We start from the raw sequence: 121,896 nt of genomic DNA, 5'->3' as shown, positions 1-121,896 counted from the left end.
TTTCTGTCCTTTGGAGAGTCCAAATTGGAGATTTCTATTAACAACTGCTGTGTCTTTGTGAGATGCAGTGTAGGTGAACGGATGATCTCCGTGAAGCAGGTGTGATGGTGGGGCTTTTCTGGTGACACAGTTGGCGATTTATTTAGAATTCAAGGCACACTTAACCAACATGGCTACCACAGCATTCTGCAGGGATACGCCATCCCATCTGGTTTGCGTTTAGTGGGACTATAATTTGTTTTATAACAGGACAATGACCAAACACTCCTCCAGGCTGTGTAAGGGCTATTTGTATAACGACACAGATGAAGAGACAGGAGGCAGATGGTTCGAGTCTCTGATATTTATTAAAATACAAGGGGCAGGTTGAGGACAGGCAGAATTTCATTAACCAGGTCAGAGTCCGAAAGGTTCAGGGTGACAGACAGGCTCGAGGTCAGGGTAGGCAGGAGGTCTCAGTGTCAGGGCAGGCAGAAAAGGTCGGAACCGGGAGGGCTAGAAAACAGAGACTAGGAAAACCAGGAGCACGGAAAAAACACGCTGGTAGGCTTGACGAGACAAGACGAACTGGCAATAGACAAACAGAGGACATAGGTATAAACGCACTGGTGATAATGCAGAAGATGGGCGACACCTGGAGGGGGGTGGAGGCAAGCACAAAGACAGGTAAAACAGATAAAGGTGTGACAATTTGACCAAGAAGGAGTGATGGATTGCTGCATCAGATGACCTGGCCTCCACAATCACCTGACCTCAACCCATTTGAGATGGTTTTGGATGAGTTAGACCGCAGGGTTAAGGAAAAGCAGCCAACAAGTGCTCAGCATATGTGGGAACTCCTTTAAGACTTGGAAAAGCATTCCAGGTGAAGCTGGTTGAGAAAATGCCAAGAGTGTGCAAAGCTGTTATCAAGGCATAGGGTGGCTACTTTGACGAATCTAAAATCAAAAAAATATTTTGATTTGTTTAACACTTTTTTGGTTACTTCCATATGTGTTATTTCATAGTTTTGATGTCTTCACTATTATTCTACAATGTAGAAAATAGTAAAAATAAAGAAAAACCCTTGAATGAGTAGGTGTTTCCAAGATTTTGAGTGGTACTGTACATGTATACACACATCCATACTCTCCCTCACTTGGGGCTCTATTCAATCACATCCGCTTTAGCCGACATCCGCATAGCGTTTGTTTTGGTGGTGTCATTGTTTTGGTGGTGTCATTGTCATCATTATTTCTAAAACGTCCTCTCACTGTCAATTGTGTTTATTTTCAGCAAACTTAACATGTGTAAATATTTGTATGAACATAACAAGATTTAACAACCGAGACATAAACTGAACAAGTTCACCAGACATGTGACTAACATAAATGGAATATGTCCCTGAACAAAGGGGGGGTCAAAATCAAAAGTAACAGTCAGTATCTGGTGTGGCCACTAGCTGCATTAAGTATTGCAGTGCATCTCCTCATCATGGACTGCACCAGATTTGCCAGTTCTTGCTGTGAGATGTTACCCCACTCTTCCACCAAGGCACCTGCAAGTTCCGGACATTTCTGGGGGGAATGGCCCTAGCCCTCACCCTCTGATCCATCAGGTCCCAGATGTTCTCAATGGTTTTGAGATCTGGGTTCTTCACTGACCATGGCAGAACATTGACATTCCTGTCTTGCAGGAAATCACAGAGTACGAGCAGAATGGCTGGTGGCATTGTCATGCTGGAGGGTCATGACAGGATGAGCCTGCAGGAATGGTACCACATGAGGGAGGAGAATGTCTTCCTTGTAACGTACAGCGTTGAGATTGCCTGCAATGACAACAAGCTCAGTCCGATGATGCTGTGACACACCGCCCCAGACCATGACGGATCCTCCACCTCCAAATCAATCCCGCTCCAGAGTACAGGCCTCGGTGTAACGCTCATTCCTTCGATGATAAACGCGAATCCGACCATCACCCCTGGTGAGACTAAACCGCAATTCGTCAGTGAAGAGCACTTTTTGCCAGTACTGTCTGGTCCAGCGACGGTGGGTTTGTGCCCATAGGCGACGTCGTTGCCGGTGATGTCTGGTGAGGACCTGCCTTACAACAGGCAGCCTCTCTCAGCCTATTGCGGACAGTCTGAGCACCGATGGAGGGATTGTGCGTTCCTGGTGTAACTAGGGCAGTTGTTATTGCCATCCTGTACCTGTCCCGCAAGTGTGATGTTCGGATGTTCCGAGCCTGTGCAGGTGTTGTTACATGTGGTCTGCCACTGTGAGGACGATCAGCTGTCCGTCCTGTCTCCCTGTAGCGCTGTCTTAGGCGTCTCACAGTACGGACATTGCAATTTATTGCCCTGGCCATATCTGCAGTCCTCATGCCTCCGTTCAGCATGCCAAAGGCATGTTCACACCGGGTTAGGGTTAGGGTTGAGCAGAGACTCTCGGCATCTTTCTTTTGGTGTTTTTCAGAGTCAGTAGAAAGGCCTCTTTAGTGTCCTAAGTTTTCATAACTGTGACCGTAATTGCCTAACGTCTGTAAGCTGTTAGTGTCTTAGTGACCGTTCCACAGGTGCATGTTCATGAATTGTTTATGGTTCATTGAACAAGCATGGGAAACAGTGTTTAAACCCTTTACAATGCAGATCTGTGAAGTTATTCAGATTTTTACAAATTATCTTTGAAAGACAGGGTCCTAAAAAAGGGACATTTCTTTTTTTGCTGAGTTTATATAGCCTACACTTTCTCGTTCGGAACTTGTATCACGAGTAGGATGGGTGTGGCTTTGTGACAATGATCAAGAGCAGCTGCTTACCGATTTTACAACGCAGTTAAACCTCAGACACCACCAAAACATCAGCTATGCGGGAGTCGGCTATCTGCGGCAGGTAGTCTAGTGGTTAGTGTTGGGCCAGTAACCAAAAGGTTGCCAGATCGAATCCATGAGCTGATAAGGTAAAAATCTGTTATTCAGCCACTGAACAATGAAGTTAGCCCACTGATCCTAGGCTGTCATTGTAAATAAGAATGTGTTCTTAACTGACTTGCCTTATTAAATAAAGGTTAAAAAAAGTCTTTAGTATCTGATTGAATCTAAAAAAATTGTGCCTCTCTCTTTCAGATCTGCCCCCCTCAGCAGTTCAGCAGGTAATTCAGAATTAGATTACATTATCATACACATTCGCTCACACCAACAGATGTACACACACAAACATGTTGTTGAGCTGTATACTTACTGCCACTTTGTGCATCTCTCTTTCAGATCTACCATGCACTCCACCACTGCCCGACAGCCTCTCCCAGACGTGCATACACTGGGCCTATCAAGACTGACAAAGCAGAGATGGGGGAGTGACAAGGAAAAATAAAACACAACATGCACACACACACACACTCTCTTGCTGTCACATACACACACATTATCCCCAATGTAAATAATTTGTAATTACTTGTTTATTTTATGTATGCTCCATTTTATTTTAGGATCGGAGATATCTACTCCTACATATCCATTATCAACATCTACATAATGAATCTAAATAGCTATCAAATCAAAGTGTGATTGATAATATTGTAAAAGAGTATTGCTTAATGTGTACAGTTTGAGGAAATTCTGTGTGCTTTTTCTGAGTTGAAAAACATTACTCGCTCTCACACTCTCTCCCTCCCTCACATACAGTGTATACAAGGTTCCCAGGAGTGGCAGGCAGATAGTTTATTGTCCTGCAAAAGTGTTTTTAATGTACTAAGGCCCCTGGCTACCCATCACATTGCTCTGGCCAAACTGATGTTTGTTCTCCACAATTAATGTATGTAGCGATTTAAAATCAGGGAGAGTCATCAGGCAACCAAGGCCAAGGAATGGAGAGAGAGATGACCTGGAGGGAGTTCCAGACCTCAGCTTTTTATGAAGCAGAAAAGCAGAGATGGGTGGCTGACAAGGAAAAAATAAAACACAACCTGCACACACTCTCTCTCCTCTCTCTCTCACACGCACAGTCTGTAAATATATAAATACATTGTAAGATATCTATGCCTCTAACTCTCAAGTGCAGTAAAAAAGGTTTATCATAAAAATTAGCATTAATAATGGACACAATTATATAATTAATACATATTAGAATAATAATACATAAGAGTGACCAATAGTTACTGTATTGTGATTGTTTAAGTGTTTTAATTAGTCAACAGGTAGTGCCCCAAGGGGGGATCAAACCATGTCCCAAAAGCAGCAGAAAAGGTCAAATAAGGTCACAAAACTGTTTGTTATGGCTATACAAGTCTGACAATAACGTGGTGCCTGGTCGTCACTAGTTACCACAAACACAAAGTCATATAATCCCACCTATTTACACAATCTATCTTCTCAAAATGTGATTTAAAACCTAACTCTAACCTTAACCACACTACTAACCTTATGCCTAACCCTAACCTTAAATTAAGACCAAAAAGCACTTTTTTCCCCATACATTTTTAGGATACTGTTTTGACTTTGCGGCAACTAGTGGAAACCGTTGCACCTGTTGTTCACATGCATATCCGTTCACTCATTGGCTAGAATGGTCCCACCTGATCTTGCCTTCTCCAACTGCCTTCCATTTTTGAAGACATGGGACACGTTCGAGCGTATCGTTGGTCACCGCCTTTCAAAACGTGTTGCGTTATGTGCATAAAAATTGTCTGACTTGCTCCTACATGTCGACTGGATGAACTTTACAGAAATCATGTGATCAAAGGTAATGAAGTTGACTGCAAGTTTCTGCAGCTGCTCTTCACCAACTTCCTCCTGCAAACTTGCCTGCATTATGGGAGGCACTATTGTAAATCAATCAATTGGGTGTTTGTTTGATCCACGTGAATGGGACCAAAGACATGACTGAAACAGGAACCAACTTCCTGTATAGAGTGGATAACCTATATACAAATGAATGTGATATTTGAGGCTCTGTACAATGAACACATGATTTCAGTTTGTGAATGTGTGATATGGGTATTGGAGCCATGTTATTTCGACATTATAAAGAAAAACTTTGATAAACAATGACAACACTGGGATGTTGGTCTGAGCATTGCTGTTGGAAAATCAGTGTCTAACTTTTGGCCATCGAAGATGCACCTCCCCCACTTCAATCCTCGACTTTTCTCTACAGTCGGTAGCTTTCGCTTACAACTCAAATGCACCCATTGGTAGTGTTTGAGAGCATCAAAACGACTGCAGGTGACTGACTGATCTACAAACCTCCTTGCATCATAAATAACAACTAATTATTGGTAGATCAGTCAGTCACAATTTAACCATTATACATTGCGGTTTTGGTCCTCTCGAACACAGACCATTTATTTTAATTGAGGTTAGAGCAGCCACTACAGTATCTGGTCAATATAGTGGATAGTCTGTATAAAATAACACAAGAAATCTTTTTTTTTTAACATTTTTGTAGAGAAGATCTTAGTCACGCAATTTTACGTCTAACTAAGATGGTTTTGAGGTAGAGTATCTCATGATAAGCTGTAGACCATGCTATCTACCTAGAGAGTTTTTATCTATATTCTTCGCGGCTGTCTATTTACCGCCACAAACCGATTCTGGCACTAAGTCTACACTCAATGAGCTGTATACGGCCATAAGTAAAGAGGAAAACGCTCATCCAGAGGCGGCTCTCCTAGTGGCTGGGGACTTTAATGCAGGGAAACTTAAATCCATTTTTACCTCATTTCTACCAGCATGTTAAATGTGCAACCAGAGGGGGAAAAAACTCTAGACCACCTTTACTCCACACACAGAGATGCGTACAAAGCTCTCCCTTGCCCTCCATTTGGAAAATCTGACCATAACTCTATCCTCCTGATTCCTGCTTACAAGCAAAAAATGAACACAGGAGCACCAGTGACTCGTCAATAAAAAAGTGGTCAGATGAAGCAGATGTTAAGCTACAGGACTGTTTTGCTAGCACAGACTGGAATATGTTCCGGGATTCTTCCGATGACATTGAGGAGTGCACCACATCAGTCACTGGCTTCATCAATAAGTGCGTTGATGACGTCGTACCCACAGTGACTGTACGTACATACCCTAACCAGAAACCATAGATTACAGGCAACATCCGCACTGAGCTAAAGGGTAGAACTGCCGCTTTCAAGGAGTGGGATTCCAACTCGGAAGCTTATAAGAAATCCCGCTATGCCCTCCGACAAACCACCAAACAGGCAAAGCATCAATACAGGACTAAGATCAAATCGTACTACACGGCTCCGACGCTCGTCAGATGTGGCAGGGCTTGCAAACTATTACAGACTACAAAGGGAAGCACAAATGAGAGCTGCCCAGTGACACGAGCCTACAAGACGAGCTAAATTACTTCTATGCTTGCTTCGAGGCAAGTAACACTGAAACATGCATGAGAGCATCAGCTGTTCCGGACTACTGTGTGATCACGCTCTCCGCAACCGATGTGAGTAAGACCTTTAAAGAGGTCAACATTCACAAGGCCACATGGCCAGGCGAATTACCAGGATGTGTTCTCAGAGCATGCGCTGACCAACTGGAAAGTGTCTTCACTGACATTTTCAACCTCTCCCTGTCTGCGTCTGTAATACCAACATGTTTCAAGCTGACCACCATAGTCCCCGTGGCCAAGAACACAGAGGTAACCTGTCTAAATGACTACCGACCCGTAGCACTCTGTAGCCATGAAGTGATTGAAAGGCTGGTCATGACCCAACAGATCCACAGATGACGCAATCTCAATCACACTCCACATTGCCCTTTCCCATCTGGACAAAAGGAACAACAATGTGAGAATGCTGTTCATTAACTACAGCTCAGCGTTCAACACCACAGTGCCCACAAAGCTCATCATTAAACTAAGGACCCTGCGACTAAACACCTCCCTCTGCAACTGGATCCTGGACTTCCTGACGGGCCACCCCCAGGTGGTAAGGGTAGGCAACAATACCTGCCACGCTGATCCTCAACACTGGGGCCCCTCAGGGGTGTGTGCTTAGTCCCTTCCTGTACTCCCTGTTCACCCACGACTGCGTGGCCAAACATGACTCCAAAACCATCATTAAGTTTGCTGACGACAAAACAGTGGTAGGCCTGATCACTGACAACGATGAGACAGCCTATAGGGAGGAGGTCAGAGACCTGGCAGTGTGGTGCCAGGACAACAACCTCTCCCTCAATGTGAGCAAGACAAAGGAGCTGATCGTGGACTACAGGAAAAGGCTGGCCGAACAGGCCTCCATTAACATTGAAGGGGCTGTAGTGGAGCGGGTCGAGAGTTTCAAGTTCATTTGGTGTCCACATCACAACGAACTATCATGATCCAAACACACCAAGGCAGTCATGAAGAGGGCATGACAACACCTTTTCCCCTCAGGAAACTGAAAAGAAAAGCCCTTCGTATATCAGCTGAAATCTCAAAGTGCTGTACAGAAACCCAGCCTAAAACCCCAAACAGCAAGCAATGCATGTGAAAGAAGCACGGTGGCTAGGAAAAACTCCCTAGGAAAAACTCCCTAGAAAGGCCAAAAACCTAGGAAGAAACCTAGAGAGGAACCAGGCTATGAGGGGTGGCCAGTCCTCTTCTGGCTGTGCCGGGTGGATATTATAACAGAACATGGTCAAGATGTTAAAATGTTCATAAATGACCAGCATGGTCAAATAATAATAATCATAGTAGTTGTCTAGGGTGCAACAAGCACGTCCGGTGAACAGGTCAGGGTTCCGTAGCCGCAGGCAGAACAGTGGGAACTGGAGCAGCAGCATGGACAGGTGGACTGGGGACAGCAAGGAGTCATCATGCCAGGTAGTCCCGAGGCATGGTCCTAGGGCTCAGGTCCTCCGAGAGAAAGAAAGAAAGAGAGAAAGAGAGAATTAGAGAGAGCATATTTAAATTCACACAGGACACCGGATAAGACAAGAGAAATACTCCAGATGTAACAGACTGACCCTAGCCCCCCCGACACATAAACTACTGCAGCATAAATACTGGAGGCTGAGACAGGAGGGATCAGAAGACACTGTGGCCCCATCCGATGATACCCCCGGACAGGGCCAAACAGGCAGGATATAACCCCACCCACTTTGCCAAAGCACAGCCCCCACACCACTAGAGGGATGTCTACAACCACCAACTTATCGTCCGAAGACAAGGCCGAGTATAGCCCACAAAGATCTCCGCCATGGCACAACCCAAGGGGGGGGGCGCCAACCCAGACAGGAAGACCACGTCAGTGACTCAACCCACTCAAGTGACGCACCCCTCCCATGGACGGCATGGAAGAACACCAGTAAGTCAGTGACTCAGCCCCTGTAATAGGGTTAGAGGCAGAGAATCCCAGTGGAAAGAGGGGAACCGGCAAGGCAGAGACAGCAAGGGCGGTTCGTTGCTCCAGCCTTTCCGTTCACCTTCACACTCCTGGGCCAGACTATACTTAATCATAGGACCTACTGAAGAGATAAGTCTTCAGTAAAGACTTAAAGGTTGAGACTGAGTATGCGTCTCTCACATGGGTAGGCAGACCATTCCATAAAAATGGAGCTCTATAGGAGAAAGCCCTACCTCCAGCCGTTTGCTTAGAAATTCTAGGGACAATTAGGAGGCCTGCGTCTTGTGACCGTAGCGTACATGTAGGTATGTACGGCAGGACCAAATCGGAAAGATAGGTAGGAGCAAGCCCATGTAATGCTTTGTAGGTTAGCAGTAAAACCTTGAAATCAGCCCTTGCCTTAACAGGAAGCCAGTGTAGGGAGGCTAGCACTGGAGTAATATGATCAATTTTTTTGGTTCTAGTCAGGATTCTAGCAGCCGTATTTAGCACTAACTGAAGTTTGTTTAGTGCTTTATCCGGGTAGCCGGAAAGTAGAGCATTGCAGTAGTCCAGCCTAGAAGTAACAAAAGCATGGATAAATTTTTCTGCGTCATTTTTGGACAGAAAGTTTCTGATTTTTGCAATGTTACGTAGATGGAAAAAAGCTGTCCTTGAAACAGTCTTGATATGTTCTTCAAAAGAGAGATCAGGGTCCAGAGTAACGCCGAGGTCCTTCACAGTTTTATTTGAGACGACTGTACAACCATCCAGATTAATTGTCAGATTCAACAGAAGATCGCATGGCAAGCGGTACCGGGGCGCCAAGTCTAGGACCAAAAGGCTCCTTAACAACTTCTACCCCCAAGCCTTTGGACTGCTGAACAATTAATCAAATGGCCACCGGACTATTTACATTGACCACCCCTCAATTTGGTTTTTACACTGCTGCTGCACTGTTTATTATTTATGCATAGTCACTTCAGCCCTACCTACATGTACAAATTACATCGACTAACCTGTACCGCCGCACATTGACCCCCTGTATATAGCCTCGTTATTTTATTGTGTTACTTTTTAACATTTTTTACTTTAGTTTATTTGGTAAATATATTCTTAACTCTTTCTTGAACTGCACTGTTGGTTAAGGGCTTGTAAGTAAGCATTTCACTGTAAGGTCTTGCCTCTTTTGGCCTTCCTGTGACATTGGGTTCTGTAGGTGTCTTGGAGGGCAGGCAGTGTGCCCCCAGTGATGTGTTGGGCAGACCACACCACAATCTGGAGAGCCCTGCAGTGCAGTTTCCGTACCAGGTGGTGATACAGCTCGACAGGATGCACTCAATGGTGCATCTGTAAAAGTTTGTGAGAGTCTTAGGCGCCAAGACAAATTTCTTCAGCCTCCTGAGGTAGAAGAGGCTGTGTGTGTGTGGACCATTTCAGATTGTCAGTGATGTGTATGCCGAGGAACTTTAAGCTTTTCACCTTCTCCACTGTGGTCCCGTCGATTTGGATGTTGAGCATGTATAACCTGGCAGAGACTAGGAAACAGGAAGCACTTGTAATTGAATTGTCTTTGTCAAACTAAGCCAATAAACACTTAGCAAAGTAAAGAACTCCACAATGACAGTTTAGATACTATAACCTGTACGAGACAGAAATATATAGAATCGTTTTAAAGAGCTGGTCTAGTGAAGAAATTATTTCCCCCCAATCAGTAATGGCGTGTCCCTTCTTAATGAGCAGACCATGGTCACCTGCACGCTTGGCGGCCACACCCCTCCACATGCTACAAGACAGATCTCATACACAAACATTTGTAAGACAGATGGCCCAGTGGGAGTGAGATTTTTAGGGGGGAAATCTGGGAGACTCCTAGATGTGAGAAGTGTGCGGGAGGACATGAGACAAAGGACTGTATTGTATCGGTGGAAAAAGTTGTGTGTGTAAACTGTAGGGCTACCCATGGTGCTGGAGATCAGAGGTGTCCGGTGAGAGAAAGGCAGGTTCAGCTTACCAGGATCAGGGTAGTGCAGAAGGTGTCGTATGCTGAGGCAGTGAAGAGAGTAGTAGAGGAAGATGGGTCCAGGTTCATTGATCCTAAGAGAATCCCTGTGAGTAGGCTGAGGACAAAAGTGATAGGAATAACATGTGCTTCAGTAATTTTTTATTTTTTTTGTATTCATATCCATGGTTGTCAGTTGTACCGCAGGAATTGTATTGCAGGAATGGAATGTAAATCACAGAGGATAGATGTTGTGGTGGCAGCTGCAGAGAAGTACTTGGGTGTTTTAGATTTTACAGCAGATGAGTAACAAGATGTTTTCAACTACAGTATCCTGTCCTCCCAGCCTGCTGGCCTGGAGTAGGATCAGATTGGGTCAAGGTAGTGGAATAGTGGTGAGGTTTTAATGGGTGCAGGGTTAGTTGGTAGGGCAATTTCTTTTCATAAATTGTAATGAATTCATACAGGAAAATAGTAGGCTGATACACAGCCAATACAGTAGGTGGCGGCATGCACCTGTAACATTTGTTTGCGTACTGCCATAATGCTGAAGAAGAACAGTTGTAATCACTGCTTTAGACTGGCAAATAGTACTGCTTTAGACTAGCAAAGTAACTATACTGAACCGAAATATAAATGCGACATGCAATTTCAGATTTTAAGTTAGTTCATATAAGGAAATTAGTCGATTTGAAATAAACTAATTAGGCCCTAATCTATAGATGTCACATGATTTGGAATACAGATACCTGAAAAAGAAAGGTAGGGGCATTGATCAGAAAACCAGTCAGTACCTGGTGTGACCTCCATTTGCCTCATGCAGCATGACACCACCTTTGCATAGAGTTGATCAGACTGTTGATTGTGGCCTTTGGAATGTTGTCCCACTCCTCTTCAATGGCTGTGCGAAATTGGTGGACATGCTCAATGGGTCACATGTCTGGTGAGTATGCAAGCCTTGGCAGAACTGGGTCATTTTCAGCGTCCAGGAATTGTGTTCAGATCCTTGAGGCATTGGGCTGTGCATTATCATGCTGAAACATGAGGTGATGGCAGCGGTTGAATGGCACGATAATAGGCATCAGGATCTCATCACGATATCTGTGCATTCAAATTGCCATCGATAAAATACAATTGTGTTCGTTGTCCGTACCAATACCATAACTCCACTGCCACCATGTGGCACTCTGTTCATAACGTCGACATCAGCTAACAACTCGCCCACACAACACAATACACGGTGTATGCCATCTGCCCGGTACAGTTGAAACCGGGATTCATCCGTTTCTCCAGCGTGCCAGTGTACATTGAAGGTGAACATTTGCACACTGAAGTCAGTTACGATGCCGAACTGCAGTCAGGTCAAGACCATGGTGAGGACAACAAGCACGCAGATAGGCTTCCCTGAGATGGTTTCTGACAGTTTGTGCAGAAATTCTTGCATTGTGCAAACCCACAGTTTCATCAGCTGTCTGGGTGGCTGGTCTCAGTCGATGCTGCAGGTGAAGAAGCCGGATGTGGAGGTCCTTGGCTGGCATGGTTACACATGGTCTGTGGTTGTGAGGCCGGTTGGACAATACTGCCAAATTCTCTAAAACGAAGTTGGAGGCGGCTTATGGTACAGAAATGTACATTCAATTCTCTGACAACAGCTCTGGTGGACGTTCCTGCATTCAGCATGCAAATTGCACACTTTCAAACTTGAGACATCTGTGGTGTTGTGACACAACTGCACATTTTTAGGGTGGCCTTTTATTGTCCCTAGCACAAGGTGCACCTGTGTAATGATCATGCTGTTTAATCAGCTTCTTCATATGCCACCAGTCAGGTGAATGGATTGTCTTGTTAAAGGTGAAAATCTCACTAACGGGGATGTAAACAAATTTGTGCACAACGTTTTAGAGAAATACGTTTTTTGTGCATATGGAACATTTCTGGGATCTTTTTATTTCAGCTCATTAACATGGGTCCAACACTTTACATGTTGCATTTATATTTAGGAAGAGGTCATCATTTTCATGGATTCTGTGAAGGAAGAAACCACATCGAACAAGTGTGGTCCCCAAATTTGTTTTGCACCAAGTCAAATGAAAGTATTGTGAAAGAGGTTGTATTATTGTATCTAAATCAAAGTAGATCATTTAAAATTTGTTCTATACATCCGTTTGAGTCTCTATATGCATCAATGTGAGGTACTAAATCTTGTATGAAAGTGCATCCTTGTAGTTGTGTGGGCTAATATAGTCAATGTTTGCCTTGGTAAGTTTAGCCAATAGCAAGTCGAAATTGAAGCGTTTTCTTCCCAGGTGTAATGCAATGCATTATCGCTGGGATTTGAGGTAAGAACATGTCCTATGTTAAGTGTTTTTAAAAAGTACGAAGTGTTTGTTAGGTGTGAAGCCTGTGTTAAAAGATGCTTAGTGATTAAATTGCAAAAAGGTAATGTGATATAAAGATAGACATTGTTTTCAAAAGGTAGTGGTAATATTCTGTACAGAAATTTGCAGGCGTCTTAAAGAGGCCTCTTAAAGCTGCAATATGTACCTTTTTGGGCGACCTGACCAAATTCAGACATTTTTGTAAAAGATATTGCTTTCTCATTGAAAGCGAATATAAGAAGCACCAGATCTGTTCTATACTTCCCGTGCTAACGTTTCGTTTTTGCGTCTTTTACGTTCGGTTTTGTACACCAGCATCAAACAGCTGAAAATATATTTCACAGCGGTTTAGATGGTACAATGATTCTCTACTACTCTATACTTGCTTGTTTTGCCAAGAGATTTGATTATTTCCAGGGACACACAACAGCCTGAAATATATGTACATATGTTAGTAATAAAGAATAATGTTTCCCTTGACCGCGTGATGCTGAATGTAAAAAATGGCTCAATTTACGCCACTCTCCCAAAAATTGTTTTTCTATATTTAGCCTACTGCCCTAAAATGATAGCATATTTTTATTAACCTAAAAATGGAGACACAAGGACTGTGCCCAAAGTAGCCCTTTGATTTTTAACCATGACCTGCAGTGAGAAATAGACAAATTACCTGTCAAATTATAATGCATGATTATGTATAATAAATGCATATCTAATTGTGAACATGACCCGCCTTATCCCAATCACAGCCAATGGCAAAATTGTGGATACTTCCAAAATAGAGCGTGTGTGTGGACTCCCCCCTTTTTGCGGGCGGTGCTGAAATGCGGAACAATTCAAATGAGCCTAAAGCTAATTATGCAAAAACACAGTCTATTAGGTCTCCATAGTCAGCTGTCCCAATACTCCAAATCCCTCCCCTTACCCCCTCCTAACCTACACGCTGCCACCCTCTATGTTTTGGTCCTGAATTCTCTCTGCTTGTGTGTGTGATTTACTACGCGCAGCACTGAACACAGTAGCCTAGATATTTTTCCATCGCAAAATCTAGTCATTTATTCGGCAATTGTCAACCTGCTTGAAAGCCTACTCCCTTTCATAATTATTGGGATTAAAATTATTGCTGCAATCAGACTAGTTCTGACTGCCTACGTACAGTAATTCTCGGGCATTCCCCGTCATGACCTAGCCCGCCCCTCTGGTTGAATGGATGGGAAACCTCATTAGTTCGACCATAGATTTTCTGCTGTGAACGTCGTCTGTAATCTGTTATCATTTTTGGGTTTACTTCGATGACGGATCTGTGTATTCTGTCGTTACATTCGATGAACTATTGTCCATCTGGTAAATAAACGAGCAACGGCAATCCAGTGGTACGCGTTAGGGTAAGTGACTTGTTATTTTGGTATACGATGAAACCATTGATTGAACAGAAACAATGTATCACAAATGTATCCGGTCCGGGCAATATGTATTGAGATGCATTCTGATCTCAACAATTCTTCTGATAGGCTACAGTTGATATGAAATAGCTCGCTGGATCAGGGTGCTGAGGAGGGGCTTTCAATCCAATAAATTATTTCAATGCAAGTATGTTAATTGTGTGCTTACCATTTTACATAGATATTCAGTAGCTAGTACTAGGATTGGGACACAAACCCCAATGACCATCACATCGTAATTTTCGAGTAGCTACATTTGTATGCCAATATGTCAGTCAATTAACAATACACTAGTGTGTGAGGGGGATGATATGTTATAAGGTGTTGATATACACTGACTATACCAACCATTAGGAACACCTTCCTCGGAACAGCCTAAATTGGTCGGGGCATGGACTCTACAATGTGTCAAGCGTTCCCCAGGGATGCTGGCCCATGTTGACTCCAATGCTTCCCACAGTTGTAAAGTTGGCTGGATGTCCTATGGGTGTTGGACCATTCTTCATACACACGGGAAACTCTTTGTGTGAAAAACTCAGCAGCGTTGCAGATCTTGACACAAACCGGTGCGCCTGGAACCTACTACCATACCCTGTTCAAAGACACTTCAATATTTTGTCTTGCCCATTCACCCTCTGAATGGCACACATAAGCAATTCATGTCTCAAATGGCTTAACAATCCTTTTTAACCTTCTCCCCTTCATCTACACTGATTTGAAGTGGATTTAAAAAGTGACATCAATAAGGGATCATAGCGTTCACCTGGATTCACTTGGTCAGTCTATGTCATGTATAGTCAGTGTATAGACTGGTCTCTGCCGGTGCCTATGTCCTATTTACTAAACTATGGGCTGTGTCATATGCTCAGGATTAGTGTTATCCCACTCAAGATGGCTGGCAATCGCTTCATATTCGTCGCCAAACCCACTAGCTCCAGGTCATCTATAAGTCTTTGCTAGGTAAAGCTCCCACCTTATCTCAGCTCACTGGTCACCATAGCAGAACCCACCCGTAGCATGTGCTCCAGCAGGTATATTTCACTGGTCATCCCCAAAGCCAACTCCTCCTTTGTCCGCCTTTCCTACCAGTTCTCTGCTGCCAATGACTGGAACGAATTGCAAAAATCACTGAAGCTGAAGTCTTACCTCCCTCACTAACTTTAAGCATCAGCTGTCAGAACAGCTTACAGATCATTGCACCTGTACATAGCCCATCTGTAAATAGCCCACCCAACTACCTCATTCCCATATTGTTATTTATTTTTTGCTCCTTTGCACCCCAGTATCTCTACTTGCACATTCATCTTCTGCACATCCATCACTCCAGTGTTTAATTGCTATATTGTATTTATTTCGCAACTATTGCCTATTTATTGCCTTACCTCCCTAATCTTACTACATTTGCACACACTGTATATATACTTATCTATTGTGTTATTGACTGTACGTTTGTTTATCCCATGTGTAACTCTGTGTTTGTCACACTGCTTTGCTTTATCTTGGCCCGGTCGCAGTTGTAAATTAGAACTTGTTCTCAACTGGCCTACCTGGTTAAATAAAGGTGAAATAATAAAAAAGATGACTTAGACAAATATTGACTCTTAATGAAGCGGTATCCTAGCATGTCTAATTCCTGTTTTTGAACATACGGTATTAATGATGTTTTCCCCAGTTGAGTATGGCTTTAAAGAATAATGACATTAAACTCCAGGGTTCAGTGTTGAGATGAAAGGAGTGGTCTACACTTGATGAAGTAATGGGGTCGCCTGGGCCTCATGGCAATTGAATGTATCCAACACAGAGTTGTCAAAGTCCTAAAGCACGCACACATACATTACACAGTATGCATTCACTTTGTTTACACCCTGGCGAGTGTGTTGTCTTGTACCTTTTTGATCTGCCTGAAGGCAAGATATTGTGTAAACAAAGGCAAAAATCTAATCTGAAATCCAGAAATTCACCCAGAATTTAGAATCACAAATTTGCCAAGGAATTTCATTCTATTGAATTCGCCAGAAAATTGTCAACTGATCATCGACTTATTAGATGAATTGAGAACACATCCTAAATTGAATATGAACTATGAACCATTCAGTTCTGTGAGGATGAGCATGAACAGCAAGCCTGTCTCTTTCTCTATTATTGAGGAATTATGTTGTTTGGCAGAGCATTCTGAAGCTATTAACATCTCTGTATAGGCTATATCCCTTCCAAAAATCAGTTCATCTGTCTCCCAAAATCTCACACGCAGATTTACGCTCCGTGGATATTTAGTTCTACCGTTGTAATGCCCCAAAGCATACAATATGACGAGAAGAGCACTGCAATCTTTTTAGTCACCCTTTATTTTCCTCCAGAAGATTTCATTTAAATGTGCTTCTTTTGTAATAAAACAATGGGATATTTCAATATGATTTTGCTGCTTTCTTGGGAGCCATCCTCACTCTCTACATGTCTTTTCAGCTGGCCAGTCAGACATGGTGGTGAAACACTCGTGACTAACTGAATCTTCCCTGGCTGATTTGGGGGCCATTGTCGAAGGAAAGGCCTCACAGACAGAACTTAATGCCCCTTGGAATCCTATGAAAGAATGTCATCCAGTGAAAGCTTTGGAGCTTTATGTTGGTTCCGATGAGATCACTGCAAAGTGGCTCTTGAAGCAGAAATTCCTGTCAATTGGTGGATTGGCCCCTTTGTTCCCTCTATATACTGAATCACTCTGTCTGACAGGGCAGTACACTACACTAGGCCTGGCGGTAGTCAATGACTTGCTTGTTTCCGAAGCCAGGCGTCCAAGCCTTGAGAATGATCTGCCTCTGAAACAAGTTGTGACTTCCTTTCATAAAATGTCTTTGTGCTCATAATGAAAAAGTAAAATGGAAAGGGCATTTCGACAGGCCTTATAGAACTACTTGAGGAGTGACTCCATTACCATGAATCTCACTTGAGGCCATCTAGTATGTACAGTTTTGACCCTATATTATTGTCTTGAATTGGAGTGTTAACCTAATTTGGCGGTAGGAAGCAAACTGGGCAAATAGAATGAAAACAGAACAGTCTAGTTTTCTAGTGAAGATCATTTCCGGTGAGTTGCTTCATTTGAGGGAACTTTTAACTACTTAATTAGCGATAATATTATGAGTAGGGGTCTGGTTTTTTGGGCCTGAGGAATAGGATAGAAATGATGAACAAATGGTGGGATGATGAAAAGAATAACCCATACAGAAGTATAGACACGTGCTGTTTTGTTGGTCCAAGTAGAACAGCACAACGTTCCCTGATATCTGATGCCAACAATCCCCCTTAGTTTTGGCCTTCGGATGTATGATTCACAGTCACACTGCTCAGTGCAGTTGTATTGGTACTTTGGCTAGCTGGCGCGAGCACTGTGACTGTGACAGCCTCTGAACTCATTGAATTTTTCATGTGGCAGACGCACACTCAGACAGACACCAAACTTCTGTTTCTCTATCTGGCCCAGTTTTGGTGCTAATTAGTGCCCAGCGATGTTCAGGGGCAGCCATTTTAAGAGGGGAATGGAAATACCACCTGTTCTCTGTTGAAGCAGACTTTGTTTGGGGTAGTATTTCCATAAATGGTGGAAGAGGACAACTTATTTTTCCTTTTATGTAGGCCTATCCTTTATTTGAACAGGGCAGACACATTGAGATTGACATCTGTTTTTCAGGTGATCCCTGGCCAAGTGAGTCCTGGTCATCTTCACAGAGCTGGGTGGGGCTGTCTAAGCCTTATTGTAATGTACTGTCAAAGCTTCATGTAAAAGTGTGTTTGTGAACGTGTGTGTGTAAAGGGAACCAAAATTATGACCTAGAGTGTATTACCAAGTTACAGGTTAGTCAACTGAGCAGTGAACACCCCGCAGGATGTCACCTAAGTTACATAAGTAGATTTACGTAAGGGTGCACAATATGCAAAAGTCAAACCATTTGTTAAATCAATGTTGTTAAAGTGGTTGGCTTAGCAACCACTGTATATGATAATAAGAATGGAAAGGGGTTGCACAGATAGCTGCATGGAGAGAGGGCTGGGTGAGTGACTGCTATCTGAGACCCTGTGGCTGGAGACATTTGAATTGAATATCTGATTGTGGTTCATTGAGCGGAATAGAACAGAGGAGGGACTGTGTCCTCTCAGCCCTCCCAGGGTTTCAGGCTACTGAGGCTAGTCACTTCCTGTTCTGGCCTAGCCTGCTCTGTGAACAGGGTGACAGGGGCCATACTTCTCATCTCAATCCCTCCACTGTTGCAAGGGAGTGCGGACGGGAGGGTTATCAGTCAAAATGTCTTGTGTGGATTTTCTTCTCACTCCCCCCACTTGTCTTGACAGGAAATGGCTCCTTTGCATTCAGAGGTGTCTCTCTGTCTCCGTGTCTTAATGCAGTCACAGCTGGGCCACTAAGTCAAGTTGTATGACTGCTTGCGGCTTCCTCTTGTCCAGGGCTCCCTTAAAAATGGGACTCACCTGGTTGATAAATACAATTTTGAGATGCTGGACCAGCCTTGGTCTTTGTTCCTCTGCCCTGCCTCAAAATCACTATATTGGAATGGATTTTATGTAAATGTTGTATTGACAAAATTTGCCTCAAGTTGGACTTGCTGTCCTTTACCCTGCGGTTGCAAAATGACTGAAAAGACAACACCGAACTTTTTTTTTTTTTGTCTGTACATTTCTATATGAGCACAAGAGGATGTAGGTAGATAACAACACAATCTCAGATCCTCTCATTTACAGGGGAATGGAAACACACAATTCTCCTTTCTGGATTCACTGTGTACCTTTAGTGTCTTGTAACAAAAGACAGACCACACCTGCATCACTGTGATTCCTGTGAGGGCTTTTTGTTGACAACAACCACTACTAAGCCAGAGCAGGTCAAGGAGAAACAGATAGGGGAATTATCTGTGAGTGGGAATGGAATCAGTCATGCTTGAAAGCAGCCTTTATCTATAACTGAAAACCTGTTCTACTCCTCAGTCCTCACATGGACAGACGAGCAGTTTTCCTGAGTGGTGGCCTTAGTTGCCCCTGAGTGCCCTGATGCTTATGTGTGAGTGCGAGAGCTGCTCCCTGGGGTCCTCTTCCTCCTCATCAGCCGTCTGAGCTGAGCAGCAGCCACGCCCTGGGGACTGGAAGCTATACAGCTGGTGTATTTATTAGTGCACACTGTAGCAAAACATTATGCAATGAAAAACAAAGCCAAGCGTTTCTTATTGGATAAGTCCATGTAGTCCCTCCCTGTTGCAGTCTGTTTTCTTCTATTTAGTGCCTAATGAACATGGCCCTGCTGTCCCCTACCCGAAGGAAGTTGCCCCTGGTCCTCACCCCTGAATGGCAGTGTTAATTTGAATATTCAAATCAGGCTCTGTGGTGAACAAAGGCTGATATAAAAGCAATGGAGGATATCGCTCCATTGATGGGGCGCTCACCCTAAAATCAGTCATGGAAAGGATGTTATGTTTTGATGATCATGCGCAATTCCACGGTAATGGAATTTTCACTTAAACAGATTTTTTTTAAAGTTTAACAAACCATACAACTGTATGCACAAGGACTACTTTTAACAATTTACACAATTGTTTTAATATATACATTTATTGGAATGACTGTGCAGATGCAAAGTTCGGTAACAGTTTGTGTCCACGTTTTCCAAAAACTCTTAAATATATGCTCCGAATTAATAAGATTCAACGATGTCTGCAGAAAGAATGGAGACATCGTTGAAAAAATCTAATCCAATTTCATTTGTCACATGCTTCATAAACAACAGGCGTAGACTAACGGTGAAATGCTTACTTACGGGCCCTTCCCAACAATGCAGAGAGAGAAAACAATACAAATAATAACACAAGGAATAAATATGCAATGAGTAACGAAAAGTTGGCTATATGTACACAGCGTACCAGTAACAAGTCTGTGCAGGGGTACGAGATAATTGAGGTAGATATTGGTAGGGGTAAAATGACTAGGCAACAGGAAAGATAATAAAACAGTAGCACCAGTATATGTGATGAGTTGGTGCATAAAGGGTCAATGCAGATAGTCCGGATAGCTATTTAGTAGTCTTATGGCTTGGGGGTAGAAGCTGTTCAGGGTCCTGTTGGTCCCAGACTTGGTGCATCGGTATCGCTTGCCTTGCGGTAGCAGATAGAACAGTTTGACTTGGGTGGCTGGATACTTTGAACATTTTTAGGGCCTTCCTCAGTGCCTGGTGTAGAGGTCCTGGATGGCAGGGAGCTCGGCCCTAGTGATATACTGGGCCGTTCACACTACCCTCTGTAGCGCCTTGCGGTACGATGCCAAGCAGTTGCCATACCAAGCGGTGATGCAGCCAGTCAAGGTGCTCTCATTGGTGCAGCTGTATAACTTTTTGAGGATCTGAGGGCCCATGCCAAATCTTTTCAGCCTGCTGAGGGGGAAGAGGCGTTGTCCTGCTTACTTTACGACTGTGTTAGTGTACAGTGGGGGAAAAAAAGTATTTGATCCCCTGCTGATTTTGTACAGGTAACGAGCTGAGATTAGGAGCACACTCTTAAAGGGGGTGGCCGTATGTTTTGGGTCATTGTCATGCTGGAATACCCATCCACGACCCATTTTCAATGCCCTGGCTGAGGGAAGGAGGTTCTCACCCAAGATTTGACAGTACATGGCCCCGTCAAATGATGCGGTGAAGTTGTCCTGTCCCCTTAGCAGAAAAACACCCCCAAAGCATAATGTTTCCACCTCCATGTTTGATGGTGGAGATGGTGTTCTTGGGGTCATAGGCAGCATTCCTCCTCCTCCAAACACGGCGAGTTGATTTGATGCCAAAGAGCTCCATTTTGGTCTCATCTGACCACAACACTTTCACCAGTTGTCCTCTGAATCATTCAGATGTTCATTGGCAAACTTCAGACGGGCATGTATGTATTCTTGAGCAGGGGGACCTTATTCTTGAGCAGTGGGATTTCAGTCCTTCACGGCGTAGTGTGTTACCAATTGTTTTCTTGGTGACTATGGTCCCAGCTGCCTTGAGATCATTGACAAGATCCTCCATCGTAGTTGTGGGCTGATTCCTCATCGTTCTCATGATCATTGCAACCCCACGAGGTGAGATCTTGCATGGAGCCCCAGGCCGAGGGATATTGACAGTTCTTTTGTGTTTCTTCCATTTGCGAATAATCGCACTAAATGTTGTCACCTTCTCACCAAGCTGCTTGGTGATGGTCTTGTAGCCATTCCAGCCTTGTGTAGGTCTACAATCTTGTCCCTGACATCCTTGGAGAGCTCTTTGGTCTTGGCGATGGTGGAGAGTTTGGAATCTGATTGATTGCTTCTGTGGACAGGTGTCTTTTTTACAGGTAACAAGCTGCGGTTTGGAGCACTCCCTTTAAGAGTGTGCTCCTAATCTCAGCTCGTTACCTGTATAAAAGACACCTGGGAGCCAGAAATCTTTCTGATTGAGAGGGGGTCAAATACTTTTTTCCCTCATTAAAATGCAAATCAATTTATAACATTTCTGACATACGTTTTTCTGGATATTTTTGTTGTTATTCTGTCTCTCACTGTTCAAATAAACCTACCATTAAAATTATAGACTGATCCTATCTTTATCAGTGGGCAAACGTACAAAATCAGCAGGGGATCAAATACTTTTCTCCCCCACTGTATGTGGACCATGTTAATTCCTTAGTGATGTGGACACCAAGGAACTTAAAGCTCTCGACCCGCTCCACTACAGCCCCGTCGGTGTGTGCTCGGCCCTCTGTTTCCTGTAGTCCACGATCAGCTCCTTTTTGTTTTGCTGATGTTGAGGGGGAGGTCGTTGTCCTAGCACCACACTGTCAGGTTACAGACCTCCCTATAGGCTGTCTCATCGTTGATCAGGACTACCGTCATGATGTTGTCAACAAACTTACTGATGGTTGGAGTCATGCGCTGTCGTGGGTTAACAGGAAGTACAGAAGGGGACTAAGCACACACCCCCGAGGGGCCTCTGTTGAGGGTCAGCGTGGCGGATTTCTTGTTGCCTACCCTCACCACCTGACGGCGGCCCGTCAGGAAGTCCAGGATCCAGTTGCGGAGGGAGGTGTTTAGTCCCAGGGTCCTAAGCTTAGTGATGAGCTTGGAGGGCATTATGGTGTTGAACTGTAGTCGTTGAACAGCAATCTCACATAGGTGTGCCTTTTTGTCCAGCAATAGAGATTGCGTGATCAGTGGATTTGTTGGGGCGGCATGCAAATTGGAGTGGGACCAGGGTGTATGGGATGATGGTGTTGTTGTGAGCCATGACCAACCTTTTACAGCATTTCATGGATACAGATGAGAACGGGAAGGGGTCCCATGGGACCCCTTCCCGTTCTCATCCCGTTAACGGGATTGATTTTGACGACAGCCAGTGGAAAATCAGAGAAAATCTCATAATTCCATTTTCTCAAACAATCAACTATTTTACACCATTTTAAAGATAAACTTCTCGTTAACCTAACCACATTGTCCGATTTCAAAAAGGCTTTACGGCGAAAGCATAAAATTAGATTATGTTAGGACATAAACTTCACAAGAAACACCACACAGCCATTTTCCAAGCAACTAGATGCATCACAAAAACCCAAAACACAGCTAAATGAAGCACTAACCTTTGACGATCTTCATCAGATGACACTCCTAGCACAGTATGTTACGCAATACATGTATGTTTTGCTCGATAATGTTCATATTTATATCCAAAAACAGCATTTTACATTGGCGCTTAATGTTGAGAAATGTTTTCCCTCCAAACCTGAATCAGCACAATGAGCACACACAGTACGTAAATTCTCATCGTAAACATTAATCAATATAGAAGTGTTATGCACAGAATTATAGACACACTTCTCCTAAATGTAATCGCTTTGTCAGATTTCAAAAAAGGTTCACGGCGAAAGCACAATTTGCAATAATCTGAGTACAGCCCAGATGACACTAACAACTAGCAAACAGAAACCCGCCATCTTGGAGTCAATAAATCTAAGAAATTACATTATAAATATTCACTTACCTTTGATTATCTTCATCAGAAGGCACTCCCAGATTCCCAGCTCCACAATAAATGTCCGATAAAGTTCATATTTATTTCCAAATAATACATTTTGTTCGCGCGTTAGGTTCACTATCCAAATCCACTACACACGTGCTTACTTAGTCTAGACGAAAAGTCAAAAAAGTTATACTACAGTTTGTAGAAACATGTCAAACGATGTATAGAATCAATCTTTAGGTTGTTTTTATCATATACCTTGAATAAAATTCCAACCGGACCTATCCTTTCTCTTTGGGAGTGAATATGACCTCAGCTCGCTCCCAAGTCATTGCGCGTGACTTGAGCCCATGCCTTATAATGGGACACCAGTTTACCACAGCTGGTATTCCCTTCAAATTCACCAGAGAATCTTCAAACACCGTTCTAAAGAATGCTGACATCTAGTGGAAGCTTTAGGAAGTGCAAAATGAACCCTAAGTCACTGTATACGATCAAGGCAATCACTTGAAAGGACTACAAGCACCAGACTTCCCACTTCCTGCTTGACTTTTTCTCAGGTTTTTGCCTGACATATGAGTTCTGTTATACTCAGACACCATTCAAACAGTTTTAGAAACTTCAGAGTGTTTTCTATCCAAATCTACTAATAATATGCATATTCTAGTTTCCGGGACAGAGTAGTAACCTGTTTAAATTGGGTACGTTTTTCATCCGGCCGTGAAAATACTGCCCCCTAGCCCTAAGAGTTAACTAACTTGCCTAGTTAAATAAAGGTAAAATAATTTAAAAAAAATGTAAAATCAAGAGGTATTCTAACTCAGGACAACAAAACCTCTGGACTTCCTTAAAGGGTAGGTAGCGTAAATATAACCACTTGTAACATATGGATTTGCATTAGAATGTGCATCAAAAGTTCCAATGCAAAGTTACACTTCACTTTTCTATTCGAATTATTACATAAAACTGATCAGAATGCCGAAGTCATGCCGGGAAAAAAAACATATGCGGGGTGTGACGTAATATGAAGGACGCGGCAAGCAGCCTATTTTCTATAATGTAAACTCCAACAGAAATACCTTCAAATGTATAACTTCAAATTGAACCAAATTGTTTGCTCTCATGACTACTGGTTTCAATTGAATTTTCTGCCAACTTACAAGCAAATAATTTATGAATTTATGGTTACAAATCAGTTTGCAAGGTTGCTAGCCAACTAGCCTGCTAATTTTAGCCCTACCAGCCTAACGTTACATTAGCACTGCATGAGTTAGACAGTTGCTATCAACACCTAGCTTACAGCTACATTAAAGTAAACCAAAGTTTTGTAAATATATCACACAATCTAACCAGTTATCAAATAATGTTACTGGTATATGCTGTTATCTTGGCCAGCCAGCTAAAGTCAGTTATTTTATCCTAGCCAGATAACTAGCCTAGCTCGCCAACCACCACGGTTGACATAGTTAAGTAATAAACCAGAGAACAACTAGTTTTGACAGCGTTTTATGTTTTTGAATAATAAAAGTTCTAAATATGCTTAGTTTATGACCAATGTTCTCTCTAATTTATTTTCGGCACGGAGAAAATTTCAGGGCTGCTGAGCGCAAACTTGAACATTGTGAAAATTCTGTGCAACTTCCAGCGTACGTTTACTGTAAACACTGAGGCTGAACCCGTTTTAAGTTACAGTTTCAGACGAGAGGTCAAGAAGGCTACTGTGGCTATTTGTTCATAATGTCAGCCTACCAGAGTGGTCTACCATAAAAAATTTTGAAAATGTATCCCATAACATTTTATTATGGAAATAGCTGTTCTATCCTTCAGCCTACAGTAGCAGCCAATGTGTGGTGTTCAATGTAGGCCTACATTCCATGAGACTTTTGAAAAGAACATGCAGGGCTTGACATTAACCTTTTTATCCACTTGTCCTTCAGACAAGGAGGTGACTGAAAATGTTGTTTGATGCAAGAAACCACTTAAAAAAATAAAATGCATTATTATTCCATACCATTATTACAGAGAATCAAATATATTATGCTACCCTCTGCCTATTGGCTACTTAGCCTATTCAAGCCCATTTAAAATACAACACTGCCCCTTTTAAGACCAAAAAAAAAAGCTCATTACCCGACTCGCTTTTCAAAGATGTCTAGAAATGTACACATTTTGTGCTCTTGTAGGAAGCAATCACTCCCCCATTGCTAACTACAAGTTATCTATAACTGGGCTAATAATAAACTAACTATCAACGATATGAACACATGTGCACACGTGGCTACATGCAGCTCTCGCTTTGATCTCAAAACAAGCGCATCTACTCACGACCACTCATGCTGTAAACACAGTCAAGTTCAAAGTGAATGGCACAGATCCATATATGGCAATGGTATAGGCCTATTGCAGCTCTGATTGGTTATGCCGCACCGGTCTGTGTAGCATTATGCCTACAACAAAATCTACTGCATAGTTTTAGTTTTGCATACTAAGTCTTGCATAGTTTGTTTTGTTTCGGTATGTTGTGTTGAAAGTGGCAAATATTGCGTTGATTCAGTCACAATTCCAACAGTAAAGGGAAAAGCAAAAGTGAATGTTTCTACTTTTCTAGAAAGATAATTGATGTTTTTTTACTTCTGTTATGCTGGATAGTTCTTGTCTCATTGAGGAAGTGCTCTTGTCTGAAGCCTCAAGAGGAAAATATAATCAAAGCTTTTATTATTTCCATGCTAATTACGAACCAAACACCGATTCAGTCGGTTCTATAATATATGCCATTTAGCAGACACTTTTATCCAAAGAGATTTAGTCATATGTGCACACATTTTACGTATGGGTGGTCCCATGAATCGAACCCACTACCCTGGTGTTATAAACACCATGCTTTTCCAACTGAGCTACGAAGGACCACAGTTCTAAATCCAAACATCCACTAGTCTGAAGAAGTCTGTGTTGTTGACGAGAACAACGATCAGTCTTCTATTGGTTTACATTTAAGTCATTTAGCAGATGCTCTTATCCAGAGCGACTTACAGTAGTGAATGCATACATTTTTCCCGTACTGGTCCCCCGTGGGAATCAAACCCACAACCCTGGCGTTGCAAACACCATGCTCTACCAACTGAGCCACACGGGACCATTAGTTGTGCTTATTGTTTTTAAGAATGGAAACACTCCTGTAACCTTTTTCCTACTCTAAGTTATTGTAAAACGTTTCTATGGCCTGTGGCATCATGAACATCTATCCACATCCTGGGTGTACGGTGTCTCTACCTGTTCCCAGAGCATTCCTCATGTGGGGTGTGTTAGTGGGAGAGGAGATAGGACCTGCCTTATCCTCCAATCCACATTCCACAACCATGACTGGAGCTGCCTCACTCTCTCTCACTGTTGTAACAAACCTGAATGCACAGACTGTACGTAGACACACAGCCAGCCCAACAAACCGACACACTACACACACACAAATGTGCCTGTCTCATTCCTTATTCCTGTTGATGGCTCATACCTGTAATGGAGACTCTAATATTTGGGCTTGTCTGTATGCACACATGTGTTTAGAGTTGCTGTGAACTGCCATTTGACATTTTATTCACTTTTCCTGATGGATTTCTCCAATCTATTATACTCTATATATAGAAAGGTATTTGGACACCACTTCAAATTAGTGGATTCTGCTATTTCAGCCACACCCGTTGCTGACCTGTGTATAAAATCAAGCACACAGCCATGCTATCTCTATAGACAAACATTGGCAGCAGAATGGCCTTACTGAAGAGCTCAGTGACATTCAACGTGGCACCATCATAGGATGCCACCTTTCCAACAAGTCAGTTTGCCAAATTTCTGCCCTGCTAGAGCTGCCCCGGTCAACTATAAGTGTTGTTATTGTTAAGTGTAAATGTCTTTCCTCTGTTGCAACACTCACCACTGACTTCCAAACTGCCTCTGGAAGCAACGTCAGCACAAGAACTGTTCATTGGGAGCTTCATGAAATGGGTTTCCATGACCGAGCAGCTGCCCACAAGCCTAAGTTCACCATGCGCAAAGCCAAGTGTCAGCTGAAGTGGTGTAAAGCTCACTACTATTGGACTCTGGAGAAGTGTAGACGTGTTCTCTGGAGTGATGAATCATGCTTCACCATCTGGCAGTCTGACGGACAAATCTGGGTTTGGCGGATGCCAGGAGAACGCTACCTGCTCGAATGCATAGTGCCAACTGTAAAGTTTGGTGGAGGAGGAATAATGGTCTGGGGCTGTTTTTCATGGTTCGGGCTAGGCCCCTTAGTTCCAGTGAATGGAAATCTTAACGCTACAGCATACAATGACATTCTAGACAATTCTATGCTTCCAGCTTTGTGGCAACAGTTTGTTAAGGCCCTTTCCTGTTTCAACATGACAATGCCCCTGTGCACAAAATGAGGTCCATACTGAAATAGTTTGTCGATCTTTGTGGCAGAACTAGACTGGCCTACACAGAGCCCTGACCTCAACCCCATCGAACACCTTTGGGAGGAATTGGAACGCCGACTGCGAGCCATGCCTAATAGCCCAACAGTGCCTGACCTCACTAATGCTCTTGTTGCTGAGTGGAAGCAAGTCCTCGCAGCAATGTTCCAGCATCTAGTGGAAAGCCTTCCCAGAAGAGTGGAAGGGGGGACCAACTCCATATTAATGCCCATAAACATTTTTGATGAGATGTTCGACGAGCAGATGTCCACATACTTTTGGTCTTGTAGTGTATATGTTTCCCTGATGGGGCTTCAGATTTCAGAGCTACATGGATTTTTCTTAATGGTAACAGTACTAGGCACTGCTGCCTAGATCAGAAGTTAAATGGTCAAAGCCCTGATTTACTGAAGGATGCAGCGCTCTCGGGTCTCTGTGGATGCTAGCTGGTCAGATGTTAGCTCAGCTGCTCTGATGTTCCCTCTTTTGAAATAAGATTGAAAAGTGCTAGAAGCATCATTTAAAGGGTTATACTTCATAGCATCTCAGTGCGTTCTGTAGGCTTTGTAACATGTTTGCTAGTTCTCTCCTTTATTATCCTATATTTCTGCCCTTGTCATTTATGTTGCATAGTTTTGGTAATCTGTTCTGACAGTGTTTTTATAATGTGAACAAGCAAAACCATAGGGAAGAAAACACATTGGCTATATTTTCTAATACATTTCTATACGGATCGGTGTGTTTTTCAACTACTTGCGGTTGACTAGTTAAATAATATTTGGGAAGCAGGCAAAGAGGATGTTTTTCCTTGTCATGTGCCGTAATAGGCTGTGGAAGAAATTGGTTTATTTTATACATTTTCCTTTGCGAGAAAAAATAAGAAACGCGCACACTGCTCTTTAATAAGCTTTACGTTTCGGCCTCACGGCCTTCATCATAGCTTTTGAGAGATTTTTTTTGTTTTCCTAGAGATCTTAATGATGAAATGCCTATATGTTATGTTGTAAATGTGAATATGAATTATCTCCCCATTTCAGATTAATCTGACGTTTTTCTTGCGCTGTACCCAATGATTTCTGAAAACTTGCTTGATAGGTCGATGTCCTCATTGTGGTTTTACAGAGGTGTTTAATATGTTTTATGTACACACTTTATGTGAATATTTATGAAATGCACGTTGTTGTATTTGGTAGCACTTATTTGTTTTCCCTCGACTCCAACCCCATTCGATGCATGGAACAGATGTGGGTGGGGCCATGTCTACATAAGGATGCTAATTTTTAAAAACTCACAAAAGCTCTGATGGAAGGCGGTGAGGCTGGTACGTAAAGCTTATTAAAGAGCAGTGTTCAGGTTTCTTTCTCATTTTGTTCAACTGTTAACATGCACCTGCAAAAAAGATAGCTCAGATGTGCGAGTGCTTTTTGAATTATACATTTTCATTTGTAAATCTCTTGAAAGGATTGGAGAAAGAGTCAGCAAAGGAGAGCGTAAGAATTGGAAAAAGCTAAACCCTTAGAATGATGTTTTTCTTCTGCCTCACTCTCACTCACTCTTCTTGTCCCTCAAACACATGACCACAGATCATCAGTCTCTGTGCACATAATAACCATATTCAGATGAAGGGAAAGAGATGGGGAGGATATGTGATTGTTTGGGGGCAATGGCAGAACAATATAGGGTACCCAAACATTATACATACTTCTGGTAAGGCTTCCAGGATTACAAAGTGAAGCTATGGCAGAGCAGATTTTAAACAATTCAATACTAAATCAGCCATTCTATTCTTAGTGTAAATATACCATATACCATAGAAACAAAATGGATTTGCTAATGGTCTATAGAACGCACACACAGGTCACTGCAATGCAGTCACATTTTATTTTCATTGCTGAGCCCCAGATGCTTTAAAGGCCCTTTGCAGTCAAAAACATTAATTTTGTGTGTGTGTTTATACAGTGTTTCCACACTATGAGGTTGAAATAATACTGTGACATTTATGAAAATGCCCTTTTAGTGTAAGAGCTGATTGAAAAGACTGATTTTGGGCATGAAAACCGGTCCAACTCCTCTTTCTCAATTCTCAAACAGAAATGGGATGTGCCTTTGATGAACGGCTAATGTGTTATTCTGGTCATGCGCGCCGTCACCGGCATAGCTAGTTCGTTAGCTAAGCTAGCCACTTGTAACTCCTCCAGTATGTGATGATTTCATTTCACAGGATTTGTTTTTGATCGGAAGCTGTAGGGAAGGGTAAGAAATGGCACTTCTGTAGCCAAATATCATATTCATCCATTTTGTTTTGTATTTAAGTATTACATTGCCTGGTGTGGTGGTGCATTGCTCAGTTATACGGTTTAAAGCTGTTATTTTTACCCAAAGTCGACCTTTAATAGACCAATAAGAAAGAGTTCCAAACCTCTCTGCCATTAGCTGCTAGTTTTCCCATTCCTACTTAGACCGTTGCAACTACCACTCACAAGATGCCAAACACCCGGGGGCAGCAGTACATCAACGGTACCACTGATGCAACTCATCACTATGAAGTTGTGCAGCTGTTCCTGTATGCCAGTGATCATAGGGAGGCGTGATCACTTCTCCTTTGACACCATGTGTAACCGATGTGAAATGGCTAGTTAGTTAGCGGTGGTGCGCGCTAATAGCATTTCAATCAGTGACGTCACTCGCTCTGAGACTTGAAGTAGGGTTTTCCTCTTGCGTTGCAAGGGCCGCGGCTGGGTAACGATGCTTCGGTGGGTGTCAGTTGTTGATGTGTGCAAGGGTCCCTGGTTCGAGCCCGGGTTGGGGCGAAGAGAGGGACGCACTGTTACACTTGCATCGTACTTATTTACTTTAACCATGCGGTTAAGTTTGAAACAGGAAGCTTCAGCTGCTATTACGTTTCTGCTCGTTCTTTTCAAAGCTTTTTACTGATGCATCAAGGGTGCGTCATCGCTTCAATCGAGCAAGTAAATATTCTCCCATAGCCTCTCAACGCCTCTGACATCGCATGGCCTTAGTGGATGACGAGAGTAGCCAGAGTAACATCATTGTTTCCTTTCATTTTTATCATAAGTAAACTGATTCAATAAGACAGATGAGCTCGTTTTACAACGGAAAAAACCCTAGTGAGTTAGGGTTGGAAGAGGAACTGCCAAGATGAGTTGGAGTTTGATTACCTGTTTGAATACGAACCACATGCCATATTCATGCCCAGTAGCACATGTCCTAGCAAAATTATTGCTTGAGAAATGGATCTTTCCTAAAAAGCAAAAAAAATTTTTGGGGGAAATGTAAATACCATTTTAAATTCTAAAACGAGCATGGTAAGGTACATATTTGTTAAGCACCAAAAAAATCCATCTTTAATTGGAAATTCTGCTAAATTACATATCGATGAACCATCTTTTTCAGATCCTTAACTCTCAATGCAGGAGAAAGTGACTAAGGCTTTGGGTTGCTTGCTTCAGTCTCTTCTATATTTATCTGAAGATATTTGGCCAAGATAGCAGCCGTGAATCCTGAGCCCTGAAATCAAACACGCTTTTGTATAAAGACTGTTTCACAAGATTACTGTAACTGAATAAACTGCTCTTATAATGGTTTAATCTGTATGGCTTCTAGGGCTGACCCCAATTTAGTTGACTGGTCGATTGTTTGTTTTGTCATATGTGTGTGTGTGTGTGTGTGTGTGTGTGTGTGTATGTATGTATGTATGTATGTATGTATGTATGTATGTATGTATGTATGTATGTATGTATGTGTGTGTGTGTGTGTATATGTATGTATGTATGTATGTATGTATGTATGTATGTATGTATGTATGTATGTATTGTAACGACCCTGGGTTTATAAGCGCGGAAATCGACTCTGCCGCTTGAGCATGCTTTTGCGGCACAGTCGATAGCGCGCCGGACTTCGGGCTTGAAGGTCGAGGGTTCGAGACCTGCTCCCTACCTGTTTCATTACAGTATGTATGTATGTATGTATGTGTGTATATATATATACATACATACATACATACATTCATATATATACACACATGTATATATATATATATATATATATACACATTCATATACACACACACACACGTATATGTATGTATGTATATATGTGTGTGTGTATGATACCAGTCAAAAGTTTGGACACACTTAATCATTCAAGGGTTTTTCTTTATTTTTACAATTTTTTTACTATTTTTACCATTGTAGAATAATAGTGACGACATCAAAACTATGAAATAACACAGATGGAATCATGTAGTAACCAAAAAAGTGTTAAACAAATCAAAATATATTTTAGATTCTTCAAAGTAGCCTTGATGACAGCATTGCACACTCTTGGCATTCTCTCAACCATCTTCATGAGTTAGTCACCTGGAATGCATTTCAATTAACAGGTGTGCCTTGTTAAGTTCATTGGTGGAATTTCTTTCCTTAATGTGTTTGTGGAATTTATTTCCTTAATGCGTTTGAGCCAATCAATTGTATACCAGTCAACATTTTGGACACCTACTCATTCAAGGGTTTTATCTTCATTTTTACTATTTTGTTGTAGAATACTTATTTATTTGTGCCCATCTCAGTGAACTAATCCATTGCGGAGGCCTAGACTAAAAGCCCATTTATGCTTGATCCGAAAATGTGGTCAGAGGCTCCATATGGAGGGTGTGACACAATTGCGGACCTTCCAGAGGCATGCTGAGTCCAAATCGAGCTCTGTACCGCATCGCCATGTGCCTCCCCAATTTTGAAAACAATGCCAAGGGCTCTGTATAGCTCCGCATTGGCATGATTGGTTGACGCTAGGTGGGGGCGTTACATCCTGTATAAACACAAACTCACTTCTCGGACTTTAGCTCTGCACTGCTCCGTGAAGCGCAAGAAGTATGAATGCCTTGACTTCTGCTGAGGCCATATCACCGTAAATGCTGCATGGTCAATGCAGACATAGGATTGACCATGCGCCCAGATGCCCAATGCACTTCTTTCTCCAGAATGCGCTCTCTCCCGCAAATTTGTGCACATTCATTGTTTCATAACTTCATTGTGTGAATTGTTTGCGTTTGATTGTTAGTGTATCTGTATTCTCCATCCCATGTAGTACATTTACCGTTAATTCCTATAACTTCAAATCTACAATGTTTGTTACTTTGGTTATGGTCATTTCTTTTAATGCATTCAATATTATTATTATTATTCCATTCTTCCTGTTCTCATTGTCGGAGTGGACACATTGTTTGCAGAGTGCACAACCTATGCTACACTTGTGAGAAACAAGTTTTGTTTTATTTAATTCCGCTTATGAGTTCTGTCAATTTAGTCATTGTCTTTTGTTTGCAGCGCTCTTGTCAATAGAAGTAGGACTATAGGCTACCTGGCCTGCATGCAAATGTAGGCATATAAATATGCCCATTTGGGGATCTGATAGTATTTCTTATTGGCTTAACGCACCACCACTAATGATCTGTGGAGCTTCTCAAAGTAATGTTTTCTTCACTTCAAACAGCAAGCAAATTAATCTGTTTTTACCTCCATTGAGAATTACAATAGTTCTTCAATGTATTAGATTTTATTAGAGCTGTCTCCCTTTCGATAACCACTCAGCGTGAAAGGGAAAAATGTCATGCTCTGATCCAGTGGAAACGTCATAAAATAGGCTTCTTATCAGTGCGTGACTTGGACTGAAATGGGTTCTGGTAATAATTTTTGGTGCTGGTACTGTTTATATTTAGGTGCAGGAGCTCCACAATACTGTTGAGCTAATATTCTATAAGAGGAACAGGAGCTCAAGCAGTAGAACATTGGTGGAGCGGGTACTCCGTTCCGGTGAGCTCCTGCCCAAGTCAAGCACTCCTTCTTATCCCTTGCGCAAATAGTCTACAGATGTGTGTGTCTGTCCTGAGCTCACTGGCTCAGGAAACTCTGAGGGCCCAGATTATTTTATACAATGTTGCTAGTGCAAGCTTCTGCCAGACCCAAGTTAAAACCTCTTACATCTACACGTTCCGCTAGCGGAACGTCTGCTCCAATATCCAATGATGGGCGGGGCGCGAAATTCAAACTCCTCTAAAATCCGAAAACTTCCATTTTTCAAACATATGACTATTTTACAGACAGTTCTGAAGCTGTCCACATCAGTAGTGTTTTTGTTTGCTACCTCCTTATTAGTTAAGCAATGATGATCACTTTTGGCGCTCTAGGAGTTCCCTCTTTTTGATAATCTCGTGATTCAAAACAGTCAACCAATTTTTGTTTTTCAATTCCAAAATCACTCAACAGCTTGAACCTCTTACAGAACCTCAGAGACGGAAAGAGTCATATTTTGTAAATCCACTTCCCAAACTTGTGTAAGCTAACCATTTTTAATTCTCCATGTCTGTCTCTGAAGAGCCTCATATAAGGCACTAGGCATGGTACAGCAAAGTCTGAGTTGGGATGGTTGTAGGCCTACGGCTCAGTCAGTCAGAGTTGCGTGGGAAACAGTGCTGTACTGCTGTCTAACACGGGATTTATCCCACACCGAGGTACAATCTGTGGATGATTCACACACAGAGCTGCTGTGGGACTGGGGTTCGTCTCCTACTGTGTGTGGCTCAGATCAGATGGGCCAGGCTTGCCTGGGTGGGAGGCTCACTGCTGGGATGGAGAGAGACTGGCGTGCTGCGCTCTGCTAGCTCGGCTCAGCTCTGCTCTTGCTTGCCACACTCTCAATTTGGTCACAGAATAGTTTGTGTCCTGGAATGACCATGCCTCTGAATCATGGTTGCAGAGAGCAGGGATAGTGCTAGAAGTTGCTCCTCTCTGCTCTTGTAACACTCTCTAATTTTGTCACAGGATACTTTGTGATGCACGATATTGATGTGTCCTATGTTGAGTAACTTGACTGAATTATAAGAGCATAGAGAATGTGTAGTGGTATAAGTTTGTGCTTTGAGAGATGGAGTTGGATGTGGGGTGGTTCTGGTAGGGAATGAAGAATGAGTGAAGGAAGGAATTAAACAAGGGAGAGATGATTAAAGAAAGCAAAAGGAGGGTTGAAAAAGTGAAAATATCCTACTTTTTTGTTGCTCTACAGTAAGTGAAGTACCTTTTCTTTTTTTTACTTAACTCCTGTTGTTTAGGTTCTTTCAGAAAACTCCCTCCCTCCATGACGTCACAGGAACTGTCCTCTGAACTAATCCCTTCTTATACAAAATGGCCCAGATTATTTTTGAGTTGAGCCTAAATTCCCAAATGATTTAATATGTGTTGCAGTGAGATTAAGAACTGGTGATAACAGGCCTTTAGAAAATCCATGGATCTGGGAACACTGCCAGACCAGTGGCTCATTTGTTATTGTGAAGTCGTAAATATGAAAGGCCTGCCTGAAGAGACAGGGTTGTAAGGCCAACCAGTCTCAGCCTCTGAGACTTTTTTGAGGGCGAGAGAGATGTCACTCGCACTCATGGTCACACTGACAGGATGTTTTGTTTTAAAACCGAAGGTGATGTGAACTTAGATTGGGTTAAGTTCACATCACGCTCCCCCCCCCCCCAACACACACATACTTGAGCTGTGAACGGGATCAGGACTCTACGCAGTACAGTAGACTCTTAAGAGACTGCTGGGAAAAGGAAAGTGGGTAAACGCTGCGCCCCAAATCGTAGCACTGCCGCAGCGCGTAATATTTTACCGCAAACTCTGCACCAGAAGCGAACTCCTTCCTCTGCTACTCTTTCGTCTGAATGAGGCTACGATACATCGAGTTTCCCAAATGGCACCCTATCCCCTATGTGGTACATTGCTTTCGACCGGAGACATATGGGCCACTTTTTAAAGGGAATAGGCTGCCATTTGGGATGCAGACTGTGTTTTTACAGGACTCTCTGGAGATCAAAACATAAATGGAAAGAATTTTCTGGGTGATTTCACTTCAGTCGTTCTCAGGACATGACCGGCATCCAACCTGATAGCCCCGAGACAGCCAGGGAGACTTTACTCTCTCGCTCTTTCTCTCTTTATCTGATAAACTTGCTGCTGTTTTTTTTCCCTGAAAAAGAAAATAAGTGGGAGTGTACAAGTGCATTTGGGCAGTTGCTTGTGGAATGCCAGTGTCCTCTCACTCACTTTCACTGTGGGTGGATGTTTACAGTTTTGGCCCTTGCAAAACCCCAAGTTCTATTGTAACTGTTTTGTAGACAGCCATGAACCGGAGCACCTGTCTTTGTCTGAGCAAGAGAAGCATGACTCAGTCATAATTATCTGACTGAGTCCTAGATCTTCCTGGAGTCTGTAGTGGAGATTTACTGTTGGGTGCCTTCTCGTATTTAGCACAATGCGGCAGATGGATTTGTCTAGGCAGGATAAGATATGTGCTCGGCAGTGCTGCTGCATGTAGTAAGTCCGACCGGTATATCCGGTCTTTCAATTTTGTTGTAGCCATGTTGTTCTGTTACAGCTAGTCTTGACTCCCCAGATGGAATGTCCTCACGGCATAGCTGAACACGATTACAGAATTGATGTTGATAATCTGGAGAGAACAAGCAGATGGTGGGCAGTGACGCAGGAAAGGAGGGTCGAGCAAAAGCCTCCCACTTTCCCTGCTTTCCCTTAAGTAATTACTTAGAGAGCATTAAGATGAAGGAATACGTCCAGGGCCTGATCCATGGCTGTGTCTAAAAAAAGTTACATCTGTAGCAGTGAACTGCTCGCTTCCTCCATTCTTGTTTCCTCAGTTCCTCACCAAGCGTATTGTAGGAGGGACCTTAGATCCTCTCCTCCAATTCACTTTGAGAAGAATTGAGGAAGCAAGAATTTGACGGTCAGTAACTGTTTCAGACACAGGACCACATGCTGCAATGCCCTGGCCCTATGCTGGTCTAACTTAGCCTCAACCTTCTTTTTCTCAGGGAGTTCATGTGAAACTTCCGCCTAAATGAGAACATCGTTGAGCAATGACGTGAAACCAACCTAAGCCTCAGATATTTTGCCTATGATCTGACCTTTCGATACTTGATGTACAGTACCTCAGTGTTTTGATATGAGTATTTCTCTGAATCCTTTCTTTAGCATCCCCAGTTGACTATACCTGTGGCTCAGACTTGTCTCCAGCTGATAACGATAGTAGTAGCCTGGGAAGCAGTTCACATGTTATGTAACAGGACAGAGTCAAGCTATATCTTGATTGGTTGTTAGAACCTATGTGGTAAAATCATGGATTGGCCACTAATGGCCGGCCCAATTTTTTATTTTTATTTTAATTTAAAAGAAATGCATAAAGAAATACAAAATGAGTAACTCAGTTGGGGTTTCAACTTACTGAGAGTTATAATAGTAGAATACACAAGTTATGTCAGTCACTGACAGTCACTCAATTAGCCCATGTCAGCTAACATTTTTTAGATTAGTAAATTAGTCTAGCCAGCTATCAAAATTTGTAGTAATCATGGTCGAATTAGCGACTGAGGGGCCCCCATAGATTTTTGGGGTAACTCTCACTCAGATATCATATAAAAAAACTGCAAACATTTCTCTCCAACCTGTGGCAAAAGGTGTACAATTGCAGCAAACTTGCTTTAAAACTGCAACATTTTCTTTACGCCCCATAGTAAAATGTGTAGAATTGCAGGAAATTCACACTAAAACTTCAATGTTTTGCTCGCAAAGTGGGGGTGGGCCCAATAAATTGTACTTAGGGACCCCAAAAGGCTAGGGCAGGCTCTGACTGCATATTTGGGTATGCAGACCTGCGACCAAAAATCTGATGAGTTCAGATTTCGGGTGGCCCCCACCTCCATCAAAGTTGCCCATCCCTGGGTTAGATGTACTATAAGTTGCACGCCATGTGAAAGAAGAAGCACATCTACAGTACAAATTTAGTTTTTCCTGGCCGGAGCCTAAAAAACACACTGTACCGAGCTGTCCAGGGCTCAGATGCATACAGCATATTAAAACAATATTTGATGTCTTACTCATACAAATGGAATAAAATCATGATGACTATCTCTCCACCTGTCTGGCACCTGTTGTTCTGTCACTCATGTAATGGGAGGACTGCGGAAGGAAGGCTAGTGGATAAGATGGGACCTAAATGTCAAGCCTCACCACTGACGTCAGGCTGCCACAGCATGGCCACAATGACGACTTTCAGGCTCATTATGTTTTGGTCTCTTTTTTTCCCCCCAGTGGCGATTCTCCTTCTCATGAGTTTTGTTTTGATTTCCTTTGTGATTTCCTCTGTGCTGTCTCACTGGAATGAGCGTGCAATTCTCGCTTACTGTCAACAGTCCATCATCATAGTTGGCTACAGGGTTTCAATCTTAGCCTGAAAAAATCAAATCAAGCCTGCATGCTGTTTTATTACTTTCATAATATAATAATATGCCATTTTGCTGACGATTTTTTCCAAAGCGACTTACAAGTAGTGTATGCATACAAATTGATATGGGAAAGGGAGATACCTAGTCATTTGTCCAACTGAATGTATTCAACTGAAATGTGTCTAACGCATTTAACCCAACCCCTCTGTATCAGAGAGGTGCAGGGAGCTACCATAATCGACATCCACGTCTTCGGCGCCCAGGGAATAGTGGGTTAACTGCCTTGCTCAGGAGCAGATAGACAGATTTTTACCTTGTCAGCTCGTGGATTCGATCCAGCAACCTTCCAGTTACTGGCCCAACGCCCTAACAACTAGCCTACCTGCCGCCCCATATGGGTGGGCCCAGCGGAAATCAAACCCACAACCCCATGTCGTTGAATGCGCCATGCTCTACCAACTGAGCCACGAAGGACCACTATTCATGAGTAAATGATGACTTCTTGATTATCAATAAGGAGCTAACAATTAAGCAAAAACACTAACTGAATTCATCAGGGATTTTTTAAAATTTGTATCAATGTGTTATTGAATTAATAGGAAATGTTCAGACAAAGAAGTGATTAATGTGCACCGTCTTAAATAGATTAATGACACCATAGCCTTTGAATAATCTGTTTCACTTTCCTAGTCAGAGATTATCCTTTCAGAAGAAACAGAAAAATGAAGAGAGAACAACAACAGAATATACAAAAAAAACAACAACCGGCAGCGAAATGAAAAGACGACCCCCCCCCCCCCCCCCATTCAGCCAATGCCCATGAGACTGGAAGGATTTGGAAACCATTGCCGGTTTCTTGTGCATAATTATCCCTCATCACCCCCTGCCTTGCTGCCAGAGGGATATTACTGGGTTTCTTTCTGCATCGTAGTGAGCGGAGCAGGTGCTTAGTTACCTCAATCTTATTAGTCAATGAGGCACTGACAGGACCTCACTGGTTTATTACAGTGTACATGCACAAAGGGCAGAATCTGGGTGGTAGAGCACTCACTCACGCAGTGGCTTGGGCATGGGCAAAGTGCTGCCTGTTTCAAACCATGCAGTAGCCGAGCCAACACAGTGCGATCCAGGTCGGATCTATAGTGTGAATCAAATAAATAGTGTTTGATTGTAAAGGCTTGCTGGGAGTGTGAGCTGACAGTAGAGTTCTTTGTTTGAGCAGTAGTGTAATAGAGGAAGGGTGGAATGCCCCAGAGCCCAGACTTTGAGACCCATCTGATGTTTACTTCACTCAGCTGTCTGAGACGTGGGTAGATTTAGTCAGATCTGACAAACAAGCTTTGTTGGAGTTTTGTTTTTGGATGTTAATGGGAGGAAATAAAAGAAGAAAAAAAGAAAATAGGGATTTTTTTTTTAGATCACATGGTATGTTAAGCTCTTGTTGCATGCTATAGTCTAAAGCTGATCTAGATATTACATTGATTTCCACTAATGAAATGGGTTCAGCGCATTCACTAAGAAACTGTTATGTGTATTACTAAGTAAATGCCTGAGACATATTCAAATAACATCTCCATCATGAAAGTGCCAGTTGTGTGGAATGTGACGGGGCATTTGATGGAGGGAGACAGTGAGATGGTAGAGGAAGTGTCTGAAAAGGCGTATTAACCATTCAACCACAATCAGAATCACTTTATTCACCAAGTAGCCTACATTTACACATGCCCAGAATTCGACTTAGTAAATAGGTGCTGCCAGCAATAGACAATGTACAGACAGAATAGACAGTCAACATTGTCACCATACAGAATAGACAATATACTTTATTAAATACAGTCAACAAACATAAAACTCTGGAGTATAGGCTGATTTACAGTGAGGATATTTAATATGCAGTGGATGAGACACAAAGACTGGCTTGCTGTGCCACCCGTCCTCTTTGTGTCTGCTCGAGTGTGTGCACTGACTGCGCTCTAACCTGGCCACACTGTTAGCTACTGTACAGTAAAACTACCTCGTTGTACAGACATACCCTTGGGGGACATATCGACTGCCACTATCCCCATTGCCCCCTCTCGCTCCCCACCAGCCCCCCTTTCCTTCCAACAACCAGCCCCCTCCCACACCCTGACGCCGGCTGGGCTAGAAATGTAATGAGCCCCCCCCTGGTTCAGCTTTTCCTCCTCATGAAAAGTGTGTGTGTGTGTGTGTGTGTGTGAGTGAGTGAGAAAGATGGAGGCTGGCAGGATAGACAGGCTGCTGCTGTGTCCTAGTCTACATCGGATCCATAGGAATCTCCTCAGCTGTTTGATAAGCAGCAAGAGGCTATGGGGCCTCCGTCTCCAATCTCCTGGCTGCCTGCCAAGCATGTGTGTGCGTGTCTCTCCAATGAGAGACGAGAAGCACGGATAGGTCTCAGAAAGTTCCTCCTGGTGAAAGAAGGGTGTTTTTTTCTTTGTGTGTCATACATTTTTCCAGCGTGTCATCAGTACATTGCAAGCCTCTGAGAAGCTGTCTGTCACCCTAGCCTTGCTACCTTGGTTTAGTTTAGCAGGATTATAGACAGACACATGGCAGCCTGGTGAATGACTCCACTACCACACAATGACTGACTCCGTAGTTAGATCAATGGGATAGAAAGTAGCTGAATCCTTTGGATCTTACTTTGGAGTTTGGTTTAGTTACTTTGGAGTTTTAGTTTAGTTTATTAGAATCCCGAATTAGCTACTGAACATGCAGCAGCTACTCTTCCTGAGGTCCACATAAAACGCACAAATTCATGACAAAGTACAGAACAGTTCTAGACAATAACAACATATTACAGATGCACAAAGATCGTGCCCCTAAAACGTGCTAACCTCTCACCATTACCAATAACAGGGGAGGTTAGCAATTTTGGGGGAATTATATTTATGCATCTAACTTTCTCACTCATTATTCATGATTCCTTGAGGATTATCCGTAATCCTGGTAGCATCCACATTAATGTAGAAGTGTTCAGAAATAAATTCTTATTTACAGTAAAAGTAATTCCAAAATGACACACTACATTATTTACCATTCATTTCTATTGAGCACAAAATTATCTGAAACACAACCAAAATGAACTGCAAATGTATCCAACAAGTTTGTAGAGTCACAAGCTTGATGTAGTCATTGCGTGCTAAGAATATGGGAACAAATACTAAACTTTTGACAAAATGTTATACATCAAGTAAATTTGCCCAAATACTTGACACCTTCAAATGGGGGGACTAGATACATAGTGCTTTAATTTCTAAACAGTAAAACGAATATGTACATAACCTCAAATAAAAGGTGACATTCTGTGCTGTCGCCTCATATGAACACATTTGATATCAAATCCAAAATGCTGGAGTATAGAGACAAATTAAACGTTTTTGCTTCACTGTCCAAATAAATACATAGGTTAGTGTGTATCCGTCCATAATAGTAGTGGAGGATTGAGTCCCTAAATGATCCTGGATTTAGTGTAATGATTACATGCACTAAACTGTGATTAGACTGAGATGCACCATGTGTTTATACCTGGAGCCTCTTTCTAAGAACGCAGGGAGCTTAGGAGTAAAGAGCAAGATTCTTTAAGAGATCTTAGTGCCTTAATTGCACGTTAAAGTGTAAACTCTCCTCATAGGTCATTGTTATACTCTTGACAAAATCTCTTGTGGAATTGCAGCTCTTGGTTTTATTTTTTGATTTTATTTAACCGTCCTTTATCCAGGCTATTCTTCTTGAGATAAAAGAGCGACCTGTTTTTGTTTTAAAGCTGCTACAGTGCATGTGATTATACCGACTGATTCAGCAACATGTCAATATTTATGCTCAATTGAACTCTATCCAATTATGTGTCAGAGCCCCATTTGTAGCCTTATGGCCGGATGGACTGAGTCGCCTTGGGCAACATGTTCACAGCATTCATTGGGAGCAAATGAGCTGGAGCGATGGCACGGCAGCAGGTCACACTATTCACCGGGTGGTAGGAGGGTGTGAAGGAGAGGTTGGGTACTGTACAACCAACCCTATGATCTGACTGGTAGTGAATCTATTGATCCTGACTCATTAATATCAGTGTGTGGAAACTAGAGCTTGGCTACATGGGTAAAAATCCATATCGCAGTAAATTGCCTGAATTGACGCGATAACCATAAATAGAAAGATGTGGTGCACATTGTTCTAAACATATCTTTTTTTATTATCCTTTGAACTCCTCCTAGTTTTGTCAGTTATAGCCATCATTGTCCCGTTTAACAATCACCCATATTAGCAAACGTATTTCATTTCAAGCTTCACATTTCTCTAGTATGGGCTGTTATCGTTATGAACGATATCAGCAAAATGCCCGCGATAAGTGATCGGTATTGTCGGCGACGATCATTTTCGGTGTCAACTGAGGACTGTGGCTATGTCCTCTGCCATTGACTAGTGTTGTAGTGCCACTGCCAAAACCATGATGGCGGAGAGCAATGTGCTCTGCTATTGAATACTGGAGGCCATACAGTGGCACAAAGCCATGATGGCGGAGAGCAAAATGATCCATGTCCATACACTTTAGTTGCTGCTTTCTTGCTCTCTTAACATGATCTTTCCCATTCTGTCTTTTCTGTATTTCATACATTTCATATTCAATCTCTCTTGGGGTGGAGAAGCCTCTGTTTGGTATGTTGTGGGTGGGTGTGGGTGAAAGCTGGGATGAGGGGTCTTACAGCTGTGGCTTCCTGTCTGGTGGCTGAGGAGTGGCAGCTGCAAGCCCATCCTTAGGGAAGCATTGGTTAAGCATATATTATTGCTGCACATGACACTGTACTTCTGTGGGTTAGAATATAGCAACTGTATGGCTTCCCATGTATCTCTGGTTTCCGCTCTTGGCCCTGCCCTCTTAAGCAGCCTGGGGAAGGCCTGGGGACAGCGAGGTGAGTGTTATAAAATATAAAAGATTGAATCAAAGTTTATTGGTCACAAACACAGATTTGCAGATGTTGCACTGTGAGTGCAGTAATACCTAGCAATACACACATTAACCAAAAATGTTTTTTTTTGTACAAAATTAAGAAACATCAGAACGAGCAATGTCAGAGTCCAGAATATAAATGTTAGGGTTGTCCCCGCCAAAAAAATAAAATAAATTGTTGACAGTCTTCTGTTCTTTTGACCAATCGATTGGTCGAACTTCTAAAATGTGTATTTTTCCATCTATAGACACTCCCTATGTAGGCTACTGAGCTTGTCTGACGCTTTAAGCATTGCAATTAAAAATGAAGACACACAAATTACTAAAGAGGGAGCCAGAGATAAATATAGCCTAACCAGAAGAAAAAAAACTGTTCCTGAGCCTCCTCCACCCGCTGCTGCTGGTCTTAGCAGATTCTACTGTTATGCTCCTGAAGTTGCCGATAATAGGCTACACCAGCGGTCGCAAACTTTTTCCATTTGGAGTGCCAAGTTATCCTACCATTTCTACTGATCTGAGTGCTAGTTATGATTTTCATATACACATTTTCGTGGAACAGTTTTTAATTTAATTTATTATAAAGTCAAAATATCTCAATGTCATGTGGTTTAATAAAAATTCTAAATGAAAATGATACAAATCTAAAACTTCTATTGCCATTGTGAATATGTAAAAATAGCCTAAATAAAGCCAACAAGGAACTTTAAACATTGTATAAACTATAGTATTAACTTGGTCCGGCCTGAAGCTCGTGCTAGTGAACATTGTATAAACTATAGTATTAACTTGGTCCGGCCTGAAGCTCGTGCTAGCGAACATTGTATAAAATATTCTGGGTCCTCAGGGTTTCCCACACCAGTGCACTCCAGACAAACAGACACAGCTGTAGGCTATTTTGTGCAAGGGATAAGAAGTAATCAGGTAGGCCTATTTTTATGACGTTTCCACCGGATCAGTGCATCATATTTGTTTCCCCTGTCATGCTGAGTGCTAATTGAAAGGGAGAGAGCTGGAAAGGTTTTTTCCAATACGTTGAGGAACTATTGTCATTCTCAATGGATGCAAGCAAACAAATTTGAGAAGCTCCACAGTGATGGATAGTTAAGACAATCAGAAATAGTATCAGATCTCCAAATTGGCACACTTTTAGGCCTTCATTTGCACGCAGGCCAGGTAGACAAGTCTGGAGCGCTCCGAACAAAAGACAGTGAGTAATTGACAACTCATAAATGGAATGAAATAAACCCTAACTTTATTCTCACCAGTGTAGCCTAGGTTGTGTGTCCACTCCTACAATGACAAGACTGTTGTAGTAATAATAATAATAAACTCGGCAAAAAAAGAAACTGCCCTTTTTCAGGAACCTGTCTTTCAAAGATAATTTGCAAAAATCGGAATAACTTCACAGATCTTCATTGTAAAGGGTTTAAACACTGATCCCATGCTTGTTCAATGAACCATAAACAATTAAGGAACATGCACCTGTGGAACAGTCATTAAGACACTAACAGCTTACAGACGAGAGGCAATTAAGGTCACAGTTATGAAAACTTAGGACATTAAAGAGGCCTTTCTACTGACTCTGATTAACACCAAAAGAAAGATGCCCAAGGTCCCTGCTCATCTGCGTGAACATGAATTAGGCATGCTGAAAGGAGGCATGAGGACTGCAGATGTGGCCAGGGCAATAAATTGCAATGTCTGTACTGTGAGACGCCTAAGACAGCGCTACAGGGAGACAGGATGGACAGCTGATCGTCCTCGCAAGTGTAACAACACCTGCACAGGATCGGTACATCCGAACATCACACCTGCGGGACAGGTACAGGCTGGCAACAACTGCCCGAGTTACACCAGGAATGCACAATCCCTCCATCGGTGCTCAGACTGTCCGCAAAAGGCTGAGAGAGGCTGGACTGAGGGCTTGTAGGCCTGTTGTAAGGTAGGTCCTCACCAGATATCACCGGCAACAACGTCGCCTATGGGCACAAGCCCACCGTCGCTGGAACATACAGGACTGGCAAAAAGTGCTCTTCACTGATGAGTCGCGGTTTTGTCTCACCAGGAGTGATGGTCGGATTCGCATTTATCGTCGAAGGAATGAGTGTTACACTGAGGCCTGTACTCTGGAGCGGGATCGATTTGGAGGTGGAGGGTTCGTCATGGTCTGGGGCGATGTGTCACAGCATCATCGGACTGAGCTTGTTGTCATTGCAGCAATCTCAATGCTGTGCGTTACAGGGAAGACATCCTCCTCCCTCATGTGGTACCCTTCCTGCAGGTTCATCCTGCAGAATGACAATGCCACCAGCCATACTGCTCGTTCTGTGCATGATTTCCTGCAAGACAGCAATGTCAGTCTTCTGCCATAGCCAGTGAAGAGCCCGGATCTCAATCCCATTGAGCACATCTGGGACCTGTTGAATCGGAGGGTGAGGGCTAGGGCCATTCACCCCAGAAATGTCTGGGAACTTGCAGGTGCCTTGGTGGAAGAGTGGGGTAACATCTCACAGCAAGAACTGGCAAATCTGGTGCAGTCCATGAGGAGGAGATGCACTGCAGTACTTAATGCAGCTGGTGGCCACACCAGATACTGACTGTTACTTTTGATTTTGACCCCCCCTTTGTTCCGGGATACATTAGTCAATTTCTGTTAGTCACATGTCTGTGGAACTTGTTCAGTGTGTCTGTTGTTGAATCTTATGTTCATACAAATATTTGCTGAAAATAAACGCAGTTGACAGTGAGAGGACGTTTCTTTTTTTGATGAGCTTATATTGAATACATTGACAGAAATGACTGTAACCAAACAAGCATTGTAGATTAGAAATTATGTGAATTGGCCTCCCAAGTGGGGCAGTTGTCTAAGTCACTGCATCACTGCTAGCTGTGCCACTAGAGATTCGCCACTAGAGATTCTGGGTTCGAGTCCTGGCTCTGTCGCAGCCGGCCATGACTGGGAGACCTATGGGGTGGCTCACAATTGGCCCAGCATCGTCCGGGTTAGGGGAGGGTTTGGCCGGCAGGGATGTCCTTGTCCCATCACGCACTTGCGACTCCTGTTGCGGGCCAGGCGCAGTGCATGCTGACACGGTCACCAGGTGTACGGCGTTTCCTCCAACACATTGGTGTGACTGGCTTCCGGGTTAGTGGGCATTGTGTCAAGAAGCAGTGCGGCTTGGTTGGGTTGTGTTTCGGAGGACGCACGGCTCTCGACCTTCGACTCTCCTGAGTCCGTACGGGAGGTTGCAGCGATGAGACAAGACTGTAACTACCAATTGGGGAGAAAAATAAAGGGAACACTTAAACAACACATCCTAGATCTGAATGAAAGAAATAATCTTATTAAATACTTTTTTCTTTACATAGTTGAATGTGCTGACAACAAAATCACACAAAAATAATAAATGGAAATCCAATTTATCAACCCATGGAGGTCTGGATTTGGAGTCACACTCAAAATTAAAGTGGAAAACCACACTACAGGCTGATCCAACTTTGATGTAATGTCCTTAAAACAAGTCAAAATGAGGCTCAGTAGTGTGTGTGGCCTCCACGTGCCTGTATGACCTCCCTACAACGCCTGGGCATGCTCCTGATGAGGTGGCGGATGGTCTCCTGAGGGATCTCCTCCCAGACCTGGACTAAAGCATCCGACAACTCCTGGACAGTCTGTGGTGCAACGTGGCGTTGGTGGATGGAGCGAGACATGATGTCCCAGATGTGCTCAATTGGATTCAGGTCTGGGGAACGGGCGGGTCAGTCTCGGTACCTAATGGCAGTCAGGCTACCTCTGGCGAGCACATGGAGGGCTGTGTGGCCCCCCAAAGAAATGTCACCCCTCACCATGACTGACCCACCGCCAAACCGGACATGCTGGAGGATGTTGCAGGCAGCAGAACGTTCTCCACGGCGTCTCCAGACTCTGTCACGTCTGTCACATGTGCTCAGTGTGAACCTGCTTTCATCTGTGAAGAGCACAGGGCGCCAGTGGCGAATTTGCCAATCTTGGTGTTCTCTGGCAAATGCCAAACGTCCTGCACGGTGTTGGGCTGTAAGCACAACCCCCACCTGTGGACGTCGGGCCCTCATACCACCCTCATGGAGTCTGTTTCTGACCGTTTGAGCAGACACATGCACATTTGTGGCCTGCTGGAGGTCATTTTGCAGGGCTCTGGCAGTGCTCCTCCTGCTCCTCCTTGCACAAAGGCGGAGGTAGTGGTCCTGCTGCTGGGTTGTTGCCCTCCTACGGCCTCCTCCACGTCTCCTGATGTACTGGCCTGTCTCCTGGTAGCGCCTCCATGCTCTGGACACTACGCTGACAGACACAGCAAACCTTCTTGCCACAGCTCGCATTGATGTGCCATCCTGGATGAGCTGCACTACCTGAGCCACTTGTGTGGGTTGTAGACTCTGTCTCATGCTACCACTAGAGTGAAAGCACCGCCAGCATTCAAAAGTGACCAAAACATCAGCCAGGAAGCATAAGAACTGAGAAGTGGCCTGCTGAACCACTCCTTTATTGGGGGTGTCTTGCTTATTGCCTATAATTTCCACCTGTTGTCTATTCCATTTGCACAACAGCATGTGAAATTCATTGTCAATCAGTGTTGCTTCCTAAGTGGACAGTTTGATTTCACAGAAGTGTGATTGACTTGGAGTTACATTGTGTTGTTTAAGTGTTCCCTTTATTTTTTTGAGCAGTATATATATATATATATTATATATATATATATATATATATATATATTATAAAGAAATTATGGAAATTAATAGTAAATGTACTACTGGTGTGCCAACCCCGCGGCCTCCGCAATGGGTCAGTCCACGCAGACAGGCGTGAATCAGACATGTCTCATGTGCCATATATATTTGCTACTGCTCGACTAAAAAAATCTTGGTCGACCAACAGCCTATTGACCAAACAATCGACTAAATGACTAAATGGTCAGCCCTAATAAATATACATTATCTAGATATAAAATGGTGTTTGCCTGAAGATAATGTAGGTATTCTAAGACTATACCATCATGTAGAAAGGAGAGGTCTGAACTGTGCAATATCTTATTGAGCTGTTTAATTAATCCAAACTCCCAGCATTTTATTGTTTTTGCTTAAAGTGCAAAAGCTCATAAGTCTCTCTGTTTGTCTTACAGGCTTAGGCCATGGGGGGAAGCAAGAGCAAGCCCAAAGACGCAGGCCTTCGGACACGGAGTCTTGATGGTAACATCAGTTTAGGAGGAGGGGGTGGCGGCTACAACATCAGCCCCGCCCAGCACACCCTCACGCCCAATCTGAGTCCAGCAGTGGGCGGAACACGCCGGTCCACTCAGCCGTTGATTAATACCCCAGAGCTGGCCCTGTTTGGGGGAGTGGAGTCCGCCAATAGCGTCACGTCTCCTAACAGAGGGACACTTGCAGGTAAGACTGTAGGGCCCAGATACCCCACTAATACCTAGAATGGAATATAAATAAATGATTAAATCACTATAGTGATTAATTTCACTAAAGGTAAGATTGTGATCTAAAACAGCCAGAGGTGCATTGAATGCCACTTATTTGATGCTACTGACTACTGTAGTACATGCAAATCTTATTCAGTACAATGTATGTTTGATACCCTTTATGGAAAAGCTACACAGTTTACTCTGCATATATGAATAGTACTGTATATTTAAACACGGTATTGCAATATCACTTAATATTTGATGGCCCCATCCTCTGAGATATGAGTGTCTGTCTGCTCTCTTCCCCACAGGAGGTGTGACGACGTTTGTGGCGCTGTATGACTACGAGTCTCGCACTGCCTCCGATCTGTCTTTCAGGAAGGGGGAACGGCTACAAATAGTAAACAACATGTGAGGCAACACCACACACACTGGGATGAGTTTTTCAAGTTTCACGTTTTATTAGTCATATGTACGGCGTACGCATGGTATACAGTTGAAGTCGGAAGTTTACATACACTTAGGTTGGAGTCATTAAAACTCGTTTTTCAACCACTCTACAAATTTCTTGTTAACAAACTATAGTTTCGCAAGTCGGTTAGGACATTGACTTTGTGCATGACACAAGTAATTTTTCCAACAATTTTTTACAGACAGATTATTTCACTTATAATTCACTGTATCCCAATTACAGTGGGTCAGAGGTTTACATACACTAAGTTGACTGTGCCTTTAAACAGTTTGGAAAATTCCAGAAAAGGATGTCATGGATTTAGAAGCTTCTGATAGGCTAATTGACATCGTTTGAGTCAATTGGAGGTGTACCTGTGGATGTATTTCAAGGGCTACCTTCAAACTCAGTGCCTCTTTGCTTGACATCATGGGAAAATCAAAAGAAATCAGCCAAGACCTCAGAAAAAAATTGTAGACCTCCGCAAGTCTGGTTCATCCTTGGGAGCAGTTTCCAAACGCCTGAAGGTACCACTTTCATCTGTACAAACAATGGTACAAACAAAAGTATAAACACCATGGGACCACGCAGCCGTCATACCGCTCAGGAAGGAGACGTGTTCTGTCTCCTAGAGATGAACGTACTTTGGTGCGAAAAGTGCAAATCAATCCCAGAACTACAGCAAAGGACCTTGTGAAGATGCTGGAGGATTTGGGCACAAAAGTATCTATATCCACAGTAAAACGAGTCCTATATCGACATAACCTGAAAAGCCGCTCAGCAAGGAAGAAGCCACTGCTCCAAAACCGCCATAAAATAGACAGACTACGGTTTGCAACTGCACATACTTTTTGGGGAAATGTCTTCTGGTCTGATGAAACAAATATAGAACTGTTTGGCCATAATGACCATTGTTATGTTTGGAGGAAAAAGGGGGAGACTTGCAAGCCGAAGAACACCATCCCAACCATGAAGCACAGGGGTGGCAGCATCCATGTTGTGGGGGTGCTTTGCTGCAGGAGGGACTGGTGCACTTCACAAAATAGATGGCATCATGAGGAAGGAAAATTATGTGGATATATTGATGCAACTTCTCAAGACATCAGACAGGAAGTTAAAGCTTGGTTGCAAATGGGTCTTCCAAATGGACATTGACCCCAGCACACTTCCAAAGTTGTGGCAAAATGGCTTAAGGACAACAAAGTCAAGGTATTAGTGGCCATCACAAAACCCTGGCCTATGAACCTGACTCAGTTGCACCAACTCTGTCAGGAGGAATGGGCCAAAATTCACCCAACCTATTGTGGGAAGCTTGTGGAAGGCTACCTGAAATGTTTGACCCAATTTAAAGGCTATACTAATTGAGTGTATGTAAACTTCTGACCCACTGAGTATGTGATGGCTGAAATAAATCATTCACTCTATTATTATTCTGACATTTCACATTCTTAAAATAAAGTGGTGATCCTAACTGACCTATGACAGGGGATTTTTACTACGATTAAATGTCAGGAGTTGTGAAAAACTGAGTTTAAATGCATTTGGCTAAGGTGTATGTAAACTTCTGACTTCAACTGTACATCGTCCAAGGAAATACTTGCTTGCAGCTTCCTTTCGAAACAATGCAACAATAAGAAGAAATAAAAGATAAGAATACGAACATAAACTAAATGGCCCAGTAGAATAAACATATCAGCATAAGATGATAATGGGGACATTTCCCCAGGGATAGACACAGACATACCCCCCCGCATTCTCTCTCACACTCACACACACACACACACACACACACCGTAGTCTGCATGTCTGGTCTCTTGCTGTGCTGGCTGGCGGTTTTGCCCCCAAACCCTGTGTCAGTCACCCGCCCTTTGTAAAGCTCGTAACCATAGAAACAGTCTCCCTTTACCAGTATCTGTTTTGTGTGAGCTGACACGTTTTTTTGTTGTTGTAGATTTCCTATTTTCTCCTGCTCATTCACAAAAGTACAGCTGTTCATCTCACTGGTGCGCCCACTTGGAGGCTGATATGTTTCTACCCCCTTCCTGTTTGTGACTAGCCCCTTCCTGTTTGTGACTAGCCTCTTCCTGTTTGTGACTAGCCCCTTCCTGCTGCGACTAGCCCCTTCCTGCTGCGACTAGCCCCTTCGTGCTGCGACTAGTCCCTTCTTCCTGTCTCTACCTTAGTTGAAGTCTTGCTAGATAATTGTCTGCGAAATAACTCTCATTTAAATGTACATGTTAAAATGACAGAAATGACCATTCATTCTAATAACGTCAGTCTGTGCTGCTTTTACAAATTTGAGTCTTTCTCTAATCAATAGAAGTGCAGCGGACCATATTATTCTAGTGAGCCGAGCCCCCGATACTGTAGCTATAACAAAGTGTTGACCTAGAAGGCCTGAGCTGAGGACAATAGAACTATAGTGGATTATTGTGATTAGTGCATCTGCCCCCCGAAGCTGCTACAGCTATTCCCTTAGGGTTACCAGGTCAAATACATCAACTCTGAGACCTCACCGCAGTATGATAACCACAAGATAATGTTTCACTATTTCCTATGTTGTGAGCCAGCCCATTCTTAGCTTTATTTCTGCACCATGCACTTGATATAATGTTCTGGGGCTTTCTTGATGTTAGTATTAGGTCTGCACCAATTATATTATCTGTCCTCTGTTTTAGGTATGCTGCTTAATGTCTCTTCTTTCTATGCAATCAGTCAATAACCTTGTTTCCATGTACATACAGTATGCTCTTTAGACAGACTTCTGCTTTAGTGGTTGTACTGTATGTCTTTGAAAAGTGAGCTAGGTTCCGCTGTAGCGTTGGGATGAGGGGGTGGTGGATAACTGTTGTGACGGTTCTGTATACTGTATCTCTAGCTACAAATCTGCTTTGCTAACACGCTTTCTGTCTCTCTTTTTTTAACCCCATCCACCCCCTTCGCATCTATTCTCTCTCTCCATCTCCCCAAACTATTTCTTCGTGCCTTTTTGTAATTGTATTTAGGAGAAAGTTGAACAGCAGGTCAGTGAAGCTTCTCTTGTCTTTTGTGTCCTTCGTGTGAATGAATGTGCTGTGTGTTTGTGTGTTCATGTCACTAATACATCATAGTTGCTGGTTCACATGATAACTTCCTGGCATTTGGTTAATGCTGTCATAGTACACGTTTGTGTTTGAATCCCCCGTGCATCCATTTCATTAGTATTCCTAGAAGTTCTAGGGTTGATTTCCTGGACACAGATTAAGCCTAATCCTAGAGAATTTATTGGAGTTTAATGGAGAATCTTCATTGATGCATCTTCTTAGTCCAGGAGTTTTAATCTGTGTTCACGAAACCGCCCTGTAGTCTACGGATATTGTAAATAATTTCCTCCCGTTGAGTCCACCCTGTATGAGTGTGTGTGTGTTACTGTTTCGCCACAGTCCTGTCTATGCGAAATAGAAAACTCCAAGTGAAGAAGGGAGACTGTATTCAATATTTGTCTCCCAGTGTGAATGTACTGTGTGTAAAGTGTCTCTTCACTCAGAGTCCTGTATTAAGAATCCCACCATATGAAGCAGAATCAAAATCCCCCCATGTAAACTGGAATCACAGACATGCAAAGGAGACCATCTGTGAAACTGTTCCGTTCTTGTCTCCACAGAGAAGGGGACTGGTGGCTGGCTCGCTCTCTGACCACTGGAGAAAGTGGTTACATCCCCAGCAATTATGTGGCTCCTTCCGACTCCATCCAGGCAGAAGAGTAAATCCCTCCCTCCCTTCTCTCTCTCTTTTATCTACTAATCCTTCCCACCTTTTCTTCTCTCTCGTGTATTTCATTTAACCAAGAGTTGAAAATAAAACTGTTGGAATTCAAAAGAAACTCCAACCACTATCTCTCTATGCACCTTGAAGGCATACATACTCCACAAGCTGGCATGCATAGACACACGTGATGATAACACACACAAACTAACCTGTGTAATGATTCCATTTCTTACCTTTTATTCCTACCAGTCATCTCAGATTGCCTATGGCTTCCAGGTAAGGGGCAGTAATCAGAATGCAATACTTCTTTGATTGGGGCATGCACAGAAGGCAGTTCTCTCGCGCTCTCTCTCGCTCTCTCACACACAGCCACACTTTTTTTCCTTCCTCTCAACCTGGTCCCTGTGTCCCGTGCTCTCTTCCCTCTCTTCCCTAGGTGGTATTTTGGGAAGATCACACGTCGCGACTCGGAGAGGCTCCTCTTGAGTTTGGACAACAGGAGAGGGACGTTCCTGGTGAGAGAGAGCGAGACCACCAAAGGTGAGCGTCTGAGGCTAGCATCTCCAGTGGAAACACCTCACAGATTACACCAAAGCATCTCCACTGACAATTAAGACTACATTGGAATGCTGGCCCATGGGAATTGTCCTTTCTGGGGATCAGAGCCGTGTAGCTGTGCAACCATGTTCTTTTAAAATAGCTGTTTCGCGACCCTTTTATGTAGAAAAAGCTAACCTCTCATTTGTAAAATAAGAATTGAGACGGGGATTGTGTGTGTGCCATTCAGAGGGTGAATGGGCAAGACAAAAAATGTAAGGTCCTTTTGAAGGGGGTATAGAAATACACGTCAGGTGCACCGGTTTGTGTCAAGAACTGCAACACTGCTGGGTTTTTCACGCTCAACAGTTTCCTGTGTGTATCAAGAATGGTCCACCACCCAACGGACATGCAGCCAACTTGACACAACTGTGGGAAGCACATGCTTTCGACACCTTGTAGAGTCCATTCCCAGACAAATTGAGGCTGTTCTGAGGGCAAAAGGGGGGGGGGGGGGGGGTGCAACTCAATATTAGGAAGGTGTTCCTAATTATTTTTTATTTAACCTTTTTATTTAACTAGGCCAAGTCAGTTAAGAACAAATTCTTATTTACAATGACAGCCTACCCCGGCCAAACCCGGACGACGCTGGGCCCATTGTGCACCGCCCTATGGGACTCCTAATCTCGGCCGGATGTGATACAGCCTGAATCTAATGTTTGGTTTACTAGTGTATCTACCTCGTACCCCTGCACATCGACTAGGTACTGCTACCCCGTGTATATAAGTTATCATTACTCATTGTGTATTATTACTTGTATTATTACGTGTTACAATTCCTCTATTTTCTTTCTCTCTGCATTGTTGGGAAGGGCCCGTAAGTAAGCATTTCACTGATAGTCTACGCCTGTTGTTTACCAAGCATGTGACAAATCAAATTTGATTTGTGGATTTGACGTGACGCCCCTGGGGCACAGCGGAGTTCGATGCCTCTGATCGTCAGCTGCTGCACTACAGTACAGCACAGCCACAGTAGTGTCGTGCGCACACGCTCACCGTGGGCCGAGCTAAGCGGAGAAAGAGAGAGGGTAAGGGGGGGGGGGCGCTGCCGGGGGGGGGCTCTGCCGGGAACTGAGTGGGAGCAGTCGGGAACCCTCGGGTGAGTGAGTAAGAAAGAAGTAGGTCATTGAGGAGCCAGGGGCACGTTTAGCAGGGCACTGTGTGTGTTATGTAAACATGCCTCTAGATAACATATAGAATAAGGAATCATGTCGGCTCTATTCGTGAAATCTCTATCTGCAACGTTCGACAACCAGAGGCATATCACCCAGTTTAAACAGAGAGGGAAGGAGGGGGAATTGCCCAGGGGTTCTTTGAGTTCACGCGTCAGGCTGGCTCACTGGGCTGGTGCCGCCCTCTGGTGGCAGACTGGATGTATTGTTTTGTTTTTGTGGGAGCACAAGGGAAAGGAACTTGTGAACACAAAATGACACTAATAAAGCAATTTATTTTAAACTACTCTTCCTTTGGGCCCCAGGAAGACTAGGAGTGGCTAAAGGCATCATCTAATGGAAATGTGAATAAAGGATTAGACAATATTTCTAGCCCAATGTTATCTTGCTTTCTTTACTGATTTCCTGTCTCTAATGTACCTCTCCCTAGGTGCCTACTGTCTGTCAGTCCTGGACTATGACAACACTAAAGGGCTGAATGTGAAACACTACAAGATTAGAAAGCTGGACAGTGGAGGGTTCTACATCACCTCACGCACTCAGTTTAACAACATACAGCAGCTGGTCACACACTACCACAGTGAGTCACACACACATTGGCAACACTGTGTACAGGTATAAACATCTCAACCAATTACTTCTAAGCAAATACCTCTGAGACGAGACTATGTGTGATGAACAAATAACACTACCAGAAGGTGATATTAGAGCTCACCGTGTTTTCTTCCCTGTCCTCTCAGAGCATGCAGACGGACTGTGCCACTGTCTGACGGAGGTATGTCCCGTACTAAAGCCTCAGACCCAGGGCCTGGCCCGCGATGCCTGGGAGATCCCCAGGGACTCCCTATGCCTCGACCTCAAACTGGGACAGGGATGCTTCGGAGAGGTCTGGATGGGTAAGACCGCCTCTCTCCACTAGAGCTGATTTAACTGTATATAAAAGTATGAATAGTGTGTAAATAGTATATTTGTTGTCTCTTGGTGTCTTTCCAATATGTAACTCTTATTTAATTTAGTATTTTTTAAATGTTTTATATATATATATATATACTGCTCAAAAAAATAAAGGGAACACTAAAATAACACATCCTAGATCTGAATGAATGAAATAATCTTATTAAATACTTTTTTTTCTTTACATAGTTGAATGTGCTGACAACAAAATCACACAAAAATAATCAATGGAAATCCAATTTATCAACCCATGGAGGTCTGGATTTGGAGTCACACAATTAAAGTGGAAAACCACACTACAGGCTGATCCAACTTTGATGTAATGTCCTTAAAACAAGTCAAAATGAGGCTCAGTAGTGTGTGTGGCCTCCACGTGCCTGTATGACCTCCCTACAACGCCTGGGCATGCTCCTGATGAGGTGGCGGATGGTCTCCTGAGGGATCTCCTCCCAGACCTGGACTAAAGCATCCGCCAACTCCTGGACAGTCTGTGGTGCAACGTGGCATTGGTGGATGGAGCGAGACATGATGTGCTCAATTGGATTCAGGTCTGGGGAACGGGCGGGCCAGTCCATAGCATCAATGCCTTCCTCTGGCAGGAACTGCTGACACACTCCAGCCACATGAGGTCTAGCATTGTCTTGCATTAGAAGGAACCCAGGGCCAACCGCACCAGCATATGGTCTCACAAGGGGTTTGAGGATCTCATCTCGGTACCTAATGGCAGGCTACCTCTGGCGAGCACATGGAGGGCTGTGCGGCCCCCCAAAGAAATGCCACCCCACACCATGACTGACCCACCGCCAAACCGGTCATGCTGGAGGATGTTGCAGGCAGCAGAACGTTCTCCACGGCGTCTCCAGACTCTGTCACGTCTGTCACATGTGCTCAGTGTGAACCTGCTTTCATCTGTGAAGAGCACAGGGCGCCAGTGGCGAATTTGCCAATCTTGGTGTTCTCTGGCAAATGCCAAACGTCCTGCACGGTGTTGGGCTGTAAGCACAACCCCCACCTGTGGACGTCGGGCCCTCATACCACCCTCATGGAGTCTGTTTCTGACCGTTTGAGCAGACACATGCACATTTGTGGCCTGCTGGAGGTCATTTTGCAGGGCTCTGGCAGTGCTCCTCCTTGCACAAAGGCGGAGGTAGCGGTCCTGCTGCTGGGTTGTTGCCGTCCTACGGCCTCCTCCACGTCTCCTGATGTACTGGCCTGTCTCCTGGTAGCGCCTCCATGCTCTGGACACTACACTGACAGACACAGCAAACCTTCTTGCCACAGCTCGCATTGATGTGCCATCCAGGATGCGCTGCACTACCTGAGCCACTTGTGTGGGTTGTAGACTCCGTCTCATGCTACCACTAGAGTGAAAGCACCGCCAGCATTCAAAAGAGACCAAAACATCAGCCAGGAAGCATAGGAACTGAGAAGTGGTCTGTGGTCTCCACCTGCAGAACCACTCCTTTATTGGGGGTGTCTTGCTTATTGCCTATAATTTCCACCTGTTGTCTATTCCATTTGCACAACAGCATGTGAAATTTATTTTCAATCAGTGTTGCTTCCTAAGTGGACAGTTTGATTTCACAGAAGTGTGATTGACTTGGAGTTACATTGTGTTGTATAAGTGTTCCCTTTATTTTTTTGAGCAGTGTATATACATAAAATGTACAAATACATGACAAAGTACAGAACAGTTATAGACAGTTACATTATATAAAAAGAAAGATATATATATATATATATATTATTTTTATAATGTAACTGTCTATAACTGTTCTGTACTTTGTCATGTATTTGTACGTTTTTATGTGGACCCCAGAAAGAGTAGCTGCTGCATGTGCAGTAGCTAATTGGAATCCTAAAAAAATAAAATAAAAAATAGCTCTGCTATGTTGTGATTTAATCAGCTACTTTAAGAATCAGTTAATCAGTGGGATCCTTCAGACCTCCAGCCGACTCCCTAAACCAGATGATCCTCTCAAACAAAGTAGAGGGTATTGCCATGTAGAGGAACTAAAATGTCTATAGAGTGCATTTGTCATTGCATCAACACATTCCTTGGCAGTTGGCAGCTATTTGACAGTTTAAAAAAAAAAACATAATCTGCTGATAATAATTGTTACTACAACACAACTATCTGTGTAACCTTTATGTAGGCACGTGGAACGGGACAACGCGGGTAGCGGTCAAGACCCTGAAGACAGGTACCATGTCCCCCGAGGCATTCCTTATGGAGGCCCAGGTCATGAAGAAGCTGAGACATGAAAAACTGGTCCAGCTGTACGCCGTGGTGTCTGAAGAACCTATCTATATTGTCACGGAGTACATGGGACAAGGAAGCTTGTTGGACTTCCTGAAGGGAGACATGGGCAAGATGCTCCGCCTTCCTCAGCTGGTTGACATGGCCTCACAGGTAAGCAAGTTTAGAGATGTTCAGTGTAAATACTTTCCAGTATTACACCCACACACAAACACGCTGGCTGTTTTAGTCAAACCTAAACATGTGTCTTCTCGTCAGATTGCCTCAGGAATGGCGTATGTAGAGAGGATGAACTACGTCCACAGAGACCTCAGGGCTGCCAACATTCTAGTGGGAGACAACTTGGTTTGTAAAGTGGCTGACTTCGGACTGGCCCGTCTCATAGAGGACAATGAGTACACTGCCAGGCAGGGTAAGACCACTAGAGGGGGCTGATTACCATCTCTCTTCCTTTTGTCTGTCTCTCCTCTCTGTTTTTTTCTCTCTCTCTCCTCTCAATGTTTGGGCCCGCCAGACAAATTGGCATGCGTTGAAGCCATCTCTCATCAGACATTATTGGCATCGTTTTTATTCTCAGGTTTTCTCACCACAACTTGAATTACAGAGTCTTGTCTAACGTGTGTCTCCTACCTTGCAGGAGCAAAGTTCCCCATCAAGTGGACGGCTCCTGAAGCTGCACTGTATGGCCGCTTCACCATCAAATCAGACGTCTGGTCGTTTGGGGTCTTACTGACAGAACTGGCCACCAAGGGGAGAGTACCATATCCAGGTAGCAACTGGGAATCTTCAAAGATGTCGCTTTGGTGAAAGGATCCCTTGTGTGATAGAGTTGCTTACCACTGTGAGCACATCCCAAAGACGCACACTGCTGGCAAGCAAGACTGCCTATGTGAAGACACTGTTGGCCGTTAACCTTTTGAAACCATGAAGGTCAATGCAGTATCTATCTCTCCTGTCATTCGGTCCCTGTATAATGATGTTTGTGTTCTCCCCGTCCCTTTCCTCTCTCTCGCTCTCTCTCCCCCAGGCATGGTGAATCGGGAGGTGTTGGACCAGGTGGAACGTGGTTACAGGATGCCTTGTCCTGCTGAGTGCCCAGACTCCCTCCATGACCTCATGCTCACCTGCTGGAGGAAGGACGCTGAGGAGAGGCCCACATTCGAGTACCTGCAGGGCTTCCTGGAAGACTACTTTACCTCCACTGAGCCCCAGTACCAGCCGGGGGAGAACCTTTAGTCGAGAACCTGAGGTACTATAGGGCTCATGTTGGAAGGGGAGAGGGGAACGGTGCTCTGGATACAACCAGACTGACCTCTGTTGCACCTGGAACTGAACTCCCAATGACCACACACCTACTCCTGACTATATTATAATTATTCAATGTGACGATATCGTTATTTTGTTACTTGATTGATGTTGATATCCTTCTGATTTGAAAAGGACAGCACTAATCTACTGGTTTATTTTGAGTTAATCTACATTCATACCTGTCAGTTACTGTGTGCTCCTATTGACATTGTGCGGTAGCTCCACCCCCCCTTCATTATCATTGGACATGAGCAGCAACCAACTGTATGCACCAATTCAATCCATCTCTTTAGAGATACACCTTTGGAGGGCTAAAGAAATAACAGATTTCTCATATCCCTATTGGTTCCTCTCTACAATGAGATTCCATGTTTAAGGATGGGTTCTTGTTATGGTATGTCTTCCAATCTATTCCCACAGACTGCTTGAGAAGCAACTCTGAGGGCTACTGTTGTCAGGATATCACTTATGTTTTTGATCAAATTTGTTATAAAACCTGGAATATTTGCTATTATTATCAGGCCACAGTTATTTCAGGTGAACATTTTCCCCTCTACATTTTGGCCATTCTTGGCAGCTTGAGGTGTTGTTTGTAGTTGACCGAGGTGGGCGGAACTTTGACTGCGCAGACACTTCCATGAAACAAATTAGAATTGCTATGCATGGAACACCCCTCCCCAGGCACTCTTAAAGAAGATGAGAGGAGAATATTGTTTGTTATTTTTCATTTTATATTCAAAGCGTTTCTCGAAGAAGACAAAAAAGGCTACTGATGATCACTCAGTCTCCTCTCAGGAAGGGGACCATGAATCCTGCTGCAATGTTTTTGTGCCAATGCTGTAAATTACTATTTTCTACTCTCTTCATTGTTTAAAGTACATTTTTTTGTTACTACAAAGTTCAATAAGCATTGCCCTGTAATTATACACACTATTTGTGAATCATGCCCAAATGTGTGTTTACTGCATCTGAATAATACCATCCATATTCCATCAAATATCTAAGGCATGTATTTTAAGGCTTTGGTTGTTCAAACATTCAGATTAAAACCCAATCAATGTTCTGCAATGGTTTTTAGTTATTTTAAGGAAATGAGTAACCGTTAGACCTTTCACAATCTATTATTTGAGAAGTGGTATCGGTGCAGCCGCTGGTTAAAGGTAGACTCAGTGAAATGATGTTGCCACGAGCAGCACTGCAAATATTGAGATGAGCGAGATGCAAGACTTCACTCCCATAGTCACACCCAGTATCTGCGCATGTGCACGGGTTGGCTTCTAGCTGTTACAGCGTGGTAGCCAGGCGATGTTGAGCCTTTCCAAATTAATCCACTGTGCTGTTAATTTCTGCATCTATGTCATATCGCTGAGTCTACCTTCCAAAAGTAAGTGGACATCTGCTCGTCGAGCATCTCATTCCGAAATCATGGGCATCAATATGGAGTTGGTCCCCCCCCCCCCCCCTTGCTGCTGTGACAGCCTCTACTCTTCTGGGAAGGCTTTCCACTAGATGTTGGAAAATTGCTGTGGGGATTTGCTTCCATTCAGCCATGAGCATTAGTGAGGTCGGGCACTGATATTGGGTGATTAGGCCTGGCTCGCAGTCGGCGTTTCAATTCATCCCAAAGATGTTTGATGGGGTTGAGGTCAGGGCTCTGTGCAGGCCAGTCAAGTTCTTCCACACCGATCTCGACAAACCATTTCAGTATGGACCTCACTTTGTGCACGGGGGCATTGTCATGCTGAAACAGGAAAGGGCCTTCCCCAAATTGTTGCCACAAAGTTGGAAGCACAAAATCGTCTAGAATATCATTGTATGCTGTAGCGTTAAGATTTTCCTTCACTGGTACTACGGGGCCTAACCCGAACCATGAAAAACAGCCCCAGACCATTATTCATCCTCCACCAAATTTTACAGTTGGCATTATGCATTCAGGCATAGTTCTCCTGGCATCCACCAAACCCGATTCGTCTGTCGGACTGCCAGATGGTGAAGCGTGATTCATCACTCCAGAGAACGCGTTTCCACTCCTCCAGAGTCCAATGGCGGCGAGCTTTACACCCCTCCAGCCGACGCTTGGCAATGTGCATGGTGATCTTAAGCTGGTGTGCAGCTGCTCAGCCATCAACACATTTCATGAAGCTCCCAAAGAACAGTTATTGTGCTGACGTTGCTTCGAGGCAGTTTAGAACTCTGTAGTGAGTGTTGCAACCGGGGACTGACTTGTTGGAAAGGTGCCACATTGAAAGTCACTGAGCTCTTCAGTAAGGCCATTCCACTGCCAATGTTTGTCTATAGAGATTGCATGGCTCTGTGCTTGATTTTATACATCTGTCAGCAACGGGTGTGGATGAAATGGCCGAATCCACAAATTTTAAGGGGTGTCTACATATTTTTGTGTATATATGGTGTATTTAGTGGCTTTGTTTTCATTGAATAATGGAAAAATGATTCTGAAGATATGAGAGGAGCAGGTTAGCATTTTTCGTCATGAACCTTGCTCTGGAGACAGCTCTGCAGAGAGGTCTAGCTGGCACAGCCACAAAATCATAAAATCTTATTTTAAACCTAACCTTAACCGTAACTACACTGTTAACGCGTATGCTTAACCTTCAATTATGACCAAAAAGCTCATTTGTGTTTTCATTAATTTTTACATTATAGCCACTTTTGACTTTACAGCTGGCATATCTAAGGCAAAATCGCTTAGTTGTGCCTCCAGGACAAGACTCACGACAATAAACGTCAACCTGCATGAGACGACAGAGCTTCCTAGTGGCCTGAGATGCTGACTTGGCATTTTGAACATCCACTGTCATTGAGCTATTGTACATAAATATCCTCAATGCTAATATTTTTGTATATATCCTGTTTCTAATTTATTCATATTTTTAAAGGTCCTTTTGTTTTGTGTATTTATTTTCAGCGTCATTCTGCCTGTTGCCATGTCTACGGTACATCCCACTATAATATTGGGAGCTCATCAGTGATGAGTGAAGAAACTGTGTTATTTTTTGTTTCTTTTGTATTACATCTTTCTTTATACACCTGTCTTTGTACCACTTTTACTTTGTTTCCATCTTTTTATGAAACCATGCTTATTGGTACAACTCTGTAATCGGAGTAGAAAACATTAATCTGACTGAGGAACATGGTTGAAAACAAGCTTTCATCAGTGGTGTGTTCAGTACTTTTCTTACGTTCTGGAACATTCAATTGAACGGAAACGGTACTGAACGTCCATTTGAAAAACGTGGTGGGGATGGGTTGGGGAACGCTATTAGCATGGCCATTGCCCTTTTTAAATATGTCACTTATTGCGCCAAGCCACACCCACCCAAAGGCAGCAAACGTACATCAAATCTGTTCAAGAAGGTACAAGAACATTTTGGGGAAACGTGTAGTTCAGTACAAACTGTTCCGCAAACGTTTAAGCAAACTGAACGCACCTCGGGTTTCATCTTCCTCATTTCAGAATAAGAGAGCACCTTTTTATATAGCCTTTAAAGGTGCCTCTGATTCTATTTCTGCTATGAAAAATTGCATTAATCAATCATACTTTAACATGTCGAAGTCTTTCCTACTCTTAAGGCCATTGATGGGGAGGCTGGCTTACGAACTGAAGGTCAGTGTTCATAGAAGACAGCTGATGTACAGTGCTGTGGTACAGCATGGTTTCTATGTTACTGTGGCAAGAAGACTTGCATCTTCTTGAGTGCTAAAATTTCATAAACCACTATAAATTCTACACTGTTTTCATTGAATTCTCAGACATTGGCACGGATTATTAATCTGAGTTATGTTTTCTGTCCTGTGAATATATGGAGCAGCAGATTTTGACTAGTCTGTCGTCTTAATCCTAATCCCCATTGTATGATCATATTGATAAAACAAGGACGTCTCCATTGGGTTCTTTGGGTCTTTTTCTCCTCAACCTATGCAGTTTTTGGATCTGTGATATTCCTTTGTATAATCTTTTTTACTGCATTCAGTGGAAAATGTAAGAATTTCAGGCAGTATTTTTGCTGTTGTCTAAATACTATTGTATATTGTTTAAAATTCAAATGACAATGTTGGAATAAAATGTGTACATTGCAAACTGTAATCTGGCACATGTTGTAAAGTGCATTAAATGATGTTTCTTATATTGGCTTCATCAACATTGGTTGAGCAACCAGGCAGTGAGTCAGTGGATGTCTATCAGTTTACAGTAAATAGTGTTTTACCTCACAAAAGGTCATGATCCCTAACAGACTAGAGCTTTTTACCTTTCATTTCATTCTGAAGTGATGGCTTCCTTTCAGTGAGTTTATACAGGGTGGAGGTAAGATGCAGTGTCACAATGTCATTTTATCCAAAAGCCTCCTGTAATTCAAGGTACTGTGAGCTAGGGTTGGTCTAGATAATTGCATTACTTTGCAATAGTAACCCAATGTCATTTTTAGAGGTGTTTTTAAACATTTATAGCTTGGTAAACAAATAATATGCCAAATACATAATGTATGTTTTAATGAGGCAGTAGATCTAGGTTACATGTTATAGGCTACTGTAGGCCTGTTTGTGGTTGTCAGATCATTCAATATAAGATATGATCGAGAACAAAACAAAGAAGTAAACATTTTAGTGTTATATTACTTCAAGTGAAGTGATACCCTTGTTCAGTGGTGGAAAAAGTACCCAATTGTGGTACTTGAGTAAAAGTAAAGATACCTTAATTGAAAATGACTCAAGTAAAGGTGAAAGTCATCCAGTAAAATACTAGTTGAGTAAAAGTCTAAAAGTATTTGTTTTTAAATATACTTAAGTATCAAAAGTAAATGTAATTGCTCAAATATACTTAAGGTTCAAAAGTAAAAGTATAAATAATTAAAAATTCCTTATATTACGCAAACCAGACGGCACCATTTATTTTTTAATTTTTTTAAATGTATGGTTGGCCAGGGGCATACTCAGACATCATTTACAAAGGAAGCACTTCTGATTAGTGAGGCAGTAGAGATGCCAGGGACGTTATCTTAATAAGTACGTGAATTGGACCATCTTCCTGTCCTGCTAAGCATTCAAAATCTATGGAGTAAAAAGTACATTATTTTCTTTAGGAATGTAGCGAAATAAAAGTTGTCAAAAATATAAATGGTAAAGTACAGAAAAACTAGTACTTTAAAGTATTTTTACTTAAGTACTTCACACCACTGTCCTTGTTGCATAATATGCAGAAACTCCCTCCTTTATTCATGGTCATCACTAGTTACCACAGCCACAAAGTCATAATTATGGCTATACCCACATTTTTCTACAATTTCTCTTCTTAAAATCTGATTGTAAACCTGACCTTAACCCTAACCACACTGCTAACATTGTGCTTAACTCTAACCTTAAATTAAAACCTCTACAGGATCGGTGGGTCCCCCGCGGGATGGTTGAGCTAACCTAGACTAATGCGATTAACATGACGTTGTAAGTAACAACAACAAAAAATCCCAGGACATAGACATATCCGATAATGGCAGAATTAAATTCTTGTTAATCTAACTGCGCTGTCCAATTTACAGTAGCTATTACAGTGAGAGAATACCATGCTATTGTTTGAGGAGAGTGCACAGTTGTGAACTTAAAGTTATTAATAAACCAACTAGGCACATTTGGGCAAATGTTGAACAGAAATGCAATGGTTTATTGGATCAGTCTAAAACGTTGCCAAAATCAAAATTGTGCCTGGGCTGGAATAATACATTATGGCCTTTCTCTTGCATTTCAAAGAGGGGTGTGTCACTTGAGTGGGTTGAGTCAATGACGTGATCTTCCCGTCCGGGTTGGCGCCCCCCTTGGGTTGTGCCGTGGCGGAGATCTTTGTGGGCTATACTCGGCCTTGTCTCAGGACGGTAAGTTGGTGGTTGAAGATATCCCTCTAGTGGTGTGGGGGCTGTGCCTTGGCAAAGTGGTTGGAGTTATATCCTGCCTGTTTGGCCCTGTCCGGGGGTATCGTCGGATGGGGCCACAGTGTCTCCCGACCCCTCCTGTCTCAGCCTCCAGTATTTATGCTGCAGTAATTTATGTGTCGGGGAGGCTAGGGTCAGTCTGGAGTATTTCTCCTGTCTTATCCGGTGTTCTGTGTGAATTTAAGTATGCTCTCTCTAATTCTCTCTCTTTTTCTCTTTCTCTCCTTTCTTTCTTTCTCTCTCTCGGAGGACCTGAGCCCTAGGACCATGCCTCAGGACTACCTGGCCTGATGACTCCTTGCTGTCCCCAGTCCACCTGGCCGTGTTGCTGCTCCAGTTTCAACTGTTCTGCCTGCTATGGAATCCTGACCTGTTCACCGGACGTGCTACCTGTCCCAGACCTGCTGTTTTCAACTCTCTAGAGACAGCAGAAGCGGTAGAGATACTCTGAATGACCGGCAATGAAAAGCCAACTGACATTTACTCCTGAGGTGCTGACTTGTTGCACCCCCGACAACCACTGTGATTATTATTATTTGACCTTGCTGGTCATCTATGAACATTTGAACATCTTGCCCATGTTCTGTTATAATCTCCACCCGGCACAGCCAGAAGAGGACTGGCCCACCCCTCATAGCCTGGTTCCTCTTTAGGTTTCTTCCTAGGTTCTGGCCTTTCTAGGGAGGTTTTCCTAGCCACCGTGCTTCTACACCTGCATTGCTTGCTGTTTGGGGTTTTAGGCTGGGTTTTTGTCCAGCACTTTGTGACATCAGTTGATTTAAGAAGGGCTTTATAAATAAATTTGATTGATTGATGGTTCAAAAATAATACAAAAACACAGTTTTGTTTTTTGTATTATCTTTTACCAGATCTAATTTGTTGTATGCTCCTACATTCATTATACATTTCCACAAACTTCAGAGTCTTTCCTTTCAATTGGTATCAAGAATATCCATATCCTTGCTTCAGGTCCTGAGCTACAGGTAGTTAGATTTGGGTACGTCTTTTTAGGTGGAAATGGAAAAAAAGGGGCAGATCCTTAAGAGTTAAGACCAAAAAGCACATTTTTGCTTTCATAAATGGTTACAATATAGTCAATTTTGACTGTGCGCTGAACGTGCGTGCAGGTGAGAATGAATGATTTATTTCTGGAATTCCCTTCAACTGTGATCAGACAGTAGGTAGCCTGCAGATCCGACAACTTATGCTTGCTCACAGCTGCACTAGAGGGTTGGGCAGGGCATTTGCTTAAATTATAACACTGTTGAGCTGGCGTGAGTGATGGCTCAGAAAACTTACCTCAATCCAGTAATGAGAAATTGCGTTGTACTCTGAATTATCCCATTATCCCAACTGTTACACAGAGAAGATTGAACGACAGTTAAAACTAGCAGTCATTCAATCTTCTCGGTGTAACAGTTGGGATAATGGGACAATAAAGTTTTATTTTGAAAGTCCAGTAATATTACAGATACTAGGCCTACTTTGTAATTGAAACCAGAAAGAATTTTCTGCAAGGCAGGATTGGCACACACCATATTATTCAGCAACCCCTTTTTCATTTATCAATTTCCCATTATTGTATATCAAGCAACCTCGATAGCTGAGAATTCTCAACTCCACAATATGTACATCACATCTCAATGGAGTTGAGTGGCGATGAGTTTTGGTGGCGTGGACTTTTATTTTGAAGGCGAACCACTTGTTTTTTGCTCATGCTAATGTTGTTCACAACACACTATTCTAGCACTTGAATTAAAGGGTAACTACACCGAAAATCTAAATTGCACACATTTTTCCCAGACCTCAAAAGTTGTCTCCTGATAGGGTTTAAGCATTGTTGTGGTCTTTTACTTTATTTTGTTACTTTTTCTATTTGGCTGGCTACTCTATTACTTGTGGAAAACACTTTTACTCTGTACCTGCGCTTGTCCTGACTTGTTATTAGTGTTGTCAATGAGAGTTTGAAGCCATAGTTCTATTTTGGCATCTGCCTTGTAATGACAGGGCTACTCCTTCTCTGTTAACAAACAACGGCTCCCTTGGTGGAGATCAAATAAAATGCTATTTTTATCAAAAATTACAAATTGCAGCACCCAAAGAAAATAACATCTTTACACAGGAGAAATGGGCACAAGGTACACATTAAAGAATGTACATTTGTACATGTATCGATGTGATACCGACTCGATGTAGTCGGAGGTACACTCCGCCAAAAACTCATTGCCACTCAACTCCATTGTAACGTGGAGTTGAGAATTCTCAAGTACAACCTTGGTATCGTAGTTGTTTTGTTTTTGGCAAATGAGCAAAAACACATTAGTTAACTTCAGGGAAATACGGTTAGCATCTCATACCCAATTCACTCACCTTTCTTTCTACCTCTCTCATTGGTGCTGTGTCTACTGTTCTGCTGTCCCGCCCCTTTCCTTGCCCCAACTTTTGGCTGCTCTGTCATGTTACAGAGGCATTCAGCAGCTTGATAATATACACCGCAACGTTTGCAGACCAGTCATTGTGGCAGACCCTTTGTCCTCAGCCGACACGTGACGGGGTAAGACAAAAACCCTTATCCACTGTTCTCCTCACGTAAATGTAACATCTGCCTTGTCTGTCGGAAGTATAGCAATAACTTGATCATTGCTCAAGCAGAGCAGTCTACTTCATAAGGAAAGGTTCTTCCTCACTCTTCAAGGTTTTGCTCCTGGCCATATTTGTCATGACAAGACTTGAGTAGAACCTCAGGAATGAAACAGACTCTAAATGGTGTGTGTTTGTACCAGGCAGATGCTCTGTGCTTTGCAGGGTGCAGCATTCTTAACCACATACATCATCACAAGAGTCAAGAACAGGCAAGAACTGTCTACTTTCTTTCTCCACCACAGCAGCCAACACTTCATTGAGGCTGTCAACTGTCTTTCGACAGTATGAACAAATACCGTTGCTCTTGTCTCTCTCTTAGATGAAATACTCAGGATGTTGCGCATGAAGACGAATGACACAACTTTCTGTTTGCAGATGTCTGTTGCTTAACAAAGAAGAAGGATACCAGAAATATCACATCTAAAATGAAGCTGAACAAACAGTCGTAGGTGTGTGACAGACTTGAATGACCGACTGGCATAAGACGACTCAGAGAAGATGAGATGCTGGGGACAGTAGGATAGTAGGACATTCAAGTTGCACACCACTGATACTGAAAGTGACCTCCTGCTTACATGTATTGGACACACCTTTGTTTGTTTCCTTGAGGTCTATTGAGAGAAGGACTTTAGCCTTGACCTTTGTGCCCACATGCAAGCTGTTATTGTATTTGATAAGAAAGGATTAATCATTATAAGGCAGAAATGTGTGCCCAGATTTTAGTGTGGTTGTGTGCCTCTGGTTTATACCAGCTTTATGGCAGTCACTTCACGTCACTGTAAAGCTGAGTTCAAGAGCATGCATGACTGGAGAGCGGTGCAGTTATGATTTTAATGATATGGTTTTGAGGAATATTATGTTCAGTCATTTTGTCTCCAGTGAAGCAATATCCTGTGTATTTTGACAGATATAGTTCCCTTGCATAGCTACAGTGTGACTGTTGGGCCTGAGTTGATATGATACTGCTAGATCTGACAGCTGAAGTGTTCCAACTGTCACGGCTGTGTCTGATTTCTAGCTCCGCCTGATTCGGTGACGGAGAGGTTCAACTCTCAGCTGCAATGTTATGTCAATGTCCAGTATAACATTTTGAGTTGTTACAGAGCAACTATATAAGGGCCAAAGAGAACTCCAGGGAAATGTTACAGTACATAAAGGGGGAACTACTGAGAGCGTGAAGGTTCCTCGTGCATAATGTACACTAGACTAGAGCCTGTTTTTATGACCTCATTCTTAACATCCACACAATTAAAGACCTGGACAATCTCGGTCCATTGAGTGAATAGCTCTTCGTACAGTTATGTTAGGTTGTACTGTACAGTAGCCTATATTTCTCCCACAAACACATCTATTTTTATAGCTCTATGGCCATAAAAAGCCCTCACCCACTCTGTCCAATAGGGTTTGTGTCTGTCTGCCTCAGGTGTCTAGCAGAAGATGCTGAATATATACAGCAAGTTACAGCATTTGTAAATGTCATCTCAGGAAGTCATGTGTGAACAAAACATTAGTTCCAGGAAATGACTTGCCAACCACAATGCACTAAACGCTTGACACATACAGTAGCTTGAGTAGAGTTTGTCACCTAGTTCCTGTCACTGCTGTTAAACATTTTAGGTTGGTCTACATTTGCCTGCACATTTAAACTGGAGTTTAATGATTCTTCTGTCCATATCTGTATGTATATTTACTGCTTTTTTGACTGACATGTAGTGGTAGTAGTAGTATAGGTGTGTGGAAGGAGTTCTAGTAGCAGCGTGTTTTAGTCATTGTAATGCTCAGCTATGTGACTTGAACAGTGGTTTATCTTGATATTAGCTGCCTATGTGATCCAAGTAAGCCCTTTTCAGATCTATTAGTATTACCGTGCCCAGAGCCAATGTTGAATAAGTGATTATTATCTAACCAGTTTAAGTAAAGAGGATAGAGACTATTATTTGTGGCCAGTGTGAAGCTAAGTTCATCCCATCTGTTCAGTGTGATGTGGCCAACCACTTCTGTCTCTCTTCCCTCTGAAAGAGAAACACTGGACCAAAGATACAGGAAGTGGTTATTAATAGTAGACTGTCTTATTTCTGTGTAATATATCGTCACTAAGTTCAATGGTAAACACCCATCGTGGTAGCGTTCAATCTTAGGGAGCTGTCATAAAGACACTGAACCTACACAGAACAAGTGGCTGAGGAAGTTAGCGATTGCTATGACTCAGGTGACTTTAAAACCATCTAATTGTATGGTTTTATTTTCAGACGGAGGGAATTGTCCCCAGTTGTTGTCTGTTAGTCAGACCTCTAGACCTCCTCCATATATTTCCAAAGCTCATCGGCAAAAATGCATCACTTTGTTAGCTAGTCTTTTTATTATAATAACTGCTGTAGTTGAGCTCAGTTATTTTTAGGCAGGTTATTTTTTTTTTTTAAATGTATGCCCATTTTTAGAGGACAACTTTAATAATATAACTTATATTTTAGTTTTCTCACGGTGTTGGTGTTTACTTAATCCACAGTGAACATCCAAGAATCTGGAGGCACAGGTTCAGCATCCACTACCATGGTGAACCAGGACCCCACCAACCCCTCCCATGCCCTCTTTGACCAGTTTGTCCAGAGCCAGACCTGTAAGGAGGTGCAGCGTACCTTCTCAGAGCTCTGCCACCACCTACAATTGGACCCCCGGGACTACCAGAGTTTCTACACCAAGCTCAAGGAGAGGCTCAACTACTGGAAGGCCAAAGCCCTCTGGATCAAGCTGGACAAGCGGGCCCAACACCAAGATTACCAGCAGGGCAAAGTCTGTGCCAAAACCAAGGTGTGTGTGTATTTATTTCTTCTCATTTAAACGAAGAAGACGAATACTGAAGAAGTTATCTAAAGTAAAATACATTTGTACAAGTAGGGTGGCTGTGTGGTGCTCTGTTAGAGGTGGATTTCCAGCTGTGTTTCAGGTTTCAACATCACCATTGTGTCTCTACAGTGGCAGAGTATTGTCAGTGCTTTTGATACTATCTATCAAGGTGCATTCAGCAACTGCAGAGCTTTATCCTGTTTCCTTCCTTCCTCTCTATATTTATTCCTTCCCCCCAACTCTCTCCCCTCTTCTCTCTCACGTACCCTTTCCCTCTCCCTCCGTCTCACTCTCTCTTTCTCCCCCCTCTACCCACCTCTGTATCTCTCTCTCTCTCTCCTCAGTGCCTGGTGCTGGGTGCAGGGCCGTGCGGGCTGAGGACAGCCATAGAGTTGGCTCTGCTGGGGGCTCAGGTGGTGGTACTGGAGAAGAGGGACTCTTTCTCCCGGAATAACGTGCTGCACCTCTGGCCTTACACCATCTATGACCTGCGTGGGCTGGCTGCCAAGAAGTTCTACGGCAAATTCTGCACTGGGGCTCTGGATCACATCAGTATGTCTACCACTGCCATACTATATCAACTAGATTTACTGATGTAATAATGCCAATCATATATCTTTATTCATTATGTATAACTAAATTCAACCTTTAGTTGATGATGATTTTACAGTTATTTTTCACATACAGTACCTGTGTACACTACCAGTCAAAAGTTTTAGAACACCTACTCATTTAAGGGTTTTTATTTATTTTTTTACAATTTTCTATGTTGTAGAATAATAGTGAAAACATCAAAACTATTGAATAACATATGGATTCATGTAGTAACCAAAAAAGTGTTAAACAAATCAAAATGTGTTTTATATTTGAGAATCTTCAAATAGCCACCCTTTGCCTTGATGACAGCTTTGCACACTCTTGGGATTCTCTCAACCAGCTTCATGAGGTAGTTACCTGGAATGCATTTCAATTAACAGGTGTGCCTTGTTAAAAGTTAATTTGTGGAATTTCTTTCCTTCTTAATGCGTTTGAGCCAATCAGTTGTGTTCTGACAAGGTAGGGGGGGAGCCCTATCTGGTAAAAGACCAAGTCCATATTATGGCATGAACAGCTCAACTAAGCAAAGAAAAATGACAGTCCATCATTACTTTAAGACATGAAGGTCAGTCAATACGGATATATATTTTTTCTTCAAGTGCAGTCATGAAAACCATCAAGGGCTATGATGAAATTGGCTCTCATGAGGACCGCCACAGGAAAGGAAGACCCAGAGTTATCTCTGCTGCAGAGGATACGTTCATTAGCGTTACCAGCCTCAGAAATTGCAGCCCAAATAAATGTTTCACAGAATTCAAGTAACAGACACATCTCAACATCAACTGTTCAGAGGAGACTGTGTGAATCAGGCCTTCAGGGTAAAATTACTGCAAAGAAACCACTTCCAAAGGACACCAATAAGAAGAAGAGACCAGTGGAAAAGTCCAAATTGGTTATTTTTGGTTCCAACCGCTATAAAAGCATGGAGCAGGATGTGTTATGGTGTGGGGGTGCTTTGCTGGTGACCCCGTCTGTGATTTATTTAGAATTCAAGGCCCACTTAACCAGCACGGCTACCACAGCATTCTGCAGCGATACGCCATCCCATATGGTTTGGGCTTAGTGGGACTATCATTTGATTTTCAACAGGACAATGACCCAAAACACACCTCCAGGCTGTGTCAGTGCTATTTGACCAAGAAGGAGAATGATGGAGTGCTACATCAGATGACCTGGCCTCCACAGTCACCCGACCTCAACACAATTGAGATGGTTTGGGATGAGTTGGACCGCAGAGTGAAGGAAAAGCATCCAACAAGTGCTCAGCATATGTGCGAACTCATTCAAGACTGTTGGAAAAGCATTCCAGGTGAAGCTGGTTGAGAGAATGCCAAGAGTGTGCAAAGCTGTCATCAAGGCAAAGGGTGGCTATTTGAAGAATCTCAAATATAAAATATATTTTGATTTGTTTAACACTTATTTAGTTACTACATGATTCCATGTGTTATTTCATAGTTTTGATGTCTTCACTATTATTCTACAATGTAGAAAATAGTAAAAATAAAGAAAAACCCTTGAATGAGTAGGTGTTCTAAAACTTTTGACTGGTAGTGTGTGTCCATATCATCAGGCATCAGTCAACTGTTTGAATTGAAGAGGATTGTTTTAATTCCCTGTGTGACAACATCATACATCGTTCTATGTGTCTGTATCCTTCAGGCATCCGCCAGCTCCAGCTGATACTGCTGAAGGTGTCTCTCCTCCTGGGGGTGGAGGTTCACACTGGGGTGGAATTCAAAGGCTTCGTGGAGCCCTCAGAAGCCACAGGTACTTCTAGGCTCCCCTCTGTTCCCTCCCTGTATTAGAGAAATAAAATACTAGCTATTTGCATGGCTGTAAAAGCTTGTCGGGCAGTTGAAACAATCTGCCCAGAATCCTGTGTGTGATAATAGAACTTAATGCTATGCTATCTCTGTGGTTCCCTATGGCTCCCTCCATCAGGCTGGATGGCCGAGCTGTTTCCTGACGATCACCCTGCTGGGAAGTTCCAGTTTGATGTCTTCATCTCTGCAGGAGGAGGACGCTTTGTCCCGGATGGTGAGGACACAGTCACACGCTGTCATACTGCTGCACATACTGTACACACTTTAGACCAGCATATTTTAATAGGACTTCATCCCTGACTGTGAGGAGTGAGGACACACTTAGAAAATGAAGAATGTAGCCGGACACTCAAGCTCCGATACGTTTGATTTATTAAACGGAAACACTCAATTATATGCACCTGAATTCAGGCTGCATGTGCTTCTCCTCGATATGCATGTCTTTCTCCCCAGGCTTCAGGTGGAAGGAGCTGCGAGGAAAGCTGGCCATCGGCATCACATGTAACTTCATCAACCATCACTCAGCAGCCGAGGCCCAGGTGGCAGAGATCAGTGGTGTGGCCCGCATCTACAACCAGAAGTTCTTCCAGGACCTGCTCACAGAGAAAGGTAGGATTCTATTCTATGACCCTGGTTTGGGTCTACTGAGTGCCAACACTTCTACTGTTGGACGCTAAGGTTTCAGCGACCGTGGCTCAGGATAAAGAATATTGCACAGTCTGGGCATGGTGACAGTTATGGCGACAGAGAAGGAGTGGACAGTGGAGAGTGCTGTCTTTTTAATCTGTGTCCCTCTTCCTCTTGTCAGTGTCATTTGAATTGATGCTATCATCTGTGATGCAATCCCCCTGTTCTTCTTCTCTTGTGCTGTTTCACTTGTCCTGTCATTGTCTTGTTCTTAGTTTCTCACTCATTAATTTTGTTCTCTCGCTCTCTTTCATTTATTTCGTTCTTGATCTCTCTCTCGCTCTCTCTCTTTCTCTCTCCCTTTCCATATCTCCATCGCCCTCTCTCTCCTCTATCTCCTCTCTTTTCTTTATTTCTCTCTCCTCGCTATCTCTCCCACCCTCCCTCCAGGTATTGATCTGGAGAACATAGTCTACTATAAAGACGCCACCCATTACTTTGTCATGACTGCCAAGAAGAAGAGCCTGTTAAAGATGGGGGTCATTAAACAGGTGAGGGAACCACATCATTACAACCAGCACCAGCAGCAGCTCCACACTAGGCCTCTAGAGGGCTTTTCACAACACTGAGACAAACTGGCCCAAGCCTGGATCCCAACATAGTCCTCTCCAAACAAGCTAGGGGCTTTTCCTGCTCTTTGGGATTAGCCGCTAATAAACCGTGTTAATGTAATTGATGTCTATCCAGCACAGGGTCAGCACTAGGTCTACCCAGCCATGCTACTGTGTACACTGCTCACTCTCGCTCCCTCTTGTCACACTAGTAGTCTGGAACGACAAAGCCAGATCTTCTTGTTTTGTCTTCAATGATTAGAGCCCACTCTGCCTGTTATCAAAATAGAGACTTTCTTCTGTCTCATCTGTTATAGTTCAGTTGCCAAGATGGGAGATGTTCTGCTGAGTAACTGTTTAGTATTTCTGTTGCACTGAAGCTGTAATCATTCTATATATTTGTGCATGATTATGGAGGGTTGGTATTTGTGTAATTCTTGTCACTGTTCCACTTTGTTTAAAGATGCTGACTCACAGTGTCGGCTTGCTTCTTTATGTGGAGCATATAATGCATGGCTAGACTACGTGGGAGGATTATATCCAATGTTTTCACATAAAGCAGCATCTAGATTCTAGTCCGTGATAGACAGCTCTCTGATGTGTGTCACCACCACCCCAGTGCTTTAATTATGCCGGTCTGCATCAGTAGTACAGACTATCTGCTTCTCCAATTTTCTACTGCTTGAGTATCGGTACCTCTTATATAAGAACACCAGTACTGTAAAATTAGAATGAGTACTGGCCCCTAAAATCCTTACTGGCACCTTTATCATTCCACTTCAGGCACTGACCACCCCCAATGTGTCCCCCATAGTTCCCCATTTGTATTTTTGTCCTATTTAATTATATGGTGTCCCCTCTGTGACCACCTCAAATATGTTCCCTCTTGTCTCCAGGACTTCAGTGACGCCAATCAGCTCCTGGGCCAGGCCAACGTGGACCAGGACGCCTTGTTGCGTTACGCCCACGGCGCTGCCCACTTCTCCACAGGCCACCGCCTGCCCAACATGCAGTTTGCCCTGAACCACGCTGGCCAGCCTGACGTGGCCATGTTTGACTTCACCTGTATGCACCGTGCTGAGAACGCCTCGCTGGTCAGGGAGAGGAAAGGAAAGAAACTTCTCATGGGCCTGGTCGGAGACTGCCTGGTGGAGGTGAGAGGTCATGTACATGTGATGGATGACGACCTTGTTGTAAAATGTCTAACATGTTCATGGTTTCTATATTCTCACATACTGTATGTACATTCAGTTATACACACAATGGTACACTGATTGTACTTTATACACGGTCCTCACTTAGGAAATGGAGTATAAAATCGTCTCAGGGCATAACAGTGTCTACATACAATTTCCTGTTGTCATACAGCACTATTCTGAAAGGGTTTTGATAGAAAGTGTATGTGTCTACAGCCTTTCTGGCCTCTGGGAACAGGTATTGCCCGTGGGTTTCTGGCTGCCTTCGACACAGCGTGGATGGTCAGGAGCTGGGGCAAGGGAAAACCCCACCTGGAAGTCGTTGCTGAACGGTAACAAAGCTTTTTCTATATGATCATAAACACCACCTCGAAAATCATGTGCCCATCCCTCTTCGTTGTTACTGTCTAGAAGGGGGTTACCCTAGCCGGGCTTTTCAGAGAAAACTCTCCAACTGGTAATACCACTCTAGGCCTTTAACTCTTTTTCCTCACAACATTCTTTGAACATCCATTACTTCACAAGCAGCTGCTTTAAAAAAAATCTTCCTGAACAAACCCATCAATCTTCTGTTCCTTTGGAGCTGCTTCTTCTTCAGTTCTACACTGAGCTTCTGAGGTAGAAGTGATTCTAGAAGATTTCTTTCCCTCTGACTGAATAGGGAGAGTATCTACCAGCTCCTGTCCCAGACCACGCCAGAGAACATCAATAAAAACTACAGTGCCTTTAGCATAGACCCGGCTACACGCTACCAGCACGTCAACCTCAACTCCATCAAGGCCAACCAGGTCAGAAACACACAAATATTATCTATTACATTATAGTCCTTCTATTTCTATGGTCAGCACAGACTCAAAGCTCCATTGATGCCTGATTCATACTATTGGGCCAACCTGAAAGACACTGTGCTGTCTTGGATCTTTTCTTTTCAACACGGTTCCAGCAACTATAGTGGATGCGTAACCAGGCCAGCTCAGTAAAGTTTGGTTCAGGTTGGTTCGATGGTGTGAAAAGGGTATAACTGTCTCACTGTATCAGTGCTAGCAAAGTGAATAGATATCGTGCTGAGTAACATTGTAAACACATTGTGAATTATATCAGCGCTGCTCTGCCATTTTGGGTTGATATTTCCTAGAGTATACATGCGTTGCCAGGAAACTGCTCTGTTTGTGTATGAAGTGTTGAGCCGGCTAGGAAATGCTTTTTGATTTCCCCCACTAGAGGAGTATTGATCTGAAAGGCTTTAGTTTTCACAAACTACCAGATCAATTACACTGCATCAAACCAAACCCCAGCTTCTGCATTTGAGTACCAGCTTTATGAAGCCAACTGTGTTCTTAGCCTGGTCCTAGATCTGTTTGTGCTGTATATCCAACTCCTATTGCCGTTGCTTGACAATGACCGTAGGAGTTGGCAAGACAGCACAAGCATATCTGGGACCAGGCTACTGTGTTCTGGCTCTAGTATAAAATTCAAATCAAGTGCTATGTTGTTTATCATGATTCTCTCTCTCTTTGCATGCATTCCAAAGTTGCAACATCTGTATGATGTTGAAGACCATATTGATTTGGGCCGACCAACCAAGAAGCAGAAAGGTTTGTCTAGCTTCACTTCACTAAAGCAGTAATGCATGAGGGGAGCATGGGCATGATTCATTTTTGTTTGGGCACGACTGTGCTGGGCAATTCCACGGTAACGGAATTACACTTTGACTCCGTTTTTTCCACTTTAAATGTATGCTAAACAAAAACCTTTGATCTTAATGTTTTACAAACTATACAACTCTATGCACAAGGACTACTTTTAACAATTTCCACAGGAGAATTTACAAAAAAGAACTTAGTGGAAGAACTATGCAGATGCAAATTTTGGTAACAGATTTACATTTTCCAAAAACTTTGTTAAATATGTGCTCTGAATTAAGTTTCAAAAATGTCCGCAGAAAGAATGGGGTGTCAGCTATGACATGACACCTTGAGTTTGAAAAATATATATTTTGGTTATTGAACTACAAGTGGATTTACATCTGGTAATGGATTTACGGTAATGGAATTACATCATGGGTCCCTGATCTGTACTGTACAGATCTGTACTGTACATAATTATGGCTCTGAATGTAGTAATTCTCATACTTTGCAATTTTGGAAATCACAGTGCAGCACAGCAGAGAACTGTCCAGACTCAGACTGTTTTAACACTCCAGACCAGATAACAGAAAGACAAAGAAAACAGTTCTGAGCTGAACATAACAGTATGCCAGTGGAAGGGAGGACAGTAGCAGGTGACCCAACTGTGGTTTGTGACTATTATGATTTCCCATTCAGTTGCAGTAATTCTGTTACAGATTTTTGGGGTAATTCTGTAATGGAATTACAAGTTTTAAAGCTGCAACTTATTGGGAGACCTGACCAAATTCACATAGAAATGTGAGTTTTAGATCTGTCCTTCCCATTGAAAGCAAGTTTAAGAAGCGGTAGATCTGTTCTATGTGCGTTCTTAAGTTACGTTTTTGTTGTCTTTTACTTTCAGTTGTGTACACCCGCTTCAAACATCTGAAAATACAATATTTTTCGTTATGGAAAGATATTTCACAGTGGTTTAGATTGTACAATGATTCTCTACACTATACTTGCTTGTTTTGTCATTAAACTGAAATTAGGCAAACTTCGAATTTTAACAACCAGGAAATGGCGGAGCGATTCCTGCGTAGTGTAGGCCTATTGAGCATGCCTTCTAAATCCTAATGCAGTGTTCCTATGTGTGTTCATGGCCCAGATTCGGTTGGAGCTTTTGAGGAGCTGTTGAAGTGGTGCCAGCAGCACACGGCAGGGTACGACAGGGTGAAGGTGAAGGATCTGACCCAGTCCTGGAGGTCTGGCCTGGCCCTGTGTGCCCTCATCAACACCTTCAGACCCCATCTTATGTGAGTCTATGGGCTTTATAAGGGCACAATTCAACTTATACACCACAAATGTAGCAAATGCACAAGTAGTACCACAGAAAGAAAGACGTACCCATGAGTCTACAGTAAAATGTCATTGGTCTGAGAGGCTTTTCCTGTTCAAATTATTCTAATTCCATGCTTCTACCTGTCCAATAAGAAAGCAAACGTCCATTTTCTATGGTGTGCCCAACTGAACATGGCCCTGGTCAACATAGTAACTGTCCTTCACCTGTCCCTCCACAGTGACATGTCCTCTCTGAAGGAGTCTGATTCGGTCCACAACAACCAGCTGGCCTTCAGCCTCCTGGAGGGAGAGCTGGGCATCCCTCCCATCATATCAGCCAGTGACATGGCCACCAAGGAACAGATAGACAAGCTCTCCATGGTGCTCTACCTCACACAGATCCACGATGCCTTCAACGAAAGGACACCCACTAGTGGTAAGCATCAGGGCAATGGTTGTCACACTTGTTACATCCAATAATTAGCACCGTGATTGTTTGATTACTTGTAGCCTTGACGCCAGCCATTTTGAACAAGAAAGTGGTGTTGAGGTCTGTCTATCATGAGACTAGATTATGTATATTTGTAGAATGTTACTGTGACATTGTTATCTCGACATTATACGTAGTTGTATTCATTACGTAAAGGTGTTTTTGGTGTGCTTTATTTCTAAAAATGCTGGACCAAATTTCAGCAGTTTTCAATATTAACCATATCACATAGCCTACTATTAGTGAAGGTGATTGAATCTGGTCCTAAGTCTGCTGTTTACACAGTGCATAGCTTATGTAACCCCCATTTGTACAACCTTGGGCCCAGGTGTTTTTTTCTCTATGAAATGTGTTTTGTGTTGATAAGGAGGGAGAGGGTCATTGTCCCTTTAAGAGCATTACCCAGCATTCCTCTGGTTAGAGTAGCTGGGTCTGTGCTCGTAACCAGCCCTGATTGACTGTCAGGGTTGTGCTGCTCTCGGTCGGTAAGCCAGGCAGCAGTCAAAGCAAACGGCATAGCAGCCCGTGAGGAAATGGCTTATCAGGCTTGGGTGGGACTAGCCTCAGCGTCATCTAAACGATATCTAATATTCCTGCTGTGAGGAAGAAGGATTTTCCCGGTCTGTTTTTGCTGCCGGGGGTATTTCTGGTAAATACAAGCAGAGTGTGTGTAGCAGAGATATTTTCAGTGGTGATCCAGCATTTGGAAGCAGGCTTGGATAGAGGGTGTGACTTGCTCCGCTTGCCTTGTCGCTGTGATGCTGTAGGTAGCATACAGTAGCTCTCTGTAGGGGGATCGGCTGTCTGGCTTGCACACAGATGCGCATGCACGAGGGACATGTCCTGTCTGTCACGGGGCGCTTACACAGGAGATCTCTCAGGGGGATTGACAAGTTGAATTTAATTACATCTCCTACAAAGCCTTGTTTTCAACAGCACTGTGGAGAAGCCGGATGTGTGATATAAAATGACTGACAGGATTTTTTACATAAGAGAGATTGGTAGAGGAAAAAGCCGGAAGACATTGTTTATGTACAAGAAGCTGTGCACATTTTAAAATGCAGGTTCTCTGCTGTAGGGAGGGACTCGGGACAACACAGGGAGTTAGGTTGGTTCCTGTGAAACGTGTGTGTTGTTCTGGCAGAACAGGGACAGTATGAAACTAACGCTGGAGTGCGTGTGTGTCTCTGCAGCAGAACCCCCGAGCCTTCTGACACCGTCCAAGACCCTGTCTTTTCAGGCCGTGTTCTTCCTCAACAAGCTCAAGCACAACTCTCTGCAAAGACGCAAGGTAAGGCAAGGTAAGGCTCAGGCAATCAGCAGCGACTAGTCAGCTGTTTACTCAATACAGTATCAGGGATAGCGCGCTAAAAAACGTTTCTGTTGGGTAAAATGGAGAGTAGGCCAACCTCAAGTTCACATCGATTGTCAATCTTTTTCATGCAACTCCCTGCTGTGGTTAACTATTTGCTTACAGTAATATCAGAGTTCTCTAGATAAGAACCTTGAATTCACATGCCCAGCCATTTTGGTTTTGGTTCTTGTAATTATACTTTGATTCATTCATTGTACATTCATTGTCAACAGTTGCACAATGTGTTTTAATCATCATTTGATTTGTAGTTCGTTATTATAGCTAATACCATACTACAGAACGCTTACAGTAGATGTGTACCTTTGTTGTCCTTTTCCAAAATCAACTGTAATAGCAGACACCTTTCAAGCATGTAAGATGATATCTAAAGCATTGTTCATTTTGACATCACCCATTATTCATTTGCATATTTTAAACCATAAACGGTCATGTGACTGTTTTGTTTTATTTTTTTACACAGGAGAGACTGGCAGCCGAGACAGAAGAAAAAGATAAAAGGATGAGGATGGGAGATGAGGAAGATGTGAGTAGTGTCTAGAATACAAATGCTATCCTCATTACCATAGGCTCCCATGCAGCGCTAACCTTTTGCTGTGTGATGGCTGTATCTGCAGACTTCAGGACTACTCCAACTGCGATTCTATACAATGTTTCCGTGCTATGTTATTGAACTACTGACATCACTGGCGCTTGTTCCCCTCTTTGGTTACTACTGGGGTATAACACCTAAGGTACAGACCTTTGTAATAATTGTTGAACACGCCGGATTTGTCATTTTGAGTCGTTCCTCTTTCTCTGGCATTCAGGACTAGTCGCTATTGGTACATCATAAGCACATGTTTTTGTGCTAAGTTATTGAAGTACTGTTCAAATATGATTGTTGCTCTCAATTTCTTTGCTCTCAGCCTGTAGCCCCTCTCTCAGCCCCTGAGGTGACCCCTGACCCTGAACTAAGCCCGACGTCAATGAACAATGAGGAGTGTTACTTCTGCGGCCAGCGGGTCTTTGTCCTGGAAAGGATCAGTACTGAGGGCAAGTTCTTCCACCGTAGCTGCTTCACCTGCCAGCAGTGTGGCACCACCCTCAGACTGGGCAGATATACCTTTAGCCAGCACACGGGTGAGTGAGCATCACAACTTCTACCGCTGAGTGCAAGTCTGTTTGTGCTAATCATGTTAATTCCTTAGCATGCTGACGAATGCCAAGGAGGTGACCTGATAGCGTAGACTGGCACTCAGTCTCGTGGGATATCTGCTGGGTCCTAATGAGCCCTTTTGAATTATTTACAAGCACAACATCATGTTACTATGCAAGTGGGACTTCCATGGTCGTTATGTACTCAAGTATGGAAAATATTCTCTGTGACATGTTGTGTTCTGTCTTCTGAAATGTTGTCTGCTCACAAAGACGCAGCAAGCTACTCCCACTTTGGACAATACAGAAACAGAATATTGTTATTTCTAGTGCAACAGCTTCCATACCTGTAGTAAGTTAAATCCTCCAAGGCAAGGAACCTACATCCGGATGATAAATACAGCACAGTTTAATTTATTTCTGCACCATATGAAAAATGAATGAAAGATACCCTTTTACGCGTTTTGTGGTTCATGTGAAAAGGAGAATGGGAGAAAGGGTTGTCAAGTGGCATCTCTAACATGTACCAGATCCAGAGTCTGTGCAAGCTGTTGTTTTCCCTCTTGTGCCCTCAGGGAAGTTCTACTGTGAGCTGCACTCTGAACAGATAGAGAACAAGGAACAATCCCCATCCGTTAAGGTGGGTCTCTCTGTTCTGAGTTTGAGCAGATGGGAAATGAAACCGTTCTGTTGCATACCATGTTGCCAGCTTGTGGCTCAACTTGTCTGTACAGAACAGTTAAGGACAGCTAGTGGGTAGAAGTAGTACATTAGCGTTGAGTTACAAGACCTGTTCATTTCCAACAGGGCAGTGTACCGTAACCATTCATTTACAGAGGAATGTTTAATCACAACAATGCTAGTGCTACAATGCTTCTTTCATTTCCCCCCCCCCCCCTTCTAGGATACCATCGGAGATCACGAGGAGAAGAGAGGTGTGAATTCAATCTCCAGTGAAGACCCCTCACCTTGTCCCTCTGAGGACGATGAGCACTATCTAGACTCGGGTCCTCCTAAACCCATGGAGCCTCTGCATCCTCAGAGTCAGGAAGACCCCAGTAGCAAACAACCTAGCCCTGTAGAGGAGCCCCCTGTCTCACCAAAACCACCCATAGACGTTTTCACAAAGAAGGAGTTTGAGGACTGTGAGGTGGAGGAAGAGGGGAAGGAGGGGGGTGAGGATGCCCCCTCGGATCCTCTGACCCCTGTCCCAAAACCTCGCCACTCTCGCTCGGCCATCCCAAGCCCCCAGGCCTCGCCTCCTTTACCCAAACCACGCACCGTCCTCACCCCAAAAAGGGACACGTCACCAGCCCATGTAGGGGAGAAGGGGTCCCCCAGGGCAGCAGGAGAGAAAGGGACCCCCAAGGCAGCTCCTGACTCCAGGCCGAAGCCATCCCTGCGGAAGCTGCAGCTGACCGACGAGGAGAAGAACCACCTAGTCAACTTGAGCTTCAGCCTGGACTCTGACTCGGAGACACCTGGTTCTTCCTCCTGCTCCTCTTCCTCAGCCACAGCAGGGGGTCCCTGCCCACCCAAACCCCCAGGTGTCTTTCTCTTTCATGACCTTTGTTTTGTCTCTTCTATTGTTTAAACTGTAAAAATGTTGCGATTTTAAATGGGAGTGTGAATATACAACCTTTTTTGAGGTATGATCAAAAAAATAATGTTTAAAATGGCCCAGTCGAAAGCTTGAAGGGTTTAATAAAGTTTGATTTGAGGTGCAGACGGCCAGGAGGAGGAGGGCTACTGGAGTGGGGGCCCTGGGTCGGGGGGACACATACGGGAGCACAGGAACCGCCGCTGCTTCAGGAGGAAAGAGGAACCAGTGGAGGGCCAGGGTCAGCACGCCAGGGTCCGCTCCAAGTTCTCCCCCTGGAACTTGTCCTCCCCTCGGCTGGGGAGGGACCAACGCTTCAGCGTCCTCAACAGCCACCCAGGTAAAGACCCTAGTGTGGTGTGGATTTACTGTCTCGGCCATAGAGAGCCCCTCTAGTAATTTAATAGGATATGTCATAAACCCTCAAAGTTCCAGAATGGGGTGAAAATGGCAGCCACTTTGGTCAGGGAGTAATCCAAACCAGTCTAATTGGAATGAATGGCAGTAGAGGCATAATCCTGATTTTAATTAAGCAGGAAAATAAAGTAAGGCATGCGATTTATATCAGAAGTTGTGTAGTATAATTATTGTCATCCTAAAATATTGTCATAATAATATAAATAGTTAAAATGGATTTTATACACATTTTTTGTATAAATGTGTTTTCTTGGAAAGCAGCGAGGGCTATTCTACATGATACAATATCATTACTTTTTGCATTTACAACTTGTCTAAGTCCTATCATCAACTGATTTTTATCCAGGGTCTGGCTGTGGATTGACTGCATTGTTTGAATGGAATGTTGGCATATTGGCAGTTTATTAAAAAAAATATATATATATATATATATTAATTAATTAATGGAATCATTCCTCTTAAACTGTCTGGCTAGCTAGCCAACAAACATACAGTGCAGATAAATGATTCAAATTCATTATTTTACACTATCACAGCACTGGCAAACCATGGTTGACCAACTCCCTGATCAAAATGGCTGACCTTTATCCCATCATAAGAAGGTTCATGTCCATTTTGGTATTCTGATTCATAATTATATGGTGTCAGTATGACCACATTATCTTTATACCTATACATTATTGATTTATTTACATGGCAAACAGCAGTTGTTAATAGCCGTGTTCTTCATATCTATTCTGAATGAATAATTGTATTTATTTAACTTCGAAGAAGTACACTATGGCCACAGTGTATCTGAGGAAGATGGTGCTGATGATGATGATGAGGAGGAGGATGAGTTGGATTTGTTTGCACCAGATGGCTTGGATTTATATGATGATAAGGTAAGGCGTGGGACTTGTCTGGCTGGCATATTAAGTCCATCGACATTGCACTCTCTCACACACACACACACACACACACACACTCTCCCTTGTCTGTAGTTTCAGACCATCCCTTCAGACCCTGTGGAGGCTGAGAAACTGGAGCTGTTGAAGATGAGGACGTTGGATCGACGGGCCAAGTCGTGTGAGATGCAGCGCTTCCACAAAGCGCAGGTTGGTTCACTGTACTGAGATTTGCCAGTAAAGCACAGGATTGTGTTTACTAGAGAGAGAACATTTATCGTTGCTAAAGGTTTTGCTCTGGTGCACCCTACTGAATACTGCACAGGTCAGTTCACTGTCTGAACAGGACAGTCTGCTGATGCCAGATCAGAACAGCTCTACTTTGGGATGGTTAGTCTTAACACTGGACCTGCCAGTATTGAGTCTTGCTGCTTGTCCAGTGTTTTCTGCTTTAAAGCTCATCTTATTGTATGCTTGTGACCCCTCCCCCACCCAGTCTATTCAGAGACGCCTGGAGGAGATTGAGGTGACGTTTAAAGAGCTGGAGGATAAAGGTGTGGTGTTGGAGCAGGTACTCCGAGGAGAGGAAGGTGCGACCCCCCCCCCCCCCACCCCGACGCTTTCGTTTGATCTAGCGAACCATAACATAGTACTTTGAACATCGCTTGTCTTGAACAGCAAAAATGTACCTTTTCTATCTTTTATCCTGTGATGCTCGGATGGAGGTCCGTAGAGTGAAACATTGGCATTTGGCAAACTTTAGGGATCAAGGAATATGGAGCAGGAACCCCTTGAGTCTCTTTCGCCCCTCCCCCCCACCATATCTTCTCATTCTCCCACAGGCAGTGGAGGTTCCCCTGAGATGATCGACCAGTGGATCCATCTGGTCCACCAGAAGAACGCCTTGGTCTCTGAGGAGTCAGACCTCATGGTGGCGTGAGTGTAGAACTTTCAATACATTTCCATACATTATACAGAGTGTGGTGTTCTTGTGTGGTGAGAGTCCCTAGCTGAAGTAGCCAGTGGGGGACGGAGAAGCAGACTTCACACTCCTGACAGAGATGTTATTGTGTTCAACAGAGCTGCACCCTTGTTTTGCCATGTTGACCCATGAGCTGAGCGTGAGCTGTGGGGGGGGTTCCCTTAACTGCAACTAAGGCCCTATTGAATGAAACCAGCCACTTCTATTCAACTGTTTTCTGTTTCCTCTGCCCCTCAGGTCTCGACAGCTGGAGTTGGAGGACAAACAGAGCATGCTGGAGATGGAGCTCAGACAATACATGGAGCTGGATGGTATGTTTCTCTACAAAAAGACTGGATCGTTGCAGTTGTCTCACGGATAGCGTTGTTAAATGCTCACTTATTGGGAGGAGCAAATAGGGAGCGGATAGGCTTTTTGTTCAGCTCCTGTGCGAAGTTTGACGTGTGTCCGTAAAATCCTCTTGTGTCCATGTCCACCCCAGACTCTGAGAAGACGGCGGAGCAGCAGGCAGAAGAGGACCGTGTGCTACAGGAGATGCTGGAGGTGGTTGACATGAGGAACTCTCTGGTGTCCTTCCTGGACGAGAAGCGACTCAAGGAGATCGAGAGTGACAAGCAGCAGGCTACCTCGCTGCTAGAGGCCAAGAGACACTCCACAGCCTCAGCAGGGGCACAGGTGCACTGGGCGTGAGGGTGACGCATATATATATATATATAACTGCTAAAATGAAGGAAACACTTGAGTAAATGAAGGATGCAAAGTATATTGAAAGCAGGTGCTTACACACGTGTGGTTCTTTAGTTAATTAAGCAATTAACATCCCATCATGCTTAGGGTCATGTATAAAAATGCCCAGTTGCCCATTATTTTGGCTACCATGGCTAGAAGAGATCTCTGCGACTTTGATAGAGGAGTCTGTCTCAAAGGAGCCTAGGGGGTTTAAAGTGTGTCTGTCACCAGATCTCAATCCAATTGAATACTTCTGGAGCAGTGCCTGAGACTGTTTTCTATCAACAAAACACCAAATGATGGAATTTCTCATGGAAGAATGGTGTCCCATCCCTCCAATAGTTCCAGACACTTGTAGAATCTATGCCAAGGCGCATTGAAGTTGTTCTGGCTCGTGGTGGCCCAACACCATATTAAGACACTTATGATGGCGTTTCCTTTATTTTGGCAGTACATGCCTACATTAATACATATGTACAGGTATACATACACACTTACATGTATTTAAAGAGAATATTGCTGCTTACAGACGCACACGCATGATCTTATATTTGCAAAGCCAAAGATGTATTGGTGAAGGTATTTCTCCAGGAGTGTTGTGCTCTGTGTTGAGCCGCAATGTACTGTCTGACTCCAGAGGTATAACACGGAAACTGGTCTAGAGATGTATGCATTACAATCTGGATGCATCCAGGCCTTCCTGGCCTGTTCCCACTGGCCATTCATCTCCAGTGAAGGCAGTCCTGCTCCAGCAGCAGCCCCAGAATAAAGAGACCCCCCCACAGCCAGCTGAACTCAAAGCCAAGAAGTTGAGAACTGTCACAGGTTCTTAACACAGGGTTAATATATTCTGTGGGTTGGACAGTGTTGTGTAAAATGTCTTCTTTTTTTGTGTGTGTAACCCTGGATGAGTGAGTTCTGCTAAGCACCAGGTAATGTCACAATTGTACTTTTGTATACTGTATAAATTGATAAAAATTAGATATTATAACAATTTGTTCTTTGAGAATTGCGTGGTCCATAACAATTCAATATTATTAAAGATGTTAAATATGAGATTATTATTTACTAGTATTAAAAAAAAAGTAACTTTTTTTTTTTTTTTTTTTTTTTTGCACTTTCAGTGACTCATGTTGTGGATTGTTTTGCATGTTACATTTATAGTTAATGTTTAGTCTCAGGGGTTAACCAGTGCACTCCTCTAGGAATCGTTGTTTGATGGAAGTCACTAAATGACCTTTTTTATATATTGGTCACTAATTGGATGTGTGGTACTAATACACAGGCAGCCCAATTTTTAATTGTTCTTTTGACCAGTCACATCAGATCTGATTGGTCAAAAGACCAATTAGTGAAGAATAAGATCAAACTTTGTCTGCCTGTCTAAATGCAGCATTTAGTGAATGGGTGAAATACATTCTGAATTGACAGGCTATTTTCTTACACTATATCCATCATTTATCATTTGCCAATCTCTATGATAATAGTATAGCCAAGGGAAAACATTGTTAGTCAGACCCAGCCTTATGTATCCTCCAGTGTTGAATGCCTCCATGTTGTGCTGCCGGGACAGTACTTTGCAGAATATAAAATAAAGGCCATGCACTGTCATCTAATTTTATGACGTTTAAGTACATCCTCATATGTACGTATTGGATTTTTTTGGTGTAAGTCTTGTCCCATGTTGTTTTGATGCTGTTCCTAATGGTTACCACTAGAGAGCATACCTACCCTGTTTGGCTGCATCGCATTACTGGAAACCAAGACTTTGGTCAGGGCAGACCTGATTGCAGTTAGATATGTTAGTTGCGACCGGGACAATTTTAGCTAACCCTCTAACTAACCTTAACCTCATTCCACTAACCTGTTACGAAAAGTTGCTTCTGCTAGTCAAAACCGACACATCTGCCCTAAGAATAGTCTTGGTTTCCACTAATGTGATACAGCCCCTGTTTGACAGTTTATAGACACATGATTCACGTGACTTCACAAATTGCCCGTGAACCGCAATAGGTTCAGCAAGTGTTTTAATTGTAATCTAGTTTATTCTGCACTGGCAATGGATTGACTAAATAAATATTCAGTATAAAGAAGTAGTCTTTTGTTTCACTGCAAACTGAACTTGCTCAGTGATGTCCGCTAGCAATGCAAAACAACTATATATCTAGCCTCTTGGAAATAACCTGAATATAATACTGAAAGTAATAAAATACACAGTGATGTGTTCTGCACAGGTGTTTGCAATTTCATTGCTGAAGCACTGTTATGTGATGTCCAATGCACCATTCTGCAACTAGGCTGCAGTTGCGCAATAGCTGCAGGTGGAGATCTTCCAGGTCATCCATATCGATTGACTTTGATCCTGTTCATCAGGACGGATATGGGCCAGCATTTCTATGCAGCTCACTGTCATTACATCTAAGTTGAGATGTGCTATTAGCAGGCCTCTGTTTATTAAGCTTATAGCTGCTGTCACCATATCCATCGCATGAGGGTTGGCACCAGGGGCTTGGGCCTGGGTGGGTGCAAGCCCACCCAATGGGGAGCCAGGTCCACCCAATCAGATTGAGATTATTTTTTGTTTAAATGTTGTTGCTCTATTTGTCAGTGTTACAAATGGACATTATTTCTCTTTTTACCTAAGCACCGTACTTGACTTGAGCAGGAGCTCACCGGCACCTATATATATTTTTCTGCTCGAGTTCCTGCACCTCATAGAATATTAGCTCAAAATATTCAGTTCCTGAACCTAAATATAAACGGTACCGGCACTCAAAATGAGTACCAGCGCCTACAGCGTTCGAGCACTGGCATAAACATTCATACACCCATAGGGAAGGGGTGGGACAAAGAAAGGGATATATATTGACAATAATAATACATTTTATTTGGCAGATATTTTATGTAAGGACATCTTACATAAAATATAGGGCTGTAATAAAATCTATTAGGCCTATGTAATGAATATGAGCTTATCAATCTCAAAATAATGGGCGGGATCTGGCACGTGTGTCACTTCGCACTGATACCATGTGCAGTTATCAGTAGCTATCGCTGTGTAGGCTAGGCTACACTGTGTAGGCTATTCACCTTTAGCTATAGCTAGCTAAGACTCATTAGCCAACTTGGCTAGCCAAAACAAGTAAAATGGCCAAACAAGTACACTGTTCATTTTTTTTTCAAGAGACCTTGATGTTGGAGCATGTGCCAATTTATTTCATATCAGTGATTTCGCCATGAGGGGCCTCCAATCTCCTAGGGCAGAGAATTGCACTCGGCTTGCATTTTGACTCCTAAAGTGATCTCGACAAATAAAGTTGTGATCACTGTACTAGTCTATATAGGCTATGGCCTATTATTATGTATATTAGCATACTGTTAGGCTATAATTTAAGTTTCCTTTGATGGTGTTTAATATGCAGCTTGTAACCTAATGCAAATCTGATCTACTTTGATTGGCCTCGGAGGCCAGTGATTAACATTAGAAAAGCCTTATGTAACATTTTAGAATACGAAAGAAAATGTATTCAAGTCTTAAGGAATTTATTAATTAAAAAATATATATTTCAAAAGAACAAAATGTAATATTTTTAGTTGAAATATATTACTGTGCTTTAAGAGTTGCGAGGGCAGGTGGGGAACACATTTTTTATGTTATTTATTTATTTCACCTTTATTTAACCCGGTAGGCCAGTTGAGAACAAGTTCTCATTTACAACTGCGACCGGGCCAAGATAAAGCAAAGCAGTGTGACACAAACAACAACAGAGTTACACATGGAATAAACAAACATACAGTCAATAACACAATAGAAAAGTCTATATACAGTGTGTGAAAATGGCGTAAGGAGGTAAGGCAATAAAATAGGCCATAGTACCAAGTAATTACAATTTAGCAAATTAACACTGGAGTGATAGATGTGCAGATGATGATGTGTAAGTAGAAATACTGGTGTGAAAAAGAGCAAAAAAGTAAATAAAACAATATGGGGATGAGGTAGGTAGTTGGATGTGCTATTTACAGATGGGCTGTGTACAGCTGCAGCGATCGGTAAGCTGCACAGATAGCTGATGTTTAAAGTTAGTGAGGGAGATATAAGTCTCCAACTTCAGCGATTTTTGCAATTCGTTCCAGTCATTGGCAGCAGAGAACTGGAAGGAAAGGCGGCCAAAGGATGTGTTGGCTTTGGGGATGACCAGTGAGATATACCTGCTGGAGCATGTGCTACGGGTGGGTGTTGTTATGGAGACCAGTGAGCTGAGATAAGGCGGAGCTTTACCTAGCAGAGACTTATAGATGACCGGGAGCCAGTGGGTCTGGCGACGAATATGTAGCGAAGGCCAGCCGACCAGAGCATACAGGTCGCAGTGGTGGGTAGTATATGGGGCTTTGGTGACAACGGATGGCACTGTGATAGACTTCATCCAGTTTGCTGAGTAGAGTGTTGGAAGCTATTTTGTAAATGACATTGCCGAAGGCGAGGATCGGCAGGATAGTCAGTTTTACGAGGCTATGTTTGGCAGCGTGAGTGAAGGAGGCTTTGTTGCGAAATAGGAAGCCGATTCTAGATTTCATTTTGGATTGGAGATGTTTAATATGAGTCTGGAAGGAGAGTTTACAGTCCAGCCAGACACCTAGGTATTTGTAGTTGTCCACATATTCTAAGTCAGAACCGTCCAGAGTAGTGATGCTAGTCAGGCGGGCGGGTGCGGGCAGCGATCGGTTGAAGAGCAGGCATTTAGTTTTACTAGCGTTTAAGAGCAGTTGGAGGCCACGGAAGGAGTGTTGTATGGCATTGAAGCTCGTTTGGAGGTTTGTTAACACAGTGTCCAAAGAAGGGCCAGATGTATACAGAATGGTGTCGTCTGCGTAGAGGTGGATGAAGGAATCACCCGCAGCAAGAGTGATATCGTTGATATACAGTTGAAGTCAGAAGTTTACATACACTTAGGTTGGAATCATTAAAACTTGTTTTTCAACCACTCCACAAATTTCTTGTTAACAAACTATAGTTTTGGCAAGTCGGTTAGGACATATACTTTGTGCATGACACAAGTCATTTTTCCAACAATTGTTTACAGACAGATTATTTCACTTATAATTCACTGTATCACAATTCCAGTGGATCAGAAGTTTACATACACTATGTTGACTGTGCCTTTAAACAGCTTGGAAAATTCTTGAAAATGATGTCATGGCTTTAGAAGCTTCTGATAGGCTAATTGATATAATTTGAGTAAATTAGAGGTGTACCTGTGGATGTATTTCAAGACCTACCTTCAAACTCAGTGCCTCTTTGCTTGACATCATGGGAAAATCAAAATAAAATCAGCCAACACCTCAGAAAAAAAATTGTAGACCACCACAAGTCTGGTTCATCCTTGTGAGCAATTTCCAAACACCTGAAGGTACCACGTTCATCTGTACAAATAGTATGCAAGTAGAAACACCATGGGACCATGCAGCCGTCATACCGCTCAGGAAGGAGACACGTTCTGTCTCCTAGAGATGAACGTACTTTGGTGTGAAAAGTGTAAATCAATCCCAGAACAACAGCAAAGGACCTTGTGAAGATGCTGGAGGAAACAGGTACAAAAGTATCTATGTCCACAGTAAAACGAGTCCTATATCGACATAACCTGAAAGGCTGCTCAGCAAGGAAGAAGACACTGCTCCAGAACCGCCATAAAAAAGACAGACTACGGTTTGCAACTGCACATGGGGACAAAGATTGTAATTTTTGGAGAAATGTCCTCTGGTCTGATGAAACAAAAACAGAACTGTTTGGCCATAATGACCATTGTTATGTTTGGAGGAAAAAGGGGGAGGCTTGCAAGCCGAAGAACACCATCCCAACCGTGAAGCACGGGGGTGGCAGCATCATGTTGTGGGGGTGCTTTGCTGCAGGAGGGACTGGTGCACTTCACAAAATAGATGGCATAATGAGGGAGGAAAATTATGTGGATATATTGAAGCAAGACATCAGTCAGGAAGTTAAAGCTTGGTCACAAATGTGTCTTCCAAATGGACAATGACCCCAAGCATACTTCCAAAGTTGTGGCAAAATGGCTTAAGGACAACAAAGTCAAGGTATTGGAATGGCCATCACAAAGCCCTGACCTCAATCCTATAGAAAATATGTGGGCAGAACTGAAAAAGCATGTGCGAGCAAGGAGGCTTACAAACCTGACTCAGTTACACCAGCTCTGTCAGGAGGAATGGGCCAAAATTCACCCAACTTATTGTGGGAATCTTGTGAAAGGCTACCCGAAACGTTTGACCCAAGTTAAACAATTTAAAGGCAATGCTACCAAATACTAATTGAGTGTATGTAAACTTCTGACCCACTGGGAATGTGATGAAAGAAATAAATCATTCTCTCTACTATTATTCTGACATTTCACGTTCTTAAAATAAAGTGGTGATCCTAACTGACCTAAGACAGGGAAGTTTTACTAGGATTAAATGTCAGGAATTGTGAAAAACTGAGTTTAAATGTATTTGGCTAAGGTGTATGTATACTTCCGACTTCAACTGTATACAGAAAAAAGAGTCGGCCCGAGAATTGAAGCCTGTGGTACCCCATAGACTGCCAGAGGTCCGGACAACATGCCCTCCGATTTGACACACTGAACTCTGAGAAGTAGTTGGTGAACCAGGCGAGGCAGTCATTTGAGAAACCAAGGCTGTTGAGTCTGACGATAAGAATACGGTGATTGACAGAGTCGAAAGACTTGGCCAGGTCGATGAAGTACTGTGCAGCCGTCTGTCTTTTATTGATGGCGGTTATGATATCGTTTAGTACCTTGAGCGTGGCTGAGGTGCACCCGTGACCAGCTCGGAAACCGGATTGCACAGCGGAGAAAGTACGGTGGGTTTCTTAACTTGGATTTTGAAGACTTTAGAAAGGCAGGGCAGGATGGATATAGGTCTGTAACAGTTTGGGTCTAAAGTGTCACCCCCTTTGAAGAGGGGGATGACCGCGGCAGCTTTCCAATCTTTAGGAATCTCAGACGATACGAAAGAGGTTGAACAGACTGGTAATAGGGTTTGCAACAATGGCGCCAGATAATTTTAGAAAGAGAGGGTCCCGATGGTCTAGCCCAGCTGATTTGTACGGGTCCAGGTTTTGTAGCTCTTTCAGAACATCTGCTATCTGGATTTGGGTGAAGGAGAAGCTGGGGAGGTTTGGGCAAGTAACTGCAGGGCAAGTAGCTGCAGGGGATGTGGAGCAGTTGGCCGGGGTTGGGGTAGCCAGGAGGAAAGCATGGCCAGCCGTAGAGAAATGCTTATTGAAATTCTCGATTATCGTGGATTTATCGGTGGTGACAGTGTTTCCTAGCCTCAGTGCAGTGGGCAGCTGGGAGGAGGTGCTCTTATTCTCCATGGACTTTACAGTGTCCCAAAACATTTTGGAGTTAGAGCTACAGGATGCAAATTTCTGTTTGAAAAAGCTAGCCTTTGCTTTCTTAACTGACTGCGTGTATTGGTTCCTGACTTCCCTGAAAAGTTGCATATCGTGGGGACTATTCGATGCTAGTGCAGTCCGCCACAGGATGTTGATGTGCTGGTCGAGGGCAGTCAGGTCTGGAGTGAACCAAGGGCTATATCTGTTCTTAGTTCTACCTTTTTTTGAAAGGGGCATGCTTATTTATGATGGTGAGGAAATTACTTGTAAAGAACGACCAGGCATCCTCTACTGGCGGGATGAGGTCAATATCATTCCAGGATACCCGGGCCAGGTCGATTAGAAAGGCCTGCTCGTAGAAGTGTTTTAGCGAGCGTTTGACAGTGATGAGGGGTGGTCGTTTGACCGCGGACCCATAGCAGATGCAGGCAATAAGGCAGTGATCGCTGAGATCCTGATTGAAAACAGCTGAGGTGTATTTGGAGGACAAGTTGGTCAGGATAATATCTATGAGGGTGCCCATGTTTACGGATTTAGGGTTGTACTATCATATAATATCAGTAATTCTGCACCCCAAAAAGTAATATTTTGAAATAGAGCTCAGGAAGTCATTTATAAGAGTTGCAAGGTAGGTTATTTGTATAACTCTCTTTCTGATACTATAGACATCAAAATGTCTTGTCTTTGTGTCAATTTCAAGCTGCACTGTTCATCAGGTTCTTCATATACAATTGAAAAAGGGATAATATTCTCACCCATCAGACTATTGTCAATTTCATCTTGTCCTTATGCTAACGGTATTATATGTGTGTGAAATTAGTTTCGATATAGTTTTGGTGTGGTTTTGATGGGCCATCAGTTGCAACAGCCTGATGGCAGGGGTAAAAAAAAAACATGTCCTCTTAAAATGGCTTATAACACAAATTTGTGATATTAAGATTCTAACAACAATAGCGTGTTAGAAATATTTAGGAAAAGTCAAGGATGGGGGAGGACATAACTTTAAGAAGGGCAGAGTAATTAAAGTAAATTAATTTTGTTAGATGGCGACATTTGTGGCCACATAGCCTGCTATCTCCTGGTGGCTGAACCAGTGAGAGGTTGCCAAGCCTATTGTGATTATTACTGTTATAACAGGGCATTATGTTCTAGACTCAGTCTTAGTTATAGGCCCATGGGTTATTATGTGTAGGCCCACAAACTATTTGGTCTGTAATGTGAAATCATGTTAGATGGTTTGTTGTGCGCAATCATATAGATAGGGTAGGCTTTTATGTTAATTACATTTTTGCTGGCCCTGCCATCAAGGGATTCTTGCCTGTGCCACTGGTTGGCGCAAGAGGCTATGTCACCTATTGAAGGAGCTAGCGCTCTATGAGGTGCAGAGGTTAGCTCAAAGTTGGCCAACTCATTCAGCCACACAACTAACACAAACAACCAGCAGAGAAATTAGTCTCTCGTTTATCTCATTATACAAATGTACCAATTCTCAACAGCCAAATGTAATGAACCGACCTGCAGCCTTAATGAGTTAGGAGATGTTCCATTATTGTAAGATTCACTAATTAATGCAAAACAAAGACCCATTTGTAGGTCCAACAAAGAGGGCAGGTGAAGGATTATACAGCAAATGTTTAGTTATTATTCTAACCTTTTATTGACAATTGTCTCTACTTGCAAAATCATGTACATTTACCAAGTGTGGCAGATGAATCAGAATTAGTTGGGTAACATAGATAATTAAGATGTTTTATTTGCATAATATGCTTATGTGAGATACTTGTCATTAGAATGTATCCATTTGGATAATGAATGTTGGCAGTTGCACTTTTCCCTTAGCTAGGGCTCAGTCACTTGGGGCCCAGAGAGGGGAGAGGTCAGGCTTGTCTTTCACATATCCCTGGTGCTATGCAGAATATCAGGAAGGGAGTAGGACAGAATGGAACACTGTCTACATATGTGTGTGTGTCTTACTGAGGATGGGCCTCTATGAGATAGCACTGACAGAGGAGATTTACGATGTCTTTGGGTAATAAAGCCTAAAGAGCATTCCAGATAACATGGAGCTAATGGTTCTGTTCTATACCGTACCAGGGAGAGACGGTTCCAGTTTGGAGTAGGAGGACCAGACATTGGTCTATACAATGAAAACTGTTGACACAGCAGTTGCTGTCTGCTATGTTTTATAGATATCTTTCATGCAAAACTTAACCTTGTGACCCATTCTATGTATCTGTGGTTCGTCATGTACGTTGAGAGGGGTGTATCTTGGCTATAAAAGATCTTTGTACTTTTGTGTAGACACTTTTCAATGGTTCATTAGAGATAGTGCATCATTGAATGTCAAGGGCTTTTGCAAAGCTCTTATTATTAAAGATGTAGTTTAAGTATAACTCTGACTGGTGTGTGAAGTTTGTAACTCTCCTCATTTGGTAATGCAGAATTAGCCACCACACAAGGTGAGTAGACTACATGTGCCATTTGGAGTATTTTTGATCTCATGCAGATTTTATGAGGATAAATATGGACCCTCATCCTCCATATCAATTATCCAGCAGAAGGGAGAGGTGATTAGATTCATTTGGTGGTAAGAATAGAGAATACTTACCTCTGAGCATTACTTTGGGTTTTATGGCATTTGTTATAAATGTGAAAAAAACGTTTGTCTTACTACTAGGTGCTTTACATAATGTTAGAATGTTTTCCAGATATTGCACATTCATGCATAACTGAATCAGGGTTGTGTACAGCAATTAAAGGTGCAATATGCAGAAATGGCTCTGTCATTTCCTGGTGGCTAAAATTCTAATATTTTGCCCAATTTCAGTTTGTGACAAAACAAGCAGTTATTGTGTAGAGTACCATCTAAACCTCTATGGAATACACAATATATATATATATATATACAAAAGTAAGTGGACACCCCTTCAAATTATTGGATTTGGCAATTTCATCCAGACCCGTTGCTGACAGGTGCATAACGTCGAACTCACAGCCATGCAATCTCCATAGACAAAGATTGGCAGTAGAATGGCTTTACTGAAGAGTTCAGTGACATTCAACGTGGCACTGTCATAAGATGCAAACTTTCCAATAAGTCAGTTTGTCGAATTTCTGCCCTGCTAGAGCTGCCCCGGTCAATTGTAAGTACTGTTAATGTGAAGTGGAAACGTCTAAGAGCAACAACGGCTCAGCCATTGAAGCGCGTAAAAATCGTCTGTCCTTGGTTGCAACACTCACTACCGAGTTCCAAAAAGGCAACGTCAGCACACAAACTGTTCGTCGGGAGCTTCATGAAATGGGTTTCCATGGCAGAGCAAGTGCACACAAGCCTAAGACCCCATTGCGCAATGCCAAGCGTAGGCTGGAGTGGTGTCAAGCTCACCGCCATTGGACAATGGAGCAGTGGAAACGCGTTCTCTGGAGTGATGAATCACGCTTCACCATCTGGCAGTCCAACGGATGAATCTGGGTTTGGTGGATGCCAGGAGAATGCGACCTGCCCATAGTGCCAACTGTAAAGTTTGGTGGAGTAGGAATAATGGTCTGGGGCTGTTTTTCATGGTTCAGGCTAAGCCCCTTAGTTCCCATGAAGGGAAATCTTAACGCTACATCATACAATGACGTTCTAGACGATTCTGTGCTTCCAACTTTGTGGCAAAGGTTGGGGGAGGCCCTTTCCTGTTTCAGCATGACAATTTTTAAAACCTTTATGTAACTAGGCAAGGTAGTTAAGAACAAATTTGTATTTTCAATGCCTAGGATCAGTGGGTTAACTGCCTTGTTCAGGGGCAGAACAACAGATTTTTACCTTGTCAGCTCGGGGATTCGATCTTGCAACTTTTCAGTTACTGGCCCAACACTCTAACCACTAGGCTACCTGCCACCCCTGTGCACAAAGCGAGGTCCATATAAGAACGGTTTGTCGAGATCGGTGTGAAAGAACTTGCCTGGTCTGCACATACGGAGGATAGGGGTTGCTAATGTTCTATAGTTGCGCCGTGATTGTCTCAGTGTTCTGTCACTCATGGGGACACTACGTCACCGCAAAATTCAAGCCCATTTGGGTGCTGCCATAGAGTTACAGTGGGAAACAAAGTATGTGAACCATTTAGAATTATCTGGATTTCTGCATAAGTTGGTCATACATTTTATCTGATCTTCATCTAAGTCACAACAATAGACAAACACAGTCTGCTTAAACTAATAACACACAATTATAATTTTTCATGTCTTTATTGAATACACCGTGTAAAAATTCACAGTGTAGATTGGAACAAGTATGTGAACAGGTTGACCCTCCTTTGGCAGCAATAACCTCAACCAAACATTTTCTGAAGTTGTGGATCCGACCTAAACAACGGTCAGGAGGATTTTTTTCTACCGTAGCATTGATTGGACAGATCATGTCAACATCATACTTTCAAAATCTTAGCTAGCAAGCTAGACAAGCAGTCATCATCATGAATCAAGTTGACAATCTACTGGCAAATCCTTTTCAATCCATATGAACAGAAATGATAGATAAAACGTATTGGTGCTCATTGGACATAAACATTACACAAGTTGGAAATCGCAAATTCAACAATGAGTGGTTTGGAACGAATCAGTGGCAAGAGTTGCAAAGCAACCACTAGCCTGCTATTCAGTGGAGTGGGTGTGTGGTCCAAGTCTTTGTTTAAGGGTCTCTTTTCCAAGCTTAAAGGGATAAACATTCAACAGCATGGGCCAGAAAAGGTTGAATACATTGGCAATGCTGTCAATCCAGCATGATTTCGGCTGCGTTCAAAACAACTGGAAACAGGGAAATCATATACATATGCAACCAAGGTTAATCCTATTCCACCAAGTAGCCATCTCGATATGGCTTGGATAACACTTTACATTAAGTTGCTCCTATACCTGCGCATTGTAATTACCACATTGTGCACTTGTGAAACAATAGTGGAAGAGCATAATGATGTCGCCCCCCAGGCACTTACCGCAAATCCTCGTTTTGTTAAGTTCGCCGTAGTTTACGTTACTTTTTTTGTACGGTCATTAGCACAGTATTATCCCAATGTTATCTTCAAGACACCTGCAATTAGAACAACGGAAGAAGTAGCCTATATTGTGCTGATTTATTGGCACATTGAACCATATCGCGTGCTCTAGATTTAAAAACTCAGTAGATAGTGCTAAAATAATGAAATGAGAGGGTTTACTCTGCCCAAAATCTGCCTATGTTAAGCAGATCCTTAATTATTAAGCAAGTGAGGAGTTTTTGTATGGGGGGCAATGAGAGTGTACTGCTATTTTGATCTAACAGAACTTTCGTAAAGCTTAGGTTTTTAGGAGTGTACTGATTAGTGTGATGCACATGACATCTTGGCAACTTTGAGAAAGAAAAAAAAACTTTATCGGAGTTGTCCCTGTTGAAATTCGAGACCGTCTAAGCATATTCATGAGGCTAGCATCTCACTCTACATTGAATACAGGCGGTTGATGTCAACAACCCTCATTGAATATTCAAATAATGAGTTGTATCCTCCAATCCAAAGAGAGGAATATAGATGGGAGCTTGACAGCCTGCCGTTCCGCTCTGTGGACAATGAATCCCATTGTTAGGGTGGAGACACAAGCAACTCATATCTGAATTCGGCTATCTTTATGCATGTTCGCCATTGTTATTAGACAGAGCTACTGCACGAGAGCTACTTCATGTAAAGTGCTGTTTTCCTGGTTTTGTAAAGAGCATGCAATATGTAATATGCCAAATTTGCTAATCTGTCCATATTTAGATTTCCCCTAATGGCAATCATCACCTAGATAAATGGAAAGTTTCAATGACAGTGCCCATGACAACAGCATGAACTAAACCTGTAAATCAGAAAATTAAAGTCCTGAAGCCTGTGAGGCTAAATGGATGTTCTGTATTCACTCACAGACCAGTTAACTCTTGTTTTAAACCAATATACTAACAGCTTGACAAGCTCAATGGCAATACAAGGATTACAAGCGTGTTTAATATGTTCAAATGTGTTAAAACGTGTTCTGACATTGAACAGGGACATAATGATTTTTGCTGAAATGATTGAATTAACGCTCAATACATTTCAGTGAAAATGTATAGATGTATTTTTTAATAACATTAATTATTTCAAATTAACCTGTAAATCTTTGAAAATTACAATAAAAACATTGAAAAGAAGATTGATTGTATGCATTGTGTTTCTTATTTTTACCAATATTCTACTGTATTTTGCCTGCAATTACACATGGCTGTGCATTGTTGCTGTGTTTGACATCGCTTTTACTTTGTCTTTGCATAGTGCTATGACAGGTTATCAAATTATCAGCACCTGATGGAGATAAGCCTATGCAAGATTAATGTATAAGCCTGTGAAGGGTCAAGTCAAGGGCATGTATGAGCCACCTTGTGCCCTTCACATCTACAATATGCTGTTTTATACAACAAGTGGGTCTAATCCTGAATGCTGATTGGTTAAAACCTAATTCCAGACGGTTTCTATTCCACGAATTACCTCCGGCTAAATCTATGACATTAAAATGGCTATTTACTCTGTTCCATCTAACTGCGCAATCCACTGTCCCATCAACCTAGCCAGGAAATGTATAAACTTGATCTCCACTATAAAAAGCATTTAGACATTATCTCACATTTCTTTTAGACTAACATTTAGTTTTCAACAGCGGAGATTTGTATCTCCGACATTTGCAACTTTGTTTCAATATTCAGGCAGGCAGCGTTTCATGAATCAGCATAATTTTTATGGATGTATACCAAGAAATATCAATATAAAACAGCTCAAATGAAACAAAGTGCCGCTAGTTTGCAGTCTTTCCAGCTTCACTTTGAAGTGATTATGTTAGCTGTGTTGTTGGCTAGCTCCTCTGAACAACCGTGTTTTGATGAGAGAGCACATTTTCAATGACAGGTGAAATCGCTCATTATTATGGATGTATCCAAATAAATGTCACTGGAAAACAGCTTAAACAAATACAAATACAGCTATTTTGTTGTTTTCTGGCTGCACTGTTTGACGTGACTGTAAATTAGCCGCAGTTAGCTAGCTAGCAAGCAAGGGATAAGAATGTTGCCAGCCAGTATGGCAGTAGAACATTTAGAACGAACGATTGGGTCGCGTCCATAGATACCGAACAAAAAGACTTAACGACTGGGTCGCGTCTCTGGCAACCGAACCGATAGAACGACCAGTCAGTTTGGGTAAGCAACTCTAAATTTGTGTCGGGACTATATCTTGTGGAAGGATGAAGTAGTAAGAATAAATTCATCCCGCCAAAAATGTTTTATGAAAATATGTAAATCATTATTTGAATATGTTGCTAACCCATTATATAAAAGTGATAATGCCCTCGAAGCTGGTGTTTGGGGGAAAGCGCCAATATATCCTCCTAACACCGGCTTCTCTGACATTGTCATTTAGATACATTTACATTTACATTTAGGTCATTTAGCAGACGCTCTTATCCAGAGCGACTTACAGTAGTGAATGCATACATTTCATACATGGCTCCCCGTGGGAATCGAACCCACAACCCTGGCATTGCAAACACCCTGCGTTGCAAACACCATGCTCTACCAACTGAGCTACAGGGAAGGCACACTAAGGTCATCAACAACTTGCTGGCATCCTGTTCCTTGAGGGAGTGCTGTGCTTGCATTATGCATGTTGACACATGATAGCTTAATACAAAACACTTAAAAAAGGTATAAAGCTTGATACATTTTTTCAGATTTATAACATAATTACTGATATTTAATGTCTGAAATGTTATTGTTTGCCAAATAAATAAACATAAATTGAGAGCATGTATAAACGTATTGCAATTAGGCAATAGCAGTGCTATCTCCGTATTTTGCAAGTGTATAAAAATATGTACACTGAACAAAAATAAACATCTGTTCACAACGTTGACATCAAACCTGAAATGTAAAAAATGTAATCAGCAAACCACTCACCCACAAGATGCCATACACACTGTCTGCCATATGCCCAGTACAGTTGATACTGGGATTCATTCATGAAGAACACACTTCTCCAGCATGCCAGTGGCCATCGAAGGTGAGTATTTGCCCACTGAAGTAGGTTACGACTGCAAACTTCAGTCCGGTCAAGACCCTGGTGAGGACGACGAGCATGCAGGTGAGATTCCCTGAGACAGTTTCTGATAGTTTGTGCAGAAATCCTTCGGTTGTGCAAACCCACAGTTTCATCAGCTGTCCGGGTGGCCGTTCTCAATTCTTTAAAGCAACGTTAGAAGTGGCTTATGGTAGAGAAATGGCAAAAGCTCTAGTGGAGCATGCCAATTGCACGCTCCCTCAAAACTTGAAACATCTGTGGCGTTGTGTGACAAATTAGCACATTTTAGAGTGGCCTTTTATTAATCCCAGCACAAGGTGCACCTGTGTAATGATCATTCTGTTTAATCATCTTGATATGCCACACTTGTCAGGTGGATGGAATATCTTAGCAAATGAGAAATGGACACTGACAGGGATGTAATTTGTGCACAAAATTTGAAATATCAAAAGAGAAATAAGCAGTTGTGGGTATGGAACATTTCTGTGATATTGTATTTCAGCTCATAAAACATGAGACCAACACTTTACATGTTGCATTTATATTTTTGTAAATTATAGATGCATGCATCAATAGCAAAATACTTGGTCAACATGTGCATTATGTCACCTTGATGAAAAGTGATACAGTAAATCATAACACTATCCTATTGCAATGAATAGGCTACTGCACATGTATGTGTGAAAATATAAATGTAAAGATCTAAAGATACAATATGTACATTTAACAGCCTGACCCTGCCACGTTGTGACTGATGGATGGAAAAATAACCAATTTGACAAAAAATGGTCCCAGTATTTATTTTCAAATCTTTAAACAACAACATGACGTTAGAGCGAAAGGACATATAGTGATGACTATCACTGCACTGCTCAATAAATGAACCCCTGTTAATCTCGGCACCGGGCCCCTCCCTCCCCGAGCCGTTAACGCGGATGTAACTAAGCGACCTAATCTCTGACCTGAAAAAACTAGTTATTTCCGTGGCTGCCGACACGGTAATCTGTCCAGTCCTCAACGAGGTTTTGGCAGGAGAGTCAGAGAAGAGCTACCTTCAGAACCTACAGTATCTCACTGGTAAGTCAAAGAGAAATCCGCTCCGCCAGGGTAGACTAAACTGCCTCCAGGGTAGGTCTGTCTCATTCATGGAAGTCGGTCCATTAGTTGCTTCTCGGTCTGAATTGAAGAATTGCCGCCACGTCCTAGAATACAGCTGGTGGGTTTTCATATTAAAAAGGTAGTTTCAACATAATACTTTTTTAGCCTAATGATAGGCTATTCTGCGCGTGGATGACATTCATATAAAAAAGGTCCATAGACCTACAACTCAAGTTAAATAATGTATCTGTAAAAACATTTTTGAGATTGTATTACAATCAGAAAAGTGTCAAATAAGATGTTTTTAACAGGCTAATTCGAGTGATTGCGCAGGTGATGCTGCAGCCAACTTGGTCCATCGAGCGGCTTTGAGTGCACAGAAAAAAACACACTGGATGTACGAAGTCCCAGCGAATGTCGGTCTCTAAATACAAAAGAACACTCCGTCCTCTCGCATTTTCCCACGGCGTTTTCTACCAGTGTTGTCCTTGCATTGACCGGACTGCCTGCATCCCTAAAGGCAAAACTACCTGTGGCTTGAGTTGTTATAAACTTTCAGGTAAGGCAGTCCAGCTTTAAAAACACCATCTGAGAACTGTCTTTAAAGTTTAAACTTACCAATATTTTAAACTAGCCTAAAGTGATGATCAATAGATTTACAACATTGTTTAGAGATTTTTTTTGTCTGATAGCAAGGATTGATACTAAGGATTTTATACTCTGTATTTATTTAATTTCGGGGGAAAGTAGTCATTATATTGTATTCTGGAATTGTGTGTACCATAACAGATGTTGTGTGTACCATAACAGCTGCATATCTATCTTATGACATGGTGTAGTTCTATGTTTACACTGAACACTGTACTGTTCCATGGATGTACTGAACCTGCACTGATCTGGAAGTACGGATGTTGCTGCTTGTGCTGTATAATGCCCACATAATGACAACACATTGATGTGGGTAGACAGAGGACTTTACAGTGTGATATCAGGGAGACAAATGAATAAAAGCATGACAGGTGGCTTGTGGGAGAGGGACCAGACAGGGACAGAGCTTAATATTTCATCATAGTTGGTAGTAGCCAGAATTATAGACATGAGAGGAGTGGAATAGTTATTCAACATTTTGGCTTTAGCATATACTTAAAAAAAAAAAAAAATATCTTATGCTTGTCATGTGGCTACTGTATTACCTGACTTGAGTGACAGATTTGACAGATAATTTGTCAGGTTCAGAGCAGTTTTCATTTGTCTATCATGGTTTTGTCTAATTGGATATCAATGGAACGGACTTCCAGTGAAGATAGTTGGGAAGGAAATGTGAGAGGTATGGATGTCAAATTTGCTTCATACTTTCAAGATTGTTCCCTTTGTTTGTCTAGTTTCACATAGGAAAACCATCTTGGTTGTTTGTTACCATGTTCTGGATGTTGTTTTTCTTTGGTCTAACAGCTACACTTTATTTCCCAAGTGTTGTTTTACATGTAGAAATTGATTGTTAATTCTGTCAAGAGCTCTGGACTTGTTCCATAAATGATTGAATCCTGTCCTTGGCTTGGTTGGCCTCTTCCACTGTGACTATTCCTGGCAAGGTCAGGGCCTACAGATCAGAAGTTTGTAATCTCTTATATAACGGAAATGAGGCAAAGCTACAGGGTAACTTGGCTGCATAAACTAGGCCTACCATAGCAGTAATCTTTCCCAAACAGTTTGGGTTGATCAGCCAAGTTACCTAATTCAGAACAGCAAAAAAATAAATACGTCAGCAAACCGCTGTAGATATTGCATCTACGGCTGGTTTGGATGTTCACTCTGAGTTCATCGCAGAGTAATAGAGAATAATGGATGCTCAATGATTTTACCATTGTCTGTCTATGTCAATCATCTCTCAATCAGATAACTAATGATTTAGCAGCCTTGTTAGACAGGCAGCGGTGTCAGACTGTCTGGCATTATGGTGTGCTCTACACGGGCCAATGGAATACAGATCTGTTTAACCTGTGTGGCTGCAGACAATGGGTTGATTTCTCATGACTCTGGGAAATGTCATAATCCAACAGGACATTGTGAGAGTGTATGGGTGTGGATACAGAAATTATTATTTTGGGGTTTCGCAATAGCACTGCAGATCATATGTGAGTAGGAATCTAGGCAACATTATTATACTGGATTCTGAAAACTGGTGTTTAATGACATTCCTCTGTTTTTTTCCCATTGTTACAGAAATCCCTTTTAAAGAAGCAGACATGGGTCGTAAAGAAGACGAATTTGACTGGAAGAAGACCACTGACAACATTCAGGAGGTGTTTGACTTCATGGAGGTTCTTGGATCGTAAGTACAGCCCACACCCACCTACCTACCAAAGGACCATTTTCCCTACCTCATTAGAACATGCATGTGACCTAATTGAGGAAAGAGAGAGCGACCCTCATGACTATCCACTGGCTGAGGTGCATATCATGCAGTAGGTTTGATTGGATTACCATGAGACCTACTTTACAGGTAGATGTCTTATAGACAAGTCACTGTGGCAACGCTGAGGGTATCAGTCCTAGACCTTCTGATGACATCTGGTACATCAGATGGCTTATCAGATCATTCACAAAATGGCCAATAGAAGTCGTCTATGGAGCCATCTTTTGCTTGATATTCATTCAGTTTCAAATTCGAAACTGGATTTTGATTGTCTTTGGTACAATCTTGACAAAATTCCACAAGAACTCTTCAAAGATTTTTTCCCAGACGTTTTTGATGGCCTTGTAGAAAATGTGAGTTATTGTAACCAGTTGTGTAAAGTACTTTACGTAAAAATACTTTAAAGTACTACTTAAGTAGTTTTTTTGGGTATCTGTACTTTACTATTTATATTTTTGACCATTTTTACTTTTACTTCAAAAATAATTTTACTCCATACATTTTCCCTGACACCCAAAAGTACTTGTTACATTTCGAATGCTTAGCAGGACAGGAAGATGGTACAATTCACAAACTTATCAAGAGAACATCCCTGATTATCCCTACTGCCTCTGATCTGGCAGACTCACTAAACACAAATGTTTTGATTCTGAATTATGTCTGAGTGTTGGAGTGTGCCCTGGCTATTCGCAAATTTAAAAAACAAAAAAATCGTGCCGTCTGGTTTGCTTAATACAAGGAATGTGAAATTATTTTATACTTTTACTTTTGATACTTACAGTAAGTATATTTTAGCAATTACATTTACTTTTGATACTTAATTATATTTAAAAGCAAATACTTTTAGACTTTTACTCAAGTAGTATTTTCCTGGATGACTTTTACTTGTAGTTTTCTATTAAGTTATCTTTATTTTTACTCAAGTATGACAGTTGGGTACTTTTCCCACCACCGACTGTAACTAAGTAATTTGAGTAAATGTAACTAACAGTTTCAAACGATTTAGATAGTTTGTGTTGGATAAATATTTTATATGTGCATTGATTTTGCACCAGTCAAAATAGCCTCATTTTAGTGTGTCAACCACCATGACTTAATCCATGGGGTCAATCAAATGTTCTTGACTGAGCTGTCCTGTCTTACTGAAACTGTCATGTTGAGAGGCTTAGGAAGCGGTGGTGGTGGATGATGAATTTGGGGCTGGGCCAGAGGTAAATAAAGGTGTGAAGGCTACTGCGGCCTAGAGGTCTGACGTCACTGTACTGTGGGAACACAGACTTGGCTGGACCGAGGATTGGATATGCAGATAAGAGAGGAAGCCATGTAGACAAAAATGATTTGTGTGAACATACAGGTATGTTTTTGGAGAACATCGCCTCTTAACTAAGAAGGGATGTTCTTTTGGAATTGTTCTGAATGGAATCTTGATGTTAAAGGCAAAAATGTATGGCAGAATGAAGGCAATTTGACTTATTGTTGCATGATAAGTGACGTAGGTGTAACTTGTTCTCAGCAGAGACCTACTTCAAAAAGTGACAGATCACATCTGGGGAAAATATCACAAAACAGAAATGTATAAAATAAGCAAAATATAGTGAAAGTATAGTGAAAGCATAATACAAGTATAAAAGTAGCATTATATTCTCAGAATTATACAATTCTCATCTCTTAGGGCAGGGTGATAGCTTTGCCTAGTCAGGAGGGGTCAGCTTTGTTTTGCAGGTGTCAGGCTAAGGGAGATCAGGTGAAGGGCAGACTGACACTGATAATCTTTCTCTCAGATTGGAATAAGGATCAATGAGCAGAAAGAACAGGTAAACGGATGGAGAAAGCTTGGACAGGTGCTCTATAGATCCGATTACTGTACAGTGAAACCCCTGTATGTAAACCAAGGCCCCGTGTTATGTCTTGTTTCCTCTCTATAGGCCTAATTTATTTAATTAGCATGCACACAGAGTGGTTTCTAGACTACGGTGTTTGACGATCAACATATCACCATAACAAATTAGCGCAGAGCAGTCCCTACTGTATTTCCTTCCTATGTTCCATCACAAGGATCTATCTCAGGGAATTAGGGAGGCTAGGATGAGGCTTTATAAAGATAAAACCCACAGAACACAACATAAACACAATCTAGTTTCCTGGCAATCTGACATACAGTACAGTACAGAGGCTTGCACACCCGTCTCATGTAGATATCATCCCTATCCTAATCTGTCCCTTTATCGTGGTTTATTTCAGCAGTTAATGGTGTATTCTGTCTGTCTTTTGTGTTTTCAAACTGTACATGAGGAGACAACAAGCTGACAACAAGCTTACTAATAGCTGTCTTGCATCCCAATTAATTTCCACAGATGCTGTTTGATTGATAATATCCCTTGTGGGTCATAAGGAGAATCATGGGGTTCTCTGGGAGAAGACGCTGTGTAGTTTGGGAGAACATAAAGACGTCAGCATGTCTGACTTACGTCCTGGGGCCTACCTCTGTGCTCCATTTGAATTTAATGAGACAATGTGAGATAGTGTGAGTCACAGGTGTCTTGGGACTGTCTGCTGCAGTTGAAGCAATCTCTGCTAATTATCTTTAGAATTAAGTTAGTTCAATCCTTTAACCTTGCAGTGCTCTCATCTTGCATATGTGTTCCTTAGACCTTCTTCAGTGGCGTAACCCAACAGAAAGGGGGCAGCACTTTTGCGGTACAGTGTCTTCTGTCAGCCTCTCTCTCCAGGTTGTGTATGATCCAATATATGATCTGGTCGCTGCTTGGGGTAGAGGTCTATTTGTGATGGCTGCATATGCTCCGTTTGTCCACACCTCAAGCCTGACTGCCACACTTTCTGTTGCGTAAGGGATTATCAGGCTAATCCCAGACAATGCTGAAGATAGCTCGGAAACTGTACAGAACACTAAATTGAGTGAGCCCTTAAGCCACTCAATCCCGTCTTAGACCTTAAATAGGACCTTTTTCCACAGTATTCTGTTTCGATATCCTGCACCTCGCTCTGCTCTAAAATCAAAGGGTGCATGTAGGCCACCTGATACCCGAAGAACAATAGAAACCATCAACGGTGTATTGCAAACATTTATAACCTACTGCAGGTCCATAATAACTGTAGCCTACATCACAGCAAAATGGAGCAATTCTGATGAAATTACAGGAAAAGAGAAGATTAATGTCAGAAAATGCATCTCAGTATCTCATTTCACATACAATATCACCTCAGTTTTATAACATCACGCCCATGTGGGCCTGACTAACAGTGCCCTTCATATTTTCTTATGGAAAATGTCAGTCTTCCTAATAGGATAATAAGCTGATTTCTCAGATCCTATGTAGTAAATACACTATTATAATAATGGAACCAACCCTTTGCCTATGTGTTTGTGTGTTCATCCAGGGGGGCGTTCTCCGAGGTGTTCATGGTGAAGGAGAGGAAGACAGGCAAGCTGTTTGCCATGAAGTGTGTGAAGAAGAAGCAGAAAAGTATTCAGAATCTGGAGAATGAGATTGCCGTGTTGAGAAAGTAAGAGTTCAAAACGTTCAATTGTCATTCAGTCCCATTTCAAACTGGAGGACTCTTTCATACAGCTACTGTATGTTTCATTGTGTTTTCATCTCACATTCTAAACATGACCTATATGTTCTCACTCCCAGGATCAAACACGATAACGTTGTTGGGTTGGAGGATTTCTATGAAAGTCGCTCTCATTACTACCTTGTCATGCAACTGTAAGTTCAACATGTTTAACCTTCTATTACAGTAGAATGTAGAAAATATTATGATAGTTATTTCCTATAAAACCCTTGTGTGCACACAAACTCCACAAATAATAGTTATTGCCCATTGATTTAATGACAGCCACAATGTTATGCCTGTCTGAGTTTGGGATCAGACAGCAACTTAGCACTCAAGTCACACGCAGAAGCATAATGCTGAATGTTCCCAATGCTGAGCCTGAACATGAGCAGAAGCTCATGGATTGAAGAGCATATGTCATCCACAAATGTTAGGCTGAGCAATGTTTCCGACAATCAGTTCATGGTTAAGGTTAGGTTGAGTCTGCTTTAAGTGCTCAAGGTTAATGGCTGTTGTTGTTCTCCCGGTAGCGTTGCTGGGGGTGAGCTGTTTGACCGTATCCTGGACCGGGGGATGTACTCAGAGAAGGATGCCAGCAGGGTCATCCAACAGGTGCTCCAGGCTGTACAATACCTCCATCAGAATGGCATCGTACACCGTGACCTCAAGCCGGAGAACTTGCTGTATTACAGCCAGGATGAGAGCTCCAAGATCATGATCAGTGACTTTGGCCTGTCCAAGATGGAGGACAACGGTGTCATGTCCACAGCCTGCGGCACTCCAGGATATGTGGGTAAGGAAGGAGACGTTTGGCCTTTACGGATAATTAACTGTGTGTATGGGTGATACACTGGGTCAGAAGAACCACACTCAAACACATAAGGGAGACAACACAGATATTACGAAACCTAATAACCTGTCAAATACCATACAACACTAGTTGAGGTAAATGAACTGAACTTGGAGAATTGTTCCTCCAGCCCCTGAAGTCTTGGCCCAGAAACCCTACAGCAAGGCAGTGGACTGCTGGTCTATTGGAGTCATCACCTATATCCTGTGAGTATTGCTCTCATTGATGACCTCCGGATATGTCAATATTGGACCAGGTCTCTCTTGGAAAAGAGATGTTATCTCAATGAAAAAAACCTGTATAAATAAAGGTCAAATAAACATTTTAAAAAATGTATAGTCTACTGTAAGGTATAGTTGATTGCATGTAAAAACTATGTATCTGACCAGGTCTTTGCAGCCAAGAGTGCATTTTTGGTTTTCAAGCTTGTTAGTCTAATCAAGGGTTATCTTTAGCATGATGAAGGCATAGTCATGCTAATTCATTATTGGCACTGGGCCGTTCCCTCAACATATACTGTTACAATGGTGGAGTTAGAGCTCCACCTTGTGGACATTTAACACAGAGACAAACACACACAATATATTTACGTCATTTAGCAGACGCTCTTATCCAGAGCGACTTACAGTAGTGAATGCATACATTTCATACATTTTTTCTCCGTACTGGTCCCCCATGGGAATTGAACCCACAACCCTGGCGTTGCAAACACCATGCTCTACCAACTGAGCCACACGGGACCCATCATTTCTTAAAGACACAAACTTACACAGCATTAATATTTTGTTTCTCTAGTCTCTGTGGATATCCCCCTTTCTATGAGGACACTGAGACGCGACTGTTCTCTAAGATCATGAAGGCACAGTACGAGTTTGACTCTCCCTTCTGGGATGACATCTCCGAATCAGCCAAAGATTTTATCCGCAACATGATGCAGAAGAACCCGAAGATGCGCTTCACTACAGAGCAGGCTCTCCGGCATCCCTGGTGAGTGTCATGATCAACAACATTATTGCTTCATCTATTTTGTCTGTAACATTTACAACAACATATTCTCTGTGGTGTCCAGTGTGAGGTGTATTCAGGCTAGCCTGGAAACAGTTTCAGTTTCAATGACAGGAATGCCAGACTGAATTAGTGAGCTGAAACAAAGGTGAAATATAGCAGGATTTAGTCTAGATTACGAGGCTAGATTCAGGCTAAAACCCGTCAGGAGATTACAATGTTCTTTTTGGTTGTCTCTCTTTCAGGATCATTGGAAATACAGCACGGAGCCAGGATATCTACCAATCTGTCAGTGTCCAGATCCAGAAGAACTTTGCCAAGACCAAGTGGAAGGTGAGCCTTCCTCCCATACTGCTCAGTAAGGGTTCTGGCTCTCTCCCCCATTTTAGACATAATCCCAGTGTGTTGTTTGTGTTTACGACACATCTGATCTCTTTCCTGATTAAGGGCCATGAAATACCGTAAACATCTAGGTGTTATTCAACATCTCTGATTACTCATAATCAAGTCAATATCAAGACCACTATAAAATCTAATCGCCTAACTCATGATGATGGCTATCACCATGGGAGCGCATACAGTACTTTTTCTCTTAGCATGTTTCTCAGCGACTGTTGTCGGTGTGTCGTTACAGCAAGCCTTTAACGCCACCGTGGTCATCAATCACATGAAGAAGCTGCAGCTGGCCCACTCTGAGCTGGTGGTCAAGGCGCAGACCCTCAACATGCCCACCATTCAGGTTATCGACGTCTCCTCCCCCGCCAATTCCCACAACCCCCTGGATCCCGATAGGCTGGAACCCAAAGTTAACCAAATTACCCTACCAATCAGCTCCAGAGACACGAAGAGCCACCAGCCCTTAAAGATCAGCCAAAGCGAGCCGGCACACGCCCATACCCTCGCAGAGACGGGCAAATACGCCTACCACTCTGAGCCTGCGAACCTTAATACGTAAGGACTAACCCGAACTCCCATATTTTCCTAAAAAGACAACTAGCCTCCATTCACTGTGCCTGAATGACCATTAAACAGTGGGGAATTTCCCTGATTTAGCCGTTGCGCCATCCCCTGTAACTATCTGATGGATCTCTTTGCATCCCCTTGTTTTAGGTACAGGGCAACGGCCAACCGCAATGGCCAAGTTCTCCGGACTGGAGTGTGCTCTGTCATGTGAAGGATCGTTGGATGGACTTTGCATGGAATTTTTTTACTAGGTAAATATTGAACTATTACACATTACTCTTTATTTAGTGCTTGCTGTAACAAGGTTGCGTCATGGTAGTTTTTCATATTAGTAATTGATATAGATCATCTGAAGGTGGGATTGTGTTTGACTAAGTGTGTGTCCCTCCTCTCAAGGTCAGTCAGCTGACTTGGTCATGTCATCTTCCTTCCTGTGGGCCAGCCCAGGCACTGATACTGACAAGTGGATTCTCAGGATGGCCAGTGAGATCCAGAATCCGCCGGGTTTCAGAAACTAATTCTGAACAGTGCCTAGAAACCTCCTTGAACATATTCTGGACATACTGTACACCGGCAGATGTTCACACACATACATGTATATAACAGGGTATTCCATGATGTCCAGAATCCCAGGGAGGAGGGGCACTATGCTCACTAGGGACTGGGTGATGTATGTATTATACCATGGAGAAACAATTATTCACATAAGAATTTGTGTTATAACCCTTGAAGAAGGAGTTGACGTCAGGGAAAGTTTTTTTTGCGTCATGATGCGATGTGGTGATGCGATATGGAGCAAAGTTGAAAGTTGAAAGACAGCTAAAGAAGAAATAGGACTATTGTGTACATGACTATAAGACTGACTTAAGTGGTTGTGCCATTCCATGGTGTGGAGAGATGTTCGAAACAGAAGGCAGGTTTTGATGTGGAATATATGACCAAGTTGATGGGGAACATTGAGTAACTAAACAATAGTGTGCTCACTGTCAACTCATTACCAGTGTAAATACCACTCTTATTAATGACTTGCCAACTCACCAGCACTCATATTAATGAAAGTTGAGATTATAAATCTAATTTATCCTTGTGCTGAAGAGATTTGGATAATTTTATTACTGTATTGATAATATTATGTCTCCTTTTAATACAAGGAGGTGAGTTGCTTCTGTCCCAAGCTCAGCGGAGCTTGCTGTTGGTGTTTTCTAAATATTCTAGATTGGGTTTTTTCTCTGTAGCTTCATTGTAAATAAATAAAATATGTACACAAACAATCCTATGTCTTTGCTTTTTTTCCCTCTCTACGCTCGGTCATGTGACGCAATTCAGTGACCTAGATCAGGGCTTCCTAACTTTTTTTACCCAGCACCCTTTATAAATGTGTTATTGAGATAGCCTATATTAAATAGACCACCAGCTTGATTTAGTTTAATCTGAAGTCTCAGAATAGATCATACAGTATGGTCGGCTAAACTGCAGGGGATAACGTCAGGGACTATTAGATGAGACGGGATCAATGGCTTAGCCAGATAACTTCATATTATGAAACAAGTCTATAAAGAAGTGTACACATTCTTATTGTCAAATTAGCTAAACCCACTCACTTGGCTAAACTATAATAGAGCAATAAGGCCCGGGGGGGGGGGGGGGGTAGATGGCCAATATACCATGGCTAAGGGCTGTTTTTATGAGCAACGCGGAGTGCCTGGAGACAGCCCTTAGCCGTGGTATATTGGCCATATACCACAAACCCCCAAGGTGCCTTATTGCTATTATAAACTGGTTACCAATGTAATTAGAACAATAAGTTTGTTTTTTGTTATACCAGTGGTATACGGTCTGATATTACACGGCTTTCAGCCAATCAGCATTCAGGGCTCGAACCACCCAGATTATAATTAGTAAATCATTTCACAGGGGCTACAAGTGAAGGAGAAAGTGGTATAGCAGCAATACAGGACACTTTTATTATCAGAAAACACATATGAAAGATGTTATTTGTCCCTATTACACTGTCCACCAAATCCCCCTTTTTGAAAATGCTCCTTTAAAGCAGCTAGCTAATGCAATGTGAAAGTACTTTTTGCCTCTCCACTCATGTGGTACAGATGAGAAGGTCCTCACATGAGTGCTACATGCAGCGTGTTAGCTTTCTTACCCACCCTTCCACCCCACCAACCACAAGATAGTTGACTTGGACCACAGATAGCCGAGACAGATTGCCTATTCAGGCAAAAGAGCGTGGCACAGAACCCAGAAATATGGGGCAAAGGTCCCCAAACAGTCTAGCAGTTTTCCTAAAGTACAGTGAGGGAAAAAAGTATTTGATCCCATGCTGATTTTGTATGTTTGCCCACTGACAAAGAAATGATCAGTCTATAATTTTAATGGTAGCTTTACTTGAACAGTGAGAGACTGTTCAAATCCAGAAAAACGCACGTCAAAAATGTTAGAAATTGATTAGCATTTTAATGAGGGAAATAAGTATTTGACCCCTCTGTAAAACATGACTTAGTACTTGGTGGCAAAACCCTTGTTGGCAATCACAGAGGTCAGACATTTCTTGTAGTTGGCCACCAGGTTTGCACACACCTCAGGAGGGATTTTGTTCCACTCCTCTTTGCAGATCTTCTCCAAGTCATTAAGGTTTCGAGGCTGACGTTTGGCAACTCGAACCTTCAGCTCCCTCCACAGATTTTCTATGGGATTAAGGTCTGGAGACTGGCTAGGCCACTCCAGGACCTTAATGTGCTTCTTCTTGATCCACTCCTTTGTTGCCTTGGCCGTGTGTTTTGGGTCATTGTCATGCTGGAATACCCATCCACGACCCATTTTCAATGCCCTGGCTGAGGGAAGGAGGTTCTCACCCAAGATTTGACGGTACATGGCCCCGTCCATCGTCCCTTTGATGCGGTGAAGTTGTCCTGTCACCTTAGCAGAAAAACACCCCCAAAGCATAATGTTTCCACCTCCATGTTTGACAGTGGGGATGATGTTCTTGGGGTCATAGGCAGCATTCCTCCTCCTCCAAACACGGTGAGTTGAGTTGATGCCAAAGACCTCCATTTGGTCTCACCTGACCACAACACTTTCACCCAGTTGTCCTCTGAATCATTCAGATGTCCATTGGCAAACTTCAGACGGGCATGTATATGTGCTTTCTTGAGCAGGGGGACCTTGCGGGCGCTGCAGGATTTCAGTCCTTCACGGCGTAGTGTGTTACCAATTGTTTTCTTGGTGATTATGGTCCCAGCTGCCTTGAGATCATTGACAAGATCCTCCCATGTAGTTCTGGGCTGATTCCTCACCGTTCTCATAATCATTGCAACTCCACGGGGTGAGATCTTGCATGGAGCCCCAGGCCGAGGGAGATTGACAGTTCTTTTGTGTTTCTACCATTTGCATATAATCGCACCAACTGTTGTCACCTTCTCACCAAGCTGCTTGGCGATGGTCTTGTAGCCCATTCCAGCCTTGCGAGGGTCTACAATCTTGTCCCTGACATCCTTGGAGAGCTCTTTGGTCTTGGCCATGGTGGAGAGTTTGGAATCTGATTGATTGATTGCTTCTGTGGACAGGTGTCTTTTATACAGGCAACAAACTGAGATTAGGAGCACTCCCTTTAAGAGTGTGCTCCTAATCTCAGCTCGTTACCTGTATAAAAGACACCTGAGAGCCAGAAATCTTTCTGATTGAGAGGGGGTCAAATACTTTTTTCCCTCATTAAAATGCAAATCATTTTATAACATTTTTGACAAGCGTTTTTCTTGATTTTTTAGTTGTTATTCTGTCTCTCACTGTTCAAATAAAGCTACCATTAAAATTATAGACTGATCATTTCTTTGTCAGTGGGCAAACGTACAAAATCAGCAGGGGATCAAATACTTTTTTCCCTCACTGTAGCAAACATGCCAGTCCAAAGCTACAGCTTACTGAAACAGGGAGTCTGTGTAGTCCGTGTGGTTCTCACCTCACACGTAATGATCTTCCTGAAAGCGTAATTGCAGCCAAATTACGCACCATCACTTCAAGGAAGTTTGCCATGGCCAAGAACCAGAAAGAGGGGAAAGGTTGAGTCTACTTTGCAAATGGCATGAGAATACAGAACATGAGTGGGAATCCCAGGGTTCCAGATAGTGATATGTGACAATGGAATTTTATAGTGGACTTTACAACCTTGGTCTGACTGGCAGTCACATTTTGAAGAATGTGAGTGAGACTGGAGTGTGAAAAGTAGCCTGTTTAACAGTCACCAAGGTCTGAAAATGTGACACGTAGTTTATTATTGCCATTTCAGTATTGCCGAAATGACAACACATGGCACTCTGTGACTAGTGACCAGATTATTTCACAACAGAACCAGACGACTGCCTTCCTCCTCTTGTCCTGCTTTGGGAAATCATGTCAAAGGGCATGGTGACACACACACACACACACACACACACACACACACACACACACACACACACACACACACACACACACACACACACACACACACACACACACACACACACGCTTATCTAGAGCAACTTACAGGGGTAATTAGAGTTAAGTGCCTTGCTCAAGGGCACATCGACAGATTTTTCACCTAGTCGGCTCAGGGATTCAAACCAACGACCTTTCGGTTACTGGCCAAACGCTCTTAACCGCTAGGCTACCTGTCACCCCACGTCCAATTTAACTTCATCAATGTATCAACAATGTCAATATATACTGTAAATCCATTCGTTGTGGACACCCATAGGCTAAAGCAATGGAAGTCTAAGAGGCATTGGGACTTCCGTAAAGCTCTCTGTACTACTTTGTTTGATTAGGAATTAACCTAACACTGCAGCTGGGGCATTCCAACCAATAAAGGGGTGGTACCAAGATAAATTGATTGAGGGGGTAGTACTCTAACATTCAATAATTCTCATTGGATACAGGTCAACCTCTCCTGATGGTGTTTAATGTACACGACACTGGACATAAACCAACCAACCACACATGACGGTCAATGTTCAGCAACATGTGTAGTGTTAGTCTTAGCTCTCTTTATTCTTCATTGTGGAGTTGTCAATTCCCTAATATAAAATAATAATAGACACGTTGCAAAGACTCAGGAGATAGAGTATTGGAAGTGGGTTCAGGTCAAGCATAGCTACTGCTGGTGTTTGTCTTACTGTTTCACAAAATACACGTTTCACTCTTAGGATTAACTATCTGCCTAGTTCAACTTCAAAGTTTTGCAGGTAGATGAGACCCACAAAATGGGTCAGATTTTCACCTTTGACATAATTTGACTTTCTTTATTTGATGACACATCAGCAAACATTGGACTGCATTGTCGAACTAACACTCATTGCACTGTTTAGAAGCAGCAAGATTGATGGGTTTCTGTAGTTGTATTAGGTAGCATCATAGACTATCACGCTGACTAGATAGTGGCTGATGAGTGATGAATGCTTTTCACGTTATAAGACTGCAGTAATACAGTAGCCTATACAGCATTACTACACTTATTATAGATGCATTCCGGGATCCTAAGCACTTACAAATTGTAACATATTTTACGAATTGTATCCTAAGCACTTACAAATTTGTTACATATTGTACGAATTGTAATTTGTAACATATCATACGAATTGTATCCTAAGCACTTATACATTTGTAACATATTGTACGAATTGCAATTTGGAACATATTGAACGAATTGCATAACAACTAAAAATGTCAGGACGTAGCATATCCTACGAAATAGATGATGACTACTTTCAAAACAACTGGCTGAAATTATACAAAACCTCGACAAAACCACACAATTGTACCTCTGTTTCATGACTAAAACACATGTGACTCACGTGATATTACTTGCACAATTTTGGCAAGATGGGGTTTTTCAGTGACCTTGCCTTTGTACCGACTCTTGGCTGTTTCCAAAACAGCCCTGGACAAATGCCATTATAGAGTGCATCAGATATTGAAGACATTGCCTCAAAGCAGTTAACTCCACCACTGCACTTCCTCAACACCCATCATCATGAATATTCATCATTTGACACTTTGTGGGAGTTGATGTGGATCTCATTGTGTATAAAACCCAGCACCTCTCATTGCATCTTTACTTGGGGATGCTTGACTAAGACGAAATCTAAGAAAAGCATTTAACAGGTCCCTATACACGTAAGTACATTTAAATATTTTCAGCTCTGTTCTGTGCAGTCTTCATTCAATCTTATTCAGAATTGAACAGTGTAATCTACATTGTCTGAATATTTTAGATATTATCAGTGATATATTATTTAATGCATTATGATTGTCATTCAAATGTACAGCGGTCAGTACTAATAATTACGCTAATTCGTTTTAGTTTAATTACCACATTTGCAGAGCCATTAAATAGCCAATTAATTATGGCATTTCCTTTTCCCTCAATAGACTGAACTTAAGACAATGGAGACCATAAACGAGATCATTCCATTCGCTAAGGAGATGCTGAGCCAGAGGCCCAGTCGAGGCATGATGAAGGTGTACCTGCTGGGTTCTACCCTGGCGTTGTTTGGAGTGGTCGGTGGGCTGGTGGAAACGGTCTGCATGCCATTTTGTGAACAGGAGCCATTAGACGAGGAAATGATCAAGCTGATCGCAGAGGAGAAGAAGAGGCAAATGCTGGAGCCAGAGATAACCACCATCGAGCCTGATGTTGTGGATGAGTTGCAAACGGAGATTGATGCTAAGAAGCCACTGGAAGGTCGTCAGAGGAGGGCGTCTATCAGATCACATGCCTGTTGAAGATGCACTGCAACACCCTCTCATGTTACACACACTAATGAAACCAACACTCAGAACACAAAATGTGGTGAAATAAGCTGTCAACCAGGCAATCAAAAGAGATTGCACTTGGTGATTTTTATCATGATAATTTGGCCATGTTTAGGGACCCCTTGACTTATTAGCAATGAGAAGAGAAGAGACTGAATGAATGGATGGATGGACGGATGGATGCAACAACAAGCTACAGTGATGACTGGCTGCTGGGCAGCAGAAGCTCTGTGACTGATTGAGAATTTGTATTTTCTTTTGGCTTCCTAATAAACCTATTTTAGGTTACCACTGGGTCATGAACTGGTTAATGTCAAACAGTGCTGTGAGTAGTCTAATTATGTATATAAACCCTAGATGACTGTTTTAAAGCCACTGCACAGCTATTTTTGTACTCCATTGTAAAAATATTTTGGAAGCTATAGAAATGCATTTATAAATGTGTACATTCGTTTTATCTCAGTATATTCTAGTACATACACATTGATGCATACATTTCAATTGTATTACGTGAACTGAACATAAAAACAAAAAATAAAGACATTAATAAAAACAAAATCTTAAAGGAGTTTTTTTCTACCGGAAATGATGCCAGTCTTTTGTTTTTCTGTCTGTGGTGTGCCTAGCTAGCTAGGCGAACACTTTTTTTTTAGTCAGAAAGGTGTAACTTTGTGAAATAACTATTTGTGAGCAAATAAACAACCTTCCGTGCAGATGGCGGACCCTGCGGTGATGGCAGGTGGATTCAGTGCAATAGTAGGGGTAAATACGATTGTTTGTCATATGTAAGCTAACTTGGCTACAATATTAGCTATCATCAGGCTAGCTTGTCAACATAACGTTAGGTTAACGAACTACAATGGTTGTAAATCGCCTGTCTCAGTCCAAATTAAACTAGCACATTAAAATACACAACTCATTTTTCCAGAATTTTGCCTCAATTGAGGAGGCTAGCTAAGTTTAAACAAATGTTGTCGTTTATTTAACTAGGCAAGTTACTTAAGAACAAATCTGCATTTACAATGGCGGCCTAGGAACAGTGGGTTAACTGCCTTGTTCAGGGATGGAACAACCGATTTTTACCTTGTCAGATCGGGGATTCGATCTTTCGGTTACTGGCCCAACGCTCTAACCACTAGGCTACTTCCCGCCTCCGTTGTTGACTTGCTGTTCACAATCATGTCATGCCATTTGCAAACTGGTGTCATTAATCCTGTATCAGCGATGTTGGTAGCTAGTTGGCTAACCATGAGAGAAAGTGTTTTCACACTGACATCTGTATGTTTTACAGCGTTCAGGGTGTGGTAAGGCGACGTCCAGCCCGGCAGAGAATTACCAGCTTGCCCGGCGTCGCACCCTCCAAGTGGTGGTGAGCTCTCTGCTGACAGAGTGTGGGTTCGAGAGCGCAGAGAAGGCCACCGTGGAATCACTAACTGAGATGATCCAGAGCTGTATGTAACCATTGTGTTTGGATGTTTTTGAAAATGTAATTCATACATGTTTTGGATTAAAATAATAACACTTTGCTGGCTTGAATTAAACAACAAGCCATGTCAAGTGACTAGGCCTTCATGCAATCACCACAATTGTCTGTATTACTGATCTCTCATCTGTGTCTATTCCCTGTACTTTTCAGACATATCTGAAGTCGGTCGTTGTGCCAAGGCATACTGTGAACACACAGCTCGAATCACGCCCACCCTCTCTGACGCTGTGGTCACACTCAATGAAATGGGTTAGTTTAACCTCAGGAAAGATGCAAAGTAATTACAGCTTGAATTAGGATTGGGCAGTATACTGTATTTTATGATATACCGGTATTGATGCAGGGACCAGTTTGGGTTTTTACTTTACCGGTATTTGAATGTTTGGTTTGTTAAATGTGATACGCCATGTGTAATGTAATTTTTATAGTTTACTTCGCTACTTGAGTCATTTCTCTCCGTGCCACTTTCCACACAGACCTAGCCACGCCCCTGTCACTCAAGGAGCACATTTGATGTTCCTCAACCATGAGACACTTGTGTTCAGTCTGCATGGTCAATGCAGCACATACAACAATGTTGATGACAACAATGCTGTTTTCAATTTGCTTCTTAATATAAATCCACAAGCGTTCTATAATGACACTATTAGTTTGTGTTTCTTACATCAGCAAACAGCTAGTTGGTCTTTTCTTAGCAAGTTGCTCTAAATCTTGTGAGACGCTAATTGTTAGCCGCTAATAAATGTACTGAGTAAGAGCAAACGTAGCTAGCTAATAGAGCTTGAGAATACCAGTGATGGTGTAGACCTAAATCAGCATGTTTGTGAAACAGTATCTTCTAAATCAAAGAGGAATATACAAAGCAAGAATATGTTAGCTACATGAAGTAGCTAAGAGAAAACATGCAATGTAACCAAAGCTTTTAGGGTCCACTAGGAAACACTTATCAACACTGATAGTTCCTACCCTCTCACAATAACTCCTCCCTGGCATTTTAATTTATTGTCATCTCAAACAACACTATATTCAAAGTGCCCACTATTATATTCTAACTATAGAATTAGAATAGTCATTCTATTTCCATGATTCCAACAGTTTTGCTCTAATTGGCCAGTCAAATTCCAATTGCAACATTTGGTTAAAAATAAGTCCTAGATTATTTGCCAATATCGTGCAGCCCTATATGTGGCAGTGTGGACATTATCTCAATTGAGCAGTGGTGTAAAGTACTTAAGTAAAAATAGTTAAGTACTACTTAAGTAAAAATACTTTCAAGTACTACTTAAGTTTTTTTGGGGGGGTATCTGTACTTTGCTTAATTTTTTATTTTTTAACATTTACTTCACTACATTCCTAAAGAAAATACTGTACTTTTTACTACATGCATTTTCCCTGACACCTAAAAGTACTCATTACATTTTAAATGCTTAGCAGGACAGGAAAATGGTCCAATTCACACACTTGTCAAGAGAACATCCCTGGTCATCTACTGGCTCTGATCTGGGGGACTCATTAAACACACATGCTTTGTTTGTAAATTATGTCTGAGTGTTGGAGTATGCCCCTGACTATCCGTAAATAAATAAAAAACAAGAAAATGGTGCCATCTGGTTTGCTTAATATAAGGAATTTGAAATTATTTATACATTTACTTTTGATACTTAAGTACGTTTGATTAATTACATTTACTTTTGATACTTAAGTATATTTAAAACCAAATACTTTTAGACTTTTACTCAAGTAGTATTTTACTGAGTGACTTTCACTTTTACTTGAGTCATTTTCTATTAACTTATCTTTACTTTTACTCAAGTATAGGGTACTTTTTCCACCACTGCAATTGAGTGCAGGAAATGCAGAAATGATAAAAGTGCTGAAATTAGTTTTGGTTGAATTGAACAGTATAAAACAATCAATGGAGAAAGACTCATTGAAATCACTTAATGTATGCGTTGCCACCCTAGGATCACTACTCATAAAGCAAATGTAGAACTTTTTTTTATTCAAAAACTAAAAATACCGTCATACCGTAAAAAAAAAAGTGTTTTAAATACCATGATATATTTTGGCCATATCGCCCAGCCCTAGCTTGAATATGAAATCTCTATTTAATTTGTCTTCATTAACTTATTTGTTTCACGTACCACCACAGGTTTCAATGTGGACACTCTGCCAGGGTATGCCAAGAGATCACAGAGGATGGTTATAACTGCTCGTGAGTCTTTACTGTTAGTAGACCCTCAGGAGGCTGGTATTTACCCTGCACCTTAGAGGCTGCTGCCCTATATACATAGACATGGAATCACTGACCACTTTAATAATGGAACACTAGTCACTGTAATAATGTTTACATACTGCTTTACTCATCTCATATGTATATACTGTATTCTACTGTATTTTAGTCAATGCCACTCCTGACATTGCTTGTCCTAATATTTATATTTCTTAATTCCATTCTTTTACTTTTAGATTTGTGTGTATTGTTGTGTGTTGTTAGATATTACTGCACTATTGGAGCCAGAAACACCAGAATTTCGCTACACCCGCAATAACATCTG

General features: G+C 42.5%; 5 protein-coding genes and 1 long non-coding RNA gene across 17 annotated transcripts in view; 5 read left to right on the top strand and 1 right to left on the bottom strand.

The window, feature by feature from the left end:
• The first annotated feature begins 13,643 nt into the window (after positions 1-13,643).
• On the top strand, positions 13,644-59,853 carry src (v-src avian sarcoma (Schmidt-Ruppin A-2) viral oncogene homolog). Of its 3 annotated transcripts, XM_029722689.1 has the most exons (12): positions 13,644-14,059; positions 48,006-48,270; positions 48,608-48,707; positions 51,753-51,770; positions 52,391-52,489; positions 52,931-53,034; positions 54,694-54,843; positions 55,004-55,159; positions 57,374-57,630; positions 57,736-57,889; positions 58,115-58,246; positions 58,505-59,853. In XM_029722689.1, exons 2-12 carry the CDS (start codon positions 48,015-48,017, stop codon positions 58,711-58,713), a joined length of 1,635 nt encoding a protein of 544 aa, XP_029578549.1. In that variant the 5' UTR covers positions 13,644-14,059; positions 48,006-48,014; the 3' UTR covers positions 58,714-59,853. The 3 variants fall into 3 exon arrangements, with proteins under 3 accessions (XP_029578549.1, XP_029578550.1, XP_029578551.1); XM_029722690.1 differs by lacking the exon at positions 51,753-51,770; XM_029722691.1 differs by lacking the exons at positions 13,644-14,059; positions 48,006-48,270; positions 48,608-48,707; positions 51,753-51,770 and adding an exon at positions 51,825-52,235 and having other exon boundaries at positions 52,393-52,489.
• On the bottom strand, positions 52,534-67,171 carry LOC115167936 (uncharacterized). Its single transcript, XR_003870599.1, has 2 exons — positions 67,095-67,171; positions 52,534-53,006 (listed from the first exon to the last, which is right to left on the bottom strand). It is a non-coding gene; the product is annotated as an uncharacterized LOC115167936 (long non-coding RNA).
• Positions 67,172-67,183: 12 nt separating this feature from the next.
• mical1 (microtubule associated monooxygenase, calponin and LIM domain containing 1) lies at positions 67,184-85,624 on the top strand. Of its 7 annotated transcripts, none has more exons than XM_029722684.1 (25): positions 67,184-67,278; positions 69,874-70,175; positions 70,556-70,763; positions 72,468-72,575; positions 72,750-72,845; positions 73,085-73,240; positions 73,709-73,809; positions 74,766-75,023; positions 75,282-75,397; positions 75,727-75,853; positions 76,597-76,660; positions 77,841-77,988; positions 78,253-78,449; positions 79,697-79,794; positions 80,339-80,401; positions 80,784-80,997; positions 81,588-81,652; positions 81,917-82,559; positions 82,734-82,952; positions 83,801-83,913; positions 84,013-84,126; positions 84,413-84,506; positions 84,759-84,852; positions 85,136-85,209; positions 85,380-85,624. In XM_029722684.1, exons 2-25 carry the CDS (start codon positions 69,918-69,920, stop codon positions 85,586-85,588), a joined length of 3,837 nt encoding a protein of 1,278 aa, XP_029578544.1. In that variant the 5' UTR covers positions 67,184-67,278; positions 69,874-69,917; the 3' UTR covers positions 85,589-85,624. The 7 variants fall into 7 exon arrangements, with proteins under 7 accessions (XP_029578544.1, XP_029578547.1, XP_029578546.1 ...); XM_029722687.1 differs by lacking the exon at positions 67,184-67,278 and adding an exon at positions 67,743-67,816 and having other exon boundaries at positions 82,740-82,952; XM_029722686.1 differs by lacking the exon at positions 67,184-67,278 and adding an exon at positions 67,743-67,816 and having other exon boundaries at positions 83,804-83,913.
• A 16,460-nt stretch (positions 85,625-102,084) lies between these two features.
• Positions 102,085-112,322, top strand: camk1gb (calcium/calmodulin-dependent protein kinase IGb). Of its 3 annotated transcripts, none has more exons than XM_029722680.1 (11): positions 102,085-102,217; positions 104,462-104,570; positions 108,054-108,179; positions 108,311-108,385; positions 108,764-109,026; positions 109,214-109,289; positions 109,879-110,070; positions 110,334-110,421; positions 110,723-111,039; positions 111,199-111,302; positions 111,448-112,322. In XM_029722680.1, exons 2-10 carry the CDS (start codon positions 104,485-104,487, stop codon positions 111,260-111,262), a joined length of 1,287 nt encoding a protein of 428 aa, XP_029578540.1. In that variant the 5' UTR covers positions 102,085-102,217; positions 104,462-104,484; the 3' UTR covers positions 111,263-111,302; positions 111,448-112,322. The 3 variants fall into 3 exon arrangements, with proteins under 3 accessions (XP_029578540.1, XP_029578538.1, XP_029578539.1); XM_029722678.1 differs by lacking the exon at positions 102,085-102,217 and adding an exon at positions 102,284-102,797; XM_029722679.1 differs by lacking the exon at positions 102,085-102,217 and adding an exon at positions 103,239-103,565.
• A 4,781-nt stretch (positions 112,323-117,103) lies between these two features.
• LOC115167931 (G0/G1 switch protein 2) lies at positions 117,104-118,140 on the top strand. Its single transcript, XM_029722677.1, has 2 exons — positions 117,104-117,213; positions 117,469-118,140. Exon 2 carries the CDS (start codon positions 117,484-117,486, stop codon positions 117,820-117,822), a length of 339 nt encoding a protein of 112 aa, XP_029578537.1. The 5' UTR covers positions 117,104-117,213; positions 117,469-117,483; the 3' UTR covers positions 117,823-118,140.
• A 309-nt stretch (positions 118,141-118,449) lies between these two features.
• Positions 118,450-121,896, top strand: part of LOC115167929 (transcription initiation factor TFIID subunit 8) — a 5,195-nt gene continuing 1,748 nt past the window's right edge. The window contains exons 1-4 of one of the 2 annotated variants that reach the window (XM_029722675.1): positions 118,450-118,614; positions 119,144-119,303; positions 119,489-119,587; positions 121,491-121,553. In XM_029722675.1, the coding sequence (XP_029578535.1) occupies positions 118,567-118,614; positions 119,144-119,303; positions 119,489-119,587; positions 121,491-121,553 (370 nt within the window). In that variant the 5' untranslated portion in view covers positions 118,450-118,566. The remainder of the gene's footprint in view (positions 118,615-119,143; positions 119,304-119,488; positions 119,588-121,490; positions 121,554-121,896) is intronic. The other variant, XM_029722676.1, reaches the window with a different exon arrangement.

The sequence above is a fragment of the Salmo trutta genome, chromosome 30 (assembly GCF_901001165.1).
Source record: "Salmo trutta chromosome 30, fSalTru1.1, whole genome shotgun sequence".
NCBI lineage: Eukaryota > Metazoa > Chordata > Actinopteri > Salmoniformes > Salmonidae > Salmo > Salmo trutta.
This window is presented reverse-complemented; position numbering and strand designations above follow the sequence as displayed.

What these genes read in the sequence shown, in the direction of transcription:
- camk1gb (XM_029722678.1), top strand. Translation starts at nt 102,653, where the DNA reads ATGTCGGTCTCTAAATACAAAAGAACACTCCGTCCTCTCGCATTTTCC. An exon ending in TTCATGGAGGTTCTTGGATC is followed by an intron (nt 104,571 to 108,053) that starts GTAAGTACAGCC and finishes GTGTTCATCCAG; the next exon opens with GGGGGCGTTCTCCGAGGTGT. An exon ending in CGGCACTCCAGGATATGTGG is followed by an intron (nt 109,027 to 109,213) that starts GTAAGGAAGGAG and finishes TTGTTCCTCCAG; the next exon opens with CCCCTGAAGTCTTGGCCCAG.
- LOC115167931 (XM_029722677.1), top strand. Translation starts at nt 117,484, where the DNA reads ATGGAGACCATAAACGAGATCATTCCATTCGCTAAGGAGATGCTGAGC.
- mical1 (XM_029722684.1), top strand. Translation starts at nt 69,918, where the DNA reads ATGGTGAACCAGGACCCCACCAACCCCTCCCATGCCCTCTTTGACCAG. An exon ending in CGAAAGGACACCCACTAGTG is followed by an intron (nt 78,450 to 79,696) that starts GTAAGCATCAGG and finishes GTGTCTCTGCAG; the next exon opens with CAGAACCCCCGAGCCTTCTG. An exon ending in ACTCTCTGCAAAGACGCAAG is followed by an intron (nt 79,795 to 80,338) that starts GTAAGGCAAGGT and finishes TTTTTTACACAG; the next exon opens with GAGAGACTGGCAGCCGAGAC.
- src (XM_029722689.1), top strand. Translation starts at nt 48,015, where the DNA reads ATGGGGGGAAGCAAGAGCAAGCCCAAAGACGCAGGCCTTCGGACACGG. An exon ending in AGAGAGCGAGACCACCAAAG is followed by an intron (nt 53,035 to 54,693) that starts GTGAGCGTCTGA and finishes ACCTCTCCCTAG; the next exon opens with GTGCCTACTGTCTGTCAGTC. An exon ending in GCTGGTCACACACTACCACA is followed by an intron (nt 54,844 to 55,003) that starts GTGAGTCACACA and finishes CTGTCCTCTCAG; the next exon opens with AGCATGCAGACGGACTGTGC.